The sequence below is a fragment of the Malaclemys terrapin genome, chromosome 13 (genome assembly GCF_027887155.1).
Source record: "Malaclemys terrapin pileata isolate rMalTer1 chromosome 13, rMalTer1.hap1, whole genome shotgun sequence".
NCBI lineage: Eukaryota > Metazoa > Chordata > Testudines > Emydidae > Malaclemys > Malaclemys terrapin.
This window is the reverse complement of record NC_071517.1, coordinates 18,373,114-18,517,002: the sequence shown is the minus strand read 5'-3', so window position 1 is coordinate 18,517,002 and position 143,889 is coordinate 18,373,114. Positions and strand designations below refer to the sequence as shown.

At 45.4% G+C, this 143,889-nt stretch overlaps 4 protein-coding genes across 8 annotated transcripts; all 4 read left to right on the top strand.

The window, feature by feature from the left end:
• Window positions 1-17,605: 17,605 nt before the first annotated feature.
• On the top strand, window positions 17,606-44,260 carry LOC128847774 (uncharacterized). 5 transcript variants are annotated; one of them, XM_054047468.1, is made up of 7 exons: window positions 17,606-20,192; window positions 33,365-33,498; window positions 34,386-34,709; window positions 35,483-35,797; window positions 36,573-36,683; window positions 38,371-38,430; window positions 39,869-44,260. In XM_054047468.1, the coding sequence occupies exons 2-7, from the start codon at window positions 33,432-33,434 to the stop codon at window positions 39,913-39,915; spliced, it is 924 nt and encodes a 307-aa protein (XP_053903443.1). In that variant the 5' UTR covers window positions 17,606-20,192; window positions 33,365-33,431; the 3' UTR covers window positions 39,916-44,260. The 5 variants fall into 5 exon arrangements, with proteins under 5 accessions (XP_053903443.1, XP_053903442.1, XP_053903444.1 ...); XM_054047467.1 differs by lacking the exon at window positions 17,606-20,192 and adding an exon at window positions 20,199-23,253; XM_054047469.1 differs by lacking the exon at window positions 17,606-20,192 and adding an exon at window positions 25,495-25,841.
• A 2,897-nt stretch (window positions 44,261-47,157) lies between these two features.
• Window positions 47,158-66,901, top strand: LOC128847775 (CD276 antigen-like). Its single transcript, XM_054047471.1, has 7 exons — window positions 47,158-47,446; window positions 53,931-54,068; window positions 54,941-55,264; window positions 57,212-57,526; window positions 58,307-58,444; window positions 60,126-60,185; window positions 61,626-66,901. Exons 2-7 carry the CDS (start codon window positions 53,999-54,001, stop codon window positions 61,664-61,666), a joined length of 948 nt encoding a protein of 315 aa, XP_053903446.1. The 5' UTR covers window positions 47,158-47,446; window positions 53,931-53,998; the 3' UTR covers window positions 61,667-66,901.
• A 469-nt stretch (window positions 66,902-67,370) lies between these two features.
• On the top strand, window positions 67,371-100,582 carry LOC128847877 (uncharacterized). Its single transcript, XM_054047610.1, has 6 exons — window positions 67,371-67,470; window positions 68,421-68,648; window positions 92,050-92,373; window positions 93,145-93,629; window positions 94,414-94,524; window positions 96,813-100,582. Exons 1-4 carry the CDS (start codon window positions 67,371-67,373, stop codon window positions 93,507-93,509), a joined length of 1,017 nt encoding a protein of 338 aa, XP_053903585.1. The 3' UTR covers window positions 93,510-93,629; window positions 94,414-94,524; window positions 96,813-100,582.
• Window positions 100,583-109,711: 9,129 nt separating this feature from the next.
• On the top strand, window positions 109,712-119,508 carry CD7 (CD7 molecule). Its single transcript, XM_054047512.1, has 4 exons — window positions 109,712-109,859; window positions 113,746-114,084; window positions 117,057-117,166; window positions 118,294-119,508. Exons 1-4 carry the CDS (start codon window positions 109,787-109,789, stop codon window positions 118,408-118,410), a joined length of 639 nt encoding a protein of 212 aa, XP_053903487.1. The 5' UTR covers window positions 109,712-109,786; the 3' UTR covers window positions 118,411-119,508.
• The last annotated feature ends 24,381 nt before the right edge of the window (window positions 119,509-143,889 follow it).

The following is a 143,889-nucleotide window of genomic DNA, read 5'->3' as shown; positions in this document are numbered from 1 at the left end:
AAGACCCCACCAGCTAGCTCCAACAGGCTGCTCTTTCTGCAAGTAGTGGGCAAAGCAGGTGGCTGCCAAACAACGTTATAAGGGAGCATTGCACAACTTTAAACGAGCATGTTCCCTAATTGATCAGCGATGTAACAACAAAACAACGTTAACTGGGATGACTTTAAGTGAGGAGTTACTGTATTATTAAACTGGTGCCCCAATGCCCAATGGCAGCCTGGGCTCGCACGTGTATTTTAGATAAGGGTGGTCTTTTGAAGGATTTATTTAAAAAACTATATGTCTGAAGATCCAAGCATTTAAGGTTAAAGATGAATACTTAGATTATGCATCTAAAAGTCTATGCAAGGATTTTTTAGAGATGTGATTTTATAATCTTCAGCAACCCACTAATGAAATATTTTTAAAGCAAATTTTAAACTAAGGTCCTCTAGACCAGTGGTTCCCAAACTGGGGTTCGTGAACTCTGGGGGTTCGCAAAATATTACAGGGGGTTCTCAGGAAAAAATTCCCTAATGGCAGACAGAGCTGTCCCTAGGGACCCTGGACAGCACAGGGCCAGCAGCCCGGAGCCCCTTGACTTCCAAGAGCTAAGCAGATCAAAGCACACTGAGGAGATTTCAACTTCAAGACTCCTTATAAGAAATTGACAGGGAGGTGGATATTTTCTGCTGTTTTTAAAATTAAATAGGCAGCTAGTATTGTTTTAAAAATTATTATGAAGAACAAGTTTAAGCTTTGTTGTAATGTGCGTTGTTTTCCTAGATTGCTCAAGACCTGAATGCTTGTGCAGGAGGAACTCTTTGAGTTGTCCTCTTAAATACCTTCATGCTGTTTCACATCTGATACTCCTTGATGAAACATAGGAGCCTTGTCTTATAACAGGCTTATTCAAAGTGATGCAAGTTATGAAAGTGAGATCTTGGCAGAGTGTTGCTGTTTTCATAATGTAATACAAGTACTGTAATGATAAATAATTAATAATAGTGTGTAATAAGCATGTCATAAAAACAAATTTTATATTTCCAAGATCACTGCTTTTATAATTTATACTCAGGTAAAGGAGAAAATCCCTGGAAATATACATTTTTAGGAGGGAGTTTGTGAGACTTGACATTTTAGTGAAAGGGGTTCACAGGCTGTTAAAGTTTGGGAACCACTGCTCTAGACTAACATGTTCTGAGTAAATATTACAGTAATGCACAACTGTTTTTGTCAGTAAATTCAGAAACTGACAGTATAAACCTGGGGGTTGGCAAATGCCTGCTAAATGGTTTCATTACCACTTGAATGGCTCTTTAACAGTTTTAATGTTGTGCTAATAGGTCTGGCAGGCTGGGGGCTTTTTCACTTTTAAGTACTAGATTCCCTCTGGAGGAAGACTCACCAGGCTGCAGCAGCCAGCTATGGTGGGAGCCTGCAGGAAGGATCAGAACAGGGATAGGAAGAGGGTGGACATTAGGGCCTTGGCTACACTCAGGACTTCCCAGCGCTGCCGCGGCAGCGTTGCGAAGCGCAAATGTGGTCGCACCGCCAGAGCTGCGAGAGCTGTCTCGCAACGCTGTAAGTACTCCACCTCTCTGAGGGGAATAGCTTGCAGCGCTGCGAGCGAGCGTGCAGCGCTGCAGGCTCTGATTACACTGGCGCTTCACAGCGCTGTACTCGCTGCGCTCGGGGGGGGGGGCGTTTTCACACCCCTGAGCACAGCAAGTTGCAGCGTTGTACAGCGCCAGTGTAGCCAAGGCCTAAGACCTATGGACGCCCCAAATTTCCGGGTGCCCTACGCAGCCGTGGATGCTGCATATGCCTAAGGAGGATCCTGGAAGTAGAATAAACAAACACAGGACGCCACTGCAGGTAGTAGTGCACATATTGGAGCTTATCAAAAAAGGGAATGGGAGGTTCTTTATGTACCAAAGGAGGGACTAAAATCAGCCAGAGCACTGCAGTTGTCATACGGCGTGTCCCTTCGATGGAGTCACGCAGCCGTTATGCATCCTGCCCCACTGATTCCCCAAGGGAGGCCCCAGTGCATGGCCCTTTATGAGTTCATCCCCAGCAAAGGCTTCACAGTCCCAGCTGGGAGGTACCCCTGAGCAACAAACCAGGAGAGGAAAGGTTTGCTGGCTGGAAGCCAGAACAATGTTCAGTAGGGAGACAGGAGGCAGCCAAATGGGGCAATGTCCGCTTTGTTCTTTGTGGGTCTCTCTTCCAAGTTTTATGGATTTAAGCTGTGGCAGGGGTGGTGAACTATTGTTCTGTTGGTTTGATTTCTGATGGGGTTTTTTTCTGTTGCATAAACATACGGTAAAAATAGACTGTGAACGTAGAGGGTGATTTAACTTAACCTCTCGCCCAGTGGACTTTATCTGCAGCCGCCCAGTCCCTGGACCTGCCATAGCAGATAGAGGCTAAATGGCTGTATTTAGACCGAGGACTTGGAGCAGCTGAATCATAGGGGTGAGAAATACACATTCTTAAACTAAGTGTCTATGTGACAGGCCGCTTTACAGCCCTCCCAGGGCTCTTCACTAATATAGGGCCATTGGGGAATGCCCAGAGCTGTATTTTTTTATACTAATGTAACAACATCATACCATGCTCTTACACATCACTTCCCATCCAGAGAGCTTCGGCAAAGTGCTTTTCATGAATGAATTTCCCAAGAGCCTCTGTGCAGGAGGTAAGTATTGTTATACCCATGCTACAGATGGGCAAACTAAAATACAAAGATATGTGACTGGCCCAAAGAGACACTGCAAGTCAGTGGTAGAGATGAAATAGACCCCAGGAGTCTATGATCCCAGGATCCTGCTGCAACTACTTAACTACCCATGACAACTGACACCTTGGCTAGGGATAGGGATTGAACCAAGGACCTTTAGAGATGAAAGTATGCGTGTCTACGGCTTGAACTAAGGAACCAGGCCCTGCTAGGGCTGTAACAGACTCACATTTGCTGGGGACTGGACACACTGCCTTACAGGTTGCACTTACTCCCAGCACATTTCACAGGCTATTAAAACATTGCTTGGTCTCTAGCACCCATTGGTTCAGTCATCATCCTGGGTGTCAGATAGGGAGCTGGGAACCTGCGCAGCGTTGGTCCACATCCTCCTCACCCATGGAACGCTGACCCCCCCTCTTCCCCCCGATGTGGGGCAGAGATGAGCTTGATGTAGCTCCATGGAGGAACTCTAGTGCCCAAGGTTTACATTTACGCTCTGATTGGTTTATAGTCCCCTAAATGAGTGAGGTGAGGGGGGGAAGGTGTTGTCTGTGCTGATTCCTTTTGTAGGTTGTGGTGATTCCTGTTTACCTTGTCTGTGAAAAGGGTAATTAAGCTACCAAAATAATTAGAAGGGAGTGGTGGTTTTGAAGAGGAGGTGTACTGTGTTTGCTCCCTGGTTTCACTAGGCCAAATTAAGGTTTTGCGGTGATGACCAACAATCTAATGTAACCTTGGGCTTCAGTTTCTGAACATCTAGCTGTTTGAGTGACCTAACTTTTAACCCCACTCGCTATAAGTGTTACAGGTAATAACAGGGTGACTCTTCTGCTTACCTGTCCTGAACAGTGGTCATTTATTTTAGTGGATACAGGATTTTCAGTCCTTTGTGGTGTTTTAACTGAATGATAGAATTAGCAGACAAGGAGAAAGCAGTACATGTGAGCAGATGTACTCACCTTAGGCTCCTACATATGCACAAAACCCACGTCAATTTCAATTCTTGTTTTCTGCGGCTCCTGCAGGCTCTCGGTGCTCCCAAGTAACCCAGATACACCCATATCTTTCAAGCTTTTGGCTTAAGGCATAAAAACATAACATTGGATGAAGTCACTCTCAGAATCTTGCCAGAAAATTGAATTTCAGTGGCTTTGGAGAGGAACACTCCTATGTGGACTAAAAACTGGCTTAGATACAATAAACAAAATTATGTAACTGATAGCAAAAATGTTGGAAGGAATATTCAACCTCTTACTTCAGGGTTGAAGCCAATCTCCAACTACCAGAGGTCAGTATGTGACCTATGAGAGGAGTTTCTAATCCCACATCTGCTCCTGTGGAGATTATATTTCCTCTGGTGCTGGCCACAGTTAGACAGGATACCAGACTAGATGGATCTTGGATCTAATCCACTCTGGCAATTCCTATATTCCGATGCGATGATACATCGGGAATGATTGAGTTGGGGGAGTTGCACAGCGGGGTACCACAGGAATCGGGGTTAAAAGTGTGTTCTTTGCTTAGCCTCTTTATTAGTAGTCTAGAAGGGAGGCATGTGAATAGCATGTTAATGCAATTCATAGACAGTGATCCACTAGGCAGAGTTACAGACACCAAGAGGGATAGAAAAATAATACAAAGGGAGCTAGTGAGATTAGAAAAGGTAAAACACTCGAGCTGGTTTAAAACTAATCTAAAACACAGCTGTTCAGGGAGGAACTCTGGGAGCACTCTGAGCAAACCAGATACACCAGGGCTATCACCTCTGTCCTCTGAGACATACACTGAAAGAGACCTAGAGAGGATAGCGTGTCTCCGACATGAGATTAGAGTGTGATACAGCATTAAAGGCCAATATAACTTATGGCTAGCCTCCAAATTATACATCGAATATTGTTTTATGGTCCCCTGATTACAAGACGGAGATTGTTTTTGCACTCCTTCTTGCCACTCAGACAATCAGCTGGCAGAAGGGATTGGTAAGGATAAAAGAGGGAGATAGTTTGGGGAAGAGATGATTGTGGGCAGCGGGGGAAGGGAACACATGGTTTCCATTTCCTTGAAATCACAGGCTTTAAGTTAAGAAAGGGAAACATTAGGCTGAATGTTAGGAATGTTTCATGATAATACTGTGGACCAAACACCACCACCAAACTCCTTCTCCTGCTGGTCAACTTGTGTTCACCTGCTGCAGCCCAATGGCCATGCATGCATCTCACAGGAGTAGATCATCTTTGTCCATGGGACAGCTGCAATAGCTAGGTCATATGAGCTCGGGCACATGTCTAGGGGAAGAAGAATGGACTCCACAGCTTGGAGGAGAGGTGCACCCGACAAAGGAAAGGGCAGAGGGAAGGGCTCCAACAGTAGAGACAGAGCTCTGGAGGAGGGGTATGTAAATCCTGGGGGGAGGGAGGGTTGGGAGGATTCTGGGAAGTAGGGGAGATGGCTGGGGCAAGGAGAAAGATGCATTAATCATTCAGTTCCGGCCCTGCCCCAAGCTCACTGCGTGATCTTGAGAGAGTTACTTAATCTCTCTGTAGTTCATTTCCCTATCTGTGAAATGGGGGTAATTGATATTCCCTTTCTCCCCACCTTGGTCTCTCTTGTCTATTTTGAGTGTAAGCTCTTGGGAGCAGGTGTTGTCTCCCATGGTCACAAGTTTGATCTACATATTGAATACTGTGGCCTACCATGGATAAGGAATTAGTTGGCAGCATTGCTAACGTGGTGACATGGAAGACCTTGGCAATTATAGATCAGTGTCTCTAAGCTCAATGCCAGGGAAACTACAGAAGACCCCGATTAAAGTTAGACTAACATGGGGCTTGGGTAAGTCAAAGCAGTCTGGGGGCTGCAGTGGGAAGAATATGCCTTGCTAACCTGGGATAGCCTCTTTTATCAGTGTTACCCATAGGCATGACGTGCTTGGATTTTCCAAAGGCTGACAAGGCCTCAGAAAAGTCTAATAAAAGAATTACGTGCCAAGTTTAGTCGTGCGTGCTGATTGTCTTATAGAAAACATGAAGTCATAGTGAATAGTTGTTTCTCAGAGGGGAGAGAAATAAAGCAAGTTAGTGCTGTTTGCTGGTGATGCTAAACGCCTAGATTTTGTATAAATTATGAAGAATTGTAAGAAACTCCCCATAGAGTTCAACACATTGAAATCAATACATGGGAAGAACTGGAGCCGTGAATCTGCATGACTCACTGAGGACAAAGACTTTGAGGTCACTGGGGATAGCTTACTGAAGAAAAATCAGCAATTAGATGGGCAAATAAGATGTTTGGGAGAATTAAAGAGGGAAAGAAAATAGCACATGGTACTCTGGGTCCACTCTGGGTCTCCTTTAAGAGATGGAGCAAATGAGATTGGACGTGTCCAGAGAAAGGCAGCAGTAATGTTAGAGCTTTGACAGAATTTGTATATGAGAGATAACAAATCCCAGATTTGTTTACCCAGGAGAGGAGAAGTGTTGGAGAGACTTGGCAGCATTTCAGATTATGTTTATGGGTTTCTGATTATGAATATGAAATTCCGGGTACAGCGATGATGATCACTCCTCTTTTCCCACTCCCAGCATAATTCGAAACAGAAAGTTACCTTGAAATGAAAGGGCAGGGAATGTGGCACAGGTAAAGGGGACTGTTACATTCATTTACGCAGTTCTGTGCAATAACCAGTCATCAGCTCAAATACTATAGCTGGGACTTAAAAAACAGCTGGATAAATTCATGTCCACAAACATTAGTACCTGTCCTAGAGCCTGCCCTTATACAATGTGGCCATAGAGGCTTCGGGGGGAGAAGAGGGTTGTGCCGATTAGGGTTTCAAAGGCATCTCACTGGCCAATGCTAGGTTGCATCAGCAGGGCTGGCGTGGGAGCATAAGGAAAACGCAGTGGCGCTCCCAAAGGAGCAGCAGGGCCCCCTCAATCCCAGTCTCTCCATGTCACTGTAACATGTGTACTGGGAAGGTTAGTGCCAAAGCAGGCCCCTAGCCAGCAGCCCATCCCCCACTGAGGCTGTGGTACGCCAGTGGGCCTATTACCCAGGCCCCTGCCTCAGTCTGTGTGCTGCTGGGTGGGTGCAGTCAGGGGTGGAGACATGGTGAGCCCAGGCAACCTGGGGCAAAATTTGGCTTTAAGTTAATAGGGTGACCGGTGTCTGGATCAGGAAATAACGGGCAAGAGTTATCCCTGGTGTAAGCCCACGTACTTCAATAGTGTTACGTCAGGATGAGCTCTTCTTTCTCAATTGCCAGTGGTGCACTGGGGATGGGCAGAGGTTCCTTTGCCTCTAGAGGCCCATGCACTGGCCACTGTGCAGAGGCAGAAAACCAGTCTAAGCTCTGATCCATTTTGGCCAGTCTTTCTTCTTCCCCTCAAGACTCAGGAATTCACTTTGTTCCCTTGAAGACTTTCCTGACTTTGTTTCTTATTTGTCAATGCAACCTGGAAATTGTGTTCTGTCAATTTTGTTCAGGCAGTTTGCCCACTAATGGCTGAGTCAGCTGGGCTCTGTGTGGCTGACTGCATAGCTCAGGGGATTACTCATGGGCTATGGAGTGACATATCTAGGTCACCAGGTTCAGCCTTGCTTAGGTCCATAATTCATCAGAAGTTTTTTCTATGTGACAGGCCTTTGCTTGCATCAGTATGAGCTTAGCTTGTGCATGTGAGTTTATTTTCTAGTGGGGAGGTCTCCATATCTCAGCAACCCTCAACTCCACTGACACCTTTGTTGACTGTGTCAGTAGAGATGCTGAAAATAGAATGGGTGTGAGGCGAGAATTCCCATCGCACCCTTAGGGGAGGTCACAACAGGTCAGGGTGGAGGTTTTTTGGCTTGGACAATGTCAGGAAAAGCTTGCACTGTCACTGCACTCTGGCTAAGCAGAAGACCTCACTTTCCAGGCCAGTTAATCCAGCCCCTTTTACCAGCACTAAATTCATTGTTTAAAAAGTCAGTCGCTCTAAAGAAGTGGAGACGCTGGGCCAGATTCTCACCTGGTGGAACTGCATTGTATTCAGTGATGCATATGGTCCAGTGTGGAGTATTTAAATAGCACTTTGATGTAATTCTGAGCAAGTGAGGATTCCTTTCATAGCAAGAACACTGGACCACAATCATAGGAATGCCATAATGGATCAAACAAGTACTCCATCTAGTTCAGTATCTGAGAGAGTGGGATAGCGATGACACAGAAAGCAGGGAATTCATTAATAAGAATAATGTCGTATACATCCACACATAGGCCAGAATCCTTGGCACGACTCAGGCCTAAGCCTTTAAAACATGTCAAACAGCGGATATTGCGTCCCTCAGAGGAGACATAGTTTGAAAGAGACAGAGCTCTTTGGGCACGGAACAGGCTGGAGGGTCAGACTTGGAAATAGTGAGCAAGGAAATGTTCTGCTCATTAATGATGAGTGCGTTATTGGTTTTCCACATGCCATCTTTTGGGTAAATATCATGATAACAATGTGTTAGGTGTAGTGAGTATGTCAGGCCTGACAAGTTGCTGACACAGAATAGCGAACCACCAATGGGCCTGTGTCACAATGTGTCAGGCATATTTTTTGGCGTGATCCTGTTTGTTTGCAAAGGACGTACACAAAGTTCAGTTTCTCTGAACACTGCAGAAACAAACAACAGCAAGCAGTTTGTCTCTTGAAATGAACTTTATTCATTCTCTGCGAGAGGGCTGGACACTGCAGGGCAGACGGTTTGGGGGCATTCAGGACTGGGGGTGTGACGGGGCCACCCTGCAAGTAGTAACCCAGGCTGGTGGAGACCAGGGTGTGGCTGTGGTGTAACAAGCAGGCTACAGGGTCAGGGTGCTGAACCAGATCTGCTCAGCACACCGACACTCACTGCCTGCTTGTCTGCTGCCTGGCAGTGTCTGGGCTGAGCCACAGTAGCAAATCTAAAAGAGATCAATTAAGACTTAAGAAACTATATTGAAAATTAAAGCTATCTAATTGATAATGTGACAGATCCCTGGGCAGCCTGCCCACAGAGTCCAGCAGTTAGTTCGGACCGTGCGTTGTCTATTTTAAATAGAAATGTGATCAGTAGGCAATGTATAACTGACCTTTAGCAAAGATATATTGGACAAGGTATTGGTTTTGTGCTAAAGAATCTCATGCGTTTAAGTGGTATATGGAGAAGCCAATGTGAAGTGAAAATCTTTAAGGTGAACCCACCAAAATTATCAGGCTGTAAGGAAATAGGTTGCTGATTGATCCCAGCAGGTGTTCTGTGTATGTCCCAGGATGTTTTGTACAAACTGGTATGGCCTAATATATCTTGCACAAAATGGTATGGCACAAAATATCGAAGTCCTACCAAAGCAGACCGCTGTGAAATCCAGAAAAAAAAATGAGCATACATCTATCATGACACCTTTAGTGAATCATGAATAAATGGCCTTTGTATCTTTCTTGAGAAATCAGTCATTGCAACCATGAAGCTGAGATGAAGAACCCACTTTCATGCCAGTTCCAACTAAGTAGTTAAGACAGTTCTAAACATGTATGAGATGATTTGGCTAAATGCATCTCCAGAAGTAAATACCTAAGCTAAAACACTGAATGCTTAGAGGGTATGCTGTATATTTGTGCTCAACTAACAAGTTTAATCTTAGCTGTCTCGAAATTATGCTAAATCAGTAAGCAGCTGAGAGTTCTGAGTCTGGGGAAACTCGTTACGCTAAGTCTAGTACTATTTGCAACAGGAAACTGCTTACCTAGTCAGCTCTGAGAAACTCTTTCAAAGAATTGAGCCTAGAAATGGCATAGATTTTGTGTCAAGAGAATTGACAGCACCTCAGACAAAGAGAGGAAGAAGCTTTGAACTGGTTTGTAATCTAAACATCATTATCATTAATTGAATCTTTGATAAGAATTTACAGTCCTATTGAAGTTCCAGAGACCAGACAGTAGTTTCAACATCATTCCCTGCATATTACATTTCAGGATAAGTTTTGTGCATGTACAAGTGGCAAAGCTTGGCTATATGAGTATCAGGTGAGCAAGGTAATTCAGAACTGAATTGACATTCTTTGATAATTAAGTAACGTCAAAACTTCTAAATTCTACTTTAGAATTGTTTGGTTCAGCTATCAGGAGCGGTCCTATGACTCCATTGGTACAGACGTGATGAGAAAGAAATAAGGATCTCTCTTTAAGGATCAGTAGTCCAATGTTGCTACCAAAATCACCTGCCCAGAGTACTAAGAGCTCAGATAAATATTGACCTTTGTAAAAAGACTTGTGATAATGTAGAATCATAGAATCATAGAATATCAGAGTTGGAAGGGACCTCAAGAGGTCATCTAGTCCAACCCCCTGCTCAAAGCAGGACCAATTCCCAGCTAAATCATCCCAGCCAGGGCTTTGTCAAGCCGGGCCTTAAAAACCTCCAAGGAAGGAGACTCCACCACCTCCCTAGGTAACGCATTCCAGTGTTTCACCACCCTCCTAGTGAAATAGTTTTTCCTGATATCCAACCTGGACCTCCCCCACTGCAACTTGAGACCATTGCTCCTTGTTCTGTCATCTGCCACCACTGAGAACAGCCGAACTCCATCCTCTTTGGAACCCCCCTTCAGGTAGTTGAAGGCTGCTATCAAATTCCCCCTCATTCTTCTCTTCTGGAGACTAAACAATCCCAGTTCTCTCAGCCTCTCCTCATAAGTCATGTGCTCCAGACCCCTAATCTGCCCAATCCTCTAATTTGTCTAGGTCCCTCTGTATCCGATCCCTACCCTCTAGTGTATCTACCACGCCTCCTAGTTTAGTGTCATCTGCAAACTTGCTGAGAGTGCAGTCCACACCAAGTAACACGGACAGACCCCAGCGGGCAGGATAAAAGCAGGGAATCTCCGAAGCTTAGTGCACGAGCATCTACTGCATGAGCTAAAAGCCAATTTGCTGTTAGCTACAGCTGTAGAACAGACTCATTTTATCTCTCTCTTTTTAAGTCGTCTTGGTGCCCTAGCTGAGACAGAACACCACACCCAGGAGGTGTGTGGGTTACAATAAGACCTTGAATTAATTAAATACACTTTATCAAAAGGTAATAAGTCAATCATCCCATGTGAGTTTTATTTTGACATTGTAAACTATATCTTCTAACCATCTTTATTTGGCTTTCTGTTATTTCTTAATACCTTTTGAAATGCTATTTTGACTAATAAAACACATAAGTTTAAGATCATTCTTTAGTCTGTACATTCTCTAAGGAATAGAGATCCAAAGACCAGTGAAAAACTAGTTGAGGTAACTGGTTAATTAACTAAAATATGTAACTTTATAACATATCTTTGTTAGAGTGGCCAGTAACAGATGCTTCAAAGGAAGGTGCAAGAAACACCAGACCGGACAGTTATGGAATAACCAATCGCTAGGTGAAGTTCTTTCTTGACCCCCATCAGAAGTGATTGATTTCGCCCAGAAGCATAAGGGCTTCTAGTAGAGCTTCTCCTTTCTGCAAGAATATGTTGATTTTGATTAAATTTAGTTTTAATTTAATTCAATTTCAACATTTTTGGAACCAAATGTTTGGATTTTTCATTTCAAAATGACTTTTCATTTTGAAATATGTTAGAAAAAAATTAAAAAGTCAAAACTGAAATGAAATGGTTCAATTGATCTGAAACAAATATTATTGAAAATCATGGGATGCTTCAAAACTCGACATTTTATTCTGACTCATCATGAAAACAAATTCTGAAATAGCAGATTTTCCCAAAAATGGAAATTCCAGTTCCTGCACAGCTCCAGGTTATAGAGCTTAACAACATTTTCCTAGCTAATGTAACTCTGGATTTTATCGTTATCCATATAAATGTTTATTTTTTTGTGTCCCACTAAGATCTTGGCCTCAATTATATCCTTGAGTCAATGAGTTCCACAGGTTAATCATTCTTTTTGCATAAAAAAAGTTACAACCTCAATGTGTTGCCTTTCAAGTACATTGAATGTTACCTTGTTCTTGCAATATGATAAAGTAAATCGAAGTGCACATGCATGACATAGTAACCCTGATTGTTTCCCATGTGTATGAACAGTCCAAATTTTTCCATCCATTCAAGCCAGTGGACTTACGCTAGGTAGGACTCTTGTCCAATTTAGTTTAATTAAAGCTTTGAAAGAAGATTTAAAATGCTCAGTATGCAAAATGACAACTGAAATTCATGGATACCTGGAGTGCTGACCTATACCATTTCTAGTCTGCCTAGCAATATCTTGGGTTAGTTAGTTGTTTTTTCTAATTGGTTCCTGCTTGCATTACTAAACCCTAGACCGCTACTCTCTGCTGAAACTGGTAAACACAGTCAGAGTGACTTTAGTCTTTGGAAGCTTGTATTCACTACTGCCAATTTATGGGTTTAAAAAAAAATCACATGGGCTGACTTACTGGAAACACTTTATATTCCTTTGTTAATCAGTCACAAACAGCTTGTTATAACGAGCCAGATTAATATGAATTATAGAGTTCAAGATAAATGTGCTTTCACTTTTAGGATGGCAAACAGATTAGATCATATTATTTTGCGGTTTTATGGCTCCTTTCACTCAGAAAGATACCAGAGGGCTTCATGAACTAGGTGTACACACAATATCAATGAAGTACAGCCATCTCGGGGGAGGAAGAGGGTAGCAGGTAGGTAGCTAACTGACATGCAGCTCATTGCACAGTATCAGAAGAAGGGCCAAGGGCACTGAGGGAAACAGTGTGATAGGGCAGTGAATGTCTGTTCAGATGGGATGGGATATTGGTTAGTTGGGTCTCGTTTAAACATCCCCCATCACCACCATCCCATACACAGAGTAGATCACATGAAATTTAATGTATTTATTTTTGAAGGATGAAGGGCTGAAAACCCAGACCATGATCAAGACAAATGGCATTCAAGTGTCTGCAGAAGAAGGGGCTTTCCACTTCCTGTACAGCAGTGATGTCCAACCAAGGCAATTGCCCAACATCTTCCTGGTGGCTCCCACTCAATGCGTGTTTCCAGTCTTGCTCAGAAGCACTTTTGCTTACCCACTTTCTGAGGAGTCCTCCTCAAATGCTCCCCATAAGCTATTGTACTAATTTCTGTGATGCCTCGCAAGCAAAAAGGGGGCATGTGAAATGGACCAATAGCAGATGGCTGAGTGAAGGCCTGATACAAAAAGTTGGGATGAACCTCTTACAAGATGGTATAACAACTACTACAGATATTAAGTAATCTCTCTACTGCCATCATCACTAAAATAAGTCCATTTAATGGATATTCACTATCTAAAAGGATTGTGAGTTCTTCTGTATGATTCTTCTATGTCACCTTCTTTACTGTTCTTAAAATGAATTAAGCAGGGCCATCCTTAGGCATACACGGCTGCGTAGGGCACCAGAAAATTTGGGGCACCACCAGAACCAGGGGTGGCATTTTTGGGGTGGCTGGCCAGGGTGGGTGCCCAGGGTGGCATGCCAAAGAAGGTGCTGCTCATGCAGCTCTCCACTCCCGCCCCGGCCCCGCCTTTATTCAAACGTGGAGGCCGGGGAGCATGGGGTTCCCAGACCATGCTGGGCAGGAGGTGGCACTGTCACCCAGAGGACAGACACTCCTCGTTCCAGGTAAGCCACCTCGGCCTGGGTCCCACGGAGCAACTGGAGACACAGTTCCCCATGCCCCCCATCAGCACCACTGGGGGAGACCCAGTTCCCCCGGCCCCATTCCCCCCACCATCAGGGCGGTTCGGTATCCTTTGCTGCCTCGTCCTTCCCCCACCCCCGGCTGCGAGCCCAGGCTGCCACAGCGTCTGCCCTGTATGAAGCTCAGTGTGTGTCAGCAATGGGACGGAGGGGACATAGTCCATCAGCATTATAGTATGCTTCATTTTTTAAAACTGGTTTTAATAAAGTGCATGTGGCAAGTTTTCCAATACTGTAAGCTTATGTTTGTGTTGCTAAGAGCAAATCTGGCATAGGGGTACCAGCTAGGGCCCCATAAATCCTAAAGACGGCCCTGGCATTAAGTTGTAATAAGCAAGCCAAATATAAACCGTAAACATCATGTTAAGTAGAAATGGACAACGAGGAACACAGCTAGCATCCAGATGCAGAACTGAACTTCTCCAAAGTTGGTAATGTTGGATCTCGCCTTTTTCTTTTGGCTCATCTCTAATATTAAGATGAGTTATCTGAGCTAGTAATCTCTACATTAAGGAAATGTCTTTTGCAACTGCAGAGGGAATTGTGCAAAGGAGTCTTGGCTGCTCGGACCCAGATGGGCAGACCACTTTGCTGGGTAAAGCTGGTTGGAGTCCAGCCACTCCGAGCCTGGGGCCCTGATCAAAGATGAGGGGCTCCTAGAAACTACTGCAATATAAACAAATAATAATAATTAGACCTCCAACCCTGCTGACACCACTGCGGCTGAACCTAAACCAATGCCCTATTTTAGTCAAGGCCACACATAGAACTGTCTTGCAAACTGCTAAATCTGTGGAGGGAAGATTGGATCTGAAACTTGAAGCCTTTGCCCCTGGGTTCCTCAAGAGGTTGAATGACAGAAAGGTGTTTAAGGTGCAACTGATAGTGGGATGTTATAAAAGCTGAACTTGATAGCTCTAAAAATCCCCTTCCATGATGGTTCAAGAAAACATTGCTCGATGCAGAGAACTAGAAATCATTCCAAGAGTAAAAATCTCAGTATTCTTGGAACGGAAAAACCTGAGACAGGGAATAGGACACAGAATTTTAAGGTAGCTCTCGGAAATCAAATTTGAGTCCCTTTGGAATGGCATACACTTCCTGTGTTCCAAGCCCAGCATCCAAAGCCTTTCACAGGGGCAAAGTTCCTCATTACAGACATTTTGATAGCGTCTCGTTTTATAAGTTGCACAGAAGAAAGGGAAAGAGAGACTTTACACACAATTAAAGGACACACTAGAAGTAGTGGCTGAGAATAAGACTTACTTTATTCTATTCTACACCCTGTGCTCTGTTCTTATACCACGCTCATCCCCCTAGTATCTGAGCACCTTTCAGTAGTGCATTAAGCCACATGGCTATACATCTGTGCATGTGTTGTCATCTCTCATCCTCTCCCTGTGGAGGTATGTGCAGTGGAATGTCTTTTTTTGGAAGGAGTTTTTTGTTTGTTTGATTGTTTTTAATGTACACTATTGCATAGGATCATGATACAGAAGGCATGTCTTTGACCTCACCCCTTGCAGAAGGTGGTGAGGTTTGGGATGATCCTTATTTCCTGGGGGAGTTCCTGGGGGAGTTAATTCTACAGTTTTGGACTGGCCCCTGAGAAACGTCTATCTCCAGCACACACAAACTTTCCCCTTATTGTTGAGAATTACATCATGCCTGAGAAGCAAAGCTGTTGACCATGGTCTTCATCCTGGAGCACCAGGCAGTCTTTTAGATATCTTGGGTGTGGGCTGCAGAGTGCTTCATGGATAAGGACTGAGACCTTGAACCTGATAGGATCGTCTATGGGAAGCTGGTGTAGGGAGCAGAGGACAGGTTTCATGTGCTCATGGTAGCTTATGTTGCTGAGGAGACAGGAAACTCCATCTAGTATACAATGCTGCAACCTAAGTGCTGAAGGCTTCATGCCCAGGTATATCCCATTGTTGTAATCCAGCCAAGCAGTGACTTTGTCTGCCAGGGTGGGACAGCGTCTCCTAGCCAACCAGGGACGATAGAAAGTGCAACCCGTGGCTCCAGCTACGTGAGAGCTTAGTGTTAGCAAGGAACCCACATCGTGTATGTACCTTTTGTCAAAGAAGACTGTGGCTGTGAACTCTTCTGAGTGCTTTCCTCTGCCCACTAGCGTTGTGCCCCGGAGAATGGACAGGGTTTAAACCAACACATCTCTATGGTACCAAAGATGACAAGCCATAGTGCTCACTCAAGCGCTCTGTTTATTCCCAGGGTAGGTGCAGCCTAGCCAGCAGCAATGCAGCCTTTCCCCACAGTCAAACCCCAGTGTGGACGGACCACATCTTGGAGTGAGAGTGTAGCTCAGGCAATGTCTCTTGAGTCCTTGGTCACCTCCCACCTGTTTATGCTCTCTGTATGTGTGTATATATATATCTCCTCAATATATGTTCCATTCTATATGCATCCGAAGAAGTGGGCTGTAGTCCACGAAAGCTTATGCTCTAATAAATTTGTTAGTCTCTAAGGTGCCACAAGTACTCCTATTCTTCTTTTTGCGGATACAGACTAGCACGGCTGCTACTCTGAAATCTGCTGAGACTGCCAACAATGGGGCCAGTTCCCGCCAATAGGGGTAGGTTTGCAGCTGTGGACAACTGCCCACCGGGAACTGGTCTGACACCCCCAAACTCATTCCCAACAGGCAACAGAACAACCTTCCAAAGGAAACAGTTTCCACTTAATACTCTTCTGGGCTGGATTTGACCCCGAGATCCAGGATCTCTGTCTGTCAACGGCCTCTGGACCATTTAGACCCCTGTAGATGGCTAATTGTTGTTTTTCTTTCTCTCCTACATACATGAGATAGAAACAGAGTCTGGGGAGAGGATGAGAGCTCAAATACTCAGGGCTAGTTCTCCCAGTGCAGTGTGGCTCCATTGTGCTGGACCAGAAGCAGGATTCTGGCTGCAGAGCTGGTTTATCCAGCCCTAAGAGATTCACCCTGGCATAGAGATTCCTAAAACTCCTCCTTCATGCTGGTGGAACAAGGAACACAGCCAGCAGAAAGGGGGCATGGCAGGGATGTCTTTACACGTCTCTAATCCCTGCAGTTTTGGCCACTTGGGGCTATTTGTGCTGGCATACACTGGAATAGCTGGTGCAGAGGTCTGGCTTAGGAGAAAGATTACCCTTAGGACCTCTTTGTGCAGGAGAAAGAACTTTCTTGGGGGCCGGTCTGAGTCTGTGGAATGAACATTCCCAGGACCTAAGGACCATTACAAACCTCCCCACCTCCCACTCCATGTGCAAATGCAGGCACATTTCTTTGATCTTGCTGTCTCTAACATAAACATATAGCAACCTGTATAATAATAAAAAAAAAACCCTATCAAAAAAAGACACTTCATTGCACACACGTCTCTCACTGAGGAGAACAAACAACACGTGACAGATGAGTAGTCAAATTGCTCAATGCACTATTGGCAGGTTGTCAGATACTATGGTGATGAGTGCAGTACAGAAACTTGAACAGAATAGCATATACCAGAGGTCAGCAACCTATGGTATGCATGCCAAAGGCGGCAGGCGAGATGACTTTGAGTGGTACTCACACTGCCCGGGTCCCAGCCACCGGTCCTGGGGACTCTGCTGCTGGCCTGGGGTCCTACCGCTGGTCCCCTGCCACCCGGGGTCCCATCTGCTGGCCCCGCTCAGCCCACTGCCAGCCCCGGGTTTCGGCCACCAGTCCCGGGGGCTCTGTTGCCTTCCTGGGGTTCTGGCTGCCGGCCCGGGGCTCTGTTCCTGGCCTCGGCCCGGGGCTCTGCAGCCACTCCCAGCTCTGGCCCACTGGCCCCAGTCTGGGGCAGTGAGGGGTGCAGACAGGGGCAAGAAGGGGCGCAGCTCAGCACCCCCACCTTAAAAAATTTTTAAGTTCTGATTTGTTGCTTATATCACTATCACATCATGTGGAACAGCACAGTGCGTTTGACCTTGTGCGTACTGTCTGTCACGATTTTTTTTCCACAATGACTTGCCAAATAAAGATGCGTATCTAGAATAAAAGAACTGCCTGTCTCTGCCAGAACAGTTGAGAGACACGTAAGCGAAATGACAGAAAACATTAACGAAAAGCAGACAACTGCATTAAAAGACACAGCACTGTTTAGCGTTGCAGTTGCTGAGAGCGTGGTGTGACAGGGTCAGGCCAGATGGCTACAGGAGAGTGTTAGAAGGCAGATATATTAGTCCCAGATTAAGTAGATCCCTTTTCTTTGGGTAAAGTAACAGGGGCAGTCCAGAACAAGCAGGAACTTGCTGGAACCAACTAAGGCAGGCAGGCTAATTAGGACACCTGGAGCCAATTAGGAAGAAATTGCTAGAATCAATTAGGACAGGCTGGCTAATCAGGGCATCTGAGTTAAAAAGGACCTCACTTCAGTTTGTAGCATGCATGCAAGGAGCTGGGAGCAAGAGGCACTAGGAGCTGAGAGTGAGAAGGCGTAGTGCTGGAGGACTGAGGAGTACAAGCATTATCAGACACCAGGAGAAAGGTCCTGTGGTGAGGATAAAGAAGGTGTTTGGAGGAGGCCATGGGGAAGTAACCCAGAGAGTTGTAGCTGTCGCGCAGCTGTACCAGGAGGCACTCTAGACAGCTGCAGTCCACAGGGCCCTGGGCTGGAACCTGGAGTAGAGGGCGGGCTCGGGTTCCCCCCAAACCTCCCAACTCCTGATCAGACAAAGGAGGAATTGACCTGGACTGTGGCATCTACCAGAGGGGAAGGTCTCTGGGCTGTTTCCTGACCCACATGGTGAATCTCTGAGGTGAGCAAATCCGTCAATAAGCTCAGGACCCACCAAGGTAGAGGAGGAACTTTGTCACAGTGGATATAAATGACGTTCCACGTTTAGCAGTTGTTGCAAGATATTGTGCTTCTGATGAAATCCAAGAGGAACTTTGTTGCCTAAAACCCCTGCCTGGCACAACGAAGGGGGAAGATATAGCAGAAACTTTGGAAATCATTTTGAAGAACGAGGAGTTGACATCAGAAAAATATTTTGTGTGACAACAGATGGTATTCTTGCCATGGTCAGAAAACAGAAGGGATTTGTAAAGTTACTTGAAGAACAAATTGGCCTCCCGACAGTCAAATTTCACTGTATCATCCATCAAGAAAACCTGTGTGCTAAAATTTCTAATTCACAGCTTAATAATGTGATGAATACAGTGGGGCAAATTGTGAATGCCCTTGTTGCTCAATCTGCTTTGACTCACAGACAGTTTCAAGCACTGCTAGAAGAGATGGAAAGTCCTTATAATGACATTCCACTTCACAGCAACATTTGGTGGCTAAGTCGTGGCAAGGTTTTGGTGCACTTTGTAAACTGTTTTGATGCAATCAAGAACTTTTTTTTTTGAAAAAGGACAAAACTACCCCGAACTGGATGATGACAAATGGCTGTGTAAGCTCATGTTTCTAACTGACATCACTGCTCACCTAAACGAACTCAACCTCCGTCTCCAGGGTGCAAGGCAAACGGTTCTGGATCTTTATGAAACCTGGAAAGCATTTGTTGTAAAACTAGCAGTTTTTTCTTGAGCTATTCAAACTTCGACTTTCCGCTACTTCCAACACATAAAAGAGCTATTGACACATTGTACTGTCAGTGTCAGTGAGATTGGAATGTACATGCAAGAACTGGAATCAGAATTTTCTGATAGATTTCAAGATTTCCAGCGATTTGGCCCAATGCTTTCTTTTCTAATTAAACCTGAAAAGTTTAACAAAAGCGACTTGGATTTGTCTGTATTTCAGTGGATGGGTGTTGAAGATTTTAACTGAATGAGCTGCATTTCAAAAAGCTCAGAATAGTGGGCATCAAAGTTTGGAGATTTGAGGAGTGCATTTAAAGCTACCGGGAGAGATCATGGGGCCTCTATTCTGACCTGCTGGATGTCCCTGCCAGTGAAATTTAACTGTTTGAAGAAAATTGCGTTTGCAATGCTTTCAGCATTTGGATCCACATACCTGTGTGAACAGGTATTTTCACACGTGAAATCTGTCCTCTGTTCCTCTCGGAGCCGGTTAACAACTGATCACTCAGAAACCTGTGTGCAGCTTAAACGTGCCAGACACTGGAAAACTCAGCAAGGAAAAGCAAGGGCAAGGATCACACTAAACTGATAAGATCTGCATTTTAATTTAATTTTAAATGAAGCTTCTTAAACATTTTAAAAACTTAATTTATTTCACATACAACAATAGTTTAGTTATATATTATAGAGAGAGACCTTCTAAAAACATTAAAATGTATTACTGGCATGCGAAACCTTAAATTCGAGTGAATAAATGAAGACTTGACACACCACTTCTGAAAGGTTGCGACCCCTGGCATATACCTTCCCCTCCCAATCTGCTTTCCCATCTATATTACCAAGAAAGGAACTAGAGTCACTTGGAATAGACATTTTTATTAAATGCTGTGACCCTGATGCCTGGAGGGACCATTCTGAGATTGCTCAATCAGGGCAACCTGCAAAGAATGGGGCACACAATCCCCCAAACTGGTGGTTTGTTCTAATAATTAGATTGACCAAGCCAGCAACAAAGCAGCTTCTACAATACCTTCCTGGTTACCCAGAAGCCCCAAAATACAGTTTCCTTTCAGCAATCCAGCCCTGGGCTCCCACCCGGACAGCCAAGTCAAATATGGTGAGGATTACTTGAAAGCTTGTTCACCATATATAAAGTTCTACCAATCCCAAGACATCAGACACATTACCCACCAGGTCAGTGAATATTTCAGACTTTACTCAAATACACACTTACAGCCGATTCTCATTAAAAAGGTCTGAACTACAGTCCTTTTGATTTTCAACTAACAATTTCTTCATCCGCATGGGATCAGATGCACTGGAGTTCACTAAGAGATCACAAGACATATCCAAAGTGTCTAGGGACAAGAGTTTGTCTGCCACCCCCCTTCAGAGATCAACTGCACAGCTGTTCTGTCCGGCAGATTCAGCTACCCAGCCTTCCCTCTGAACCTGAGACACAAACTGTTCACTTACAATGTCAGTATGGAGACGTTCCTGTTTTGACAACATTGTCACCCCAAACTGCTGGCCAAGCACAGCCTTTTGGTTGTGGGACTGTTCAAACTCCCTAACAATTTGCAGTCCATCTGAAACCTCCTTCGAGCTATCCATACTGGATCTTTCTAAAGCAAGTTCAGTATGTCCATATCCATCTGAAAGTCTTTGGCCACTAGGGGTACGTCTTCACTACCCACCGATACGGCGGGTAGCAATCGATTTATCTGGGATCGATACATCGCGTCTCGTTAAGACGCGATATATCAATCCCCGAACGTGCTCACCGTCGACTCCGGAACTCCACCAGAGCGAGCGGCAGTAGCGCAGTCGATGGGGGAGCTGCGGCCGTTGATCCCGCGCCGTGTGGACCCCAGGTCATTCGATCCAAGATACTTCGACTTCAGCTACGCTATTCCTTACTCACACACACAATTCCATTGACGTCACTGGGACGGCTCGTGTGGATGTGTTCCAGGAAATGGCAAGCCGTTTGCTGACCCGATAGTGCTGCTCGAGTGTCTGTTCACTTCAGTATAAAATGTCCACTTGCTTTAAAACATGCCAGCCAGGATTCATCTCCCATGCTGGTGCAGAGCATGGTTTTCATCTCTGTCAAGAAACAGGGTGAAGTCTCCCTCCACCCACAGAGCACTGTGCCACTCAGGCTGTCTCTGTGGCAAGGGACATAGGAGTGGGAGAGGCAGTGGGCCTGGGCCATGGAAAATAGGCTTGGGAAAACCCCTGCAATGGCTACTTGGCTGCTCCATATACCTTGGATACAGGGGTGGGGGGAGGATTCCATCCTCTCAACCCCGTGCATAGGCCCCTGGACAAAGCCTATTTATCTGGGCATTGTGTTGGAGAACAAAAACTTGCTCTTGTGTGGCCAAAGGTTGACAGAGTCAGGAGTTGAACCCAGGACTCCCATATTTCCTGTTCTAGACCAAACTCTCCAGCCTCCCTGTTCCACTCAAGGTGTGTTCATCCCCAAACTTCCCAAGCAGCAACTCCTATATATTGGAGTCTGAGTTTGGGATTTCTTTTTCAATCCTCTGCCTTCTGCTGGTGGATACACAACCATGTTGAGCCAGTTCTGTCACAGGGGCCCACTTGGGATCCCAGTACTACGTGCTAGGAATTAGCAACCATGGGCCAGATCGTCCAAGGTATTTAGGCTCCTAAATCAATGAAATCAGTGCAGGTTATACAACTAAATGCCTTTGAGGATCTGGGCCCATTTGCCTGAGAACATGACCGTACAATAGATCACTTTGAAATGTGACAGAATCTTTCTAACGGAATCCACCATTATTACTTAAATCCACCACTCTTCCATCTCCACGGCACATCGAACCAGATGAGAGTCCAGAAATGGCTTTCCGGGATTTCTTGTTCTATCGTCTCTTGCTGTACATATACGTGGCAGTGCAAACAGCAGGCACGAGAGCAGGGCAACATGTGTTTTGAGTCTACGCTTTGCATGAATCCCTCATCCCATTCCCATTCCCTGCATGCTGCCTCGGAAGGTTTTATTGGTCTGGGACGCAGCTGAGATCGACAGGAAACATTTGGTTCAAACCATATGCTGGCAGCCCAAAGCACTGCCGGAGAGACTGCTGTACCTGAGCCTATACTGGTTTGATGTTTGTCTTTCTAGAAACTGACACCTGCCCCTCTCCCTCACTGAAGTCAGTAGTAGTTAATGCTTAGCTTTTCCTCCAGGGATCTCAAAGCATTTTACAAACACTGGGGATGATTCTGCTTGGGTCCCTGAGTATTTCACTTGAGTAAGGAATGCGGCCTCCCAATGCCTTTGTGAATCATTTTAGAGATGAGTAAACTGAGGCATGCAAGGGCCACATGACAGAGGTGAGGCAATAAAGAATAGAACCCAGGAGTCACTGCTCAAACCCATCGAGCTGCACTCCCTCCCTCAAGAGGACATTGCAGAATAATGCTACATACTGTTTCCATTTAAACAACAATAATACTTGTATAGATAGTGCTGCTCATCAGTAGATCTCAAATCGTCCTGCCATGGCTGGTGAGCATCATTTTACAAATAGAGAACCTGAGACTCAGGGAAGTTCACTAGACTTACCCAGAGTCACACAGCCAATCAGTGGCAGAGCTAGAAAGATGCCTCCGGGAATAGGGGTCCTAGTCTGATATCCAGTGCGGGTTCAGTCCACCCTACTGTTATTCCCCCACTGCTTAAGGTTATGGCACCAGCCAAGCACCCATGTAAGAACCAGTTCTACAAATACAGATAATGTGCTTAATTATGACACTGAGTCATTTCTCCCTTTTTGCCGCAGTTGTGTCCTTCCCACAACTCGACAGCCACTGGCATAGCCTCACCTTTTCTTGACCTGTACAATGATTTCTAATTCCTCTACCTGTATCCAGCATTGAAAGATAGTAACAGTTCATATTTAATTAGGTAAAAGTGCTGGCTATAGGAATGAAAGTGAAAGTCCCTTGGTGTTATGACGGGAAATCCAGTGCTTTCATTTCATACCCGAGCTCAAAGATAAACAACACGAAGCAGGAAAATCCCAGCTTCCACTCACCTGCCACGCTCTGAAAACAACCTCATGGGTGAAGCATCTGCAGAATAAACGGGAGTGGGAAAGCTTATAGCTTACAGCTGAAGTCCTCCTCTTGCAAGATTCCCAGCTGCTGGAAGTGACTTTACGAGGGAACGAAGCAGTCACGGATCGAAAACTTGTTTTGGATGCTTGTCAGCTTTCAGGTACTGTACTAGGTTATTCTTTTCTTAGGTCTGAACAGGTGACAGCCACATTGTTTTTTCCATTCCAAAGCTTGTGGTTTCCAGTTTAAAGAATCAGGAATTTGTATTGAAAATCTAAGTTATCAGCTGAGCAACTCACTCTTCTAGAACATATGCTGTATAAGGAAGCTCCCTGTTGCTTCTGGTCTATGCAGGTTGCTTAGGATGTGCAAACAATTCTCTGCAACCTTGAGTATTTTCCCAAATGTTTTAATCCCACAGAGATTGCTTTTGCCTGCCACAAGATGAGACTAAGGCTACATATTCATTGCAAAATATTTGTACATTGTTTTGGACTTTGTGATAGCTAAGTCGACACACAAGACACTGTAGTTTTACCTCTTGTAATTACTTGAGATTTACTTCTACTAGCTACATGGAGGTAAAATTTTTAGTCTGCAGTATGTGTTTATATTGAGATTGCTAACCATGTAAAAACACACCACCTTGTTTTGCAGTGAAGACACAACCTGTGAAACAGGTGTGCTACAAATGTTCTGCATTTGAGTGCTGCTCAGCAAAACTTTTGCATGATTCTCTCCTGTCTTCACATCATTTATACTTGTGCAAAGTGGGTAAAATATGTTACCCTATAAAACGGTCCCATTTTACAGCCACTTTACACAGGTGTGAATAACCATACAAGGGGCAAAGCATGGACAGTCGGGTCCTGAATCATTATAACACATCCAGAATTTTAATCTTCAGGTGAGTGTCCCCATCACACTCATGCTATTTGTCATATCCTATTAGCGGTGTTTTTGGAAAGGGGATGACTCCTTTTCCCAAAGTGGTTATTTTGTAGGTGTTTTGCACAGGAATGGTTTTAAATAGTTTGCCATAACTTTACAATTAAAATTCTTGCAACTCTTGATTTTGATAAGTAGCAGGCACTGAAAGTTACATTACAACATGGATTTATACTGAGATTTGTTGTGACTGCAGCAGGGCTGAAAACAAACCAGTAACAATCTAGTTTGCAGGGATGTATGGACTTGAAATTAACTTTCCACACAGCCTCATCTCTTTTCATTTAAAATCACTTTAAAAGCTGCAAGCAGTAAACAACTCTTGAGTAATATTCATCCAGTGGTTTGAGCAAATGTGCTTTAAAATATTCGGCTGATTTTGCATTCTTTCCCACGGAGTCTAATACAGCTTCCACGTCACCCCAGTTAATTGCTGATTTCGCTGTTTTGTTTGTCTCAGAGCCAAGTTGTGTGTTGTCTTTGTCGTCATCTTTTGGGGTGGTAGCACTTATTTTGTAGAGTGATTGACAGGGAAAATTGTTTTCCCCAGTTGAGTTAATGGGTCCCAATTCATTTCCGATGTAACTCAGCAGGAATGACCATTAAAGTGAATATAAATCCAGCTAGGGTTGCCAGAACGAAGCTGCAGACTTGGTGTGACAATTCAAGGAAGACTTTTCTGGGGCAGGTTATTTTTTTGTTGGCTCGACTTCCTTGTTGTCTTTAATACCTCACATTTTGTTTAATGTTTTCCACTTGTGGAACGGTGTTTATGGATTGAGTCTCACAGCTAGCAGGTACTTAGGTTGGAGTGTGAGGAGTTCAACAATCCCTGAATTCTTCAGCAAGTCTAATTCAGCCACTACTGAAGGGGGTCTGAAATTTGGAGCAAGTTACCTTTTAAAAGGCTGATAGCAGCCTCCATACTTTACAGGTGATCTGCTGGGGTCTCTGTCAACCCCCAGGAAAGCAGAGATCTCCAGATCCACATCACCTATCCATTTGTTGTAGCAGACACCAAAAAGGTCATGGGATGAACACCTGGTGTGTATGTGCAATGGGGGTTGTGAAATGCAGGTGCATTTACCTAGTGTAGGGGAGATCTGGAGCCTGTTAATTGTCTATCACCCTCCTAAACACCATTTCACCTTTGTCATAAGGACATAAGAAAGGCTATACTGGGTCAGACCAATGGTCCATCTAGCCCAGTATCCTGTCTTCCAACAGTGACCAATGCCAGGTGCTTCAGAAGTTATGAACAGAATAGATAATCATCAAGTGATCCAACCCCTGTCGCCCATTCCCAGCTTCTGGCAAACAGAGGCTAGGGACACCATCCCTGCCTAATAGCTATTGATGGACCTATCCTCCATGAACTTATCTAGTTCTTTTTTGAACCCTGTTAGTGCCTTGGCCTTCACAACATCCTCTGGCAAGGAGTTCCACAGGTTGACTATGTTCTTTCTTTTTTTTGTTTTAAACCTGCTGCCTACTGATTTCATTTGGTAACCCTTAGTTCTTGTGTTATGAAAAGGAGTAAATAACACTTCCTTATTTACTTTCTCCACACCTGTTATGATTTTATAGAACTCTATCATATTCCCCCCCATTAGTCATCTAATTCCAAGCTGAAAAGTCCCAATCTTATTAATCTCTCTTCATATGGAAGCTGTTTCATACCCATAATAATTTTTGTTGCCCTTTTCTGTACCTTTTCCAATTCCAATATATCTTTGAGATGGGGCGACCACATCTGCATGCAGTATTCAAGATGTGGGTGTACCATGGATTTATATAGAGGTAATAAGATATTTTCTGTCATATTATCTATCCCTTTATTAATGATTCCCAACATTCTGTTTGCTTTTTAGCCTGCCGCTGCACATTGAGTGAACGTCTTGTCCTCAATGCCCCTTTGTACAGATGGACACAAATTAGTCACTGATGTAACTCTACTGACATCAGAGGGTTACACCAGGAATGAATTTAGCCCTCTGCTTCTCACGCACAGTACTTAGAACTGGTTCCCCGGCCTTGTTCGTGCAAGCCTCCGTGATTTAAGGTGGGAGGAAGTGTGGTTTAGTCATCAGAGTAGCAGTGTAAGTTTGGGACTCCTGAGCTGAAATCCTGGCTCCATGGATGCCAATGGGAATGTTGCTATTCATTTCAATAGGAACCATTATTTCACCTCTGCTTTGTATTCTTCTCTTTGCCATAGAATCACCTTGTGATCCTGAGCAAGGCCCATGGCCTCTTTGTGCCTCCGTTTATTTGCCTGTAGAACAGGGTATTTCACACCTACTTCACAACTGGGCTGTGAGAATTATCTGTATAATATTTGGGAAGCACTTTCGAATCCTGAGTTTTATTTTTACTGAGCCAAACCCTGCAGTCCTAAGTGTTCACTCAAGAAAAATCCCCGACTTCACTGGGTGCTTTGCCAGAGTAAGGGTTGCAGGATGTGACCTTTTATTAACATTGTATCAACATTGTATCTTCCCAGTATGAAAAGACTGATCTCTGGGCCACTGGGTTAATCTGTTTATTTCTGTCTTAATAAACATAGGGCTTGTGTATAGCAAATGAAATGCAAGAAACAAGGCAAAATCAGGGAAAAACGAGAGACACAAAAAGGTTGCAGCTGATGAACAAAATTCATGTACTCATAAGCCTTTCCTATCTGAGCTCTGAGCTTTCTAGTTAGGGCCAGAGAGTCTGATTCGTTATCTCCCCAACTCCCTTCCTTCTTTGGTTAATTCCCCCCCTTTCCAACTCCTCATTTCTGATGTTTGCTCTTGTGCTTCTGCAAAAGGCAGTTCACAGGGGGCCAAACCCATCACATTAATTTCAGCAGAGCTACCCCAGGGCTGAATTTAGCCCAGGGTATAGGTAGCCTCGCCAGAAGGGAGGCTTATCAGAAAAACCCTCCCAAGTTTTCCAGCCCAAGTCTGGAGACACAAGAAATGTGTGTGTGGTTGAGCGAGGGACATCATACAAAATATGAGATATCTCACTTATCTGTCCTATTACACTGCAAGGCTTTAGTCAATAAAAAAAAAACCAACAGGAGATGCTTTGGCTAAGCACATCATGCTGTGGCAAAGTACAAGGGTTCGTGGGATTTAGGAATTCAGTTCATGCAGGAGGAAATCTTAGGCTACATCTACACTACGGGGGGGGAGGGGTCGATTTAAGATACGCAAATTCAGCTACGCGAATAGCATAGCTGAATTCGACGTATCGCAGCCGACTTACCCCGCTGTAGGGACGGCGGCAAAATTGACCTCTGTGGCTTCCCGTCGACGGCGCTTACTCCCACCTCCGCTGGTGGAGTAAGAGCGTCGATTCGGGGATCGATTGTCGCGTCCCCTTACTCATAGCCTTTAAGGTTAGAAGGGACCATCATGAACTTCTAGTCTGACCTGCACATCGCAGACCACAGAACCTCTCCCTCCCCCCCCCGACCACTCCTGTAATAGATCCTTAACCTCTGGCTGAGTTACTGAAGTCCTCAAATCATGGTTTAAAGACTTTAAGTTACAGAGAATCCACCATTTACATTAGTTTAAACCTGCAAGTGACCCGAGGTTAGTGACACCACCCCACCCCAGGGTTTCAGCCAATCTGACCTGGGGGAAAATTTCTTCACGACCCCAAATATGGAGATCAGTTAGATCCTGAGCATGTCAGGCAGATACCTGGGAAAGAATTCTCTGTAGTAACTCAGAGCTCTCCCCATCCCTCATCATACCATCCCCTCCATTAATTTCTCCAGGTCAGTCTTGAAGCCAGTTAGGTTTTTTGCCACCCACTGCTCCCCTTGGGAGGCTGCTCCAGAACTTCACTCCTCTGATGATTAGAAACCTTCATCTAATTTCAACTCTAAACTTCTTGATGGCCAGTTTATATCCATTTGTTTTTGTGTCCCCATTGACACTTAACTTAAATAACTCCTCTCCCTCTCTGCTATTTATCCCTCTAATGTATTTACAGAGAGCAATTGTATCTCCCCTCAGCCTTCTTTTGGTTAGGCTAAACAAGCCAGGCTCTTTGAGTTTCCTCTCATAAGGTAGGTTCTCCATTTCTCAGATCATCCTAGTAGCCCTTCTTGGCACCTGTTCCCGTCTGAATTCAAGTTTCTTAAACCTGGGAGACCAGAACTGCACACAGTATTCCAGATGAGTTCTCAAAGGTGCCTTATATAACAGTACTAACACTTCCCTGTCTCTATTGAAAATACCTCTCTTCATGTGCCAAGTTCGGTAATAAAAATGTTAAATAAGATTGGTACTAAGACCGATCCCTGAAGAACTCCACTAGTAACCACCCTCCAGCCTGACAGTTCACCTTTCAGTATGACCCACTGTAGTCTCTCCTTTTATCAGTCCCTTATCCACCTTTCAGTTCTCATATTAATCCCCATCTTCTCCAATTTTGCTAATAAGTTCCCATGTGGAACTGTATCAAATGCCTTCCTAAAATCCAGGTAGATTAGATCTACTGCATTTCCTTTGTCTAAAAAAATCAGTTACCTTCTCAGAGAAGGAGATCAGATTGGTCTGGCATGATCTGCCTTTTGTAAAACCATGTTGCATTTTATCCCAATTACGGTTTACCTCTATGTCCTTAACTACTTTCTCTTTCAAAATTTGTTCCAAGACCTGGTATACAATTGAGGTCAAACTAACAGGCCTGTAGTTTCCTGGATCACGTTTTTCCCCTTTCCCTACACTGCAAGCCTGAACCACGTTGCTAACGGTGTCAGGCAGTAACCATAATGGAATCACCAACCAGTGGCTTTTTACAGTGCAGGTGGGGCCTTACATGTGTCTTTATTCAAGTTACAAAACTTTGCATTCAACACTAACCACCCTTAATATCAGTGCTCCTTAATGATATGCACCTACCTCTGTATTAACATCTTTCAGCCATAGACAGGTAGGAGCTGTTCTCCAGCCCCCTGCATGGCAGTTTTGAATTCTCTACCACACATTAAAAGGTCCCATGTTAGTGACTCTGGCTTATCTTTTTTTTTTAGTAAATCCCTTTTTATTGACCAATGGACACGAAAAGTACAGAGCATCTTGTAAATGTTCCGCTGACTTTTGCTGGAATAGCTTCACCTCTGGAGCCTCCTGAGATATGATTAAACATCTAGGATCAGTTCCACATCAGTTGTAAATTGGCATCGTGCCATTGAAGCTACACTGATTTACACATGACACTACTGATTTCAGCATTTGTTTGAAGCCCTAAATTTATCTGGGCCTAAGCAGGTGCAGCGTCCGCTGAAGTCGATTTAAGTTGCACCCACTTACACCAGGGGCAAATTCCGCCCATGGATTTAGTAGCCAAACCTCCTTGTTACCTTGGTGAAGAATTCAAAGGTGACTTATGGCTCCTTCTATCTCTCAGCTCCCCACCCTCAACTGCCATTGGTGTCACTGTCAGCCGGCAGTGCTCAGCCCCGATCTCACAGAATCAGGCCAGTTGAGTAGAGATGTGCAAACTGCTTCTTAGACTGTGAAAAACAGCCTGAAGCTCAGCCTGGTTCCCAAACCTCTGCCAGTGGTCAGACGTGCCTGGAGTCTGCAGTGCAGCTGAGAGCTGTGCGGCCTGGGCTGGCAAATGATGAACTTTTCAGGTTCCCTTAGAGAGCAAAGTGCCATGAAATAAATTATGGGGCCCTAATCTTCCCTTCACCTTCATCAGTTAGACACAGGTGTTACCTCCATTGACATTACAGAGTTCCTCCAAGCTTGCACTGGGGTAAAGGTGGGGAAATCAGGCCCTAGCTATGAAGAGCCTAGTCCTGAGCAGCCGCAACTGTTATTGACATCAATGGGAGTTAAGGACCCTGCAGAAGGTGCTCAGCCCAGGACAGGTTGTGAGAGTGGCTAAGTTCTGCACCTGGGAACAGATCCAACCTGAAGAACACTGGCACAGCTGATAAGGCTAAAGGCAAATTTAAACATCACACTTCACTGATACTGATGGAGCAGAAAGTTCAGTTAGTGGCAATTCTAGCTGACTGCTCTGATTTATATCACAGTCTAATCGTTTTATTTGTAGGTATCTGGTATTGCACAATATGTTATCTTAAGGGCAGGATGGAAAATGAGGTCACTTCAAGGCATAGGTGCAAACACTGGGGGCTGAGAGTGACGTGTCACTCAGCCATTGTGCTGTTCTGGTGATAGACCTTTCAGGGCTGCTGCAGGACTCATTAATTCATATTTCTAGTTCCCTCCTCACCATTTTTATCGAGCTATCATTATTGGCATTAATGAAAAATTTAGTTATTTGCGTGCCTGATTCTACTGGTCTGAATAAAATGCCCCACGTGAAAACCTTGTAGAGATGTCCAAATATTTCATACACATTTTGTGAAATCCACACAAAATATACAGAACAGGCCACAATGTCTGTATAGGGTAGTATACGGCTCACAGATCAACAGCAGAGCTGGGAGAAATTGGTAAATGCTGGTCTGTGAAAATCCATGTACAATTTCTCATCAGTTCATTTTGATCCCCTTTGCCTCTGGTTTCAGCCAGAATGAAGGTACATTGGCACTGCTGTGAGTAGGCAAAAAAGCTGGTGCTGCAGATCAGTGTTGGGAGCTGTGTGTGGGCCTAGGAATGGAACAGCTGTGCTGCAGGTCAGGGCTGAGGAGCACTGGCAAAGCTGTGTGCAGATTTAGTAGCAGAATAAGTAGACATAGCAGGATGGGATTGAGGTGTGTTAATGGAGCCTGTGGGAGAAGTTTGCCCAGCATCAGCTTCATACGCTAAGTCTGGCTCAGTCTTAAGGGAACCCTTTCCTGAGTACTACATTAAAATCCATGATTTTCATCAACGTGATAGGGAGGACATTGAAAGTGTTCCCAGAGATAAGAATCTGTACCAAAGGGTTTGAGCCATTCAGGAAAGAATGGACAATGTACAGACCTATGCAGACTTAAAAATAAGAGCAAGAAGTAGCCAAGGGTAAGAAAGAGGCAGATCCAAGGTACAAAATCTCCAGTACTCTGCTGGAGAGTAGCAGAAAAAACACAGCCTGAAATGAGGGTAGTTGTACAGTGACAGACTGAAAACAAAGATAAAGATTACACAAGAGCCCAAGATAAACAACAAGAAGTACGTAGATAGGTCATGAAGGAGACAACTAATTTCAAGGCCCAGTATCCTGCAAAACACTTAAGCACATAAGGAACCTCACTTATGGAAATAGTCCTGTTGAAGTCAATGGGTGAAGTTACAAGTCCTGGGATTAAGAGTTTGCAGGAACCGGTACTAGGATCACCCCTCTTTGCTCCTCTCTCCTGGCTCTAGGCTGGGTTGTCTAGTTAATTATTAGTTGGTGTTTTTGCTGTAAGCTTCCCTGTACAGGGGTTTTCTATCAGAGCCGTGATAATTTCCTTGCGACAAAACGTGACATAGAGTCTGCGATTTTTTTCATTTTTGTAAAGCTGGCACATGTAAACTGAAATGGACCACAATTCCAGACACCTTTGAGTGCCTCTAAAATGATGGCTTTGTTCAGGCCAAACTAAGAGGTCACTCCAGTCATGGAGGCTAATCATTCCGCAAACCTGTGAGTAACAAAAAGACAGATGGGTAGTCTAGAGTTAAAAAAAATATGGACTGTACCCAGACGGTAAGATTTCAAACACAAAGAATTGTTCATTTCCATTGGATTTAATAGCACTGTTCATTGGGGTTTGACATCAGCCAACTTGATTCTTTAAAATTTGACTCTAATTTGACTAGCTTCTGCTAGCCCACCTTTGAAATAGTATGTCCAGAAATGTTTGCTTAAATTCCTTTAAAGACGTTATAAGGACATTTCTGTTCCCTGGTTGATGCTTGTAAGGATCTTTATGAGTAATTCCTTAACTGAGCTCAGTGAAGTTAAGCATCTGCCTAATTTTTTTACAGGATCATGGCCAATAGACTGTTTAGGGGAAACGGTGAAATTGACTATGTACAAAATAAATACACTGAAAACACAGAGACATTTTTTTTAAACTTTGTTCAGTGATAATAACCTTGTAAGAATAGTGGGTCCAAATTTTTCAGAGAAAAGTAAGATTGTTTTCAAGTTAACAGCAGCCCTCTAAATAATGACATTTATTTACGTACAGCATCCTCCATAAACTTAAGCGCTATGAAAAAGAGAGGAACTTCCTTAGGAGTTGCTAGTAGCCTGAGACGGGAGGATAGAGCATCTTTAGCTTGCAAAGATTAAAAGTGCAAAACAACATACATTTTGTGCGTTGTTACTTGTTTACTGAACACAGTTCGCCCTCTGGTGGTTTAAAAGGAAAAGTACAGGAATTCCATTATTTATCATCAACAAATTCAGATGAAGAATAAACACGACTTATGTTTCTTATTTTCTGAGAGCTCGATGGGTCTCAGGATAGTGATGGAGGATCCAGCAGCTTAACACCTGAGTCGCTGTTTAAATCTCACCCAGGGTAGCAGTGCAGGGAAGTTATTAGAGTCTGAAAACTGCTCAGTGGTTTAGTAATGATTCTCAGGCCAAATTCTTGCAGGACAGATGTCCAAATGGCAGACACCTGCACCATGACTGCACCGCACCCTTGCCACCACCCCAGCACAGACACCAAAGGTTATCTGGGCCATGGAGACAATTACCCCCTCGTCCTTAGAAGTGGTTAATCCACAGCAGATCTGAAGCTACATTCCCCTTGGTTTTAGCATGACAGGGTTGGTAGCAATCCCTACATTTAGGATGCCTAACACTTTCTGGTATAAATTATTCTTATGGCTGGTTTTTTGAGCCGCTCCCATGCCTCCCTTGTTTGCAGTAGGCCTTTGATATGTGGGGAGGGGAAAACCCCTCAGACTGGAGAAGGGCCTTTCCTCCCCGGCATCAGGAAATTCCATTCAGGTTTTCCTGAGACGTTCACTTTTGAAAATCACCATTTCCATGCTCTTGCTTGCATTCCTTTACGCCCAAGACAGGAGGCTAGGGTGGGCTATGGGAGTGGTCACCAGGGTCAGGGACAGTCTAAGCCAGGGTCACATGGCATCAGCGACAGAACCCAAGTGTCCCCACTGCCAACCCCCTTCCTTGCCTAGATTGAGCTGCCTCCCCGTGCTGCCCAGTCATCATCCAAAGGCATTTGCTGAGTTGTACATTGGGTTCTTCTTTCGGCAAAAGGCCGGTGGTGAGGGGTTGTTTTGTTGCTGGTGAAAAGGAGATAAAACAGGATGAGAAGGGGACGGGAATTCTAAAAGCTGTAAATTAAGTTTATACCCAGGAAATTGATGTCACCTCTTCTGCTCTTATAGAATAATACCAAACACTGGATATCTGCAGCATCTTTCACCTCAGGAGCTCAGACATCTGAGACGCCTGATGGGCTCCCTCCAGAAAACAGCTGTCTGCGTCCTGTTCCTGTTTTTCTCAAGTGCCTCCCACAGCAGTAAGTCTCCTCATTTTACTGCGTTTGCCTCTCATCACACAATAATATGTTTTTTATGCTCCAAGGAGAAAGCTGAACTGTTAACAATTAAAACCAGCAACCCAATGAGCTGGGGCGAGGGCAAGGAGGAAACCAAGTTAGGCTACTTAGAAAGAACTAAAGCTAGAGTCTTTCGCAGAGAGGGATCAGCAGCCTGGCAAGAAGAGACATTACAGTACTGATAGTCTAAAGGGAGACTGCAAACCACAGCATCGCCTCTTCCCTCTAGCTCCACTCCCACCACAACCAGTGTGGTTTGGAATCAGCCAGCAGGTCGGTTTTAGAGCACTCGCTATATCCCATTTGTCTCCTGTAAGCTCTGCAGAGTGACACGCAGCTCAGAAAGAACAGGAGTACTTGTGGCACCTTAGAGACTAACAAATTTATTAGAGCATAAGCTTTCGTGGACTACAGCCCACTTCTTCGGATGCAAATAGAATGGAACATATATTGAGGAGATATATGTACACACATACAGAGAGTAACAAGGAGTCTGGTGGCACCTTAAAGACTAACAGATTTATTTGGGCATAAGCTTTCGTGAGTAAAAACCTCACTTCTTCGGCATCTGAAGAAGTGAGGTTTTTACTCACGAAAGCTTATGCCCAAATAAATCTGTTAGTCTTTAAGGTGCCACCAGACTCCTTGTTGTTTTTGTAGATACAGACTAACACGGCTACCCCCTGATACAGAGAGTATGAACAGGTGGGAGTTGTCTTACCAACTCTGAGAGACCAATTAAGTAAGGGGGAAAAAAAACTTCTGAAGTGATAACACTTGTTTTTCACTTAATGATTTCTGCTTGAGTAATAATTTATTTGTGTTCCTTTTCCCCCTGCCTCCCTCAGAACTTGCACCCTTCACTTGCAGTGATGTCAAGACAGAATATAACGAAACGGCAGCAATTTCATGTTTTGGCAAAAATAAGATTACAAACATGGTAGTTAAGCGCTGTGAAAACTGTAATGAACAGAACTCGTGCTCAGAAAGTTTTATTAACACGTGGACAGGAAAGGATTCCAGTGAAAAGGGAAGAATTCAGTTGGTGCTACAACACAGCGTTTCTGAATTGCACATACAGGAAGTAAAAGCAACTGATCAAGGAGGTTATAAATGGCATATTTATTCTGATGCTGGGGAAGACGATGGATGTATAACCCTTGAGATTACAGGTAAACTCACTGCACACAGGGGATCAGATCCTCCCTCTCTTCCCTCTCCCTTGAGCCCTTAGGAAACTGGGGACCAGATTGTGAGTCTCTGAGTTCCAAGTCTGCTCCTGGGTCAGTGCGGCTACTTGCTGCTTTTTGCCCAGGGCAAAGCCACTATTTAGCCCATGGATAGCAGCACAGGAATAGATAAATGCTGCCAGAGAGGGTTGTGATGCGTGGGTATAGCTGTGGTGGAAAGTCTGACCTGGGATCTGTAATGAGACTTTCTGAGAAATCAATCAGGTGTAAACAGACACCCAAACCAACCTGGCAGAAACTATTTTTGTTTATAAACTCCCTGCCATCTCCAGAATCTTTAGTGATTCCTCAATCCACTTTTCTTTTATTGTCACTTTCCCTTTTCCCCAGTATGGTATAAGGTGCAGTTGTAACCCACCCTAGCACCAGATCCTTTAGCTCCGTCCCCACAGAAATCCTGCCAGGGCTGTTGTTACACAGTTCTAGGGCCAATTCATCCTCGACTGAACTTCAGAGGAGTTACCCACACACGCCAAGGCTGAATTTGACCCATAGGTTAGCTGTTAATTAGGACCCCATTGAGGAAATCGCTCGGGAAAGCAACATTCAGATGTCTCTAGTTGCTTGCAAATGGCAGAAATCATTCAGTTGTTGTGGACCCAATCCTGCATCCAATGATTTCAGTGGTGCAGGATCAGGCTCTCAAAAAGCAATGGATATTGCACAAGCCATAATCAACACTGTGTTTCTTTCAGTTCCAGAAATTGAGCCTATCCTAACCAGAAACGGAAGAAAGCTCGCCTGTCTGTCACCTATAGGGCATCGAGAAAGGCAGATCCATTGGTTCGATGGCCACGGGACTAACCTGACGGGCAGAGCAAGCCTGGTATCTGAGGAAGCAGAAGGTGGTTTAACCAGCCTTACCAGCACTCTCCATGAGAAACCCAACTTAACTGCCTCCGAGTATTGCTGCACTGTGCTGTATGATGTGCACACCAAGAGAAACAAAACCAAGTGCATTCGTGCCCACAAAGCAGTCGCCGATTACCTTCATTTTACTTCAACCCCAGGTATAAGATATAGCAGAAATACATCGAGTTTCAGCCACAAATCAATCGTCTCCTGATGATGAAACGTTAGCAGTTGTCATGTGCAGAATTCTTGCTCCCCAGCTGGAAAGGGGTGACTGGCAGTTCTCAGAGTACTAGTTCTAATGCCATTATTATTGAGTACTACCAACATATTGTCCCAGGAATAGCTGTATGCAGGTAAAGAAGAGATTTTTGAGTAATATCTCACATGCTTCTGCTTCACATGCTAGATTATTCTAGATTTTTTTATAGTACAAAGGAGTGCGAGCAGTGCATTTTGTACAAGAAAGGGCTTAGGCATCTGACGCCATGAAAGGATTCACGACTGTGAATCCCACATGGAGATTGGTGGGAAAGTATTTCCCATTGGGGAGCTTAGACAGCTCCTCGCTCAGCGTGCTGGCTTTTGCAGATCCCTTTCTTAGGCTCCTAACTGTCCCCAAGCATACAGAGTTGGTTGCCTAACTCAGGGCTGTGGATTGCACTGGGTAACAAGATGCCTGAGTGTCTTTGTGGATCTAGCCTGTAGCTGCTTTTGTTTTATTGGAAGTCAACTGAGGCTCCTAAATCACATAGGCACTTTTGAAAATTTTACTCCAAGTAAGCTGAAAACAAGATCACAAAAGTTACCATCAACATCTGCCGAACGTGCCATAGGACCCACAAGTAATCCTGCTGGGAATTACTGTTTTAAACAAGCTACAGCTTTGGTTGTCACCATAATGTTTTTGAGTCCATCTGGTTTTTTTTCCAGATCAGGAAATTCCGAAGACCATGAAAGAGCACATTCCCATCATTCTAGTGCTCATCGTTCTGGTTCTCTGCTGTTTTGCAGCTGTTCTATACTACAGGCACCGCCAGCGAGGTACAGTCTGACACACATTAAGGGTGAAGTCTGTTCGATCTTCACCTGCTGAGTTTCAAAAAGTCACTTGCTAGGAGCTAGTACCACAAACTCAGCTAATCCACACTTAATGGTGGTAGCCTGGAACAAACATGTGGGGAGTGTCCATGCCAGCCTTTGTAAATGTGTTAGCTACCCCACGTTAATTGGTAAACAGGTTTGAGATTAAAATGTCTAGTACAGACACATCCCATGAGTTCAGAAGAGGGAGGAATGCTGCTGCTTAAGGATATGTCTACACTGCAAACAAAAAGTTCTTTGTCCAGGTTAAAATAGCAGTGAAAACATGGCAACTTGGATTAGCATGTCAAATTCAACCCCAGGCTCCCCTGGGGTATGTCTACACGGCAGCTGGATGTGAGCCTCCCAGCCTGGGCAGACAGACTCACACTTGCTGGGCTCAAGCTCACACACTGAAACTAGCCATGTGGAGGTTGTAACTCCATCAAGAATCGGGCTGGTCATGCGAGCTCACATCGAGGGGTCAGGTGGGCTCAAGAGCCCACGCCACAATGTCCACACTGCTCTTACGAGCACAAGTCTGCCTACCCAGGTTGGGAGGCTTGTGCCTAGCTGCAGTGTAGACAGATCCCTTTAGGCCTGCACTCTAGCTGCTATCCCAAATTAAAACCAGAGTTGCTGCATCTTCACCGCTATTTTAATCTGAGTTAGGAGTGTAGACAAATCCTTAATCTCCTCTTGAGTTTACTGGCTTGATTTAGCCAGTATTTCTGTGCACTTGAACCCCTCCACGCTACAAAACAAGTAGAGTCCATTCCAGCCCATACGGCCTCATGACTGAAACCCAACACTTAATGCTACACCCAGGAACGTAATAGGAAGTTTGCATGATCCTTGGTGGAGACTGATTCCATACAAATGAACAAATGCAAACCTGTAACACACAACGCACCTTACCTTGCACCCCGTAAAGAGGATGAGAAATTGTAATGGAGACAGCAGGAGAGTAGAGTGTCCCTGCTCATCCTCCAGGAAATAAAGGGTATCTTTTTCCTGCACTAAAGTACCCTGTGCTTTACAGTCATATCCATAGAATGTGTCTTACAATGCGAAATAATGATGTTGGAGAGATGTAACTCCCAGCCCCAACGGTCTAATTCTGCCCCCAGTAAAGTCCAGCCCCTCCATTAACAGAGAAATACGTCCCAAGGAGATGTTTTTTGAGACCCGCTGAAAGTCAGTGGGACCAGGGCTCCTAAGTAACATAGGCATATTTGAAAATGTTTCCCTTTGCCATTAGTCTCAAGCCAGGCAAAAGATTAATCTCTTGCTAAATTTCAGATGGCATTTAAAGTAACGCATTGGGTAGCAGTGCCAAATCCAGCCCAGAGAAAGAATTTCAAAAGCACACAAAACAGCAGTGCCTCTGGTATACAAATAACGAGGGAACCATGCAGAGGGCTGCACCAAAACACGTGACTGGCCCCAGTCAAAATCAAAACGTAGTCCTTTCCTGTGTCTGAGCTCACAATGGGATGTTGCCTCTCATTCATTGTCTTGGTCAACACGGTGAAGGCAGCACTGCTAAAATCTGTTTTCAATGATGCAGTATAGTTCCTGACATTAAATCATCTAATGGTTTCGTACATTTTCTAATGCCAATCCCTTTCTCCCTTTATTTTCCTAGCAATGGCCAGAGGGAGTTTTGCAGACCTATTAAGGACCCTCCTTCCAATTTTGAGACAACGTAAGCCTTTCCATTGTTCATATTTTATCTAATCATGGGTCAAGTTCATCCAGTGTGTAATTCAGCTGAAATTAGTGGCGTTGTGCCAGGGTTGAATTTAGCCCAATATCTATGTGATGTGATTGCTTTGTTACATTTTAGTGCCCTTCACAATGAAAAGCTGATAAGAATCCAATGTCATGCGTTGCATGGACTGGTTATATGTGCTTCTCCCCTGCAGCCCTGCCAAACACACCTCAGTTCTGACCTGCAGCAATCAAAGTGAATATATTCCGGGAGCACACATAGCTGTGTACCTAACTCCTGATCTGAAGCACCCACTGCCAGTCCTGGGACACCATACAGCTCAGCTGATGGACCCCGGACCTCCTTTTTCAATGCTGCCACCCTCCCCCAATCACTCCTTAAAACCACCACACAGCTCTACCCATGCATGTTAAACCTACCGAAACTCAGCTTCTGCCCCTCTATAGTCATCTGCATTGTCCTGTTCGCTTCCAGTCCTGGCAACCCACCCAGCTCTCCCATTGCACCTCGTCACTGGCAGCGTGAACCAACAGGCTACAGACAGAAGCCAGGTCTGCCCTGTAAAGTTTGGCCAGCAAAGCTATGTTGGTTGGGGTGTGAAAAAAAATAATCATACCTATTCCGGCCAAACAGCTATGTAGCTGCAGCTTATTCTGGCAAAGGGGCAGTTTTGCCTGGATGGTTTATGTTGTTCGGAGAGATGGTTTAACTATTCAGACTGGAATAAGATGTACGTTTTTAACAGTGAAGGTAACTAACCATTGGAACAAGGGCCATGGTGGATTCTCCATCACTAACCATTTTCAAAACACTGTTGGATTTTTTATTTTAATTTAAGATATGCTCTAGTTCAAAAGGAATTATTTTGAGCAAGTTTAATGGCCTGTGTCACACAAGAGGTGAGACTAGATGCTCACAATGATCCCTTCTGGCCCTGGAATGTAGGAATCTATGAACTATAACGGCAGAGAATGCCTCTTTGTCGGAACACGCTGGGTCTCCATCAGGGCTTTGCCAGTGCAGTTATATGGTATTGGCAAAGCCTTTGTAGCGTCCACCAGCCCCTGTGGAACCACTGTGACAGAATCCCCCTCGGCCCTAGAGACAGTTCCACTAGGTCAGAGCTGAGGTACCTTGGCAGGGCCATGCAGGGGAAGCTGGCACACCACAGTCTGTGCTTTGCCTGTACTGTATCCAAACATACACATGGCCTGGTTCTGATCTAATTGACGCCCATTTTACACTGGTGTAATGTCACTGACTGTCATGGATTCTTATTTACACTGGTGTGAGAAAGAGCAGGAGCAAGCTTGCGGTCACCCAGCTGCCCCTAACCTGGCTTCCCATTTCTTTTGTAAAGAGGGAATTGAATCGATGATGTTCTCACAAGAGTTTCCCCCGATTTTTACAGATGAAAAAGCAGAAGAAAAATCACTTAACCAAGAATGTGACGTGTGAAAACAAGATGGCTCCTGAATGAAAATAATGATCCAGCCTGCACCAATGCAACTGAATTTAAGCAAAGCAGTAGATACAGAAACTCAGACATTCAGTACATACACGCTAAGCAATCAAACAATGTGAAGCAACTAGCATTTTAAAGACTTTTTTTGACAGACATCCCCTGTTTTGGAGACTGGTGGCTACATTCTCCTCTCATTTCACTGGTGTAACTCATTGGAAAACGTGGCCTGATAATTTGAGCAGAGTTCTTTCCCTCCCTGAAACACTGATGCTTTAAGGCCGTATTTTCCCCAGTTTTGTTGGAATCAAAGCTTTGTTTCCTACCTTAATAGCCAGCCCTTTGGGATGGGCTAATATGGTAGCTACATGGATGGAACATTTCATCCCCTGCATTATGTAGCATTATTAACTTGCAGCCATCAGGACAGAAGTGCTGTGCATGATCACAAAGACGTTCTGATGTGAGTGCCAATCTAATTCACCAACCAAATGCTGTGTTGTGAGGGGACTCTGGAACTGGGAAACCACCCCTGACTCAGCACCAACTTCAATTACTTGAAAGAATTGTCTGATGAATAGACACACTGAAGAGAAAATGAATGTAAATGGGGCCCCAACTTCACAGTTAGATTGCAGAAGTCAATTGCACTGATTTTCTTCCGACACATGATAAAAAATATAAAAAGAACGTGGGGAATCTTGTTTTGTGGGCTGACAGTGACCTGGATTATTTCATCCTAAAGAATGAAAGTGTGCTGTTTGTCAAGGTTTTTAATCAGGTAATTAAAATATGGATTTAGGACACTAACTTTAGGCATCCATTGAAAAAAATCTTGGCCATGGATTTTATCCAAATGTCTTGCTATGCTGAAAGACACAGAGATACCTGCCTTCCTCCCTCTGGCTGAAAAGCTGTGGGAGATTCCCATAGGGCCAGATTTAGGTAATTTTTTCCAAACACTCTCTGGGGAAAGGCCAGGCCTTTTGAAACCCTTGTTTAAATAATCTTAATTGAAAGTTGCACCAGTGGTTGCTGGGTATTGTAGTACCCACCAGGCTTAAACAACTTCTCCCCAAGCAGACATACAGCTGCCTAGGATGCCAGGGAACCTTGTCCTAGATAACTAGTGCATGTTTGGGAGATGCTGGTTTGTCGTCCTCTGAAATGTTCACTATTAGTTGCTATTAGAGGTAAAACACTAGCCTTGATGGGCCACTGGGCTGAGCCTACATTCCTGTTGGTGACACTCCAGTTACCCACCAGCGACACAAGGGCCTGCACATGGGTGTGTTAGAACCTGGAGGTGGGAGGATTTGTGAGACTATTCGTCCTCCTGTCACTGGGTGCCTCCATCGCTGCCCAGACAGTGTACCGTACCTCCAGGCCAGTCTGTGTTGACTCACAGTCACACACATGCCTGGCCGTTACCCTTTCACCGGGGGTGTATTTATTCTTTCCTTACACGCTGTGAGGATTTCAGTGCAGGGTTATAGCAAGAGACTTCCATGCACCTTCACTCCTCAGCCCAGGCGCACCCTCTGAGCTCCCCTTGCTTCCTGTTCCTCCCACTTACAGCCTCCCAATTACATCGTTAGCCCAGGGGCTCATAATCCCCCGACACAAAGTGTCTAATTGGCTTCAATTAATCCTGCACTCTTCCCAGTGCTGCAGCAAACTCAGTGACCAGGGTGCTATTAGTAGTATCCTGTCACACCTCTTCTAGCTGAGTTTTAAACCAGTTATTAGGCCCAGGACCTAACTTCTTCAGGGCAGGAAGCTGCAGACACAAAATTCCATCCAAACCTATGCAAACAGCTGGCAATCCCATGACCCGGTATCCATTGGGTTCATCTCAGGAATCTGTTAATCAACGAGGTGGATCTTCTTATCATTGCTATGCTGATTCATTCTCTGTTAATTAAGGCCAAAGTTGTATCTGCAATTATAGTGTATTTTACGTACATAGAATGTCATGTGTATAGAGCCAAAGGTAATGCAGACCAAAGTCTGACACTGTCCTTTCAGATTCTGGAGCATCAAACCCGTAATGGCAATTCCAGTCGGCTCTTTTTGAATCTTTCAGTTGGTCTATGTTGGTTTCTAGTGCTGGGCCAGACACCAGTAGCCCAATAATGAAACTATTGCTCTGTGCCAATCATATGAGTATTGCTCTGTGCCAAAACTTTTTTGCCAGCAGAATCAGTAGAAACCAGATAAAAATTTTCTAATGGAATTTCCATTAGTGACATTTTTAAAATGTGAACCAAAGTTATTCCTTTGTCATTCAAGTTGCCACAGGAGCTTGTGTTCCAGAATTAGCTCTAGCATTGTCTCTGTCTGTGGATAGCATTTTCTTTCTTGACATTTTTTCTTCCAGAAAGGCTCCAAGCCGGCACCAACTTGCCCCAACTCTCCTCACAGCTCCTTCCCACTTACTTCTCCCATTGCCCCTCCTCCCCCCTCCCCCCCCCCCCCCCCGCTGCGTGCATGGCCCAGGCCAGACAGGGCTGTGGACACTTACTGCCAAGCAGGTAACTGTGGCTGTACGTGAGGAAGGGACAGGCTGCTAGCCCATGATTGTTCATGGAGGAGTCTTGATTTCCCTTCACCTGTATCTCACAGAGCAGGGAGCTGAGGTGATATGTGGCGGGAGGGTCACGTGGGGTCATGTGCCCGCCCCAGATTTCTGCCAGGGTGGGACTGGGGCTGAGCGTGGCTGAATGGGGCATGCCTGAGAAAGGCACCTAGCACTCCCACTGACCCCTGCTAGGAGTTGCCCATAGCAGGGAAGAGAGACGGGGCTGGCAGTTCACCTATATGCAGCTATAGCTATGCAAGATACCTACAGTAGGAGACAATGGAATATTTTTTAGTTCCTCGGAGCTTGCTATTCATACCAGAAACAAGGGCAATAATCAAAGGACATCTGCTAATAGGTCGCCCCTGTATGATGTTCAAGTCCCCGGTGATAATCAGACGCTTGTACGACCAAGGCCATAATATGCAACTTCCAAAGTATAGAAAGTTTTGAACTAAACTACTTGGCTCTGTGCCCCTTTAACCAATCCTGTAAATAACTGTAATCAAAACACAAATGCAAGTTTTATAATCCAATGGATGAATGCATTCTGCTAAAATGAGAATTGCTGGCTGTGGTGTCATTTTAGCACCCAATCTACTCAATGATATGAAAGTTTTTCACATAGAAATTAAAGAGCCATTAAATCCACTTACTGGCAAGTGGAAAATTATTTCTCTAAGTTTTTAGTCTCTGGATTCTTTCTGTCTGCTGACTGAACAGAAGGTTTTAACCAGACAGGATTTTGAAGTCACTGTTTTGATTTCTATCTTAATTATTATAGTTGGAAAGAAGACTAAAAATTGTTTAAAATGGTTTAAAAATTGTATATAAACAAGGTTTCGGGATTCTTTTCTGGCACTTGAGGCCTTTAGTATGAAGGACGGTTGTGCTTTATCCTTCCATCCCTTAGGGTTTAAAATCTGAATTACAATAATTAGCAAAGCTGAATGGGTTTCAACCTAATTCTCCATTTTGGGGTAACTAATGCATGGGGAATATCTAGAGAGAAACATGGAAATAAGGCGAAAGATTTTAAAAGAACCACCAACCACCTCTGAGCACTGTAAATAGTGAAATCCCCCACCTTTGTGATTACCACCTTTAAACACCGCGGGAGAGGGGGAAGAGGAGTCTCACAACATCCACTGAAGATGATCAGATGCAAAGAAAGTGATTAAGCTCCCACCCTATGTGGAAGGCAGGGGTGGGAGAGTAAGGAGTGCACTGCTTAGGCACTCACTCGTCGCCCCAACGGCCGATTGCCACGCCTCTATGGAGCTCTTCTCTGGCCCTCTCCACTAGCTTCTCTGCTGGCCGCTCACCACGCCTCAGGTAGGGGCTGCCCATCCTAGAGGCAGGTGCACACGTCTTTCTCCAACAGGCCGTCTAGACTCCGAATTAGTTACCCGTCACAGTCGTTATCATCTGCCTTCAGACGCCCCACTATCATTGCGAAAACCTGTCTTGGTGTCATCAGGGAAGAACAGACCAACAAGGGATTGCCTCAGTGATCCTCTCTCGAGACTCTATACGAACTAAGAGATAGAGGTCCTGAGCAACCGACAGAAGGGTGATATATGTATCTCATACGTATCTTGTACCCCATCTGGTATTGATTTGGGTCCTGGCTTCACACCACGTATTCACTAGGTTACTGTACATGTAAAAGAATAAGTTTCAGTTAATGTTTACTCACTTCCCTGTCCCCACTTTGTAAACATCTCCCCAAATAAACATTTTCTGTTTGGTTTACATAAGCCTGTCTTCACTTGTATTATTATCCATCATAGGAAGAGGGAGGGAAATTACATGGTAGAGGGTGATATCCAACCAGATGATAGATGCTGGTCTCAGAGTAAAGGACTGAGAGCTCATTTATAGTTAGGGGGCTCCCTGCTTCCTTATCCATTCTAGTTCTTGTACCTAACACTCTCCACCGGCCACCCTGTTAGCCACTTGCCATATCTCTCCACCAGCTGCTCACTCGCCAAGATGTCTTCAGACACCCCCCCCACACACACACACACACTTAACACAGCTCTCAGTGTTCCCAGCTGTTAGTGGGGGAAGCCTCAGTGCTGGTACACACTAGGCCATTTCTTGTAATTGAGACAGTGTCCCAAAGTAGATCTAATACTTAGACATAGATACCAGTGATTTCAGCTCTTCAGCATGTCATAAGACTCTCAATTGAGTCTAAATTAGCTCTTTTATTATACCATGGAGAGAGAAAGGATCAAGTGATGGCTAGGACTCTTAAACAACACCCCACACTACCTGGTACAAGTACTTGTCCCCACCCTCTCTCAACACATTGGGCTTTGGAACCCATGCCCCCTGCCTAGCGAGTGCTGTTCTGTTGAGGGTGAGTCCCTCCATTGGGGTCTGCCAGGTACAGTTCTGCTGCCCTCGGTTCACACAACAAGGATAGCAATGCTTTTTTACTCCTGCCCCAATAACAAGGAGATTGGGGATCCAACACCAGCCACAAGTGATCATTTGGGCAAGCAGTCCCATCACACTGAGCACCTAGGCAGGGTGGGTGTGTCCATGCAAATGAGATCAGCTTCTGAAGTCTTTTTCCACAGCTCACCACTAGATGTCAGGGGAGAGCTCATCCAGACTTTGCTTACACTCACACACACAATTCCATTGACGTCCGTGTGGATGTGTTCCAGGAAAAGGCAACCCGTTTGCTGACTCGAGTGTCTGTTCACTTCAGTATAAAATGTCCACTTGCTTTAAAACGTGCCAACTGGGATTCATCCCCCCCATGCCAGTGCAGAGCATGGTTTTCATCTCTGTCAAGAAACAGGGTGAAGTCTCTCTCGACCCACAGAGCACTGTGCCACTCAGGCTGTCTCTGTGGCAAGGGACATAGGAGTGTGAGAGGCAGTGGGCCTGGGCCCTGGCTTGGGAAAACCCCTGCATAAGAGGTGCATAGTGGGTCACTATGACTAGCACAGCTCACTGGCTATCTGGCTGCTCCATATACCATCCTCTCAACTCCATGCATAGGCCCCTGGAAAAAGCCTATTTATCTGGGCATAGCGTTGGAGGTCAAGAACTTGCTCATGTGTGGCCAAAGATTGACAGAGTCAGGAGTGGAACCCAGAACTCCCACATTTCCTGTTCTAGACCAAACTCTCCAGCCTCCCTGTTCCACTCCAGGTGTGTTCATCCCCAAACTTCCCAAGCAGCAACTCCCAGCTTGGGATTTCTTTTTCAATCCTCTGCCTTCTGCTGGTGGATACACAACCATGTTGAGTCAGTGTCTGTCTCAGGGGCCCACTTGGGATCCCAATACTACATGCTAGGAATTAGCAACCTTGGGCCAGATCCTCCAAGGTTTTTAGGCTCCTAAATCAATGAAATCAGTGCAGGTTATGCAACTAAATGCCTTTGAGGATCTGGGTCCATTTGCCTGAGAACATGACCGTACAATAAGGCACTTTGAAATGTGCCAGAATCTTTCTAATGGAATCCACCATTATTACTTAAATCCACCACTCATTGCCACTCTTCCGTCTCCATGGCACATTGAACCAGATGAGAGTCGAGAAATGGCTTTCCGAGATTTCTTGTTCTATCGTCTCTTGCTGTACATATACGTGGCAGTGCAAACAGCAGGCAGGAGAGCAGAGCAACATGTGTTTTGAGTCTACGCTTTGCATGAATCACTCATCCCATTCCCATTCCCTGCATGCTGCCTCGGAAGGTTTCATTGGTCGGGGACACAGCTGAGATCCACAGGAAACATTTGGTTCAAGCCCAAAGCACTGCCGGAGAGACTGCTGTGCCTGAGCCTGTACTGGTTTGTTGTTTGTCTTTCTAGACACTGACACCTGCCCCTCTCCCTCACTGATGTCAGTAGTAGTTAATGCTTAGCTTTTCCTCCAGGGATCTCAAAGCACTTTACAAACACTGGGGATAATTCTGCTTGGGTCCCTGAGTATTTCACCTGAGTAAGGAATGCAGCCTCCCAATACCTTTGTGAACCATTTTAGAGATGGGTGAACTGAGGCATGCAAAGGCCACATGACAGAGGTGAGGCAATAAGGAATAGAACCCAGGAGTCACTGCTCAAACCCATCGAGCTGCACTCCCTCCCTCAAGAGGACATTGCAGAATAATGCTACATAATGTTTCCATTTAAACAATAACAATACTTGTATAGATAGTGCTGCTCATCAGTAGATCTCAAATCGTCCTGCCATGGCTGGTGAGCATCATTTTACAAATAGAGAACCTGAGACTCAGGGAAGTTCACTAGACTTACCCAGAGTAACACAGCCAATCAGTGGCAGAGCTAGACAGAGGCCCCAGGGAATAGGGGTCCTAGTCTGAGCTCCAGTCCGGGTTCAGTCCACCCTACTGTTATTCCCCCACTGCTTAAGGTTATGGCACCAGCCAAGCACCCGTGTAAGAACCAGTTCTACAAATACAGATAATGTGCTTAATTACGACCGAGTCATTTCTCCCTTTTTGCCGCGGTTGTGTCCTTCCCACAACTCGACAACCACTGGCATAGCCTCACCTTTTCTTGACCTGTACAATGATTTCTAATTCCTCTACCTGTATCCAGCATTGAAAGATAGTAACAGTCCATATTTAATTAGGTAAAAGTGCTGGCTATCGGAATGAAAGTGAAAGTCCCTTGGTGTTATGACGGGAAATCCAGTGCTTTCATTTCATTTCATTTCATACCCTGAGCTCAAAGATAAACAACACGAAGCAGGAAAATCCCAGCTTCCACTCACCTGCCACGCTCTGAAAACAAACCCATGGGTCGAAGCATCTGCAGAATAAACTGGAGTGGGAAAGCTTATAGCTTACAGCTGAAGTCCTCCTCTTGCAAGATTCCCAGCTGCTGGAAGTGACTTCACGAGGGAACGAAGCAGTCAGGGATCGAAAACTTGTTCTGGATGCTTGTCAGCTTTCAGGTACTGTACTAGGTTATTCTTTTCCAGGCTCTGCACAAGTGACAGCCACATTGTTTTTTCCATTACAAAGCTTGTGGTTTCCAGTTTAAACTGTAAATTAGGAATTTGTATTAAAAATATAAGTCCTCAGCTGAGCAACTCACGCTTTTAGAACATATCCTGTATAAGTTCTTTGTTGCTTGAGTTCTATGCAGGTTGCTTAGGATGTGCAAACAATTCTCTGCAATCCTGAGTACTTTCTCAGATGTTTTAATCCCACAAAGATTGCTTTTGTCTGCCACGAGATGAGACTAAGGCTATGTATTTATTGCAAAATAGTTGTACATTGTTTTGTACTTTGTGATAGCTAACTTGACATGCAAGACACTGTAGTTTTACCTGTCTGTAATTAGTTGAGGTCAAACACCCCGACCTGGGATTTACCTCAACTAACTACATGGAGGTCAAAATTATAGTCTGCAGTAGGAGTTTACATTGAGATTGCTAATCATGTAAAAACACACCACCTTGTTTTGCGGCGAAGACACAACCTGTGAAACAGGTGTGCTACAAATGTTCTGCATTTGAGTGCTGCTCAGCAAATTCTTTGCATGATTCTCTCCTGTCATTGCACCATTTATACCTGTGCAAAGGAGGTAAAATAATGTTACCCTATAAAATGGTCCCATCTGACAGCCACTTTACACAGGTGTGAATAACCATACAAGGGGCAAAGCAGTGGACAGTCAGGTCCTGAATCACTATAACACATCCAGAATTTTAATAGTCAGGTGAGTGTCCCCATCACACTGATGCTATTTGTCACATCCTGTTAGCAGTTTTTTGGGGGAAGGGATGACCCCTTTCCCCAAAGTGGTTATTTTGTAGGTGTTTTGCACAGGAATGGTTTTAAATAATTTGCCATAACTTTACAATTAAAATTTTTGCAACTCTTGATTTTGATATGTAGCAGGCACTGAGCATTACATTACAGCATAGATTTACCTACTTCTAAGTTGTGATTGCAGCAGGACTGGAAGAAAACCAGTAACAATCTAGTTTGCAGGGATGTATTGACTTGAAATTAACTTTCCACACAGCCTCATCTCTTTTCTTTTAAAATCGCTTTAAAGGCTGCAAGCAGTAAACAACTCTTGAGTATCTTCCAGTGGTTTGAGCAAATGTGCTTTAAAATATACGGCTGATTTTGCATTCTTTTCCACGGAGTCTAATACAGCTTCCCCACAGAATCCCGTCACCCCAGTTAATTGCTGATTTTGCTGTTTTGTTTGTCTCAGAGCCATGTTGTGTGTTGTCCTTTCTCATCATCTTGCACGTTTCCTTTTAGGGTGGTAGCGCTTATTTTGTAGTGTCATTGACGGGGAAAATTGTTTTCCCCAGTTGAGTTAATGGGTCCCATTGAGTTAATGGGTCCCATTTCAGATGTAACTCAGCAGGAATGACCCTTAAAGTGACTATAAATCCAGCTAGGATTGCCAGAGCGAAGCTGCAGACTTGGTGTGACAATTCAAGGAAGGCTTTTCTGGGGCAGGTTATTTTTTGTTGGCTCGACTTCCTTGTTGTCTTCAATAGCTCACATTTTGTTTAGTATTTTCCATTTGTCGTACGGTGTCTATGGATTAAATCTCACAGCTAGCAGGTACTTAGGCTGGAGTGTGAGGAATATCTCTACAATCCCTGAATTCTTCAGCAAGTCTGATTCTGCCACTACTGAAGGGGGTCAGAAATTTGGAGCAAGTTACCTTTTAAAAGGCTAATAGCAGCCTCCATATTTAACTGGTGATCTGCTGGGGTCTCTGTCAACCCCCAGGAAAGCAGAGATCTCCAGATCCACATCATCTATCCATTTGTTGTAGCAGACACCAAAAAGGTCATGGGATGAACACCTGGTGTGTATGTGCAGAGGGGGTTGTGAAATGCAGGTGCATTTACCTAGTGTAGGGGGGAGATCTGGAGCCTTCGTTATTTACTTTCTCCACACATCTCATGATTTTATAGCCCTCTATCATATCCCCCCTTAGTCATCTCTTTTCCAAGCTGAAAAGTCCCAGTCTTATTAATCTCTCTTCATATGGAAGCTGTTCCATAACCCTAATAATTTTTGTTGCTCTTTTCTGTACCTTTTCCAATTCCAATATATCTTTTTTGAGATGGGGCGACCACATCTGTGCGCTGTATTGTGGGCGTACCAAAGATTTATATACAGGCAATCTCATATTTTCGGTCTTATTATCTATCCCTTTATTAATGATTCCCAACATTCTGTTTGTTTTTAGCCTGTCACTGCACATTGAGTGGACATCTTGTCCTCCATGCCCCTTTGTACAGATGGACACAAATTAGTCACTGATGTAACTCCTGAGATATGATTAAACATCTAGGATCAGTTCCACATCAGTTGTAAATTGGCATCGTGCCATTGAAGCTACACCGATTTACACGTGACACTACTGATTTCAGCGTTTGTTTGAAGCCCTAAATTCATCTGGGCCTAAGCAGGTGCAGCACCCCCTGAAGTCGATGTAAGTTGTGCCCACTTACACCAGGGGCTAATTCCACCCATGGATTTAGTAGCCAAACCTCGTTGTGACCTCGGTGAAGAATTCAAAGGTGACTTATGGCTCCATCTCTCTCTCAGCTTCCCACCCTCAACTGCCATTGATGTCACTGTCAGCCGGCAGTAATCAGTCCCAATCTCACAGAATCAGGCCATTTGAGTAGAGATGTGCAAATTGCTTCTTAGACTGTGAAAAACAGCCTGAAGCTCAGCCTTGTTCCCAAACCTCTGCCAGTGGTCAGAGGTGCCTGGAGTCTGGAGTGCAGCTGAGAGCTGTGGGGCCTGGGTTGGTAAATGATGAACTTTTCAGATTCCCTTGGAGAGCAAAGTGCCATGAAATAAATTATGGGGCCCTAATCTTCCCTTTACCTTCATCAGTTAGACACAGGTGTTACCTCCATTGACTTTACAGAGTTCCTCCAAGCTTGCACTGGGGTATAGGTGGGGAAATCAGGCCCTAGTTATGAAGAGCCTAGACCTGAGCAGCCGCAACTCTCATGGACATCAACGGGCGTTAAGGACCCTGCGGAAGGTGCTCAGCCCAGGATAGGTTGTAAGAGTGGCTAAGTTCTGCACCTGGGAACAGACCCAACCTGAAGAACACTGGCACAGCTGATAAGGCTAAAGGAAAGTTAAATGTCACACTTCACTGATACTGATGGAGCAGAAAGTTCAGTCTAGTGAAATGATTTCCCCTAAGAGCTATTGGCAATTCTATGACTGCTATGATTTATATCACGGTCTAATCATTTTATTTGTAGGTATCTGGTATTGCACAATATGGTACCTTAAAGGCTGGATGGAAAATGAGGTCACTTGAAGGCATAGGTGCAAACACTCGGGGCCGAGTGTGATCTGTCACTCCCCCATTGTGCTGTTCTGGTGGTGGACCCTTCAGTGCTGTTGCAGGACTCATTCATTCATATTCCTGGTTCCCTCCTCACCATTTTTGTTGAGGTATCTATTTAAAGGACAAGTAGATCTTGGCATTAATGAAAAGTTTAGTTAAGTGCGTGCCTGATTCTACTGGTCTGAATAAAACGCCCCACGTGAAAACCTTGTAGAGCTGTCCAAATATTTCATACACATTATGTGAAATCCCCACAAAATATACAGAACAGGCCACAATGTCTGTATAGGGTAGTATACGGCTCACAGATCAACAGCAGAGCTGGGAGAAATTGGTAAATGTTGGTTTGTGAATATCCATGTACAATTTCTCATCAGTTCATTTTTGCAGGCTCCCCTTTGCCTCTGGTTTCAGCCAGAATGAAGGTACATTGGCACTGCTGTGTGTAGGCAAAAAAGCTGGTGCTGCAGATCAGTGTTGGGAGCTGTGTGTGGGCCTAGGAATGGAACAACTGTGCTGCAGGTCAGGGCTGAGGAGAACTGGCAAAGCTAGGTGCAGATTTAGTGGCAGAATAAGTAGATGTTGCAGGATGGGATTGAGGGGCGTTAATGGAGCCTGTGGGAGAAGTTTGCCCAGCATCAGCTTCATACGCTAAGTCTGGCTCCGTCTTAAGGGAACCTTTTCCTGAGCACTACATTCAAATCCATGATTTTCATCAACGGAATAGGGAGGACATTGAAAGTGTTCCCAGAGATAAGAATCTGTACCAAAGGGTTTGAGCCATTCAGGAAAGAATGGACAATGTACAGACCTATGCAGAATTAAAACTAAGAGCAAGAAGTAGCCAAGGGTAAGAAAGAGGCAGATCCAAAGTACAAAATCTCCAGTACTCTGCTGGAGAGTAGCAGAAAAACACAGCCTGAAATGAGAGTAGTTGTACAGTTACAGACTGAAAACAAAGATAAAGATTACCCAAGAGCCCAAGATAAACAACAAGAAGTACGTACATAGGTTATGAAGGAGACAACTAATCTAAAGGCCCAGTATCCTGCCAAACACTTAAGCACATAAGCAACCTCACTTATGGGAGTACTCCTACTGAAGTCAATGGCTTTTTTTCAGGCCAAACTAAGAGGCCACTCCAGTCATGTAGGCTAATCATTCTGGCAAACCCGTGAGTAACAAAAAGACAGATGGGTAGTGTAGAATTGAAAAAAAAATGCGGACTGTACCCAGACGGTAAGATTTCACACACAAAGAATTGTTAATTTCCATTGGATTTAATGGCACGGTTTATTGGGGTTTGACATCAGCCAACTTGATTTTTTTTTAAATTTGACTCTAATTTGACTAGCTTCTGAACTAGAAATAGTATGTCCAGAAATGTTTGCATAAATTTCTTTAAAGACGTTATAGGACATTTCTGTTCTCTGGTTGATGCTTGTAAGGATCTTTATGAGTAATTCCTTAACTTAGCTCAGTGAAGTTAAGCATCTGCCTAATTTTTTAACAGGATCATGGCCAATAGACTGTTTAGGGGAAACAGTGAAATTGACGATGTACAAAATAAATACACTGAAAACATAGAGAAAAATATTTTTTAACTTTGTTCATTGATAATAACCTTGTAACAATAGTAGGTGCAAAATTTTGAGAAAAAAGTAAGATTGTTTTCAAGTTAACAACAGCCCCCTAAATAATGACATTTATTTATGTACAGCATCCTCCGTATACTTAACTGCTGTGAAACAGAGAGGAACTTCCTTAGGAGTTACTAGTAACCTGAGACGGGAGGATAGGGCAATTGAAATGCGCAAAGATACATTTTCTGCATTGTCACTTGTTTACTGTTTAAGAAGAAAAGTACAGGAACATAATTATTTAGCATCACCAAATTCAGATGAAGAATAAATACAACTTATGTTTCTCATTTCTGAGAGCTCGATGGGTCTCAGGATAGTGCTGGAGGATCCAGCAGCTTAGCACCTGAGTCGCTGGTTCAAATCTCACCTAGGGTAGCAGTGCAGGGAAGTTATTAGAGTCTGAAAAATGCTCAGCGGTTTAGTAATGATTCTCAGGACAGATTCCTGCAGGAAAGATGTCCACATGGCAGACCAGGGCCGGCGCAACCCATTAGGCGACCTAGGTGGTCGCCTAGGGCGCTACAATTTGGGGGGCGGAGACCACGGCAGGCGGATCTTCGGCCACCCCAGTCGTCATCGGTATTTCTGGGGCGGGACCTTTTGCCACTTCTGTCGGGGGCGGCATTTTGGGGTGGGACCTTCCACTGCCTAGGGCGGCAGAAAAGCTGGCGGAACTCCTGTAGCAGACACCTACACCATGACTGCACTGCATCTTTCCCACCACTCCAGCACTGACACCAAGCATTGCCTGGGCCAGGGAGACAATTACCCCCTCGTCCTTAGAAGTTTAATCCACAGCAGATCTGAAGCTACATTCCCCTTGGTTTTAGCATGACAGGGTTGGTAGCAATCCCTACATTTAGGATGCCTAACACTTTCTGGTATAAATGATTCTCGTGACTGGTTTTTTTGAGCCACTCCCACACCTCCCTTGTTTGCAGTAGGCCTTTGATATGTGGGGAGGGGGAAACCCCTCAGACTGCACAAGGGCCTTCCCTGTCCCACACCATGAAATTCAATTCAGGTTTTGCTGAGATGTACACTTTTGAAAATCACCATTTCCATGCTCTTGCTTGCATTCCTTTGTGCCCAAGACAGGAGGCTAAGGTGGGCTATGGGAGTGGTCATCAGGGTCAGGGACAGTCTAAGCCAGGGTCACATGGCGTCAGAATCAGCAACAGAACCCAAGTGTCCCCACTGCCAACCCCCTTCCTTGACTAGATTGAGCTGCCTCCCCGTGCTGCCCAGTCATCATCCAAATGCATTTGCTGTGTTGTACATTGGGTTCTTCTTTCGGCAAAAGGCCGGTGGTGAGGGGTTGTTTTGTTGCTGGTGAAAAGGAGATAAAACAGGATGAGAAGGGGACGGGAATTCTAAAGGCTGTAAATTAAGTTTATACCCAGGAAATTGATGTCACCTCTTCTGCTCTGATAGAATAATACCAAAACGCTGGACGTCTACAGCAACTTTCACCTCTGGATCTCAGATATCTGAGACGCCTGATGGGCTCCCTGCAGAAAACAGCCGTCTGCCTCCTGTTCCTGTCCGTTTCCTCAAGTGCCTCCAACAGCAGTAAGTCACCTCATTTTACTGTGTTTGCCTCTCATCACACAATAATATGTTTTTTATGTTCCAAGGAGAAAGCTGAACTGTTAACAATTAAAATCAGCAACCCAATGAGCTGGGGCAAGGGCAAGAAGGAAACCGAGTTAGGCTACTTAGAAAGAACTAAAGCTAGAACCTTCCACAGAGAGGGACCAGCAGCTTGGCAAGAACAGACACTACAGTACTGATAGTCTAAAGGGATACTGCAAACCACAGCATCACCTCTTCCCTCCAGCTCCACTCTGGCCACAACCAGTGTGGTTTGGAATCAGCCAGCACATCGATTTTAGAGCAATTGTTATATCCCATTTGTCTCCTGTGAGCTCTGCAGAGTGACACAGGGCTCAGACAGGCTGGTCACTACTCCCACCGGCTCAGCCAATAAGAAAGCTCCACTTTGGCTCTCCTGGTAGAACACCTGTCTACAGAGCCCCAAGATCCCAGACTAAGGCTGAGACTAAGATGTGCTAATATGGTAACAGTGCTACTCGTTCCACTGGAAATGCTCTTTAGGTAAAGTAGACTTAAATACTGGTCATCAGTTATCTGTCATCTTAGGGCACATTCACCCCAGGTGTAATTCCACAGACATCAGTGGAATTACACTAGAGATTAGTTTAGCCCAAATTAAAATTCTGTGCTCAATTGAACATATTTGCTTATGTAGGGTTGCACAGGTGTATCTTGGGACAGAATACGGCCAAATAGTGTCTAACGGATACAAGTTTTCTTCACTTAAACCTATTCTATAATTTAGCAATCAAACACTTGTTTTTCACTTAATGATTTCTGCTTGAGTAATAATTATTTGTGTTCTTTTTTCCACCTGCCTCCCTCAGAATTTGCAAGCTTCATCTGCAGTGATGTCAAGACTGAATATGACAAAACAGCAGCAATTTCATGCATTGGCAACACAAAGATTACAAACGTGGTAGTTAAGCGCTGTGAAAGTTGTAATGAACAGAACTCATGCTTAGAAACTATTATTAACACGTGGAATGGAAATTATTCCAGTGAAAACGGAAGAATTCGGTTGGTGCTACAGCACAACGTTTCTGAAGTGCAAATACAGGAAGTAAAAGCAACTGATCAAGGAGGTTATAAATGGTATCTTTATTCTGAAAATGGGGAAGGCAATAGATGTACCAACCTTGAGGTTACAGGTAAACTCACGGCACAGAGGGGATCATGGACACTATAATAAAGCTACTTCAGATTTCAGTTACTTTTTTGAGCATTTTAATAAAGAAGTTCAGTTAGACCATGGGTTAGTTTTCAAAGGACGATTACCAGCACTAGAGGTTTTTGATAAAATAAAGAGGTTTTCAAAATAAACAAAACATTTCAAACACTGAGTTAGACCCTGCAGAGCCCCTTTGTCTTAAATGGTTGAAATACCATAAAAGAGTGGTATTGTTCTTGTTCTCAGCACTCCATAATGAGTGAGCTCACCGAGTGTCAAGGTTCTAGCTCAGGGGTCTCAAACTCAAATGACCACGAGGGCCACATGAGGACTAGGGGGCTCAGGACAGGGGGTCGGGGTGCAGGAGGGGTGCGGGGTAGGGCAGGGGGTTGGGGTGCAGGAGGGGTGTGGCAGGTGGCTCAGGGCAGTGGGTTGGGGTGCAGGAAGGGTGCGGGGTGTGACAAGGGGGTCAGGGTGCAGGGTGTGGCAGGGGGCTCAGTGCAGGGGGTTCGGCTGCAGGAGGGCTTCGGGGGGGCGGGCTCTTGGTCGGCACGCACCAGGGGCAGGGCAGGCTCCCTGCCTGCCTGCCCGCCCGGCCAGAACCTGGGGGAGGAGAGGCGCAGGGTTGTTGCTGTTGCTTCAGGCACCGCCCGCAGCAGCTCCCATTGGCCGGGAACGGGGGACCGCGGCCAATGGGAGCTGCTGGGGGCAGTGCCCAAAGCAACAGCAACACACAGACCCTGCGCCCTCCCTTCCCCGCGTTCCGGCCGCTTCCCGGAGCAGCGCGGGGGCAAGACAGGCAGGCAGGGAGCCTGCTCTGCCCCCGGTGCACGTCCATCCGGAGCCGCTCTAGGTAAACGCTGGGTGAGGAGCTTGTGGGCTGCAGAAAATAACCTCGTGGGCCGTGTGTCTGAGACCCCTGTTCTAGCTCAATAGGGACACGGACTTTAACTGTGTTCTTCTCTCTGTTCCAATCATTTGTATTCTTTTAGCTTGTTTACGGCCGGATTGTGGCCTTTACTGTGTATCCACCCAGGGTTAAGGCACGCTGTTCCCTTGTGCCTGTTGCCCATGTCACAGATACTAGTGGAGAGTGGGAGAGCAGCCACGACAGGTAGCCATCACTATTCCCCCTCCCATGAATGTGGCCAGTCAGAGAGTGGGCATTGGTGAGCATGGCAGGGAAGCTTGGTTCTTCCCTTCCGCCCAACATATCACCCAATGCAGCTGCCTCCTGCATGCAAGGGGAAGTAACCTTTGCCAGGTAGAGGCCTGGCATAGATTACGCCACCCTCTCTTCCCTCTCCCTTGAGCCCTTAGGCAACTGGGGACCAGATTGTGAGTCTCTGAGTTCCAAGTCTGCTCGTAGGTCAGTGCAGCTACATGCTGCTTTTTGCCCAGGGCAAAGCCACTATTTAGCCCATATATAGCAGCACAGGAAGAGATAAATGCTGCCAGAGAGGGTTGTCAAGCCCTCCGCATTACACGTTCACCCGCAATACAAAACAATTAGAGAAATCAATCAGATGTAATCGGACACCCATACTTACACGTATGGTCTAAGGTGCAGTTGTGACCCACCCTAGCACCAGATCCTTTAGCTCCATCCCCACAGAAATCCAGCCAGGACTGTTGTTACAGAGTTCTAGGGCCAATTCATCCTCGACTGAACTTCAGTGGAGTTACCCACACATGCCAAGGCTGAATTTGACCGATAGGTTAGCTGTTAATTAGGACCCCTAGTCACCCGTTGAGGAAATCGCTTGGGAAAGCAACATTCAGATGACTCTAGTTGCTTGCAAATGGCAGAAATCATGCAGTTGTTGTGGACCCAATCCTGCATCCAATGATTTCAATGGTGCAGGATCAGGCCCTCAAGAAGCAATGGATATTGCACAAGCCATAATCAGCACTGTGTTTCTTTCAGCTCCTGAAATTGAGCCTGACTTCACTAGGAATGGAAGAAAGCTCGCCTGTCTGTCATCTATAGGGCATCCACAAAGGCAGATCCATTGGTTTGATGGCCACGGGACTAACCTGACAGGCAGTGCAAGCCTGGTATCTGAGGAAGCAGAAGGTGGCTTAACCAGCCTTACCAGCACTCTCCATGAGAAACCCACCTTAACTGCCTCCGAGTATTGCTGCACTGTGCTGTATGATGTGCACACCAAGAGAAGCAAAACCAAGTGCATTCGTGCCCACAAAGCAGTCACTGATTACCTTCATTTTACTTCAACCCCAGGTATAAGATATAGCAGAAATACTTTGAGTTTCAGCCACAAATCAATCGTGTCCTGATGATGAAACGTTAGCAGTTGTCATGTGTAGAATTCTTGCTCCCGAGCTGGAAAGGGGTGACTGGCAGTTCTCAGAGTACTAGTTCTAATGCCATTATTATTGAGCACCACCAACATATTGTTCCAGGAATAGCTGTATGCAGGTAAAGAAGAGATTTTTGAGTAATATCTCACATGCTTCTGCTTCACATGCTAGATTATTCTAGATTTTTTTATAGTACAAAGGAGTGCGAGCAGTGCATTTTGTACAAGAAAGGGCTTAGGCATCTGACGCCATGAAAGGATTCACGACTGTGAATCCCACATGGAGATTGGTGGGAAAGTATTTCCCATTGGGGACCTTAGACAGCTCCTCGCTCAGCGTGCTGGCTTTTGCAGATCCCTTTCTTAGGCTCCTAACTGTCTTCAAGCATTGCATACAGAGTTGGATGCCTAACTCAGGGCTGTGGATTGCACTGGGTAACAAGGTGCCTGAGTGTCTTTGTGGATCTAGCCTGTAGCTGCTTATGTTTTACTGGAAGTCAACTGAGGCTCCTAAATCACATAGGCACTTTTGAAAATTTTACTCCAAGTAAGCTGAAAACAAGATCACAAAAGTTACCATCAACATCTGCCGAACGTACCATAGGACCCACAAGTCCTCCTGCTGTGAATTACTGCTTTAAACAAACTACGGCTTTGGTTGTCACCATAATGTTTATGAGTCCACCTGGTTTTTTTTCCAGATCAGGAAATTCTGAAGACCATGGAAGCTCAGGAAATTCCAAAGACCATGGAAGAGCACATTCCCATCATTCTAGTGCTCATTGTTCTGGTTCTCTGCTGTTTTGCAGCTGTTCTATACTACAGGCACCGCCAGCGAGGTACAGTCTGACACACATTAAGGGTGAAGTCTGTTCAATCTTCACCTGCTGAGTTTCAAAAAGTCACTTGCTAGGAGCTAGTACCACAAACTCAGCTAATCCACACTTAATGGTGGTAGCCTGGAACAAACATGTGGGGAGTGTCCATGCCAGCCTTTGTAAATGTGTTAGCTACCCCACGTTAATTGGTAACAAAAAGGTTTAAGATTAAAATGTCTAGTACAGACCCATCCCATGAGTTCAGAAGAGGGAGGAATGCTGCTGCTTAAGGATATGTCTACACTGCAAACAAAAAGTTCTTTGTCCAGGTTAAAATAGCAGTGAAAACATGGCAACTTGGATTAGCATGTCAAATTCAACCCCAGGCTCCCCTGGGGTATGTCTACACGGCAGCTGGATGTGAGCCTCCCAGCCTGGGCAGACAGACTCACACTAGCTGGGCTCAAGCTATAACACTGAAACTAGCTATGTGGAGGTTGTAGCTCCAGCAAGAATCGGGCCGATCACCCGAGCTCACACCCAGGAGTCAGGTGGGCTCGAGAGCCCGGGCAATGTCCACACTGCTCTTACTAGCACAAGTCTGCCTACCCAGGTTGGGAGGCTTGTGCCTAGCTGCAGTGTAGACAGATCCCTTTAGGCCTGCACTCTAGCTGCTATCCCAAATTAAAACCAGAGTGGCTGCATCTTCACCGCTATTTTAATCTGAGTTAGGAGTGTAGACAAATCCTTAATCTCCTCTTGAGTTTACTGGCTTGATTTAGCCAGTATTTGTGTGCACTTGAACCCCTCCATGCTACAAACCAGGTAGAGTCCATTCCAGCCCATATGTCCTCATGACTGAAACCCAACACTTAATGCTACACCCAAGAACGTAATAGGAAGTTTGCATGATCCTTGGTGGAGACTGATTCCGTACAAATGAACAAATGCAAACCTGTAACACCCAACGGACCTTACCTTGCACCCCCTAAAGAGAATGAGAAATTGTAATGGAGACAGCAGGAGAGTAGAGTGTCCCTGCTCATCCTCCAGGCAATCAAGGGTATCTTTTTCCTGCACTAAAGTACCCTGTGTTTTACAGTCATATCCATAGAATGTGTCTTACAATGCGAAATAATGATGTTGGAGAGATGTAACTCCCAGCCCCAATGGTCTAATTCTGCCCCCAGTAAAGTCCAGCCCCTCCATTAACAGAGAAATACGTCCCAAGGAGATGTTTTTTGAGACCCGCTGAAAGTCAGTGGGACCAGGGCTCCTAAGTAACATAGGCATATTTGAAAATGTTTCCCTTTGCCATTAGTCTCAAGCCAGGCAAAGGATTAATCTCTTGCTAAATTTCAGATGGCATTTAAAGTAAAGCATTGGGTAGCAGTGCCAAATCCAGCCCAGAGAAAGAATTTCAAAAGCACACAAGACAGCACTTGTATACAAATAACCAGGGAAGCATGCAGAGGGCTGCACCAAAACACGTGACTGGCCCCAGTCAAAATCAAAACGTAGTCCTTTCCTGTGTCTGAGCTCACAATGGGATGTTGCCTCTCATTCATTGTCTTGGTCAACACGGTGAAGGCAGCACTGCTAAAATTTGTTTTCAATGATGCAATATAGTTCCTGAAATTAAATCATCTAATGGTTTCGTACATTTTCTAATGCCAATCCCTTTCCCCCTTTAATTTCCTAGCAATGGCCAGAGGGAGTTTTGCAGACCTATTAAGGACCCTCCTTCCAATTTTGAGACAACGTAAGCCTTTCCATTGTTCATATTTTATCTAATCCTGGGTCAAGTTCATCCAGTGTGTAATTCAGCTGAAATTAGTGGCGTTGTGCCAGGGTTGAATTTAGCCCAATATCTATGTGATGTGATTGCTTTGTTACATTTTAGTGCCCTTCACAATGAAAAGCTGATAAAAACCCAATGTCGTGCCTTGCATGGACTGGCTATATGTGCTTCTCCCCTGCAGCCCTGCCAAACACACCTCAGTTCTGACCTGCAGCAATCCAAGTGAATATATTTCGGGAGCACACATAGCTGTGTACCTAACTCCTGATCTGAAGCACCCACTGCCAGTCCTGGGACACCATACAGCTCAGCTGATGGACCCCGGACCTCCTTTTTTCAGAGCTGCCACCCTCCCCCAATCACTCCTTAAAACCACCACACAGCTCTATCCATGCATGTTAAACCTACCGAAACTCAGCTTCTGCCCCTCTATAGTCATCTGCATTGTCCTTTTCGCTTCCAATCCTGGCAACCCACCCAGCTCTCCCATTGCACCTCATCACTGGCAGCGTGAACCAACAGGCTACAGACAGAAGCCAGGTCTGCCCTGTAAAGTTTGGCCAGCATAGCTATATTGGTTGGGGTGTGAAAAAAAATAATCATACCTATTCCGGCCAAACAGCTATGTAACTGCAGCTTATTCTGGCAAAGGGGCAGTTTTGCCTGGATGGTTTATGTTGTTCGGAGAGATGGTTTAACTATTCAGACTGGAATAAGATGTACGTTTTTAACAGTGAAGGTAACTAACCATTGGAACAAAGACCATGGTGGATTCTCCATCACTAACCATTTTCAAAACACTGTGGGATTTTTTTATTTTAATTTAAGATATGCTTTAGTTCAAAAGGAATTATTTTGAGCAAGTTTAATGGCCTGCGTCACACAAGAGGTGAGACTAGATGCTCACAATGGTCCCTTCTGGCCCTGGAATGTAGGAATCTATGAACTATAACGGCAGAGAATGCCTCTTGTCGGAACACGCAGGGTCTCCATCGGGGCTTTGCCAGTGCAGTTATATGGTATTGGTAAAGCCTTTGTAGCGTACACCAGCCACTATGGAACCACTGTGACAGAATCCCCCTCGGCCCTAGAGACAGTTCCACTAGGTCAGAGCTGAGGTACCTTGGCAGGGCCATGCAGGGGAAGCTGGCACACCACAGTCTGTGCTTTGCCTGTACTGTATCCAAACATACACATGGCCTGGTTCTGATCTAATTGACGCCCATTTTACACTGGTGTAATGTCACTGACTGTCATGGATTCTTATTTACACTGGTGTGAGAAAGAGCAGGAGCAAGCTTGCGGTCACCCAGCTGCCCCTAACCTGACTTCACATTTCTTTTGTAAAGAGGGAATTGCATCGATGATGTTCTCACAAGAGTTTCCCCCCGATTTTTACAGATGAAAACGTAGAAGAAAAATCACTTAACCAAGAAGTGTGATGTGTGAAAACAAGATGGCTCCTGAATGAAAACGATGATCCAGCCTGCAGCAATGCAACTGAATTTAAGCAAAGCAGTAGATACAGAAACTCAAAGATTTAGTACATCATGCTAAGCAATTAAACAATGTGAAGCAACTAGCATTTTAAAGACCTTTTTTGTCAGACATCCCCTGTTTTGCAGACAGAAACCAACGGAACTCCACTGGCCATCACCTACAGTCCTCAGCTTAAACCTCTCCAACGCATCATCAGTGATCTACAACCTATCCTGGACAATGATCCCTCACTTTCACAGACCTTGGGAGGCAGGCCAGTCCTCGCCCACAGACAACCTGCCAACCTTAAGCATATTCTCACCAGCAACCACACACCGCACCATAACAACTCTAAATCAGGAACCAACCCATGCAACAAACCTCGATGCCAACTCTGCCCACATATCTACACCAGCAACACCATCACAGGACCTAACCAGATCAGCTACAACATCACCGGCTCATTCACCTGCACGTCCACCAATGTTATATATGCCATCATATGCCAGCAATGCCCCTCTGCTATGTACATTGGCCAAACTGGACAGTCACTACGCAAGAGGATAAATGGACACAAGTCAGATATCAGGAATGGCAATATACAAAAACCTGTAGGAGAACACTTCAACCTCCCTGGCCACACAATAGCAGATGTAAAGGTAGCCATCTTACAGCAAAAAAACTTCAGGACCAGACTCCAAAGAGAAACTGCTGAGCTCCAGTTCATTTGCAAATTTGACACCATCAGATCAGGATTAAACAAAGACTGTGAATGACTATCCAACTACAGAAGCAGTTTCTCCTCCCTTGGTGTTCACACCTCAACTGCTAGCAGAGCACCTCACCCTCCCTGATTGAACTAACCTCGTTATCTCCACACTGATTTATACCTGCCTCTGGAGATTTCCATTACTTGCATCTGAAGAAGTGAGGTTCTTACCCACGAAAGCTTATGCTCCCAATACTTCTGTTAGTCTCAAAGGTGCCACAGGACCCTCTGTTGCTTTTTACAGATTCAGACTAACACGGCTACCCCTCTGATACTTCTCAGGAATCTGTTAATCAAAGAGGTCGATTTTCTTGTCATTGCCATGCTGATTCATTCTCTGTTAATTAATGCCAAAGTTGGTCTATGTTGATTTCTAGTGTCCAATGATGAAACTATTGCTCTGTGCCAATCATACAAGTATTGTTCTGTGCCAAAACTTTTTTTGCCAGCAGAATCAGTAGAAACCAGATAAAAATTTTCAAATGGAATTTCCATTAGCGACATTTTAAAAATGTGAACCAAAGTTATTCTTTTTCCACTTAGGTTGCCACAGGAGCTTGTGTTCCAGAATTACCTCTAGCATTGTCTCTGTCTGTGGATAGCATTTTCTTTCTTGACATTTTTTTACTTCATGGCAACACTAATTACTTCTGGTTTATTTCTGTAAGAAATCCTTTTGAATTAATTTTGCAGTATCAGTGATAAGAATACTATATTTTTTTCCCATAAGGTTTTGAACTTTCATATGGCTGGAAAGGGCACATTGGCCGGTGGGTTAGGTCTCAAATGTTCCCATCCTGACAGTTACGTATTTACTAAAGCCATGACAGTGCTTTCTTTATGTCCAACACAGAGGTTAACACTGCGTGAGATCAGGGCTCAGATTCCTGCCTGAGTGTTGGCGTGTTGTCTCCACTGGGTGCTCGTGCACCCGCACAACTTTATTAGTTTTTCCCGAGGTGCGGGGGAGCTGCACCAAATGAAGCCTCAATCCTGCACTTTGACTCATATAGGCAGACTGCAGCGCCTGTGCAAAGCCCAGCTGATGTCAATGGGCTCCACGTGGACACAATGAGATCACAGTGCAGGATTGGGACCTGAGAGATGAGCATGTTGAATCTGATGCACTCTGAGCCAGAAATGACCCATAACTCTTGATGGTGGGGGGGCAATTTAAAAGTGTGGGGGGGCCACATGATCGCCCCATGTGTTGCCTCTGTCACCTTTCGTGCCCCCCCGTGCCTTCCACACCTGCTCCAAGCCAGCACCAACTTGCCTCTGCTCCCCTCACAGCTACTTCCCACTTACTTCTCCCATTGCCTCCCCGCTGCGGGCACGGCCCAGGCCAGAGAGGGCTGCGGACACCTACTGCCAAGCAGGTAACTGTGGCTGTGGGCGAGGAAGGGACAGGCTGCTAGCCCATGATTGTTCATGGAGGAGACTTGATTTCCCTTCACCTGTATCTCACAGAGCAGGGAGCTGAGGTGATATGTGGGGGGAGGGTCACGTGGGGTCATGTGCAAGCCCCAGATTTCTGCCAGGGTGGGAGTGGGGCTGAGCGGGGCATGCCCGAGAAAGGCACCTAGCACTCCCACTGACCTCTGCTAGGAGGTGCCCATAGCAGGGAAGAGAGACGGGGCTGGCAGTCCACCTATATGCAGCTATAGCTATGCAAGACACCTACAGTAGAAGACAATGGAATATTTTTTAGTTCCTCGGAGCTTGCTATTCATACCAGAAACAAGGGCAATAATCAAAGGACATCTGCTAATAGGTCTCCCCTGTATGATGTTCAACTCCCCTGGTGATGATCAGAAGCTTGTAGGACCAAGGCCATAATGTGCAACTTCCAAAGTATAGAAAGTTTTGAACTAAACTACTTGGCTCTGTGCCCCTTTAACCAATCCTGTAAATAACTGTAATCAAAACACAAATACAAGTTGATTTGTTTTATAATCCATGGATCAATGTCTTCTGCTAAAATGAGAATTGCTGGCTGTGGTGTCATTTTAGCACCCAATCTACTCAATGATAAGAAAGATTTTCACATAGAAATTAAAGAGCCATTAAATCAACTTACTGGCAAGTGGGAAATTATTTCTCGACAATTTTAGTCTCTGGATTCTTTCTGTCTGCTGACTGAAGAGAAGGTTTTAACCAGACAGGATTTTGTAGTCACCGTTTTGATTTCTGTCTTAATTATTATAGTTGGAAAGAAGACTAAAAATGGTTTTAAAATGGTTTAAAGATTGTAGATAAACAAGGTTTCGGGATTCTTTTCTGGCAATTGAGGCCTTTAGTACGAAGGACAGTTGTGCTTTATCCTTCCACCTCTTAGGGTTCAAAATCTGAATTACAATAATTAGCAAAGCTGAATGGGTTTCAACCTAATTCTCCATTTTGGGGGTAACCAATGCATGGGGAATATCTAGAGAGAAACATGGAAATAAGGCGAAAGATTGCATCAGCAGCAGGACATAGGTCATTCCAGAAGCCAAGTTCTTCCATCAGTTCTGCAGTAGGGTGAATGTTTATTTCTTTAAATCTATAGAAATGCTAGCAAAGGCACCTATCTATCTGGTCTAAGCTTTCTTCACATAACTCGGAAACATATCCTACATACAGCAGTATAATTTTAAGAGAACCACCAACCACCTCTGAGCACTGTAAATAGTGAAATCCCCCGCCTTTGTGATTACCACCTTTAAACACCGGGGGAGGAGGGAAAGGGGGAAGAGGAGTCTCGCAACATCCACTGAAGATGATCAGATGCGAAGGAAGTGATTAAGGAAGCAAAGACTAGCACCCAGTCCCGTGTTTCATTTCATGTGCTTGGTAGAAGCTCTTGCCACACAAGAGCCAAAAGGAATGGGCAGAAAGACACAACTCGAGCTGTAGAAGCACAAGGTGTTGGATGAAAATGTTTATACCAGACGGGCTTCTACTCCAGGAGACAAAAATGGCAAACAAACGTGTTTAAATGAAGAGTGGGAGGAAGCCTGGGAGAGCTCCCAGCCCTAAAACTTGAGAGCAGATAGTCAAAGGGAAATGCACCCCTCTGATCGTAGGAGGGCAATCCCCTCTGTCCCGGAACCTGAGTCTGCAAGTTGCATTGCAGCCCTTACTCATGTAAACCTTCTGCCAGGTGAAGCCAGCAGCAACAAGGGCCGGGTTCAGTATCTAGGGGTTCCTTTTCAACAATACAACACAGAACCGTCTCAAGCCCCCACCCAGTGACCTGGGACAATTACAAGTACCCCCTGGGCACCTCTAAGAGGCAATACTTCCCCACTTGCAAGCACAGAGTCTGAGTTTAGCAAAAACTATTAATAAAAGGAGGGAATTAACTCAGCATTAATTTGGGAAAACACCACAACCAGGGTTCATAAACACAAACCATGAGCAAAAGACCCATCCTCAAATAAGTGTCCTTTCCCCTCAGGGTCTTAAATCCAGCAACCCAAAAGTCCCTTTAGTGTGCCTGTCCCTTCTCTGTACCCCCACTCACAGTTGCTGTCCTTGGCCAGTGCAGTCACAGAGTTCAGAGGTTCACCTGCAGAGTACCTCCCACCCTGTGTGGAAGGCAGGGGTGTTGGGAGTAAGGAGGCACCTTACACTCTGCACTGCTCAGGCACTCGCTCATCACCCCAATGGCCTATTGCCACGCCTCTACGGGGCTCTTCACTGACCCTCTCCATCAGCTTTTCTGCTGGCCGCTTGCCATGCCTCTCCGCCAGCTGCCCTGCTAGTCGTGCCTTTTGTTAGGTGCAAATTCCTAAAGTTTGTGTTTGTATTATCATTGTTTATTGTATTTGGGTGGTATCCATGTTATAATCCAAAATGGAGTATTGGTCATGTGACACGAGGGTTAGCTAGAATGCTTCCTGCCCTTTTCAACAGTCAGCAGTGGTACAATGGTAAACAAGTACCAGCTCAAACCAGTTTTGTGCGGGGATTCCACGGGGTTTCCCCCCTTAGAATCTTTATAAGGCCGGCAATTACCTCAGGTAGGGGCTGCCCATCCTAGAGGCAGGTGCACGCGTCTTGCTCCAACAGACTGTGGAAGTAGAGAAAGAACTGACAGTGATTTGAAGGGGATGTCAATGCAAACAGTCTCTGTTAGCAAGAGTCAGGCTAGCTGTAACCCTAATAACACAAGATTTGTAGAAGCAAGGATTGTGTGAGGCGAGAGGGAAAGAACTGTGTGAGAAGTTGTTACAACCTTGTGTTAGATATGATGGAATGTAGACTAGAGACTAAATAAGTGAGAAAAATAAGTTATCAGGATGACCTATGTATAAACCAAATGCAGCTGTTGCTCATTATTGTCTGTGACAAAGGTATAAATGCTTGATGTAATTGTTTACCTGTAGAGAGACCTGTTTAGCTCTCTCCCTCCACACAATTGCTATAGATAATAAAGTATCTGATTTGCTGCACCGAACCTAAGAGTGAGAACTCTGTTTTTCTCCGACAATTTGGGGGCTCATCCGGGATGGCAACGCCTGCGGAGACACTGGCAGCTGCTGCGGATCGTTCCCCTTCGAACTCCATGGCACCACAATAGAGGTAAGAGACCTTTTGAAGTCTCTATAGGGGTGTCGGAGGAGGACTGTCCGTGGGGCCATCTGTCCCTGTTGGGCTTATGCCATCTGAACTTATTGACTGTGCAGCAAGATCAGATGCAGAGCGGTGCTGGGGAACTGTTTTGCCACACCCAATAAGGTTAATGCATAAGGGAAATGCATGAGATATGCACTGGTGCTGAGGGGTTGTTACCGCGTCATAAGGGAAAGTGTATTGAGTCCGGACATAAGGTACAGATGCATCATGGTATTTAGAAACAGAGGCCTTGGTGTGTGTGTGTGTACACCAGTGTGAATGAGAGTCACCGGAAGATGCCCAGAGTATTCTGCGAAGCAGTAGCTCGTGACCAGAAATATTCTAAAGCAAGCCCGGTGACTCCGCCTAGAGGATCGGTAAAAGATCCGACCCACGGTGGGCTGTCTCTGCCTGGCATCGTCCGGCGAGGAAGCTGCCTGGATCTAGGAGTGTGTGAACCCATCTTCCCTCCCCTTCTCCTCTCCGTGTGAGCCACTGACAGTCTGATCATCTCACTGGAAGCAATGAGAGTAAACGGCAGCATCTCTCGGAGACTAGCCAATGCTCTTTGCTGAAGGGAGGTGTAGGAGGGTCGTGGCCATCCTCGTTAGCCTCTCCTGTGTGAGTGTCCTGTAGGGTGAGATCCTTAGTTTATGAGCCGCTAGCAGACAGGGCGTTCTCCCAGTGTATGATTGGAACATGGGTGGGGAACAGTCTAAGCATTCCCCCTCACCCGCTAAGGGCACCCCAGCATATTACATGTACGTACATTATGGTCCTAAAACCTGCAGATATTTAGAAAATTGGAATCTTTACACGTGAAAATCCATCTAAATAATACTATAAGGTACCTTCGATTTAGATAAACTTACATACCTCAGAGGAACCCTTACATCACCAAAAGCCTCTGATACACAGTGGGAGCAATTTGTCTATTGGTGGGAGGAAGCAACAAAGAGACCCCACGAGTCTCGGGTGTGGAGTCTAAAGGACTCCCAGGAAAAATTAAAAACTCAAGTACAGGATTTAAAACTTAAATATAAGGCATCCGGATGTTTTCCTGCTCAAGCAATTCCTTCTGCTCCTCTTTATCCCCAATTAGTTAAGGCTGAGAGTGAGGAGGAAGCTGCTGAGAACATTGTAGATTTTTTCAGCAATGTTCCACGGCCGCAGCCTTTGCCTCCCTCTGTTCCCCCTCCGCAGGCTGTGCCTGCTAGCGAGTTTCACCCAATAGTGACTGTTTCACCGCAGCGTTTATCCAGGGCCAGCTTTAGGCCGATTTGCCCGATTCCCCAGAATGAGGCCCTGTGCCTTAGGCGCCTCTTAAATTTTTTTACTCACCCCAGCAGGCGGCGGCGGTCTGCTCCGGAGCGCCACAAGCCCCGCGGCCCCGCTCTCCCAGCTGGAGCTCTGGCCGGAGCACGACAGCTCCACGGCCCCGCTCTCCCAGCTGGAGCTCTGGCCGGAGCACGACAGCTCCACGGCCCCGCTCTCCCAGCTGGAGCTCCGGCTGGAGTGCGGCGGCCCCACAACCCCAGCTGGAGCGCAGCAAGCCCCACGACCCTCCTCCCCCGGCTGGCAATCCGAAGTGCCGCCGAAGACTGGGAGCGCTGCCCGGTGAGTACAAGCCCCAGGAATCGGGTCCCACACTTGCTAAAGCCGGCCCTGCGTGTATCAACTGCACAAATTGTTCTTTCTTCTCCTGTGAGAGAATCCTCCTCTTCACCACAAAGGAGTGATTTTTAGGAGCCCTCCAGTAGCTCGCCCGACCCTGGTCCTTCTGATGAAGGTGTCCGTTACTTTACTAGACACCAGGCACAAACACTCCAGGCTCCAGGGGAGTTGGTTACAGTGCATGCCCCTTGGACACTAGGGGATCTTAGAAACTTGGTAAAGGAGTTTCCTAATGTCAGGGAGGAGCCAGAAAAATTTAGAGAAGTGCTCCGGACAGTGATTCAGTGTTATAATCCATCTTGGGCGGATATTAATCAACTCTTGCGGGTAGTTATGCCAGCCGAAGTTCGACAACGGCTTTCCAGACAGGCTTTCCCACTGCCGACCCTGGAATTGAGCGTGAGTTGAGCGAGGCTAGGGACCGTCTCTTTAACTCCATTACTGAGGTTTGCCCTAAGAAAATGGATTGGACAAAGATTACCCACTGTAAACAGAACAAAGGAGAGTCCCCTGCTGATTGTCTAGATAGACTGACTAAGGTCTTTGAACAACATTCGGGAATTGCTCAGCCAGCTGAAAATGCCAGAGAGGCAGGAGGGGCTGCTTTCATTCAGGGACTCTTACCGAACGTTCAGCAACAGTTAAGGACTATCTGCATTGGCTGGCAAACTAAACCCCTTTCTGAATGGGTGACAGTTGCCAATCATTGTGCAGCTTGCATAGAGCAGAAGAAAATGAGTACCGAAACAAAACTTTTGGCCTTGCAGTTACAAACTTATCAAAACAAAGGCTGTGGGGGAATGAGGGGAGGACGAGAATGGGGTCGAGAACGAGGAAGAGGCCATCTAGACTCCGGATCAGTTACCCGTCACAGACGTTATCGTCTGCCTTCAGACGCCCCGCTGTCGTCGCGAAAACCTGTCTTGGTGTCATCAGGGAAGAACAGACCAACAAGGGATTGCCTCAGTGTTCCTCTCTCGAGGCTCTATAAGAGCTAAGAGATAGAGGTCCTGAGCAACCGACGGAAGGGTGATATATGTATCTCATACTTACCTTGTACCCCATCTGGTATTGATTTGGGTCCTGGCTTCACACCATGTGTTCACTAGGTTATTGCACCTGTAAAAGAATACGTTTCAGTTAATGTTTATTCACTTCCCTGTCCCCGCTTTGTATACATCTCCCCAAATAAACATTTTTTGTTGGTTTACATAAGCCTGTCTTCACTTGTATCATTATCCATCATAGGAGGGGGGCGGGAATTACATGGTAGAGGGTGATAGCCAACCAGATGATAGATGCTAGTGTGACGGGTTGGATCACAGAAACCCCCTTGGGAGCTGCCACCCGATGTGCAAAGACTACCCCTGCTTCTGTTTTCCCTGCCAGCTCAGGACTCCAGCACCCTGTCTTGCTGAGCCAGACACTCCTGTTTGGCTCCAGACACAGATCCAGGGTCTGAATCACTTGTCCCAAAGCTGCAAGTTTACCTGAAAACAGCTCACAGTAGAGTGCTTGTCTTTAGCACTCAGATGCCCAACTCCCAGTGGGGTCTAAACCCAGATAAATCCGTTTTACCCTGCATAAAGCTTATGCAGGGCAAACTCATAAATTGTTCGCCCTCTATAACACTGATAGAGAGATATGCACAGTTATTTGCTCCCCCAGGTATTAATACATACTCTGAGTAAATTACTAAATAAGAAGTGATTTTATTAAATACAGACAGTAGGATTTAAGTGGTTCAAAGTAGTAACAGACAGAACAAAGTAAGTCACCAAGCAAAATAAAATAAAATGTGCAAATCTATGCCTAATCAAACTAAATACAGATAATCTCACCCTCAGAGATGTTTCAGTAAGTTTTTCTCAGACTGGACACCTTCCAGGCCTGGGCACAATTCTTTCCCCTGGTACAGCTCTTGTTGCAGCTCAGGTGGTAGCTAGGGGATTCTTCATGATGGCTTCTCCCTTTCTCTGTTCTCTTCCCCCCCTTTATATATCTTTTGCATAAGGCGGGAACTCTTTGTCTCTCTGGGTTTCCACCCTCCCTCACTGGAAAAGCACCAGGTTAAAGATGGATTCCAGTTCAGGTGACATGATCACATGTCACTGCAAGACTTCATTACTCACTTGCCAGCACACATATACAGGAAGACTCACAGGTAAATACAGCCATCTGCAGACAATGGGAGTCATCAAGATTCCAAACCATCATTAATGGTCCACACTTTACACAATTACAATAGGCCCTCAGAGTTACATTTTATATTTCTAGTTTTAGATACAAGAGTGGTACATTTATACAAATCAGATGATCACACTCAGTAGATTATAATCTTTGTAATGATACCTTACAAGAGACCTTTTGCATGAGGCATATCCCAGTTACTTACATTCACTTATTACCGTATTTTCTCTAAAACTATCTCAGTTAGATTATATTGACTTATTATCAAGTTTTTATAAAACTATATAGACTGCACAACATCACAGCTTGTCTCACAGTAAAGGACGGAGAGCTCATTTATTGTTAGGGGGCTCCCTGCTTCCATATCCATTCTAGTTCTTGTACCTAACACTCTCCGCCACCCACCCTGTTAGCCACTTGCCCATACCTCTCCACTAGCTGCCCACTCGCCAAGATGTCTTCAGGGCCCCCCCACACACACTTAACACAACTCTCAGTGATTCCAGCTATTAGTGGGCTAAGACTCACGGCTGGTGCATACTGGGCCATTTCTTGTCATTGAGACACTGTCCCAAACTAGGCCTAATATTTAGACTTAGATATCAGTGATTTCAGCTCTTCAGCATGTAACAAAACTCTCAATTGAGTCTAAATTAGCTCTTTTATTATACCATGGAGAAAGGAAGAATCAAGTACTTATCCACACCCTCTCTCTCAACTCATTGGGCTTGGGAACCCATGTACTCTGCCTAGCTAGTACTGTTCAGTTGAGGGTGAGTCCCTCCATTGGGGTATGCCAGGTACAGTTCTGCTGCCCTCGGTTCATACAACAAGGATAGCAACCTTCCATTACTCCTGCCCCAATAACAAGGAGACTGGGGATCCAACACAGTGATCATTTGGGCAAGCAGTCCCATCATGCTGAGCTCTTAGGCAGGGTGGGTGTGTCCATGCAAATGAGATCAGCTTCTGAAGTCTTTTCCCACAGCTCACCACTAGATGTCAGGGGAGAGCTCATCCAGACTTTGCTTACACTCACACACACAATTCCATTGATGTCACTGGGACGGCTTGTGTGGATGTGTTCCAGGAAAAGGCAACCCGTTTGCTGACTCGAGTGTCTGTTCACTTCAGTATAAAATGTCCACTTGCTTTAAAACATGCCAGCCTGGATTCATCCCCCCATGCTGGTGCAGAGCATGGTTTTCATTTCTGTCAAGAAACAGGGTGAAGTCTCCCTCCACCCACAGAGCACTGTGCCACGTGGGCTTTCTCTGTGGCAAGGGACATGGGAGTGGGAGAGGCAGTGGGCCTGGGCCATGGCTTGGGAAAACCCCTGCATAAGAGGTGCATAGTGGGTCACTATCACTAGCACAACTCACTGGCTATCTGACTGCTCTATATACCATCCTCTCAACTCCATGCATAGGCCCCTGGACAAAGCCTGTTTATCTGGGCGTTGTGTTGGAAGACAAGAACTTGCTCTTGTGTGGCCAAAGATTGACAGAGTCAGGAGTTGGAACCCAGGACTCCCACATCTCGTGTTCTAGACCAAACTCTCCAGCCTCCCTGTTCCACTCAAGGTGTGTTCATCCCCAAACTTCCCAAGCAGCGACTCCCAGCTTGGGATTTCTTTTTCAATCCTCTGCCTTCTGCTGGTGGATACACAACCATGTTGAGTCAGTGTCTGTCTCAGGGGCCCACTTGGGATGCTAGTACTACATGCTAGGAATTAGCAACTGTGGGCCAGATCCTCCAAGGTATTTAGGATCCTAAATCAATGAAATCAGTTCAGGTTATGCAACTAAATGCCTTTGAGGATCTGGGCCCATTTGCCTCAGAATATGACCGTACAATAAGGCACTTTGAAACGTGGCAGAATCTTTCTAATGGAATCCACCATTATTACTTAAATCCACCACTCTTTGCCACTCTTCCGTCTCCACAGCACATTGAACCAGATTAGAGTCCAGAAATGGCTTTCCAGGATTTCTTTTTCTATCATCTCTTGCTGTACATAAACGTGGCAGTGCAAACAGCAGGCACGAGAACAGGGCATCATGTGTTTTGAGTCTATGCTTGCATAAGTTTAAAATAATTCTTTAGTCTGTATATTCTCTAAGGAATAGAGATCCAAAGACCAGTGAGAAACTAGTTGAGGTAACTGGTTAATTAACTAAAATATGTAACGATAACATCTTTCTCAGAGTGGCCAGTAACAGATGCTTCAAAGGAAGGTGCAAGAAACACCAGACTGTACAATTATGGAATAACCAACCGTTAGGTGAAGTTCTTTCTTGACCCCCATCAGAAGTGATTGATTTCTGCCCAGAAGCATAAGGGATTCTAGTAGAGCTGCTCTTTTCTGCAAGAATATGTTGATTTTGATGAAATTTAATTTTAATTTAATTCAATTTCAACATTTTTGGAACCAAATGTTTTGATTTTTCATTTCAAAAAATTTTCATTTTGAAATGTGTTAGAAAAAAATTAAAAATCTAAAAAGTAAAAACTGAAATGAAATGGTTCAATTGATCTCAAAACAAATATTTTTGAAAATCATGGGATGCTTCAAAACTCGACATTTTATTCTGACTCGTCATGAAAACAAATTCTGAAATAGGAGAATTTCTCACAAAATGGAAATTCCAGTTCCTGCACAGCTCCACGTTATAGAGCTTAACAATATTTTCCTAGCTAATGTAACTCTGTAACTCGTTATCTATATAAATGTCTGGTTTTTTTTGTGTCCCACTAAGATCTTGGCCTCAATTATATCCTTGAGTCAATGAGTTTCACAGGTTAATCATTCTTTTTGCATAAAAAAGTTATAACCTCAATGTGATGCCTTTCAAGTACATTGAATGTTATGTTGTTCTTGTAATATGAGAAAGTAAATCGAAGTGCACGTATATGACTTAATAGCCCTGATTGTTTCCCATGTGTCTGAGCAGTTCAAATTTTTCCATCGATTGAAGCCAGTGGACTTACACTAGGTAGGACTTTTGTCCCATTTAGTTTAATTAAAGCTCTGAAAGAAGATTTAAAATGCTCAGTATGCAAAATGACAACTGAAATTCATGGATACCTGGAGTGCTGACCTATACCATTTCTAGTCTGCCTAGCAATATCTTGGGTTAGTTAGTTGTTTTTTTTCTAATTGGTTCCTGCTTGCATTACTAAACCCTAGACCGCCACTCTACTGAAACTGGTAAACACAGTCAGAGTAACTTTAGCCTTTGGAAGCTTGTGTTCACTACTGCCACTTTATGGGTTTTAAAAAAAATCACATGGGCTGAGTTACTGGAAACACTTTATATCCCTTTGTTTATCAGTCACAAATAGCTTGTTATAAATGAGCCAGGCTAATATGAATGATCGAGTTCAAGATAAATGTGCTTTCACTTTCAGGATGGCAAACAGATTAGATCATCCTATTTTGCAGTTTTATGGCTCGTTTCACTCAGAAAGATACCAGAGGGCTTCGTGAACTAGGGGTACACACAATACCAATGAAGTGCAGCCATCTTGGGGGAGGAAGAGGGTAGCAGCTAGGTAGCTAACTGACATGCAGCACATTGTACAGTATCAGAAGAAGGGCCAAAGGCACTGGGGGAAACAGTGTGATAGGGCAGTGAATGTCCGTTCAGATGGGATGGGATGCTGGTTAGTTGGGTTTCATCTAAACATCCCCCATCACCACTGCCCTATACACAGAGTAAATCACATGAAATTTAATTTATCTATTTCTGGAGGATGAAGGGCTGAAAACCCAGAACATGACCAAGGCAAATGGCATTCAAGTGTCTGTAGAAGAAAGGGCTCTCCACTTCCTGTACAGCAGTGATGTCCACCCAAGGCAAGTGCCCGGCATTTTCTGTGATGCCTCCTTTGAAGCAAAAAGGGGGCATGTGAAATGGACCAATAGCAGATGGCTGAGTGAAGGCCTGATACAAAAAGTTGGGCTGAAGCTCTTATGAGACAGTATAACAACTATTACAGATAGTAAGAAACCTCTCTACTGCCACCACCACTAAAATACGTCCATTTAATGGATATTCTCTATCTAAAAGGATTGTGAGTTCTCCTGTACGATCCTTCTAAGTCACCTTCTTTACCCTTCTTAAAATGAATTAAGCAGGGCCGTTCTTAGGCATACGCAGCATATGCGGCTGTGTAGGGCACCAGAAAATTTGGGGCACCACCAGGATCAGGGATGGCGTTTTTGTGGTGGGCGGCCAGGGCGGATGCCCAGGGTGCCATGCACTGGCCTGACCCAATGCTCCATGCGCACCGAAGCCAAGCAGCCGTAGCGCTGGTTCCTCTCCGGCCCAACCCCTCCCTCCGGCTGCTCTCAGACAGAGGGCCCTGGGCTGCCCTCTCCCTCCCCCCCGCCCCTGCCCACTTGCTCCTCTCGGCCAGTTGGCTGTCAGCTGAGGACTCCTGCTAGTGACGGGGGTGGAGAGGAGCTCTCAGCCTCCGCGGCTCCACTCTGGCCCCAGGGGCTTGTACCACTTGGTGCTGTGAGGGAGGCTCAGCTCAGCGCCAGGCCCGGGGGTTTCTGGTTGCCACGCTGCGGACAGCTGGGCTCCCCCGTAGCATGGCCCCCACCTCCTCCCTGCACTCTCAGGCCCCTGCCGGGCTTGGGCCAGCGCTGGTGGGAGGGTGCTGCACATGCAGCTCCCCCTCCTGCCCCGGGTGCCCGCTCCGACCCTGCCATTATTCAAATGCGGAGGCCGGGAAGCATGGAGTTCCCGGACCACGCTGGGCAGGAGGCGTCACCATCACCCAGTGGACATACACCCTGATCAGTGGGTGCTCCTTGTTCCAGGTAAGCCACCTCGGCCCAGGCCCCGAGGAGCAACTGGAGACCCACTTCCCCCTGCCCCATGCCCCCCACCATCAGGGCGGTTCGCTATCCTTTGCTGCCTGTCAGCAATGGGGTAGGGGGTGGGGACATAGTCCATCAGCATTATAGGTGCTTAATTTGTTTAAACTGGTTTGAATAAAGTGCATGTGGCAAGTTTTCCAACACTGTAAACTTACATTTGTGTTGGTAAGAGAACGTTGGGCATAGGGGTACAGTGTAGGGCCCCATAAATCCTAAAGACGGCCCTGGCATTAAGTTGTAATAAGCAAACCAAACATAAACCGTAAACATCATATTAAGTAGAAATGGACAATGAAGAACAAATATAGCGTCCAGAGGCAGAACTGAACTTCTCCAGAGTCGGTAGTGTTTGGATCTGACCTTTTGCTTCTGACTCATCTCTAATATTAAGGATGAGTTATCCGAGTTAGTTCTATAGACTCTTGCTGTACATAAATGTGGCAGTGCAAACAGTAGGCAGGAGAGCAGAGCAACATGTGTTCTGAGTCTACGCTTTGCATGAATCCCTCATCCCATTCCCACTCCCTGCATGCTGCCTCGGAAGGTTTCATTGGTCTGGGACGCAGCTGAGATCCACAAGAAACATTTGGTTCAAACCATACGCTGGCAGCCCAAAGCACTGCCGGAGAGACTGCTGTGCCTGAGCCTCTACTGGTTTGTTATTTGTCTTTCTAGAAATCGATACACACCCCTCTCCCTCACTGATGTCAGTAGTAGTTAATGCTTAGCTTTTCCTCCAGGGATCTCAAAGCACTTTACAAACACTGGGGATGATTCTGCTTGGGTCCCTTAGTATTTCACTTGAGTAAGGAATGCAGCCTCCCAATACCTTTGTGAACCATTTTAGAGATGGGTAAACTGAAGCATGCAAAGGCCACATGACAGAGTGTGAGGCAATAAGGAATAGAACCCAGGAGTCACTGCTCAGACCCATCGAGCTGCACTCCCTCCCTCAAGAGGACATTGCAGAATAATGCTACATACTGTTTCCATTTAAACAATAACAATACTTGTATAGATAGTGCTGCTCATCAGTAGATCTCAAATCGTTCTGCCATGGCTGGTGAGCATCATTTTACAAATAGAGAACCTGAGACTCAGGGAAGTTCACTAGACTTACCCAGAGTCACACAGCCAATCAGTGGCAGAGCTAGAAAGAGGCCCCAGGGAATAGGGGTCCTAGTCTGAGCTCCAGTCTGGGTTCAGTCCACCCTACTGTTATTCCCCCACTGCTTAAAGTTATGGCACCAGCCAAGCACTCATGTAAGAACTAGTTCTACAAATACAGATAATGTGCTTAATTACGACCGAGTCATTTCTCCCTTTTTGCCGCGGTTGTGTCCTTCCCACAACTCGACAACCACTGGCATAGCCTCACCTTTTCTTGACCTGTACAATGATTTCTAATTCCTCTACCTGTATCCAGCATTGAAAGATAGTAACAGTCCATATTTAATTAGGTAAAAGTGCTGGCTATCGGAATGAAAGTGAAAGTTCCTTGGAGTTACAATGGGAAATCCAGTGCTTTCATTTCATTTTGTACCCTGAGTTTAAGGGTAAACAGCACAAAGCAGGAAAATCCCAGCTTCCACGCACCTGCCAGGCTCTGAAAACAACCCCATGGGCCGAAGCAGCTGCAGAATAAACTGGAGTGGGAAAGCTTATAGCTTACAGCTGAAGTCCTCCTCTTGCAAGATTCCCAGCTGCTGGAAGTGACTTTACGAGGGAACGAAGCAGTCAGGGATCGAAAACTTGTTTTGGATGCTTGTCAGCTTTCAGGTACTGTACTAGGTTATTCTTTTCCTAGGTCTGAACAGGTGACAGCCACATTGTTTTTTCCCATTACAAAGCTTGTGGTTTCCAGTTTAAACAGTTAGGAATTTGTATTGAAAATCTAAATCATCAGCTGAGCAGCTCACGCTTCTAGAACATATGCTGTATAAGGAAGTTCCTTGTTGCTTGTGTTCTATGCAGGTTGCTTAGGATATGCAAACAATTCTCTGCAACCTTGAGTATTTTCCCAAATGTTTTGATCCCACAGAGATTGCTTTTGTCTGCCACGAGATGAGACTAAGGCTACATATTCATTGCAAAATATTTTTATGTTGTTTTGTACTTTGAGATAGTTAATTCTACACGCAAGACACTGTAGTTTTACCTCTCTTTGTAATTAGTTGAGGTCAAACACCCCTGACCTGGGATTTACGTCAACTAACTATATGAGTTAAAAATTACAGTAGGTGTTTACATTGAGATTGCTAACCATGTAAAAACACACAACCTTGTTTTGCAGTGAAGACACAACCTGTGAAACAGGTGTGCTACAAATGTTCTGCATTTGAGTGCTGCTCAGCAAAACTTTTGCATGATTCTCTCCTGTCATTGCACCATTTATACCTGTGCAAAGTGGGTAAAAAAATGTTACCCTATAAAATGGTCCCATCTGACAGCCACTTTACACAGGTATGAATAACCATACAAGGGGCAAAGCAGGTAGACAGGTCCTGAATCATTATAACACATCCAGAATTTTAATCTTCAGGTGAGTGTCCCCATCATACTGATGCTATTTGTCATATATACTGTGGGGCAGTTAGGCTGGGGGGTGGTCTCAGGAGGAGGCAGTTAGGGGATAAGGAACAGGGAGGCTTAGGTAGGGGCTGGGGTTCTGGAGGGCAGTTAAGAGCAGGGGTCCCAGGAGGGGGCAGTCAGGGGACAAGGAGCGGGGGGAGGGTTGGGGGTTCTGAGGGGGGCGGGAAGTGGGAGGGGCAGGGGCAGGGCTAGGGCAGTACAGGGGCAGGGCTAGGGCGGGGCTCCTCCCGTCCTCTTTTTTGCTTGCTGAAATATGGTAACCCTACCCCAGGCCGACTGGCTGGGGCTGGCCACTTCCTGCGGGAAGTGGACTGGCCAGGCCCCAGCCTGCTCCGCTTCCCTGGCTTCCAGGCTTGGAGGGAAAGGGAAACCTCCCCCCCAGCAATCACCGGCGACGCGGGTCATTCCACTTCCCGTAGGAAGTCGCCAGGCAGTCTTCTCCCCTGCCCCCCCCCCCCCGGAGTCCTGGGGGCCGGGGCCTCACACAGCTTCCCAGCGGAGGGGCTGCTTAGGGCACCAAAACAGCTAGGGATGGCCCTGCAGGGATGTATTGACTTGAAATTAACTTTCCACACAGCCTCATCTCTTTTTCTTTTAAATTCACTTTAAAGGCTGCAAGCAGTAAACAACTCTTGAGTAATATCCAGTGGTTTGAGCAAATGTGCTTTAAAATATTTGGTTGATTTTGCATTCTTTTCCACGGAGTCTAATACAGCTTCCCCACAGAATCCCGTCACCCCAGTTAATTGCCGATTTCGCTGTTTTGTTTGTCTCAGAGCCATGTTGTGTGTTGTCCTTTCCCGTCATCGTGCACGCTTCCTTTTGTAGTGTGATTGACAAGGAAAAGTGTTTTCTGCAGTTGAGTTAATGGGTCCCAATTCATTTCAGATGTAACTCAGCAGGAATGACCCTTAAAGTGAATATAAATCCAGCTAGGATTGCCAGAGCGAAGCTGCAGACTTGGCGTGGCAATTCAAGGAAGGCTTTTCTGGGGCTGGTTATTTTTTGTTGGCTCGACTTCCTTGTTGTCTTCAATAGCTCACATTTTGTTTAGTATTTTCCATTTGTCATATGGTGTTTATGGATTGAGTCTCACAGCTAGCAGGTACTTAGACTAGAGTGTGAGGAATTCAACAATCGCTGAATTCTTCAGCAAGTCTGATTCTGCTACTACTGAAGGGGGTCTGAAATTTGGAGCAAGTTACCTTTTAAAAGGCTAATAGCAGCCTCCATATTTAACTGGTGATCTTCTGGGGTCTCTGTCAACCCCCAGGAAAGCAGAGGCTTTCAGACTCTAATAACTTCCCTGCACTGCTACCCTGGGTGAGATTTGAACCAGTGACTCAGGTGCTAAGCTGCTGGATCCTCCATCACTATCCTGAGATCCATCGAGCTCTCAGAAAATAAGAAACATAAGTCGTATTTATTCTTCATCTGAATTTGTTGATGATAAATAATGGAATTCCTGTACTTTTCCTTTTAAACCACCAGAGGGCGAACTGTGTTCAGTTAACAAGTAACAACGCACAAAATGTATGTTATTTTGCACTTTTAATCTTTGCAAGCTAAAGGTGCTCTATCCTCCCGTCTCAGGCTACTAGCAACTCCTAAGGAAGTTCCTCTCTGTTTCACAGCACTTAAGTTTATGGAGGATGCTGTACATAAATAAATGTCATTATTTAGAGGGCTGCTGGTAACGTGAAAACAATCTTACTTTTCTCTGAAGATTTTGGACCCACTATTCTTACAAAGTTATTATCACTGAACAAAGTTTAAAAAAATTTTCTCTGTGTTTTCAGTGTATTTATTTTGTACATAGTCAATTTCACCGTTTCCCCTAAACAGTCTATTGGCCATGATCCTGTAAAAAAATTAGGCAGATGCTTAACTTCACTGAGCTCAGTTAAGGAATTACTCATAAAGATCCTTACAAGCATCAACCAGGGAACAGAAATGTCGTTATAACGTCTTTAAAGGAATTTAAGCAAACATTTCTGGACATACTATTTCAAAGGTGGGCTAGCAGAAGCTAGTCAAATTAGAGTCAAATTTTAAAGAATCAAGTTGGCTGATGTCAAACCCCAATGAACAGTGCTATTAAATCCAATGGAAATGAACAATTCTTTGTGTTTGAAATCTTACCATCTGGGTACAGTCCATATTTTTTTTCAACTCTAGACTACCCATCTGTCTTTTTGTTACTCACAGGTTTGCGGAATGATTAGCCTCCATGACTGGAGTGACCTCTTAATTTGGCCTGAACAAAGCCATCATTTTAGAGGCACTCAAAGGTGTCTGGAATTGTGGTCCATTTCAGTTTACAGGTGCCAGCTTTACAAAAATAAAAAAAATCGCAGACTCTCTGTGTCAAATTTTGTTGCAAGGAAATTATCACGGCTCTGATAGAAACCCCCTGAACAGGGAAGCATACAGCAAAAACACCAACTAATAATTAACTAGACAACCCAGCCTAGAGCCAGAGAGAGGAGCAAAGAGGAGCAAACCCTTAAACCCAGGACTTGTAATTTCACCCGTTGACTTCAATAGGAGTACACCCATAAGTGAGGTTGCTTATGTGCTTAAGTGTTTTGCAGGATACTGGGCCTTTAGATTAGTTGTCTCCTTCATGACCTATGTACGGACTTCTTGTTGTTTATCTTGGGCTCTTGTGTAATCTTTATCTTTGTTTTCATTCTATCACTGTACAACTACCCTCATTTCAGGCTGTGTTTTTTCTGCTACACTCCAGCAGAGTACTGGAGATTTTGTACCTTGGATCTGCCTTTTTCTTACCCTTGGCTACTTCTTGCTCTTATTTTTAATTCTGCAAAGGTCTGTACATTGTCCATTCTTTCCTGAATGGCTCAAACCCTTCGGTACAGATTCTTATCTCTGGGAACACTTTCAATGTCCTCCCTATCACGTTGATGAAAATCATGGACTTGAATTCAGTGCTCAGAAAAGGGTTCCCTTAAGACTGAGCCAGACTTTGCCCAGCATCAGCTTCCTACGCTAACTTCTCCCACAGGCTCCATTAACGCATCTCAATCCCATCCTGCAACATCTACTTATTCTGCCACTAAATCTGCACACAGCTTTGCCAGTGCTCCTCAGCCCTGACCTGCAGCACAGCTGTTCCATTCCTAGGCCCACACACAGCTCTCACCACTGATCTGCAGCACCAACTTTTTTGCCTACACACAGCAGTGCCAATGTATGGAATGGAACATATATTGAGGAGATGTATATATACACACACATACAGAGAGCATGAACAGCTGGGAGTTGTCTTACCAACTCTGAGAGGCCAATTAAGTAAGAGAAAAAAAAAACACTTTTGAAGTGATAATCAAGATAGCCCAGTACAGACAGTTTGATAAGAAGTGTGAGAATACTTACAAGGGGAGATAGATTCAATGTTTGTAATGGCTCAGCCATTCCCAGTCCTTATTCAATCCTGAGTTGATTGTATCTAGTTTGCATATCAATTCCAGCTCAGCAGTCTCTCGTTGGAGTCTGTTTTTGAAGTTTTTCTGTTGTAAAATAGCCACCCGCAGGTCTGTCATTGAATGACCAGACAGGTTAAAGTGTTCTCCCACTGGTTTTTGAGTATTATGATTCCTGATGTCAGATTTGTGTCCATTAATTCTTTTGCGTAGAGACTGTCCGGTTTAGCCAATGTACATGGCAGAGGGGCATTGCTGGCACATGATGGCATATATCACATTGGTAGATGTGCAGGTGAACGAGCCCCTGATGGTATGGCTGATGTGATTAGGTCCTATGATGATGTCACTTGAATAGATATGTGGACAGAGTTGGCATTGGGCTTTGTTACAAGGATAGGTTCCTGGGTCAGTGTTTTTGTTCAGTGATGTGTGGTTGCCTAGACACATGCCTAGAACCCTGACCAGGGGTATTCTATTTGCTACCCAAGATCCATGAACCTGGAAATCCTGGACGCCCGATCATCTCAGGCATTAGCACCCTAACATCAGGTTTGTCTGGTTATGTGGACTCTCTCCTCAGGCCCTACGCTACCAGCACTCCCAGCTATCTTCGAGACACCACTGACTTCCTGAGGAAACTACAATCCATCGGTGATCTTCCAGAAAACACCATCCTGGCACTATGGACGTAGAAGCCCTCTACACCAATATTCCACACAAAGATGGACTACAAGCTATCAGGAACAGTATCCCCGATAATGTCACAGCTAACCTGGTGGCTGAACTTTGTGACTTTGTCCTCACCCACAACTATTTCATATTTGGGGACAATATATACCTTCAAGTCAGCGGCACTGCTATGGGTACCCACAGTATGCCAACATTATTATGGCTGACTTAGAACACCGCTTCCTTAGCTCTTGTCCCCTAACGCCCCTACTCTACTAGCTCTACATTGATGACATTTTCATCATCTGGACCCATGGAAAAGAAGCCCTTGAGGAATTCCACCATGATTTCAATAATTTCCATCCCACCATCAACCTCAGCCTAGATCAATCCACACAAGCGGTCCATTTCCTGGACACTACTGTGCTAATAAGCGATGGTCACATAAATACCACCCTATACCAGAAACCTACTGACCGCTACACTTACCTACATGCCTCCAGCTTCCATCCAGGACACACCACACGATCCATTGTCTACAGCCAAGCTCTAAGATATAACCGCATTTGCTCCAATCCCTCAGACAGAGACAAGCACCTACAAGATCTCTATCAAGCATTCTTAAAACTACAATACCCACCTGCTGAAGTGAAAAAACAGATTGACAGAGCCAGACGAATACCCAGAAGTCACCTCCTACAAGACAAGCCCAACAAAGAAAGTAACAGAACACCACTAACTGTCATCTTCAGCCCCCAACTAAAATCTCTCCAGTGCATCATCAAAGATTTACAACCTATCCTGAAAGATGATCCCTCACTCTCACAGATCTTGGGAGACAGACCTGTCCTCGCTTACAGACAACCCCCCAACCTAAAACAAATACTCACCAGCAACCACACATCACTGAACAAAAACACTGACCCAGGAACCTATTCTTGTAACAAAGCCCGATGCCAACTCTGTCCACATATCTATTCAAATGACATCATCATAAGACCTAATCACATCAGCCATACCATCAGGGGCTCGTTCACTTGCACATCTACCAATGTGATATATGCCATCATGTGCCAGCAATGCCCCTCTGCCATGTACATTGGCCAAACCGGACAGTCTCTACGCAAAAGAATTAATGGACACAAATCTGACATCAGGAATCATAATACTCAAAAACCAGTGGGAGAACACTTTAACCTGTCTGGTCATTCAATGACAGACCTGCGGGTGGCTATTTTACAACAGAAAAACTTCAAAAACAGACTCCAACGAGAGACTGCTGAGCTGGAATTGATATGCAAACTAGATACAATCAATTTAGGATTGACTAAGGACTGGGAATGGCTGAGCCATTACAAACATTGAATCTATCTCCCCTTGTAAGTATTCTCACACTTTTTATCAAACTGTCTGTACTGGGCTATCTTGATTATCACTTCAAAAGTTGTTTTTTTCCTCTTACTTAATTGGCCTCTCAGAGTTGGTAAGACAACTCCCAGCTGTTCATGCTCTCTGTATGTGTGTACATATATTTCCTCAATATATGTTCCATTCTATATGCATCCGAAGAAGTGGACTGTAGCCCACGAAAGCTTATGCTCTAATAAATTTGTTAGTCTCTAAGGTGCCACAAGTACTCCTGTTCTTTCTGAGCTGCGTGTCACTCTGCAGAGCTCACAGGAGACAAATGGGATATAGCGAGTGCTCTAAAACCGACCTGCTGGCTGATTCCAAACCACACTGGTTGTGGTGGGAGTGGAGCTAGAGGGAAGAGGCGATGCTGTGGTTTGCAGTCTCCCTTTAGACTATCAGTACTGTAATGTCTCTTCTTGCCAGGCTGCTGATCCCTCTCTGCGAAAGACTCTAGCTTTAGTTCTTTCTAAGTAGCCTAACTTGGTTTCCTCCTTGCCCTCGCCCAAGCTCATTGGGTTGCTGGTTTTAATTGTGAACAGTTCAGCTTTCTCCTTGGAGCATAAAAAACATATTATTGTGTGATGAGAGGTAAATGCAGTAAAATGAGGTGACTTACTGCTGTGGGACGCACTTGAAAAAACAAACAGGAACAGGAGGCAGACAGCTGTTTTCTGGAGGGAGCCCATCAGGCGTCTCAGATGTCTGAGCTCCTGAGGTGAAAGTTGCTGTAGATGTCCAGCGTTTTGGTATTATTCTATCAGAGCAGAAGAGGTGACATAAATTTCCTGGGTATAAACTTAATTTGCAGCTTTTAGAATTCCCGTCCCCTTCTCATCCTGTTTTATCTCCTTTTCACCAGCAACAAAACAACCCCTCACCACCGGCCTTTTGCCGAAAGAAGAACCCAATGTACTACACAGCAAATGCATTTGGATGATGACTGGGCAGCACGGGGAGGCAGCTCAATCTAGTCAAGGAAGGGGGTTGGCAGTGGGGACACTTGGGTTCTGTCGCTGATTCTGATGCCATGTGACCCTGGCTTAGACTGTCCCTGACCCTGGTGACCACTAAACCACTGAACATTTTTCAGACTCTAATAACTTCCCTGCACTGCTACCCTGGGTGAGATTTGAACCAGTGACTCAGGTGCTAAGCTGCTGGATCCTCCATCACTATCCTGAGATCCATCGAGCTCTCAGAAAATAAGAAACATAAGTCGTATTTATTCTTCATCTGAATTTGTTGATGATAAATAATGGAATTCCTGTACTTTTCCTTTTAAACCACCAGAGGGCGAACTGTGTTCAGTTAACAAGTAACAACGCACAAAATGTATGTTATTTTGCACTTTTAATCTTTGCAAGCTAAAGGTGCTCTATCCTCCCGTCTCAGGCTACTAGCAACTCCTAAGGAAGTTCCTCTCTGTTTCACAGCACTTAAGTTTATGGAGGATGCTGTACATAAATAAATGTCATTATTTAGAGGGCTGCTGGTAACGTGAAAACAATCTTACTTTTCTCTGAAGATTTTGGACCCACTATTCTTACAAAGTTATTATCACTGAACAAAGTTTAAAAAAATTTTCTCTGTGTTTTCAGTGTATTTATTTTGTACATAGTCAATTTCACCGTTTCCCCTAAACAGTCTATTGGCCATGATCCTGTAAAAAAATTAGGCAGATGCTTAACTTCACTGAGCTCAGTTAAGGAATTACTCATAAAGATCCTTACAAGCATCATCAACCAGGGAACAGAAATGTCCTTATAACGTCTTTAAAGGAATTTAAGCAAACATTTCTGGACATACTATTTCAAAGGTGGGCTAGCAGAAGCTAGTCAAATTAGAGTCAAATTTTAAAGAATCAAGTTGGCTGATGTCAAACCCCAATGAACAGTGCTATTAAATCCAATGGAAATGAACAATTCTTTGTGTTTGAAATCTTACCATCTGGGTACAGTCCATATTTTTTTTCAACTCTAGACTACCCATCTGTCTTTTTGTTACTCACAGGTTTGCGGAATGATTAGCCTCCATGACTGGAGTGACCTCTTAATTTGGCCTGAACAAAGCCATCATTTTAGAGGCACTCAAAGGTGTCTGGAATTGTGGTCCATTTCAGTTTACAGGTGCCAGCTTTACAAAAATAAAAAAAATCGCAGACTCTCTGTGTCAAATTTTGTTGCAAGGAAATTATCACGGCTCTGATAGAAACCCCCTGAACAGGGAAGCATACAGCAAAAACACCAACTAATAATTAACTAGACAACCCAGCCTAGAGCCAGAGAGAGGAGCAAAGAGGAGCAAACCCTTAAACCCAGGACTTGTAATTTCACCCGTTGACTTCAATAGGAGTACACCCATAAGTGAGGTTGCTTATGTGCTTAAGTGTTTTGCAGGATACTGGGCCTTTAGATTAGTTGTCTCCTTCATGACCTATGTACGGACTTCTTGTTGTTTATCTTGGGCTCTTGTGTAATCTTTATCTTTGTTTTCATTCTATCACTGTACAACTACCCTCATTTCAGGCTGTGTTTTTTCTGCTACACTCCAGCAGAGTACTGGAGATTTTGTACCTTGGATCTGCCTTTTTCTTACCCTTGGCTACTTCTTGCTCTTATTTTTAATTCTGCAAAGGTCTGTACATTGTCCATTCTTTCCTGAATGGCTCAAACCCTTCGGTACAGATTCTTATCTCTGGGAACACTTTCAATGTCCTCCCTATCACGTTGATGAAAATCATGGACTTGAATTCAGTGCTCAGGAAAGGGTTCCCTTAAGACTGAGCCAGACTTTGCCCAGCATCAGCTTCCTACGCTAACTTCTCCCACAGGCTCCATTAACGCATCTCAATCCCATCCTGCAACATCTACTTATTCTGCCACTAAATCTGCACACAGCTTTGCCAGTGCTCCTCAGCCCTGACCTGCAGCACAGCTGTTCCATTCCTAGGCCCACACACAGCTCTCACCACTGATCTGCAGCACCAACTTTTTTGCCTACACACAGCAGTGCCAATGTACCTTCATTCTGGCTGAAACCAGAGGCAAAGGGGATCCTGCAAAAATGAACTGATGAGAAATTGTACATGGATTTTCACAGACCAACATTTACCAATTTCTCCCAGCTCTGACGTTGATCTGTGAGCCGTATACTACCCTATACAGACATTGTGGCCTGTTCTGTATCTTTTGTGTGGATTTCACAAAATGTGTATGAAATATTTGGACAGCTCTACAAGGTTTTCATGTGGGGCGTTTTATTCAGACCAGTAGAATCAGGCACACACTTAACTAAACTTTTTATTAATGCCAAGATCTACTTGTCCTTGAAATAGATACCTCAATAAAAATGGTGAGGAGGGAACCAGGAATATGAATTAATGAGTCCTGCAGCAGCACTGAAGGGTCCCATCACCAGAACAGCACAATGGGGGAGTGACACGTCACACTCGGCCCCGAGTGTTTGCACCTATGCCTTCAAGTGACCTCATTTTCCATCCAGCCCTTAAGGTAACATATTGTGCACTACCAGATACCTACAAATAAAACAATTGGACCATGATATAGATCATAGCAGTCAGCTAGAATTGCCAATAGCTGTTAGGGGAAATCATTTCACTAGACTGAACTTTCTGCTTCCCGCTCCAGACTATCAGTTATTGTATGTGGAGCTGGGCTAGAGTTTTCTTTCGGGATGCTAATGTAACCTAAAACACTCCTAGGTAGAGAGATCCAGATTAGCTACATATCTCAGGAGGCTCCGGAGGTGAAGCTACTCCAGCAAAGTTCAGCAGGAAATGTACTTTTCGTGTCCATTTGTCAATAAAAAGGGATATAAAAAAAAAAAAGATAAACCAGAGTCACTAACATGGGACCTTTTAATGTGTGGTAGAGAATTAAAAACTGCCATGCAGGGGGCTTGGGAACAGCTCCTACCTGTCTATGGCTGAAAGATGTTAATAGAGAGGTAGGTGCATATCATTAAGGAGCACTGATATTAAGTGTGGTTAGTGTTGAATGCAAAGTTTTGTAACTTGAATAAAGACACATGTAAGGCCCCACCTACACTGTAAAAAGCTCCTGGTTGGTCGTTCCACTATGGTTACTGCCTGACACCGTTAGCAACATGATTCAGGCTTGCAGTGTAGGGAAAGGGGAAAAACGTGATCCAGGAAACTACAGGCCTGTTAGGCCTTCTCTGAAAAGGTAACTGATTTTTTAGACAAAGGAAATGCAGTAGTTCTAATCTACCTGGATTTTAGGAAGGCATTTGATACAGTTCCACGTGGGAAATTATTAGCAAAATTGGAGAAGATGAGGATTGATATGAGAACTGAAAGGTGGATAAGGGACTGATAAAAGGAGAGACTACAGTGGGTCATACTGAAAGGTGAACTGTCAGGCTGGAGGGTGGTTACTAGTGGAGTTCTTCAGGGATCAGTCTTAGTACCAATCTTATTTAACATTTTCATTACTGACCTTGACACATCAAGAGAGGTACTTCTAACAGAGACAGGGAAGTGTTAGTACTGTTATATAAGGCACCTTTGAGACCTCATCTGGAATACTATGTGCAATTCTGGTCTCCCACGTTTAAGAAAGATGAATTCAAACTGGAACAGGTGCCGAGAAGGGCTACTAGGATGATCCGAGAAATGGAGAACTTATCTTATGAGAGGAGACTCAAAGAGCCTGGCTTGTTTAGCCTAACCAAAAGAAGGCTGAGGGGAGAGAAGACTGCACTCTGTAAATGCATCAGAGGGATAAATACCAGGGAGGGAGAGGAGTTATTTAAGTTAAGCACCAATTGGGACACAAAAACAAATGGATATAAACTGGCCATCAACAAGTTTAGAGTTGAAATTAGATGAAGGTTTCTAATCATCAGAGAAGTGAAGTTCTGGAGCAGCCTCAGTCTTGAACCTAACTGGCTTCAAGACTGAGCTTGAGAAGTTAATGGAGGGGATGGTTTGATGACACTGTCTACAATGGCATGTATCCAATGTGCAACTTCTAACATATATTGAGGAAATATATGTACACACATACAGAGAGCATGAACAGCTGGGAGTTGTCTTACCAACTCTGAGAGGCCAATTAAGTAAGAGGAAAAAAACAACTTTTGAAGTGATAATCAAGATAGCCCAGTACAGACAGTTTGATAAAAAGTGTGAGAATACTTACAAGGGGAGATAGATTCAATGTTTGTAATGGCTCAGCCATTCCCAGTCCTTAGTCAATCCTAAATTGATTGTATCTAGTTTGCATATCAATTCCAGCTCAGCAGTCTCTCGTTGGAGTCTGTTTTTGAAGTTTTTCTGTTGTAAAATAGCCACCCGCAGGTCTGTCATTGAATGACCAGACAGGTTAAAGTGTTCTCCCACTGGTTTTTGAGTATTATGATTCCTGATGTCAGATTTGTGTCCATTAATTCTTTTGCGTAGAGACTGTCCGGTTTGGCCAATGTACATGGCAGAGGGGCATTGCTGGCACATGATGGCATATATCACATTGGTAGATGTGCAAGTGAACGAGCCCCTGATGGTATGGCTGATGTGATTAGGTCTTATGATGATGTCATTTGAATAGATATGTGGACAGAGTTGGCATCGGGCTTTGTTACAAGAATAGGTTCCTGGGTCAGTGTTTTTGTTCAGTGATGTGTGGTTGCTGGTGAGTATTTGTTTTAGGTTGGGGGGTTGTCTGTAAGCGAGGACAGGTCTGTCTCCCAAGATCTGTGAGAGTGAGGGATCATCTTTCAGGATAGGTTGTAAATCTTTGATGATGCACTGGAGAGATTTTAGTTGGGGGCTGAAGATGACAGTTAGTGGTGTTCTGTTACTTTCTTTGTTGGGCTTGTCTTGTAGGAGGTGACTTCTGGGTATTCGTCTGGCTCTGTCAATCTGTTTTTTCACTTCAGCAGGTGGGTATTGTAGTTTTAAGAATGCTTGATAGAGATCTTGTAGGTGCTTGTCTCTGTCTGAGGGATTGGAGCAAATGCGGTTATATCTTAGAGCTTGGCTGTAGACAATGGATCGTGTGGTGTGTCCTGGATGGAAGCTGGAGGCATGTAGGTAAGTGTAGCGGTCAGTAGGTTTCTGGTATAGGGTGGTATTTATGTGACCATCGCTTATTAGCACAGTAGTGTCCAGGAAATGGACCGCTTGTGTGGATTGATCTAGGCTGAGGTTGATGGTGGGATGGAAATTATTGAAATCATGGTGGAATTCCTCAAGGGCTTCTTTTCCATGGGTCCAGATGATGAAAATGTCATCAATGTAGAGCTAGTAGAGTAGGGGCGTTAGGGGACAAGAGCTAAGGAAGCGGTGTTCTAAGTCAGCCATAATAATGTTGGCATACTGTGGGTACCCATAGCAGTGCCGCTGACTTGAAGGTATATATTGTCCCCAAATATGAAATAGTTGTGGGTGAGGACAAAGTCACAAAGTTCAGCCACCAGGTTAGCTGTGACATTATCGGGGATACTGTTCCTGATAGCTTGTAGTCCATCTTTGTGTGGAATATTGGTGTAGAGGGCTTCTACGTCCATAGTGCCAGGATGGTGTTTTCTGGAAGATCACCGATGGATTGTAGTTTCCTCAGGAAGTCAGTGGTGTCTCGAAGATAGCTGGGAGTGCTGGTAGCGTAGGGCCTGAGGAGAGAGTCCACATAACCAGACAAACCTGATGTTAGGGTGCTAATGCCTGAGATGATCGGGCGTCCAGGATTTCCAGGTTCATGGATCTTGGGTAGCAAATAGAATACCCCTGGTCAGGGTTCTAGGCATGTGTCTAGGCAACCACACATCACTGAACAAAAACACTGACCCAGGAACCTATCCTTGTAACAAAGCCCAATGCCAACTCTGTCCACATATCTATTCAAGTGACATCATCATAGGACCTAATCACATCAGCCATACCATCAGGGGCTCGTTCACCTGCACATCTACCAATGTGATATATGCCATCATGTGCCAGCAATGCCCCTCTGCCATGTACATTGGCTAAACCGGACAGTCTCTACGCAAAAGAATTAATGGACACAAATCTGACATCAGGAATCATAATACTCAAAAACCAGTGGGAGAACACTTTAACCTGTCTGGTCATTCAATGACAGACCTGCGGGTGGCTATTTTACAACAGAAAAACTTCAAAAACAGACTCCAACGAGAGACTGCTGAGCTGGAATTGATATGCAAACTAGATACAATCAACTCAGGATTGAATAAGGACTGGGAATGGCTGAGCCATTACAAACATTGAATCTATCTCCCCTTGTAAGTATTCTCACACTTCTTATCAAACTGTCTGTACTGGGCTATCTTGATTATCACTTCAAAAGTGTTTTTTTTTTCTCTTACTTAATTGGCCTCTCAGAGTTGGTAAGACAACTCCCAGCTGTTCATGCTCTCTGTATGTGTGTGTATATATACATCTCCTCAATATATGTTCCATTCTATTTGCATCTGAAGAAGTGGGCTGTAGTCCACGAAAGCTTATGCTCTAATAAATTTGTTAGTCTCTAAGGTGCCACAAATACTCCTGTTCTTTTTGCAGATACAGACTAACACAAAACACTGCTACTCTGAAACGCAGCTCAGACAGGCTGGTCACTACTCCCACCGGCTCAGCCAATAAGGAAGCTCCACTTTGGCTCTCCTGGTAGAATCCCTTTCTACAGGGCCCCAAGATCCCAGACTAAGGCTGAGACTAAGATGTGCTAATATAGTAACAGTGCTACTCCCTCCACTGGAAATGCTCTTTGGATAAAGTAGACTTAAATGCTGGCCATCAGTTGTCTGTCATCTTAGGGCACATTCACCCCAGGTGTAATGCCACAGACATCAGTGGAATTACATTAGAGATTAGTTTAGCCCAAATTAAAATTCCATGCTCAGTTACACATATTTGCTTATGTAGGGTTGCACAGGTATAACTTGGGACAGAATATGGCCAAATGGTCTCTAATAGATACAAGTTTTCTCCACTTAAGCGTTTGATCGCTAAAATATCGAATAGGTTTGTTTTTCACTTAATGATTTCTGCTTGAGTAATAATTTATTTGTGTTCCTTTTCCCCCTGCCTCCCCTCAGAACTTGCAACCTTCACTTGCAGTGATGTCAAGACAGAATATAACAAAACGGCAGCAATTTCATGCATTGGCAGCAAGAAGATTACAAACGTGGTAGTTAAGCGCTGTGAAAACTGTAATAAACAGAACTCGTGCTTAGAAACTTTTATTAACACATGGACAGGAAAGGATTCCAGTGAAAAGGGAAGAATTCAGTTGGTGCTACAACACAACGTTTCTGAATTACACATACAGGAAGTAAAAGCAACTGATCAAGGAGGTTATAAATGGTATATTTATTCTGATGCTGGGGAAGACGATGGATGTATAACCCTTGAGATTACAGGTAAACTCACGGCACACAGGGGATCAGATCCCCCCTCTCTTCTCTCTTCCTTGAGCCCTTAGGAAACTGGGGACCAGATTGTGAGCCTCTGAGTTCCAAGTGTGCTCCTCGATCAGTGCAGCTACATGCTGCTTTTGCCCAGGGCAAAGCCACTATTTAGCCCATGGATAGCAGCACAGTAATAGATAAATGCTGCCAGAGAGGGTTGTGATGCATTGGTAGAGCTGTGGTGGAAAGTCTGACCTGGGATCGTAATGAGACTTTCTGAGAAATCAATCAGGTGTAAACAGACACCCAAACCAACCTGGCAGAAACTGTTTTTGTTTATAAACTCCCTGCCATCTCCAGAATCTTTAGTGATTCCTCAATCCACTTTTCTTTTATTGTCACTTTCCCTTTTCCCCAGTATGGTATAAGGTGCAGTTGTAACCCACCCTAGCACCAGATCCTTTAGCTCTGTCCCCACAGAAATCCAGCCAGGGCTGTTGTTACACAGTTCTAGGGCCAATTCTTCCTCGACTGAACTTCAGAGGAGTTACCCACACACGCCAAGGCTGAATTTGACCCATAGGTTAGCTGTTAATTAGGACCCCATTGAGGAAATCGCTAGGGAAAGCAACATGCAGATGACTCTAGTTGCTTGCAAATGGTAGAAATCATTCAGTTGTTGTGGACCCAATCCTGCATCCAATGATTTGAGTGGTGCAGGATCAGGCTCTCAAAAAGCAATGAATATTGCACAAGCCATAATCAACACTGTGTTTCTTTCAGCTCCAGAAATTGAGCCTATCCTAACTAGAAACGGAAGAAAGCTCGCCTGTCTGTCATCTATAGGGCATCGAGAAAGGCAGATCCATTGGTTCGATGGTCACGGGACTAACCTGACGGGCAGTGCAAGCCTGGTATCTGAGGAAGCAGAAGGTGGTTTAACCAGCCTTACCAGCACTCTCCATGAGAAACCCACCTTAACTGCCTCCGAGTATTGCTGCACTGTGCTGTATGATGTGCACACCAAGAGAAACAAAACCAAGTGCATTCGTGCCCACAAAGCAGTCACTGATTACCTTCGTTTTACTTCAACCCCAGGTATAAGATATAGCAGAAATACTTTGGCTAGGTCTACACTACCCGCCTGAATCGGCGGGTAGAAATCGACCTCTCGGGGATCGACGCTCTTACTCCACCAGCGGAGGTGGGAGTAAGCGCCGTCAACAGGAAGCCGCAGAAGTCGATTTTGCCGCCGTCCTCACAGCGGGGTAAGTCGGCTGCAATACGTCGAATTCAGCTACGCTATTCACGTAGCTGAATTTGCGTATCTTAAATTGACTCCCCCCTGTAGTGTAGATGTACCCTTTGAGTTTCAGCCACAAATCAATCGTCTCCTGATGATGAAACGTTAGCAGTTGTCATGTGCAGAATTCTTGCTCCCCAGCTGGAAAGGGGTGACTGGCAGTTCTCAGAGTACTAGTTCTAATGCCATTATTATTGAGCACCACCAGCATATTGTTCCAGGATTAGTTGTTGGCAGGTAAAGCAGAGATTTTTGAATAATATCTCACATGCGTCTGCTTCACATGCTAGGTTTTTTTATAGCACAAAGCAGTGTGGGCAGAGCATTTTGTACAAGAAATCTGATGCCAGGAGAGGGTTCACGGCTGTGAATCCCACATGGAGATAGGATGACCAGATAGCAAGTGTAAAAAATCGGGACAGTGGGTTCGGAGTAATAGGAGTCCATACTAAAAAAAAGCCCCAAATATCGGGACTGTCCCTATGAAATCGGGATCTCTTTGTGGATCTAGCCTGTAGCTTCTTATGTTTTACTGGAAGTCAACCAAGGCTCTTAAATCACTTAGGCACATTTGAAAAATTTCCTCCAAGTAAGCTGAAAACAAGATCATAAAAGTTGCCATCAAAATCTGCCGTACCATATGACCCACAAGTCATCCTGCTGGGAATTACTGCTTTAAACAAGCTACTGCTTTGGTTGTCACCGTAATGTTTTTGAGTCCTTATTAACACACCTGGTTTATTTTCCAGATCCAGAAATTCCGAAGACCAAGAAAGATCACTTTCCCATCATTCTAGTGCTCGTTGTTCTGGTTCTCTGCTGGTTTGCAGCTGTTTTATACTAGAAGCACCGCCAGCGAGGTACAGTCTGACACACATTAAGGTCGAAGCCTGTTCAATCTGCACCTGCTGAGTTTCAAAAAGTCACTTGCTAAGAGCTAACTCAGCTAATCCACACTTAATGTTGGTAGCCTGGAACAAACATGTGGGGAGTGTCCATGCCAGCCTTTGTAAATGTGTTAGCTACCACCCGTTAATTGGTAACAAAAAGGTTTGAGATTAAAATGTCTAGTACAGACCCATCCCATGAGTTTAGAAGAGGGAGAAATGCTGCTGCTTAAGGTTATGTCTACACTGCAAAAGAAAAGCTCTTTGTTCAGGTTAAAATAGCAGTGAAAACATGTCAACTTGGATTAGTAGCTCAAATTCAACCCCAGGGTCTCCTGGGGTATGTCTACACAGCAGCTGGATGTGAGCCTCCCAGCCTGGGCAGACAGACTCACAGTAGCTGGGCTCAAACTAGCACGCTAAAAATAGCCATGTGGAGGTTGTAGCTCCAGCAAGAATCAGGCTGGTCACACGAGCTCACACCTAGGGGTCAGGTGGGCTCGAGAGCCCGAGCCACAATGTCCACGCTGCTCTTACTAGCACAAGTCTGCCTACCCAGGTTGGGAGGCTTGCGCCCAGCTGCAGTGTAGACAGATCCCTTTAGGCCTGCACTCTAGCTGCTGTCCCAAATTAAAAGAAGAGTTGCTGCATCCTCACCACTATTTTAATCTGAGTTAGGAGTATAGACAAATCCTTAATCTCCTCTTGAGCTTACTGGTTTGATTTAGCCAGTATTTGTGTGCACTTGAACCCCTCCATGCTACAAACCAAGTAGAGTCCATTCCAGCCCATACGTCCTCATGACTGAAACCCAACACTTAATGCTACACCCAAGAACGTAGTAGGAAGTTTGCATGATCCTTGGTGGAGACTGATTCCATACAAATGAACAAATGCAAACTTGTAACACACAATGCACCTTACCTTGCACCCCCTAAAGAGGATGAGAAATTGTAATGGAGACAGCAGGAGAGTGGAGTGTCCCTGCTCGTCCTCCAGGCAATAAAGGGTATCTTTTTCCTGCACTAAAGTACCCTGTGCTTTTCAGTCATATCCATAGAATGTGTCCTACCATGCAAAATAATGATGTTGGAGAGGTGTAACTCCCAGCCCCAACGGTCCAATTCTGCCCCCAGTAAAGTCCAGCCCCTCCCACACACACAGCTCTGAAAAGTACGTAATTCCTGATCTGAAGTACTCCCTGCTAGTCCTGGGACACCATACAGCTCAGCTGATGGACCCCAAAACTCCTATTTCAGTGCTGCCACCCTCCCCCAACCACTCCTTAAAACACCACACAGCTCTACCCACGCAAGTTAAACCTACCGAAACTCAGCCTCTGCCCCTCTATACTCATCTGCAATGTCCTGTTCGCTTCCAGTCCTGGCAACCCACCCACCCAGCTCTCGCACTGCACCTCATCACAGGCAGTGTGAGCAGACAGGCTACAGACAGAGGCCAGGTCTGCCCTGTAAAGTTTGGCCAGCATAGCTATGTCGTTTAGGGTGTGAAAAAAAATAATCATACCTATTCCGGCAAAATGTCTATGTAGCTGCAGCTTATTCTGGCAAAGGGGCACATTTGCCTGGATGGTTTATGTTGTTCGGAGAGTTAGAAGGTAACTAACCATTGGAACAATTTAGCAAGGGCCATGGTGGATTCTCCATCACTAGCCATTTTCAAATCACTGTCGGATTTTTTTTTTAAGTTATGCTCTAGTTCAAAAGGAATTATTTTAGGCAAGTTTAATGGCCTGTGTCACACAGGAGGTGAGACTAGAAGCTCACAATGTAGGAATCTATGAACTATAACAGCAGAGAATGCCTCTTATCAGAACACGCTGAATCTCCACCGGGGACTTTGCCAGTGCAGTTATATGGTATTGGTAAAGCCTTTGTAGTGTCCACCAGCCCCTATGGAACCACTGTGACAGAATCCCCCTCGGCCCTAGAGACAGTTCCACTAGGTCAGAGCTGAGGTACCTTGGCAGGGCCATGCAGGGGAAGCTGGCACACCACAGTCTGTGCTTTGCCTGTACTGTATCCAAACATACACATGGCCTGGTTCTGATCTAATTGACGCCCATTTTACACTGGTGTAATGTCACTGACTGCCATGGATTCTTATTTACACTGGTGTGAGAAAGAGCAGGAGCAAGCTTGCGGTCACCCAGCTGCCCCTAACCTGGCTTCCCATTTCTTTTGTAAAGAGGGAATTGCATCGATGGTGTCCTCACAAGAGTTTCCCCCCGATTTTTACAGATGAAAAAGCACCTAACCAAGAAGTCTGACATATGAAAACAAGATGGCTCCTGAATGAAAATGATGATCCAACCTGCACCAATGCAACTGAATTTAAGCAAAGCAGTAGATACAGAAACTCAGACATTCAGTACATACACGCTAAGCAATCAAACAATGTGAAGCAACTAGTATTTTAAAGACTTTTTTTGACAGACATCCCCTGTTTTGCTGACTGGGGGCTACATTCTCCTCTCATTTCACTGTTGTAACTCATTGGAAAATGTGGCCTGATAATTTGAGCAGCGTTCTTTCCCTCCCTGAAACACTGATGCTTTAAGGCCGTATTTTCCCCACTTTTGATGGAATCAAAGCTTTGCATAGCTAGCCCTTTAGGATGGGCTAATATGGCAGCTAGATGTATGTAGCATTGTATCCCCCGATGAACCTGCAGCCATCAGGACAGAAGTGCAGTGCACCATCACAAAGACTTTATGACCTTGTAGCGGGGTGGTCACCTGCTCCTGCCCTGAGGGGTTTAAAGACAGCCCTGGGAGAGGGCAGGTGCAGGGGAAAGCAGCCGCAGCTGGGCCACGCCCCAATCAGGCCTCAGATGGCCCTTATAAGAGGGCAGTGGGCAAGGAGCAGTCAGTCTCTCTCTGGCTGTAGAGGGAGATGGGCCTGGCTGCTTGGAAGTTGAACAGGGTACCGGAGTGGAGCAGGGCTGGGGAAAGGCAGAGGAGCTGGGGAGCTCCAGCCTGGAAAGTCCCAGGCTGTGGCCTAGCCTTAGGCTAACAGGTACTGGGGGTTGCAGAGGGCAGCCCAGGGGTAGGCCAAGGCAGCAGGTCCAAACCCAACCTTGCCGGTGATGAGTAGGCTGATACTGCAGTCTGCCCCAGAGCACGGGGGCTAGATGATGACTGGCAGTAACCTTCTACTGAGGCGAGGTGGGGATAATGGGTGGGGGTTTGCTGGGGAGGGGAGACCCTGAGAGAAAGGGGTTCCTGCCAAGTGGCAGCACCCCAAATAACGGGGCACCGGCTCTGGGAGGGACATGGGGGGCCAAGCGGCAGCGGGACACTGGCCTGCAGAGGGTGCTCCAGGCTGGAAATTGAACTAATTCCCAGAGATGGCCAGTAGGAGGCATCGCAGCAGTGAGTAATGCACCACTACAGACCTCCAGGCCAGTTTGTATTGTCTCACAGTCACACACACATGCCTGGCCGTTACCCTTTCACCGGGGATGTATTTATTCTTTCCTTATATGCTGTGAGGATTTCAGTGCAGGGTTATAGTACGAGGGGGCTTCCATGCACCTTCACTCCTCAGCCCAGGCTCACCCTCTGAGCTCCCCTTGCTTCCTGTTCCTCCCACTTACAGCCTCCCAATTACCTCGTTAGCCCAGTGAATAGCACCCAAGGGCTCATAATCCCCCAACACAAAGTGTCTAATTGGCTTCAATTAATCCTGCGCTCTTCCCAGTGCTGCAGCAAACTCAGTGACCAGGGTGCTATTAGTAGTATCCTGTCACACCTCCTCTGGATGAGTTTTAAACCAGTTATTAGGCCCAAGACCTAACTTCTTCAGGGCAGGAAGCTGCAGATACAAAATTCCATCCAAATCTATGCAAACAGCTGGCAATCCCATGACCCGGTATCCATTGGGTTCATCTCAGGAATCTGTTAACCAAAGCAGTGGAACCTCTTGTCATTGCTATGCTGATTCATTCTCTGTTAATTAAGGCCAAAGTTGTATCTGCAATTATAGTGTATTTTACGTACATAGAATGTCATGTGTATAGAGCCAAAGGTAATGCAGACCAAAGTCTGACACTGTCCTTTCAGATTCTGGAGCATCAAACCCGTAATGGCAATTCCAGTCGGCTCTTTTTGAATCTTTCAGTTGGTCTATGTTGGTTTCTAGTGCTGGGCCAGACACCAGTAGCCCAATAATGAAACTATTGCTCTGTGCCAATCATATGAGTATTGCTCTGTGCCAAAACTTTTTTGCCAGCAGAATCAGTAGAAACCAGATAAAAATTTTCTAATGGAATTTCCATTAGTGACATTTTAAAAATGTGAACCAAAGTTATTCCTTTTTCACTCAAGTTGCCACAGGAGCTTGTGTTCCAGAATTAGCTCTAGCACTGACATTTTTTTACTTCATGGCCTCACTAATTACTTGTGGCACATGCATCCGAAGAAGTGGGTATTCACGAACGAAAGCTCATGCTCCTATAGGTCTGTTAGTCTATAAGGTGCCACAGAACTCTTTGCTGCTTTTACAGATCCAGACTAACACGGCTACCCCTTTCATACTAATTACTTGTGGTTTATTTCTGTAAGAAATCATTTTGAATTAATTTTGCAGTAACAGTGATAAGAATATTATATATTTTTTCCATAAGGTTTTGAACTTTCATATGGTTGGAAAGGGCACATTGGCTGGTGGGTTAGGTCTCAAATGTTGCCATCCTGACAGTTACGTATTTACTAAAGCCATGACAGTGTTTTCTTTATGTCCAACACAGAGGTTAACACTGCGTGAGATCAGGGCTCAGATTCCTGCTCAGATTCCTGCCTGTTGGCGTGTTGTCTCCGCTGGGTGCTCATGCACCCGCACAACTTTATTAGTTTTTCCCGAGGTGTGGGGGAGCTGCACCAAATGAAGCCTCAATCCTGTATTTTGACCCATATAGGCAGACTGCAGTGCCTGTGGAAAGCCCAGCTGATATTAATGGGCTCTACATGGACACAATGAGATCACAGTGCAGGATTGGGACCTGAGAGATGAGCATGTTGAATCTGATACACTCTGAGCCAGAAATGACCCATTACTCTTGATGGTGGGGGGCAATTTAGAGGTTAGGGGGCATGTGACCACCCCATGTGTTGCCTCTGGCCCCTTTTCTACTCCCTCTGCACCATCCACACCTGCTCCAAGCCAGCACCAACTTGCCCCCACTCTCCTCACAGCTCCTTCCCACTTACTTTTCCCATTGCTTCCCTGCTGCGGGCACGGCCCAGGCCAGAGAGGGCTGTGGACACCTACTTCCAAGCAGGTAACTGCTGCTGTCGGCGAGGAAGGGACAGGCTGCTAGCCCATGATTGTTTATGGAGGAGTCTTGATTTCCCTTCACCTGTATCTCACATAGCAGGGAGCTGAGGTGATATGTGTGGGCGAGGGGAGTGTCATGTGGGGTCATGTGCTCTTCCCCCTCCCCCCCAGATTTCTGCCAGTGTGGGAGTGGGGCTGAGCGGGGCTGAGGGGGGCATGCCTGAGCAAGGTACCTAGCACTCATGCTGAGCCTTGCTAGGAGGTGCCCATATCAAGGAAGAGAGATGGAGCTGACAGTCCACCTATATGCAGCTATAGCTATGCAAGACACCTACAGTAGGAGACAGACAATGGAATATTTTTTAGTTCCTCAGAGCTTGCTATTCATACCAGAAACAAGGGCCATAATCAAAGGACATCTGCTAATAGGTCTCCCCTGTATGATGTTCAACACCCTCAACTCCCCTGGTGATGAGCAGAAGCCTGTAGCACCAAGGCCATAATGTGCAACTTCCAAAGTATAGAAAGTTTTGAACTAAACTACTTGGCTCTGTGCCCCTTTAACCAATCCTGTAAATAACTGTAATCAAAACACAAATGCAAGTTGCTTTGTTTTATAATGCAATGGATCAATGTCTTCTGCTAAAATGAGAATTGCTGGCTGTGGTGTCATTTTAGCACCCAATCTACTCAATGATAAGAAAGATTTTCATATAAACGTTAAATTAACTCACTGGCAAGTGGGAAATTATTTCTCAATGTTTTTAGTCTCTGGATTCTTTCTGTCTGCTGACTGAAGAGAAGGTTTTAACCAGACAGGATTTTGAAGTCACCGTTTTGATTTCTGTCTTAATTATTATTGTTGCAAAGAAGACTAAAAATTGTTTTTAAATGGTTTAAAAATTGTTTTTAATAGGTTTCAGGAGTCTTTTGGGGGCAGGTACATGGAAAACTGCCAAACCACCTTCTCAAATATAGCCTAGCTCACCGTACACCTATCGCTGAGAATCACAAAGCTGCAGGGGCTTCAAAGGCAGCTGTGGTGTGAAAAGCATCTGTGAAAATGACAGCTCAGTCTTTATAGAACTGCAGAGATCACAAGGACCATCCTGTCTAAAGTGCTGCTCCTCTAGGCAGTTCTGGGTTGCTCTCCAGCCTCTGTCCAGTCTAGCTTTAAATTACTCAGGACATTGATTTCTCCAACTCAGGAGACTATTAGACCTTATTGTAAGGAATGTTTTCCCTTTGCTCAGCTTCATCCCAGTATTCCTTGCTGTACCAGCTTGGATCACCCTAAACAATTCACCCCCCTTCTTCATACAGTCACACTTCTACCTTTACATAGCTAGACTGAAAGAAAGGTTATGCTCTCTATCTACCTACCTATCTGTTTTCACTTGTTTGAATCTTGTATCATAAATTCCATATTTCCGACCTAGACTAGCTCCAAGTAAACCAAGATTTTCCTTTCTGTCACCTCTGCTAGTTCAGCCTGCAGTCTAGAGTAATCCTGCTTCATACATAACGAGACGGGAATTGGCTCTGAGCCAGGAATTGCACCAAGTGGAACAGAGCACAGTTTGATCTCCTGCAGCAGTACTGGCTCTGCAGAGCAGACAATAGTAAGGTCTAGTACACCTAGCAGACATAGGAAACAACAACCCGTGAATGTAGTTTCACTTTCTGACCACAGTACCTTTGAAATATGGATTTAATGCCCTGAAGCATAAGCTAAGATGGGATGTTTAGGGCAGGATTAGGGTGACCAGATGTCTGCATTTTATAGGGACAGTCCTGATTTTTGGGCCTGTTTTTTATATAGGCTCCTATTACTCCCCACCCCCGTCCCGATTTTTCACACTTGCTGTCTGGTCACCCTAGGCAGGATAAAAAAGACAAAGGCTAAATTCAGAGTGCTAGGTTGAACGTATCTGGCAAAATGGTGGCTGTCATGGAGCACACCCGTGTGCTCTATCACTTGAGTCCAGAGAGAAGAACTGCATGACGCTCTGTCAGTGTTCCACAGCTCTGTCTAGGCAGAGATGATAGGAGGCTTAGTCATGGAGAAAAGGGATGAGCTAAGGCCATGGCCACGTTCCACATGTGCAGAAGAACTCTGCCCAATGCAAGAATCATTTCTGTAGGCTAGGAGCCGTAATAAGCCTATAGTCACGGATGGAGATGGGAGAGTGAGTCAGGTCAGCAATGAGCACAGAGTGTGCGGATACCTCAGTGTCTCAGACTCTTGCTGCGTAACCAAAGCGGCTGGAGCTGGCTCTACCTGTGGGTCCAGCAAACCATCTGACAGAATACAGAGACCACATGTGGAATTTTCAGCCCCACATGCAGCAACGTGTTCACATCCTCGCCTACATGTGACAAGAGCCCAGAGTCCTGGCAAAATTGTCTGCTAGGATTTAGGAGGATGGTGTGATAGGTTCCCCTCAGTGTGCTAATTGGAACTGGGGTAGCACTGAGCCCGCCTGACCCACCAGCCTGGTATCCCTTTACAGTGTACTGCTGTGACAGGCTCTCAAGCCCCCCTCCAACACACATACAGGTAGGGACACACCCAGCTACATCTTCACACAGCTGCTGAGATCAGCTCTGCGTGGGAAGACTCAGCTAAAAAACTGCCCAGTTACTCAAGAGCACACCCCCCTTTGAAGGGTAAATCCAAAATTATACCATCTTGCACTGCACAGGGAACTGTACAGTGTAAACTCATGAAATTCGCCCCCTCCCTCAATGTGGAGGAAGATACGCAACAGCTTTCTGCCCCCAGTTAGGATTTCCACACACTGGTTTTAGACTAAACAAAAACAAGTTTATTAACTACAAAAGGTAGATTTTAAATGATTATAAGGGACAGCAAACAGATCAAAGCAGATTATCTAGCAAATAAACAAAAAATGCAAACTGAGCTTAACCTATTAGATAGGTAAAATATGAATTAGCAAAGTTTCACCCTGAGTGATAAATAGGCTGGCAGATTCTTAAGGCACAAGCTGCCTTGGCTTTGCACATTGGCTTTCCCAGGTTTTCATACACAGACTAGCAATCTCTTAGTCTGGGACCATCACCTCCCACAGTTCAATTCTTGTTCCTCAGATGTTTCCAGGTGTGTTGTTGTAGGGAGAGTGAGGTAACATCATGCTGTCATTTCCCCCTTTTATATCTTCTTCCCACTTGCTGGAAAGCTCTTTTGTTGTGACATGGGTCAAACAGTTCCCATTGTGTAGTGCTATCTCTGAGAGGTTTCTATTGTACACTGTTCCTGGGGTAATCCTTGTGCTTGTGTGCATTTTCTCAATAAGCCATTAACATTGTTTGGCCTTTTTACTGTTGTGCCTGAAAGGCTGCTTGTGGGTGTTTTCAATCTCACATCATGTTTCAGTCACACATACATAGCCAAACTTTATAACTTCACATACGATGATAGCACATACAATCCAATGAGATAGTAATGTCTAGCAGATCAGGACTTTTAGAATGATGCCTTACAAGGCATACTTTGTACAAAACATATCCTAATTATATGACAGTGGTGAATATGGGGGTACCAGGGTGTCATAGAGGGATACACTTCTGTCACCCATACCCACTTTGGGGGTGAAATTCCCCATGTGGAGGACAAGTATGAGGTCTATGCACCCTTAAGTCTTCAAAAGAGGTCTTCAATGGGATTTAAGTGGGGCAGAGGCCTAGGCTGGCTATCAGCACTGGGGGATTTCACACCTTCTGAACATAAGCTAGTATTTTCATAAAGGCCAAGGTACCCAGCTCCTCTTGAATTTCAGAGGAAGCACCAGCCCCACCCCCTCCCGAAAATGCAAGCCACAGAGCATGTGAGCATTTGGCCCACAGGTTAATTTAAAAAATGAGAAGCTGCCAAAAGGACCCTTCCTCTTCCACATAGCCAGGAATAAAGGCGAGATGAGATGAGTGCCACAGTCACTTTTGAAAATGGGACTTAGCTTTTGTCCCACTCAGCACTGCAAGTTGTAAGCGATTTAGAAGGCTAAATACCTTTAAAAATCTGGGCTGACATGCACAAGAGATAGGATTAGGATTCATCCCAACCTTGATCATCTTTTTTGTCCATTTCTGAACCTTTTCCAGTGGGGTGACCAGAACTGGACACAGTACTGAAGGCATGAGCATCATGAATATATATGGTGGCATTATGGAATTTTCTCTCTCTTTCCTAATAGTTCCTAACATACTGTTAACCTTTTTGACTGCTGTTGTGCATTGAAAAGAAGTTTTCAGCAAACTATCCATGGTGACTCCAAGATCTCTTTCTTGGGTGATAACAGCTAACTCCGACCCAACATTGCGTTCATATAGTTGGGATTATTTTTCCCTGTGCATCACTTTTCACTTATCAATGTTGAATTATGTGTATTATTTCAGGCACACTTAAATCTACTCCTCTACTCTGATTACTGATTTTCTGAAATATTGCTCTGCCCAGTGTTCAAAGAGAGGAAAGCGTAGCTTGTGATGAAATTGCGTCATATGCCACATTTACCATTAATTAAAGGCTTGTTTAATCCACCACATGGTCTTCTGCCCTCACGGTGTCCATTGTGGATAAATTAACTGGGTGAGGGATTTACAGTAGAGTACACATGGTGAACTTCATGGTCCGCAGAGAAAGTGACAAATAATTATCTTGTCTTAGACCCCACTCAACGTCAACCTGGGTCTGATTGACTGCGAAAAAATGGAGGCTTCTGAACTGGTTTCGTACCAGACATGGAATCGGTGCTGCAGCAGAATTTCATTAGCATTTTAGAGACAGTCCACTATGAGAGTGTGAGCAGCCACAAACCATGACACATATTGTTGAGGATGAAAAATGACTCAACTTCCTGGAGGTCTTTGTGCTTTGAACGTCTTTGATAAGACCACTGCGGCTTAGCATGACCAAATTGCATATGCCAAATATATAAACACTGAATTTCAACTGCCATTTTGTTGCCCAGACATTCAATTTTTGTGAAATCCCTTTGTAACTCCTCACAGTCCTCTTTGGACTTACAAAATTATTCAAGCTAGTTATCATCTGAAAATTTTGCCACTTCACTGTTCACCCCATTTTCCAGATCTTTAATGAATATGCTAAACAGCATGGGGTCCCAGTACAGATTCTTGGGGGACCCCACTGTTCACCTCTCTCCATTGTGAAAAAAATGACCATTTATTCCTACCCTTTGTTTCCTGCCTGGCAACCAATTATTGATTCATGAGAGGACCTTCCCTCTTTGGCCATGGCTACTTAGTTTCCTTAAGACCCTTGATGCGGGACCATGTCAAAGGCTTTCTGAAAATCCAAGTACACTATATTGCCTGGCTTGCCCTTATCACTTGTTTGTTGACTACATCAGAGGATTTGGCGAAGCATGACTTCCCTTTACAAAAACTATGTTGATTCTTCCCCAACAAATTGTGTTCATCTATGTGTCTGATCATTCTGTCCCTGGTATTACTATAATTTCTACCAATTTGCCAGTACTAAAATTAGACTTACCAGCCTGTAATTGCCAGAATATTCCCCAGAGCCCTTTTCAAAAAATCAGCATTAAATTAGCTACCTTCCAGTCACCTGGTTCAGACGCTGATTTCAGTGATAGGTCGCATACCAGTTAGTTGTTCTGCAATTTCATATTTGATTTCCTTCAGAACTCTCAGATGAACACGATCTGGTCCTGGTGACTTACTACTGTTTAACTTATTGATTTGCTCTAAATCCTCTTCTACTGACACATCCATTTGTGTACATCAGTATTTCAGATTTGTTACCCACATCAGAGCTATTCCTGTGGTTATCTCCCCCTCATCCTCTGCAGTAAAGGCCCATACAAATTATGAATTTAGCTTTTCTGTGATGGCTTTTGAGTGCCCTTTGAATACCTTTGTCATCTAATGGCCCTCCTACCTGTTTGGCAGGCTTCCCGCTTCTGATATACATACAATTTTTACTGTTAGTTTTTGCATCTATAACGAGTTGCTTCTCAAATGCTTTCTTGGCCTGCCTGCCTTATTGCACTTTTCCAGTTTACTTGCCAGAGTCTTGCCCTAACCCTTCCTATTTTCCTCATTAGGATTTGACTTCCACATTTAGAGGATGTCTTTTTGCCTCTAATGGCCTCCATTACAGCTATGGTGGCTTTCTTTTGGTCCTCCAACTGTCTTTTTTTATTTGAAGTATACATTTAGTCTGAGCCTCTATTATGGTGTTTTAAGTAATCTGCATGCGCTTGCATGCATTTTACCCTTGTGAATGCTCTTTTTAATTTCCCTCTAACTAGTGTCCTCATTCTTATCTAGGTCCCATTTTTAATATTAAATGTTACTGTGATTTTTTTTATTGTTTTTTTTTTTAATATTTCCCCCCCCTACAGTATGTTGCATTTAATTAGATTATGGTCCCTATTACCAAGTTTTTCATAGATTATAGGACTGGAAGGGACCTCGAGAGGTCATCGAGTCCAGTCCCCTGCCCGCATGGCAGGACCAAATACTGCCTAGACCATCCCTAATAGACATTTATCTAACCTACTCTTAAATATCTCCAGAGACGGAGTTGCTCAGCTAAAGTTACCTCCTGGATCAGATCCTGTGCCTCACTTAGAACTAAATCAAGAATTGCCTAGCTGCTCCAAGAAGCAGTCATTTGTAGCGTCTAGAAATTTTATCTCTGCATCACATCCAGAGGTGACATGTTCCCAATCACTATGGGGATAGTTGAAATCACCCATTATTATTACACTGTCTGCTTTTGTAGCCTCTCTACCCTTCCTTAGCATTTCACTATAACCATCCTAATCCTGAGCTGGATAGTATATTTCTGTTGTATTTTATTATTCAAGTATGGCATTTCTAGCCATAGTGATTCAGTGGTATAGTTGTATTCATTTAAGATTTTCACTTTATTTGACGCTCTGCTTTTTTTCCCAAACATATAGTGCCACTTACTCAACCAACGTGACCTACTCTAAGTATCAGTCCTATATATTTTTTACCCTGGTATTACCAGGCCCCATTGATTATCTTCATTCCACCAAGTTTCCATGATACAATTATATCAATGTCCTCATTTAATGCCAGGCACTCTAGTTCACCCATCTTAGTATTTAGACTTCTAGTTTTTGGAAGTAAGCCCTTGTACGTTTTGTCAATATTTAGTTGTTTGCCTTCATGTGGTATATTTAAATGGGACTTTTTTATGTTGACTGTTCCTCAGTAGCTAGCTCCTACCTGTACTTTATCAACTTCTTTCCTTTCCTCTACACAAGGATATAGAGTCTCACCTTTAATAAATTCTTCCCTACGGGATATCTCCACCCAAACTATGTACTCTTCTGCACTTGTTGGCTTTCCTCCAACCGTTTAGTTAAAAGAATTATCCTCTACAGCCTTTTAAATTTTACATGCCAGCAATCTGGTTCCATTTTGGTTTGGGGGGAGCACATCCTTCCTGTATAGGCTACTCCTTCTCCAAAAGGTTCCCCAGTTCCTAATAAACCTAAATCCTTCCTCCCTAAACCATCATTTCATCCACAGATTGAGACCCCCTCAGTTCTGCCTGTCTGTCTGGCCCTGCACATGGAACTGGAAGCATTTCAGAGAATGCTACCATGGAAGTCCTGGACTTCAATCTCTCCTCTAGCAGCCTAAATTTGGCATCCAGGATCTCAGTCCTACTTTTCTCTGTGTCACTGGTACCTACATGTACCATGACCACTGGTTCCTCCTCAGCACTACCTATAAGCCTATCCAGATGTCTCTGGAAGTCCACTCCTTCGCCCCCAGCAGGCAATTTACTACGTGGTTCTCCCAGTAGTTACAAACCCAACTATCTATATTTCTAATAATCAGATCCACCGCTGCTATTGCCTGTCTCTTGCTAATTACTGGGGTCCCTGCCTGCTCCCCAGAGGGGTATCCTCAGTGCGAGAGGATATCATGAGATCATCTGGAAGGCGAGTCCCAACTATGGGATTGTTTCCCTCTGCTCCGGCTGGATGCTTTCCTGCCCCGAGACTTTCAAACTCCTTAACAGTGCAGGGGCTGTCAGACAGGAGGTGGCTTTGGTCTTTACTTAGCGCCAGATCTGCCTCTTGTCCATATCGATGAGTGCAGATTTATCTAGTGAAATGCTGATTTAATAAAAACACTTCCCTGTTTTATGACCTTGCCAGAACTCAGAGTTCCTGCATGTACAGTGTGCAAGGCACCCCTTCCGCCACGCCAGGCTTAGCGCACCCTCTTCTGGCAGGGACAGGGCCTTGGGTAAATGAGCTCCCTCTCCAGAGCATGTCTGCCTTCCCTCTTCAGGGTTTGTTTCTCAGAGCCTTCCCAGTAGGCCTCTGGGCAGGCCGGAGGACTGCTCCTCTGCCAAACAAGGAGAACAAGTCTATAAAGCACCAAAACAAAAAGGGAATACCTTTCCCTGGCCCCCTCACTGGGGCAGGCCTTGTCCTGTCACTGGCCCCAGGGTGTCAGTCCTTCCCCTAAACAGGCACTGGGTTTTGGGTGTCTCCCCTATGGGGAGGAGCGCAGTCTCTCACGCTGGAGAAGCCTATCTCCCTGTTACCTCTAGCTTGCAGCAGTTTGTCTCTCCCCTCACTCTCACCAGGAGAGAGATTTTAACAGGTTTCAGGCAGCTCTTAATTGGACTCGGGTATCCCTAATTGACCTGAAGTTACCCCTTCCCAGTGTTGTGGAAAAACCACCACGCATTGTGTTTGGATTAGAATTGCCTGAGGCCTTTTTATTTACATGCATGCACGGGGGGTACAAGTGAACTGGCAATCCCCCCGACTACAGATTTTTAAATAGCTTATATAGCATAAAACCACAACTAGATAACGCATACTTTCTTATTAACATTATTGCCATATTTAGAATATATTCCCCACAAAAGGGAATGTAGCTTAGCAAGCTTTTCTGTTTTTTACAGTCTGCCCTTTTGTGGTTCTCAAGCTTCCCCCAAAACTGTTAATGAGCCATTATGAATCATAAGCCTTGTGATTATAGATAGTTCTGCTTTTGTACTTTTCCTTCATTTTGCCTCTAAGAACCCCTCTTCTCCAATAAACTTAACTAATGTTTAGGTCTGAACCAAAGTCTAGGCCTGAGCCAACTAAAGTTTAGGCCCTAGCAAAATTTTCCCCCACACCAGCTTGTCGGAAAAAGGGCCTTTAGCATTCTAGAACTAACATACCTGTTTCCCCAGACCCTCCTGCAGCTGTCCGGCCTGACTTTGTCACAACAGCAATAGACATTGAAAAGGATGCAGAAGTGGAAATGAAAGTGCAGTGAACTATCTGACCTTGTACATTAGATGATGTGGGAATAAACTGAACTGGATTCAACCCTGGTGTAAGTGAGTGCAAACCCACTGAAGTTAGTGGAACCTCACCTATTCCAGCGAGGTGGAGCGTGGCCCTCCAATGGCACAAACCTGCAAGGCTCTGAGCACTCCTGTGCAGTGTGGGGGACCTAGGGTGACCAAATGTCCTGATTTTATAGGGACAGTCCCAATTTTTGGGTCTTTTTCTTATATAGGCTCCTATTACCCCCACCCCCCACCCCCGTCCCGATTTTTCACACTTGCTGTCTGGTCACCCTAGGGGGACCTGTGCTCTGGCTAATTTCAGTGGGAGTCAAGAGAGCTCAGTGCATGGCCAAACTGAGCCCTACAAACACCGATGGCTTGGGGTTTCTTCCCCCCAGCCAGCACTTTTTCAAAACTATCTCAGGCAGTGGTGTTGATGCTACTCTGTTTGTTAGTGATGTGGTTAACAGCCAGTTAACTAGCTTAGCGTCACAGGAGAAACAGCTCATCAAACTCTGCCTTTCTTCACTTGACGTTGGGTGGGATTTTACACAGTAGCACAGAAATCTAGCTCCAAAGGTTTGTGAAAATGCCCTGGACACCTGCTCTTCCAGCTGCGTTTTTGCTCTTCCTGCTTTTCCAGGGTACCCCAGCCCAGAAAGGTATGTAGTGAAGATTCAAGCTTTAACTTTGTTTTGGAATATCGTAGCTCCAGTGGCTCAGTCTGTTAAATCCAAATTTGGCTTGGGGTCCTTCTAATCTGGGCAAGTGACCTGCTGTTCACAATGGCTGGGGAGTAACAACGGGTCCCCTAGAATTCCTTTCAATTAGTATTGAAGATGATTTGGCTACAAGTGTAGATAGAGCCACACCTTTTTCATCACTCTTACAGAAAACTTATTATCCACGAAATTCCACCAGGTTTCCACAGTTATATATAGGTGCTAAGAAACCCTAGCCTAGCTTGTTATTTATTTGCACACACACCTAGTTGGTGCCTGCAATTGTGGTATTTGCGCATACATTTTTGCAAGGCCTTTATGTTATGGAAAGCAAGGTCATGATGTTCTTTACCAAACTTGCTTGGAGAAGGACTTTATAACGTTGTTATTACCTGCAAATGTACTCTCTGGGTGTTAATAGATGTTATTATCAACCGCTGACTGGGGAGAGGTGGGTTGGTTTAAAAGGAAACAAAAGTTTCAGAAGTTTTCTGAAATTTTCTGAGACTGAATTTGGTATTTCCCGGCCCATTTCAACTATCGTAGGATTGTTTTGTGTGTCATAGTATTTTTTAGACAAAAGAAAATACACTTCAGGTGATATATTTCAGCAAGCAACCGCAAGGATAAAACCCCAACAATGTCTAACAGAGATTTCTTGGAATCTTTTTAACTCTTCAGACCATTTGTTACAGTAGGACTCATACAACTAAAAATAATTTTTGTACAAATGATTTATTATTTTAAGTTCAGTTGCTTTTCTTCCCCTGCGGTATCTCTGTCTGTGCATAAAGAGGGAATATGTGATAGTGTGGGGGTGCTGCGAGATGAAGTATTTCTTACTGAGAGTTTGGGATAACTCAGTCACCCACATACATTGGAGCCAAAGAATGAATTCTGCAAATCAGTCCAATCAAGTGGCTATAGTATAAGAACTTTGTAGCACACACATTTTGTCAGTGCCACTTATTTTGCTTGTATCTTTGTAGTTCCCCCTCAACTTTCGCCCTTTGAAACATATTTGTATTATGGAAATAATGAAACCATTGGTATGGGTTGAGGAGTGTCATCCACAAGTGCAGAATATAGATTTCCACTGGTGGTGTTCTGATTAGAATTTGGGCCACTTTGCTTAATGATGAAATGCATCCTAGAATACGCGAGGAGCTGACTGAAGAGATATCTGAGCCATTAGCAATTATCTTTGAAAAGTCATGGAAGATGGGAGACATTCCAGAAGACTGGAAAAGGGCAAATATAGTGCCCATCTATAAAAAGGGAAATAAGGACAACCCAGTGTGATGGGGCAAGGACAGATGTCTACAGTAAAGTAGTGAGAAACAGGTATGTTAGCCCCAGGCTAAACAAATCCCTGGTACCATGGTAACCAAGTGGCAGTTACTCCAGGTTAATCAAGACACCTGGGTCCAATTAAGATCCTTCTAGAAGGCAGTGGAGATAGCTAGATTGATTGGGACACCTGGAGCCAATCAATGACTGGCTGGAACTAGTTAAAAGCCTCCCAGTTAGTCAGTGAGGTGCTGTGCTGTGAATGAAGTAGTATGAATGCATATCAGGTGCAAGGAAGGAGGCCCTGAGGTAATTGTGAAGAAGATATTGAGTGGGGGGGCTGCTGTGAGGAAGTGGCCCAGGGAATTGTACATGTCCTATTTCCAAAAAGTCAGCTTCCATAGCTGCTAATTTTAGGGTCCCTGGGCTGGAGCCTGGAGTAGAGGGTGGGCCTGGGCTCCCCCTTCCCTCCCCTGATCAATCACTGATACTGGGAGACAACAGAGACTGTGCGAGGGAGGGTTGTTTCTCCTCACCTCCTTTGCTGGTTTATGATGAAAATGGCTCAGTAGACTATGACCCTTGTCTCTAGAGAGAGAAGGGCAACGTGGAGGGTCACAGTGAGCCTCTGAGGCTAGCAAAATCCATCAGGAAATGCAAGACCCATGAGGTCAAGGACAGAACTTTGTCACACTGGGGAATTACAGACCAGTCAGCTTAACTTCTGTACCCGGAAAGATAATGGAGCAAATAAGTTAGCAATCAATTTGCAAACACCTAGAAGATAATAAGGTGATAAATAACAGTCAGCATGAATTTGTCAAGAACAAATTGTGTCAAACCAGCCTGATAGCTTTCTTTGACAGGGTAATAAGCCTTGTGGATCGGGGGTGTGTGGGGGGGAAGTGGTTGATGTGGTATATCTTGACTTTAGTAAGGCTTTTGATACTGTCTTGCATAACCTTCTCATAAACAAACTAGGGAAATACTGATTTTTTTATTTTTTATTGTTTTCTGAATGCCATCAGGATACTTAGTACTGTTCAAATGTAGTGGAGCACACACTCCGTGTTCCCAAGTGTTTGTTTATAATCTACGTTACTGATCTGAATCTTGCAGTACACAGTTCCTGTGGATTACTTTTGGATGTTTTATTATTATGGTGTGAAAGTCACTGGCAGCACATAAAACCCAAGCATTTAGCTGGAGTACCTGGAGGTGAAATCTACACCCCAATACAGGACCAAGGCCCTGGGCAGCTATCACAGCTCCTCCATTGCAGCTGCTACTTCAGTCCATTGCATGAAATAATAGGTCCTCTGGACTTGTGTAAAGTCAGATCCATGGTCCCTCACCTGCCCAGTGGCAGCTCCCAACAAAACAGGAGGGGAAGCAGACCAGTGAGCAACCCCTGAAGATACTGGATGGGAGACAGAAAGCCACTGGATCTCCCCTTGGAAGATAACTAAGATAAAGATGGAAGCCTGGGCCTGCTGATGGACAGGGGGGAATTCTTGTGAGGAGAATGAGCAGATTTGTAGGGAAATGCAGGATATGTCTGGATACACATTCTGATTCCAAATGACCAGGTTCACCCCAGAGTGAGAGGTCTGAGCTGGTTTCAGGAACCCAGCAAAGGCAATGGAGATAAGCTTCCAAGATGGTCAGTGGAAGGGAAATGGCTTTTAAAAGAGACTTATTTGTTCACCTCTCACTTTTAGATAGGGTGTAAGGGTGCACCTTACCCGGCTATCCTCCAGGTGCAGCCCTGCCTCAGTTTCCTCTCTGTGGGGTGGGATCTGTTGTAATCACTCACAAAATGACTCCAGTTCTAACTCAAAGCTTCCCCTCTTGGGCCTTGGTTTATCACTGTATACAATATATCCCAACAGGAGACCCCATCCACCCACACCTCCTCAGGATACCACAGCTTTCCTCTGGGCTTGTAGATAGTCCTTCGCCCTTCCTAGACTACAGCATCTTCCCTGGGAAGCTCCAGAGTTCAATCAATAGGGTGTGCAGATAACCCTCTTCTTCTTGTGTGGGGGTTCATAAGTCCCACCCCTAGCTGTCAGGTTCCAGACAGCTATTGCCCCTCCTCAGGCTCTTGCTTGGAGAGGCCTAAAAATCAAGGCTGTTCCCCTTCAGGTCTCCCAGTGGACAGACTCCCAAACGCTCCCTGTCCCCGCCAGGTCTCTTTTTAAACTACGACAATGGTTTGGCCTTTTATATCCTGCTTCGTCTCCCATCAAGCCTTGCCCTCAGGCCTGCAAATCTAATAGTGCCTGAACTACACGTCCCAGAATTCCCTTGATATAGCTCTGGAACTGTGAACAGTGGTGGATGGTGCCCGCCCTTGGAGGGCCAGCACGCTCTGTTACAAAGAGTATGGCAAAGACACTTGGCTCTGGAGCGGAGGGGTGTTTTGTAATTGGAAGAGCTTGCTAGGGCAAGGCCACCCTCCCTCTAGTCTCAAACAGTTCCCAGTCAGCCACATGGTGATAACATGTTTTCCTTTCCTCCTCTCTGCACGCAGATGTTACACAGGAGCCAGCTATTCTCATGGTTAATGAAGGAGAGTCGGTCAACATAACCTGCTCCGTTACTACCAAGGGGATGCTAGTAGGGATGTATTTGAAAAAAGAAGTTGTAAATGCCATGGAAGTGTTATACATCACAAATAATGGTCATAACCGTACCATAGACTTTCGCTACAAAGACCGCATCGAGATCTCCGTTCTCCAGACAGATGTGAGGATAACGCTGCACCAGTTGCAGAAAAATGACACTGGTTTATATGTCTGTAGAGGGAGTGTTCTAGAAAATTACGAGCCCAATTGTGTGTCGAGCCAAGGCACCATATTGATGGTGAAAGGTATTGTATGTTTTTCTATTTTTTTTAAGTGTAAATCAAATGGGTGTTTATTTTCAGTTGAAAGGGCTGAGGAAGTGTAGAACATTAACTGAATGGTTATGTGTTTCAGTATATTAGCACAGCCAAGGATGAGTTTATGGAGGGAAGGAATCTTCTTAAAGTTGTGTTTTTTCCTATATACAAACCATAACTTTTTGATCTGAAGACAACAAGAAAGAACAAAAGTAAAGTCCACATGTGAGAGTCCAGTGTGTGTCTCATCTGTAACAGGCTGCAGCAAGTCTGAAGGTGAAATGGTTGCTCTTTCTGCATTGAACAGATTTCTTTGACATGTAAACAGGCAATACACAGGAAACAAAGGCATCATAGTTTTATAGCTCCAGACACCACAGTTATTCCCTCCCAAATTTGCTCTTCAGCCTTAAAATTTAAATGTAACCCCCATTGCCTTCCCAGGTTACTTGGGACTAAGCAACTCTCTCCTGTGGTCTGGGTGCCTATGGTCATTAAGGATAATGGAAATCCTGGGGGGATTAGGTGGGAATCTTCTAGTCCCACATCTGTAGTAGTCCTCTTAGGTCTATGAATACTTATAGTTTGCAGTGCCTCCATCTGGACAGGCACTGTATACACCTGTGGATCTCAAACTTTTATACTGGTGACCCCTTTCACGTAGCAAGCCTCTGAGTGTGACCCCCCCTTATAAATTAAAAACACTTTTAAATATATTTAACACCATTATAAATGCTGGAGAAAAAGCAGGGTTTGGGGTGGAGACTGACACCTCGCAATCCCCCATGTAGTAACCTTGTAACCCCCCTGAGGGGTCCCAACCCCCAGTTTGAGAGCCCCTGATATACACCTGTGGGTGTAGCTAGGTCCCCTCCAGGAACAAAAACGTAAATAATGGCAATAAACACAATTCTACTTAAAACTTATCCTGACAACACACACTAGAACATGCAACAGACTGTGATAGGTTAAGTTGTTATATCTATGTCACGTTAGTAGGGGCTGCTGCCGTCGCTGAGCTAATGGCTGCAACTTTCAACAGCAAGTTGCAACATAAACTTAACCAACACTCATGTGGCATTATACCCAGATCCACCTCAGCTCTGAGCGCACACTCTGCCTTAAGCTTATATAGTCCTGGGCCCTCTCTTGTGTAGGTGCTGAATGAGCAGGAGTTCAGGCCAGCACTTTGTAAGGACCGCAAAGCAGTCCAGGTGAACCAAGGAGTGAGGCAGTTTTGTATTGTGACCAGCTTAGGTTGCACAGTATTAGCCGGCAGTACTGGTTGTTATATTAGAGAGCAATAGCCCAGGCGTAACTTGCTCTTTCCTCAATTGTCTGTAAGCCAAATTCAGACCTGCTGCATCACTGAGGCTAGGTCTACACTACGGGGGAGGAGGTGGTCGACCTAAGATACGCAACTTCAGCGACGTGAATAGCGTAGCTGAAGTTGCGTATTTTAGGTCGACTTACCTGGCTGTGAGGACGGCGGCGAGTCAACCGCTGCCGCTCCGCCGTCGACTCCGCTTCCGCCTCTTGCCGCGGTGGATTTCTGGAGTCGACGGCAGAGCGATCTGGGATCGATTTTATCGCGTCTTCACTAGACGCGATAAGTCGATCCCCGATAGATCGATTGCTACCCGCCGATCCGGCAGGTAGTGAAGACGTGCCCTGAGTTTCCAGCTTCTGCTCCCAATGCCTAGCTCTGGAGACGGAGCCCATGAGCGAGGACTCAGTCAGCGCTAACAAGTTGTCAGCTGCAGTTTAGTCTTAACCCTGCTTGTGTGTCTTCAACCCCGGCAAGAACAACAGGTCTCAGTTACGGTGTCTCCTGGGCCCAGACCCAGCCACTGCCCTCTGCAGCAGTCCAGTCCCAGAGGTGGCCCACTACTGCATCATGGACCTTGCAGTCCTTCAAAGCCAACACGTACTCAGTACGCAGAGCTCTGTCTAATCAGGGGAGCTCTGAAAGGATCCAGAGGCATCTCAGATAGGTGTGCCTACATAAAATATTAAGTCTAAAGCATTTGTGAGGAATCTGTCCCTTTTGGGAGTTGTATCAAGGACTCTCAGATTCCAGTGCTGCAACTTTGCCTCTTGCACAAAGCTAAAATATCGCCTGTTTGTCAGTAATAATGCTAAAATAAAAAAAAAATATGGAGATATACCTATTTCATAGAACTAAAAGGGACCCTGAAATGTCATCAAGTCCGGCCCTCTGCCTTCACTAGCAGGACCAAGTACTGATTTTGCCCCAGATCCCTAAGTGGCCCCCTCAAGGATTGAGCTCACAATGCTGGGTTTAGCAGGCTAATGCTCCAACCACTGAACTATCCCTCCCCACAGTTAATTTCTTGCCACCACTAGGACAAGACAAATACAGCAGCAGATACTCATACTATGGGTAAATATTGGGTCTCAAGTCCCACATCCTCCCTTGGGACTTATAAGAAACAAGGAGTTTGAAACCTATGACCTTCAACTGTAGTTTTAAGGGAAAGTGATGTAACAGTTCTTCCCGGTGGCAGAGTCACCCTTACATTCCTTTATACTATATCCTGGTGACACCACATTTTCTTAAAAAGCAAGATGGATAACGTCGTTCCCACTGGTAACATTCACCCAGGATGCTGCTCCCGACGCCAAGATTGCCCAACAGAACAGGGAAGTCTGGTTACCTCTTTTCAAAGACCTACATGACATAGAGGACACCTCCCCTCGATCAACTTATTCCCACAGTCTCGCGCTGGTTTTCTATTGATATACTGCTTCTGTTCTGCCCTTTCAGCTTCCACTTAAACACATGGAACCACCTGCTCTGTTCCACAAAGGATGATAATTCCCACAACCATTTTTGCAGTACCAGACAGTACAAAGCACTACTCTCCCCTGCAGAGCGACATAACATGTTCCTCACATGAAATCATAATTCTGCTTCTCCTCTGATAAATCACCCACAGAAATGGAGCAGGCAGAGTGCCACGTGGCTTCCTGGATGCCCTATGTTCTGTCCTTCATGGCTTTGATCTTGGTTTCTGCGCTGGGATACCTCATTCTGTCTCACATAGATGTAAGTATGTCACTCGGCCACAGCCGCAAAGTTTTCCGCACTTCTGACCCTGCAGCTAGGAGTCATCCCCAAGCACAACCATGCCTGTTAAAGTACTGTGCACATAAAACATTGTGGAGCCATAAGACATGCATATGATAAACGTCTCTGACCATGTGCATCTTCTATTGTCCCTTTGTTCTTCCATCCCCACTGCTCCCATCCCGTTGTGTGCTGACATCCCCTGGTGTCAGGACTACATGTAGGCTGTAAATCGCTGAAGCTGCCGCTTCTATCATGTCTGTACAGCCCCAAGCTCATTTTCAGGCTCTATTATAATATAATAATAATTTATTAGAGAGGAGGAGGAAAGCATGAGCCAGCCGCACCGCGGCCCCCCCCTCCCCCCCGCAGCTTTGCCTATGGACCTTGATGTGGTAACTGCATTGAAGTCCCACCATTCTGCAGTTGCCCTTCTCACTGAAGAATGGCATCTCAACAAGCCCCCTGTTGGGATGGACGAGAGGGATGTCCCCTTCTTGCGGTGTTCTGGGGGAGATCAGGGACACCGCAAGTCATGAAGAAGCCCAGTGTCAGAGGGTAGCACAAGCATGTGTCCCTGTCATATCCTGACAATAAAGCTGCCTGAGATGGCTTGTGCAGAAAAGCCTCTTTGGAAATGGGCTGTGACTGACACACACACTCACCTCCCATGCCCTGCATGTTTATTTAGGAGAGTCATTTCAAACTGTAGAACAGGATTGGATGAAAGCCTTGCTCTGGGCCTCTTCCTAACGAGTTTACCAGGTACTGCAGTACAATGATGGCAGCGAGCCTCTCCTAAGGAAGCCGTGTCTCCTCTTGCAATAATTACAAGACAATTGGCCAAAGTGGTTGCAGTCATTGATACTTTCAGCCCTCTAAAGAGCTGCTGGTGGAAGAGCCTGTATGAATTTTGGGGATTAACCCAGCCCTTTCTGCCTGTTACTCTATGTAGTCCCTTTGGGCTACGAGAAGGACTGTTTTGTTATCTCTGCTCGCAACTCCCTGCACACTGAGATGAGACCAGCTCCTTGGCAGGGGTTCTGCTCCAGCCCTAGACCTGAATGGCTGCCTGAGTGTTTGGTTTTTTGTTTGGTTTTTTGCAGATCAAGAAACACTGCCAAGAAGGAAAGGAAAAGCAAGCAAATATAGTGTACGAAGACATGTCCTACACCCTTAGGCTCAACAACTTGGCCACAAGCAACCCTTATAACAATTATTAGCAAGCTCTTGCTAGCTGAGGCGGTGTGGACATCAGCAGCTCCTTCTCCACGTGCTTGAGCTAGAAAGGCTGACATCTGACAATCATTCCCTTTAGAGAAAAGAAAAAAATATCTGCCTTGTGTCCTGTGCAATATTTCTGCTTATTTCACTCAATTGTGAAGACCACAATGTATATGTATATGACTGGTCTTGCTTTAGGGTAATAGCCAGATGGCTGGGATTCTTGCATTAAATTCAGGAAATGGTGAGGTTATCAGGCCCATGCCATCATGTCTTTGTGCGGAGACAGAAGCTGCTGTCCCTCTTTCTGGCTCTTTGTTTGTTTAATGTAGGTTATTACACAACACAGCTCAGTAAACCCACCTCAGTGATGCTGCACTGTACAATGACTTTCAAAATACCCTGGAGGGTCAGCTAACCTGGGCCACAATCAGTAGCTAGACATCTGACCAGGGAGTGGATGAGCCTGGGCCAAAATCACTCTGAAATATTTACCTTTCCCTTGGTAACGTGAGTTTGAAAACTCAGTGTGGTGAGTAAAAAACTACATTAGCTCTGTAATGGCTTATATATATATCTGTTCATTGGTTAGCAGGGAAGGATTTAATCCTCTTTCTCTCTGGCTAGAGGGTAGACCACAGCTGTCTGCCCTGAGTGCAGGGAGATCCAGAGTTAGCCCAGCTGTGGTGAGTTAATTAATTACCTCCAGCCCCAGCACAGTATAAAACAGGGGAAGTGGGCCTGATATTTGTTATTGGATTCAGGGTGTTTAGGAAGGAAGTTAGTGAAGGAAAAGGTTCTTTAAAGTTAAAATTTTGCATTTTATTTGACTGAGGGACACTGTCTTGTATTTGGTTTGCAAAGGGGACAAGATATTCTTTATCTTGGGGGTATACTTTGCCTTTGCCTACTTTGCATTATAAAGTTGTTCAAAGTGCACCAGTCCCCTTTCTCAGTTGGTACTGTGGGTGCTTAGCGCTTCTGAGAACTGGACGTGAGGTGTCCCAACTTGAGCAGCCCCAATCAGGCTGCTTCTGAAAACCTTGGCTTGAGTATCTCTATGTTGTAACCACAGAACGATGCACAATAGAGTGTGTGTGTGTAAATCTCCTAGCTATTGAAGACAGAAGGTCCTTTTTCCCCCCCTTGTTGACAGGAAATATTGTGGTGAGTAATCTAGAAGGTGCTAAGCAAAGAGATTGTGAGATGTTAAGGAGGGGAGAGGGTACTGAGAGGGCTTTTGGTTCTGTAACTACAACAGAGTGGCTGATTGAATTAGTGTCTCATCAAAGATATTCCTGTTTTGTCACTTTTGCATGAGTAGCTTATTGAATATCCAGTATATTATTGCATGGCTGTAGTCAGCATGCTGTACTCACATATCTGCAATATTCATTTGTATGTGGGCTATGTTTCTGTCAGCTCAGATCCTGTAATCCTTGCCCAGGCAGAGCTCCTGTTGCATTCACTGGAAGTTTTCCCTGAGTAAGGACTACAGAACTGGGTCCATAATGTTTTACTGTGTAATTGTTGGAAAAATCCAAATCCATAGGTCAAACTTTACATGTGTATGAAATGCTAAATGCACATTTATGAAGAGGGCTTTGCACATTTCTTTTTGTATCCACATTTTTTTTTCATTTTTTGTCTTTTCATGTTGTTTACAAATTAACATTATAGATACTGAAGGGACGCTGTCTTGTAATGTTTGGTTTTATTTTCGGGCTACTTTGGAGGTTTTCTGCAAAGCACAACAAAATCTGTAGCAGACACTGCCTCTAACACTCAGTTCCTACTCTTAAGATAGCATGGGAAAATAGTGTCCAGTACATGTTGTTTTTCAATTTAGAGTAAATTGGTGAAGAAACTTGGGGGGAGGATCTGCTCACCTTCGGAGTGCAGCTTTTACCTGCTTAAGCAAAAATTATCAAATATCAAGTTGATGGAGAGGGGAAGAAATACAATAGTCAGCTACAATTTTGCATGACCTTTGAATAACCAGACTAAGAGGTTGCTTAGGACACTTTTCATTGTATTTTGCTGGATTCTGACTACCATTGATACAGTAACTCCTCACTTAAATTTGTCCCAGTTAACGTTATGTTGCTGATCCATCAGAGAACATGCTCATTTAAAGTTGCGCAATGCTCCCTTATAACATTGCTTGTTTGGCACTAGCCTGCTTTGTCTACTGCTTGCAGAAAGAGCAGCACGTTGGAGCTAGCTGATGGGGGGGGCTTGGAACCAGGGTGGACCAGAAGCCCCACTAGTAGCTTCCCGGTCCTGTAAGTTCCCTGTGCTACAGCCCCCAGCAGGCTATCAATTGCTGGGCAGTTCAGCTGTCCCTTCCCTCACTGCCATGTGCTGCTCCTTCCCTCTGCCTTGGAGCTGCTCCTGGGAGCATCCTGCTTGCTGTGCGGGGGTGGAAAAGAGGGGTGCTAATGTCTGGCTCTCCCCCTGCTCCTGCCCCCCATCTCCATAGAGCAGGACAGGGGCTCAGGAGGACGGAGGGAGTTTGCTGGCAGCAGCTGCTGCCTCAAACTTGCTGATCTGCTTAAAAAGGCAGTGTACTTAGAGTGGGGTCAGCATACTTAAAGGGGCAATGCGCATCTCTCTCTGCCTCTGTCTCTCTCTTTCTCTGCCATGCTGTCTTCCCTCCCTCCATTCATGCTGCCTTGTAGAATGTGAGGCTACATTAACAACCATGTTTTAATCCTTGAGGGCTCAGTTGAGTGCTAGTTCATCGTTTAGCAGTAAGGCATTCCCTGGGAAATATCTCCCCCTCTGCCTTCACTATCTCAACCAAGCTTCACAATCATCATTGCTGTGTACCGTATTAAATTGTTTAAAACTTATACTGAGTGTGTGTATGTGTATGTATGTATATACCCACAATGTCTTTTGTCTGGCAAAAAAAAATTCCCTGGCACCTAACCCCCCATTTACATTAATTCTTATAGGGAAATGGGATTCACTTAACATCATTTGCTTAAAGTAGCATTTTTCAGGACCATAACTACACTGTTAAGCGAGGTGTTACTGTACTCTGTAATCAGTACTGGCTTTAGTTGCACTTCTGCTGGGCCAGACTATTACTGGGGGGTTGGTTCTCACATATCCACATTGCTGTGCACATCTTGACAATATTGGGTTTGTTCTTGTTGCTTGTAAATGGCCAATAAAATATTCATAAAAGCAAAGCTGTTACACATGCTCTATGCCGTCCCACATACAGCTGAGGACCCCAGTTCATGTAATAAAAGTTCAGAAAGTTTGATCCATTTGTTATTAGCCTTGGTGTAAATAGGCAATACAAGATGTTTTATAGAACCTGAGCCCAAGATGTGATCATGAAAACACTTTTGGTGTTGAGACCAATTGAACGTTTCTAGTGCAAATAACTTACAGTCATGACTGTCACTGAGCTAGCAGCAGGGCTGTGGACAGAGGTCACTCGAGCTCTATTACCAGTGTCCAAACATTAGAAAGATGTGTGGTTTTATAGATTCATTGGTCCCTGACTGTCCTTGAAAAGCTGAGCTAGTACCAATGTAGCTGATCAGCAATGGGGAATGGCAGTGTCACCTCCCTCTGTCCAGCACTGACTGATATGTTTTGCATGATACATATTTTTCAGAGAATCATAGTCCCTAGCTTTGTAAATGACTGCTACAACTTTGTCTCCTAGGTAGTACTAAGCAGGGTGATGGTTATGGGGTGCTCTGTTAACATATAGGGCCAAACTCTGTTGCAGCTGTGTGAATCCAGATGTACCCCAGATGGCAGGGGCAGTTTGCTGTATAGCACACACTTTACAGCTGCCACCAAAAGGAGCAGCATGGTTTCCTCTAGCACCTACTGCTTAGTACATGGGAGTCTGGAGCCCTAGCTGTACCTGTAAACAAATAGACAGTGTCCCCTTGCAGGGTCAGAGTGTGTTAGCCAAGCACGCGTCCCCCAGCACTGTCTAGTGCACGAAGGTGAACTCCTGTGTTGCAGCCCTATAAATACACTGGACGGGCAGAAGGAGAAGCTCCCTGCATGTTGTTCTTTACCCAATGATTACGCCTGAAAGAGAACATGATTTTATCCTATGTGATAATCTCGTCATCCATCACTGAAATGCAGCCACCTCTGGGGTGGAACAAGGTAACTTTATAGCAGTGTAAAGGAGAAGCACCATATGGCAGTTTAGGATAGAATGTAAAGAGAAGTCAGAAAGGTGAGGAACCCATTGTCCGTTACCAAAGAGGTAAAGTTGGACAAATAGCTGCTGGGATTTGCTCTGAGATTGATTTTGCAGCTCGTAGAAATACAGACCGAGCCTTACGAACATTCATGTGCACTGTCCTTACACAATGCACTAGCCGGGGCTTTGTGCAGAAAGCCTCTTACAAGAACCATCCCTCTAATGTCGGACACGCCTCAGATCGGCCCTTGGGCTCTGCGCAGGGGGACTGACACAGCAGCCCTTCTGATTTACAGAAGTGAGAAGTAAAACCAAGACCGTAGGGGAACCATGACCTCAGTGAGCCTGATCTTCAAAACACGCCTGGGTGAGGTAAAGGAGGGAGCTAATGAACCCCACACCAAGGCTGATGGGAGAGGAGAATATGCCATAACCAGTGGGGACCAGCTGTTTTTTTACACCAGTCTCAAAGCCTCTCCTCCCCCCGGCCTGTCTGATGTGATTCCCAGAAGTGATGCTTCTGTTAGTGTGTACAATGCAGTGACGGCCTCGGCCTACCCGGATAGATAGGGGGCACCTGATGTCTGAGGAGGATCCATGAAGAGTCCCGGGGGACTTGGCTTCATGACCTCTCAAGCGGAAACTGCTTTTCATAAAGGAAGCATGTTCCTATGGAGGTTGGTGGGGCTCTTGAGCCATGGACCCCCATGTAAACGTGACATGTGGGAACAAGTTCATCTGACCCTGAGGCCAGTCAGGCCTTCATCTGAGATGAACGGTGATGTGCCGCCAATCACGTGACAATGAGAATTCCACAAAAACGTTCCCCTTCCTGCCTTAGCGCAGGGCAAACCCAGTGTCTCAGGAGTGCTTGGGCCGGAGAGAGGAGGAGTGCAGGGCTGGGGAATCTATCGCTGGGTATTCCCATTGGAACAAGACTGCTCTCTCACCACCAGAATCAAATAGAGAGGCAGCAGCAGAGAGCAAACAGGCTTGTCGTATGGGCCACACGCTGGCAGCGTTTATAGTTTGTTCCTGAGGAACATGAGATATAGCACAATGGAGTGTTGGGTAGTGAGGAAGCATGGGCCAACGGGCAGGGCAATCGCTTAGGACTTGAGAGACCTTGGTTCAAGTCCCTGTGCTTGGCCACAGGCTTCCTTACTGTCCCACAGCAAATGGCTCTTACAAAACTACTCAAAATAGTTAAGTCCCAGGCACACTGTGAAGAGCTACAAAAGGATCTCTCAAAACTGGGTGACTGGGCAACAAAATGGCAGATGAAATTCAATGTTGATAAATGCAAAGTAATGCACATTGGGAAAACATAATCACAACTATACATATAAAATGATGGGATCTAAATTAGCTGTTACTACTCAAGAAAGAGGTCTTGGAGTCATTGTGGATAGTTCTCTGAAAACATCCACTCAATGTGCAGTGGCAGTCAGAAAAGTGAACAGAATATTGGGAATCATTAAGAAAGGGATAAATAAGTCAGAAAATATCATATTGCTGCTATATAAATCCATAGTATGCCCACATCTTGAATACTGCATGCAGATGTGGTCAACCATTCTCAAAAAAGATATATTGAATTGGAAAAGATTCTGAAAAAGGCAACAAAAACTATTGGGGTATGGAACGGCTGCCATATGAGGAGAGATTAATTAAACTGGGACTTGTCAGCTTGGAAAAAAGATGACTAAGGGGAGATATGATAGAGATCCATAAAATCATGACTGATGTGGCGAAGGTAAATAAGTGTTATTTACTCCTTCTCATAACACAAGACCTAGGGGTCACCCAATGAAATTAATAGGCAGCAGGTTTAAAACAAACAAAAGGAAGTATTTTTTTCACACAACACACAGTCAACCTGTGGAATTCCTTGCCAGAGGATGTTGTGCATCATTGGCCTCTCCTGTCTTTATCTATTGATCTAACCCGACTAGAGCATCCTTCCTGTGACATGGGTGGAAGCAGGAAACTCACACACTGCGGTGATTCATTACAAGATTTCAAAGTTTTTCCATTTAAGGAATGGACAAACTAACCCAAGTTGTTACCAGCTGAATTTAAACACTTCCCCCTAAATGTAACATGGAAACCCTGCCCCTGTGGTCTCTGTGCTGTGTGGAGCTGGGTGCCCCGGCACCTGCCTGGGCAGGTGTCAGTTGAGTGCCCACACAGCCTCCAGCTGGGTTAAGCAATAGACATACTCTCTGCACTGAGCTCTAGTGAGCCTTGCTCTCTCCTGCTCCTACTGCACAGCAAAGCTCCCTCAACTGCAGAGGGCAACTCCTTTGTAGTTCCTTCCTTCCTTCCTTCCTTCCTCTGCAGTGCTGTTATTATCTAGTACCAAATCATGTAACTGTACAGCTCAAAGGGATACATTGGCACGTGAGACTCTATACAAAAGGAAAGTGTATGAATACTGGGGGTGAATGAACTCTCTTGGTGCTGCTAACCCATCCCCGAAGCACATGGAAATACTTCAGCAGAGCAACTGCATTGCCATTGGAAGGGACCAGATTGCAGCAACTGACGAGGTGACCCCCTGTCTCCCTGCAAGGCTCCAATGAATTTCAAATGACTCAAGTGGAACCCTCTGCTGTCCTGACTACACTCAATGTATTGTGGTCAGGAAAAAAGTCTCAGGAAGTAACCAGGGGGCTAGCCATTTCAGACTTGATTCTGACAACACAGAAGAATTAGTTGTGAATCTGAAGGTGGAAGGCAGTTTGGGTGAAAGTGACTGCAGGGGCGCTGGAACAATTTTTAAAGGGGGGGGGGTGCTGAGAGCCTGGAACCAAACCGTAAACCCTGGATATAATGGAAACCTCTTCAAGCCAGAGGGTGCAACAGCACCCCCAGCACCCCTAGTTCCAGCACCTCTGAGTGATCATGAAATGACAGATTTCATGATTCTAAGAAAATGAAGAAGTGGAAGCAGCGTAATAAGGACAATGGACTCCAAAGAGCAGACTTTAACAAACTCAGAGGAATGGTAGGTACTTTAGGAAGAAAATCTAAGGGATAAAGGAGTTCAGGAGACTTGGCAGTTTCTCAAGAGACTATATTAAAGGCAACACTGCAAACTATCCTCATGTGAAGGAAGAGTAGTAAGAAGCCAATATGGCTCCCACAGGAATATTTTTTTAATGTCTTGAAAATCAAAAAAGAACCCTACAAAAAGTGGAAATGTAGACAAATTGCTAAGGAGGAGTACCAAAGAGTAGCACAAGCATGTAGGAGGAAAAATCAGGAAGGCTAAGGCACAAAATGAGTTACATCTAGCAAGGGATGTAAAAAGCAATAAGAAGAGATTCTTTAAATACATTAGGAGCATGAGAAAGAGGAAGGAAAGTGTATGTCCTATACTTAGTGAGGAAGAAAAGCTAATAACTGATGACATCAAGAGGGCTAAACTGAAAGAGGTTGCAAGCACTTTCGAGGTAGGGTGACCAGACAGCAAAAATCGGGACAGGAGGTGGGGGGTAATAGGAGCCTGTGGTGGGCTGCAGCAGGCCCGGGCGCCTGTGTATTCTGGCAGCCAATGAGAGAAGGGCTTGTTGTGAGCCAATCAGAGAACAGATTGGGGCCAGCCAATCAGGACCCAGCTCAGCCATATAAAAGACTACTCAGGGAGCGAGCACTCAGTCTGTCCCAAGCCTTCAGAGGGGAAGGTCTGTCTCCAGAGCTGGGAGGCCAGTACCACGGACAGCGCAGTGCAGGCCAGCCTTGGAGAGCGGGAGAAGATCCTACTCCATAGCCTGCCAGGCGGCCGGCCTTGTGGGAAAGGACCTAGTGGGAAGGAGGGCCGTTGGGGAAGTGGTCCAGAGGAACAGACAGAGGAGAAAGGAGAAGGAAGACAGTGAGGCTGTTGCTAGAGGGCCTCTGGACCGGGACTCAGAGTAGTGGGCGGGCCTGGGTCCCCCTTTGTTCCCCTTGGCAGTACACCCAGCCATTGGCCGCAGGGAGTGGCCAGCTGAAACTGCACCAGATCCTTGACCGTGGGGATCGGACTTGAAGGTGTAGGACTGTGGGTCATCCAGCCCCCGGAAGGGGGTGTGACTGGACAAAGGGACACTGTCAGAGGACAGTGTTCCAGAAGAGGACGCTGTGCGTTGGGAGCAACGCGAGTCTGCACACCAACCAAAGGCGAGACAACAGGCAGGACGCCACCAGAAGGGGGTGCTCTACTGGATCGAACCAATTCCCCGAGATGACCAGTAGGAGGCGCCGCAGTGGTGAGCCCCAACCCTGTCACAGAGCCTATATAAGAAAAAGACCCAAAAATCAGGACTGTCCCTATAAAATCGGGACATCTGGTCACTCTATTTGGAGGACAGGATTAGATTTCAAAATGACCTTGACAAATTAGAGAATTTGTCTGAAATCAATAAGATGAAATTCAATAAAGATAAATGCAAAGTACTACACTTAGGAAAGAAAAATCAAATCCACAATCCCAAAATTGGGAATGATTGGCTAGGTAGTAGTAATGCTGAGAAGGAGCTGGGAGTTAGTGTATCACAAATTGAATATGACTCAACAATGTGATGCAGTTGTAAAAAAGGCTAATATCATTCGGGGGTGTATTAATAGGAGTATTGTAATTGTTTTGCTCTACTGGGCATTGGTGAGGCCTCAGTTGGAGTATTGTGTCCAGTTCTGGGCATCACATTTTAGGAAAGATGTGGATAATTTGGAAAGAGTGCAGAGGAGAACAGCAGAAATGATAACAGGTTTAGAAACCTGACCTACAAGGAAAGATTTAAAAAAATGGGCATGTTTAGTCTTGAGAAAAGAAGACCGAGGGGGACCTACTAAGTCTTCAAATATGTTAAGTGCTGTTACAGAAAGGATGGTGATCAATTTTTCTGCATGCCCACTGAAGGTGGAACAAGAAGTAAGAGCCGGCCCTGAGGCCATAACTTTTTTTTGCTGCCCCAAGCAGCAAAAAAAAGTGCCGCCCCCCCCCCCCGCCGAGCGCCGCCCTGCCGGAAACACACACCCCCCCACCGAGCGCCGCCGGAACCCCCGCTCCGCCCCGCCGAGCGCCGCGCCGCCGGAGCCCGCCCCAGCCCCCCAGCGAGTGCCGCCGGACCCCCCCCCACCCAGCGCTGCACCCACCCCCCTCCCCCCGCCGGAGCCCGCCCCGCCGAGCGCCGCGCCGCCGGAGCCCGCCCCGCCGAGCGCCGCGCCGCCGGAGCCCGCCGCGCCGAGCGCCGCGCCGCCGGAGCCCGCCGCGCCGAGCGCCGCGCCGCCGGAGCCCGCCGCGCCGAGCACCGCGCCGCCGGAGCCCGCCGCGCCGCCGGAGCCCGCCCCGCCGAGCGCCGCGCCGCCGGAGCGCCCCCTCCCCCGCAGAATGCTGCGCCGCGCTCCCCCCACCGCCCCTTACCAGGTGCCACCCCAAGCATGTGCTTGGGTGCCTGGTGCCTGGAGCCGGCCCTGAATGGCCTCAACTGGAAGCAAATTCGATACTGGAGGAAAACTTTCTAACTATAACAGTAGCTATATTATTGAACAGGCCTCCAAGGGAGGCTGTGGAATCACCATCACTGGAGATTTTTAACACCTGATCTAGGTTTACTTGAACATAAGGACGGCCATACTGGGTCAAACCAAAGGTCCATGTAGCCCAGTATCCTGTCTTCCGACAGTGGCCAATGCCAGGTGCCCCAGAGGGAATGAACAGAACAGGTAATCATCAAGTGATCCATCCCCTGTTGCCCATTCTCAGCTTCTGGCAAACAGAGGTTAGGGACACCATCCCTGCCCATCCTGGCTAATAGTCATTGATGGACCTATCCTCCATGAATTTAGTTCTTTTTTTGAACCCTGTTATAGTCTTGGCCTTCACAACATCCTCTGGCAAGGAGTTCCACAGGTGGACTGTGCATTGTGTGAAGAAATACTTCCTTTTGTTTGTATTAAACCTAATGCCTATTAATTTAATTGGGTGACCTCTAGTTCTTGGGTTACGAGAAAGAGAGTAAATAACACTTCCTTATTTACTTTCTCCACACCTGTCCTGATTTTATACACCTCTGTCATATCCTCCCTTAGTCGTCTCTTTTCCAAGCTGAAAAGTCCCAATCTTATTACACTCTCTCCATACGGAAGCTGTTCCATACCCCTATTCATTTTTTGTTGCCCTTTTCTGTACTTTTTCAAATGCCAATGTCTCTTTTTTGGGATGGGGCGACCACATCTGCACACAGTAGTCCCATACCCAGACATCCTTGCGAAGCCTAGCCCAGTATGTCCAGAACCCCCCTAGCCCTCCATACTCAAACTGCACCCCACTGAACCTCAACCCCTGCATCTGGAGCTCCTCTTCACCCAGACTCCCTTCCTCTGGACCCCTACCCCTTGACCCAGACCACCCCGCACTGAGCTCCCTGCACTCAACCCCCCCCCCGAACCTCCCTCGCATCACTGAGCCCCCACATCCAGACCTCCACACCACTGACCGCAAAGTAGCTGCACCCAGACCCACACCCCACCAAGCCCCACTCCCCCAGCACCCAGACACCCCTGCTGAGACCACCACAACCAGACCCCTCTGCTGAGCCCCAACAACCTTCACCTGGAAGCCCCTGAAGAGTCCCATTGCCCTGAACCTGGAACCCCCCCCCCCCCCCCCCACTGAGCTGCCTTCACCCAGATTGTCCCATACAGAATCCTCTCACCCTACACTTGGATCACCCTACACTTGGATCCCCCCACACTGAGCCGCTCCACACTTGGATCCTGCCTGGTTGAGCCTGCCTGCCCCACACCTGGTGCACCTGGCCCCAGAGTGTTTCTGGGGTAGGTCCAGGCCTTGTGCTGTGTCAGGGTTGGGTACAACCTCACTGCTGAGTCCGTATCCTGGCGGTTGGGGGGGGCTGCAGGGTGATTTTCCATCTTCATGCAGCCAGTGGCCTGTGATCCCCACTGCTATGCTGGAGCCTCTGCATTTATTTATTGACCAATAAAACTCGCAGAATTTTAAAATATTTGTGTGCAGAATTTTTAATTTTTTTGGCACAGAATGCTTCAGTAGTATTATTGTGTAAGTGCAACTTTAAAATGTAGTTTTTTTTGTGGGGGGGGTGTTGTTGTTACATAACTGCACCCAAAAACAACACACTGTAAAACTTTAGAGCCTACAAGTCCACTCGGTCCTACTTCTTGTTCAGCCAGTCGCTAAGACAAACAAGTTTGTTTACATTTACGGGAGATAATGCTGCCCGCTTCTTATTTACAATGTCACCCGAAAGTGAGAACTGGATCCCCCTTGTCCACATGCTTGTTGACCCCTCAAAGAATTCCAGTAGAGTGGGGAGGCATGATTTCCTTTTACAAAAACCACGTTGACTCTTCCCCAACAAAATACATTAATCTATGTGACAATTCTGTTCTTAGTTTCAACCAGTTTGCCCGGTACCAGCCTGTAATTGTCGGGATCACCCCTGGAGCCCTTTTTTAAAAATTGGCGTCACATTACCTATCCTCCAGTCATTTGGTACCGAAGCTGATTTAACTGATAGGTTACAAACCACAGTTAGTAGTTCTGCAATTTCACATTTGAGTTCCTTCAGAACTCTTGGGTGAATACCATCTGGTCCTGGTGACTTATTACTGTTTAATTTATCAATTTGTTCCAAAACCTCCTCTAATGACACCTCAGTCTGGGACAGTTCCTCAGATTTGTCATCTAAAAAGAATGGCTCAGGTTTGGGAATCTCCCTCACATTCTCAGCCATAAAGATCAATGCAAAAAATTAATTTAGTTTCTTCGCAATGGCCTTATCGTCCTCGAGTGCTCCTTTAGCATCTCGGTCATCCAGTGGTTCCACTGGTTTTTAAGCAGGCTTCCTGCTTCTGATGTACTTAAAAAAATGTTTGCTATTACTTTTGGAGTCTTGGGCTAGCTGTTCTTCAAAATCTTTTTTGGCCTTCCTAATTATATTTTTATACTACACTTGCCACAGTTTATGCTCCTTTCTATTTTCCTCACTAGGATTAAACTTCCACTTCTTAAAGGATGCCTTTTTGCCTCTCACTGCTTCTTTTACTTTGTTGTTTAGCCATGGTGGCACTTTTTTGGTTTTCTTAATATCTTTTTTTAATTTGGGGTATACATTTAAGTTGAGTCTCTATTATGGTGTCTTTAAAAAGTTTCCGTGCAGATTGCAGGGATTTCACTTTTGGCATTGTACCTTTTAATTTCTCTTTAACTAACTTCCTCATTTTTGTATAGTTCCCCTTTCTGAAATTAAATGCTACCATGTTGGGCTGCTGTGGTGGTTTCCCTGCCACAGGGATGTTAAATGTAATTATATTATGTTCACTATTACCAAGTTGTCCAGCTATATTCACCTCTTGGACCAGATCCTGTGCTCCATTTAGGACTAAATCAAGAATTGCTTCTCCTTTTGTGTGTTCCAGGACTAGCTGCTCCAAGAAGCAGTCATTAAGGTGTCAAGAAACTTTATCTCTGCATCACCTCCTAAGGTGACATGTTCCCAGTCAATATGGGGATAGTTGAAATCCCCCATTATTACTGAGGTTTTTTTTATTTTAATAGCCTCTGTAATCTCCCTGAGCATTTTGCAGTCACTATAACCATCCTGGTCAGGTGATCATTACTAAATCCTTACTGCTATATTCTTTTTATCAAAGCATGGAATTACTATCCATAGATATTCTAAGGTACAGTTTGGTTCACTTAAAATTTTTACTTCATTCGATTCTATACTTTCTTTCAAATATAGTGCCACTCCCCTACCAGCATGACCTGTTCTGTCCTTCCGATATATTTTGTACCCTGGTACTACTGTATCCAATTGACTATCCTCATTCCACCAAGTTTCTGTGATGTCTATTATATCAAAATCCTCATTTAATTCAAGGCACTCTAGTTCACCCATCTTATTATTTAGACTTCTAGCATTTGTATATAAGCACTTTAAAATTGTCACTTTTCAGCTGTCTGCCATTACATGATGTAATTGAATGGGACTCTTTTTCATTTGACTGTTTCTAATCAGATCCTACCCATATTTTATCATTTTCCATCCTCTCCTCCTTACTAGGACATAGAGAATCTCCATTAATAGATCCTCCCCTAAGGGATATCTTTGTCCGACCACGTTCTCTTCTGCACCTGTCAGCTTTCTCCCACCCCTTTGTTTAAAAACTGCTCTATGACCTTTTTAATTTCAAGTGCCAGCAATCTGGTTCCATTTTGGTTTAGGTCCTGCCTCAGCGCGACACTTCCAGCCCAATCTTGCTATGATTCTAGGCCTTTCAGCAAAGGGCACCCAGTAAAAGTTTGTCTTCCAGGTGGTATTCTCTTGTTCTTTGAACCTGGCTTTCAGAGGCACTTCTGTTCCAATGGAAATGCCAATGAACCCATTTCTCAGACCCTATGGAGCATGGGGTATATCTCAGCTTAAATGTTTGTGGGGAAGGGGCCCTTATTAAAATACACTGGCCAGGTCCAATATTTTCATTCTCCTAATCACTTTCTTTGTTATTTTCCTGCTCCTTCTTTTCATTGACTGTTGGCCGAGGATCAGAGATCAGGAGCCAGAGGGTTGAATTCAAGAACGTGGCGTGACACAGAAGGCAGGAGTCTGCAGCCCGTTCTCATGCTGGGGAGCCCCTGGTCTGGGACTATTCCCCAACTCAAAGGAGTGGAAGTGTCGCACACATGCCCTCCGAGAGAGCAGCGCCCACAGATGAGCTTGAGCTTTGCTTCTCTGAGCTGTCTTCCTCTACCCATCTTGCCTTGCAGCTCTCTGGCAACCACCCGAGTCAAACCACAGAGACGAATTTATTGTTTAGGGTCCCAGATTATAATATGTGGTTTTTCAACAGTGAGAAGTGAGACGTGAGGCACCGGCCAGGTCAGCTGCATTGCCGGCGGGTGACATTTAAAGGTGTAGGTGGTTGGTTTCTTATGTGGCTTCTCGCCGTACCAAGTGATATGGGTATACGCTTGAAGGTCCTCCGTTCTCAGAAAGGGACCGGCCTGACTAATTATCTCTGTAACATCTCTGAAGGATTCGCTGCTCTTCTGATTGCTCTCGGTTACTTATAAGCTCAGCGCAGTGGCTCCCCCTGTTTTTCTGGAATGGGGAAGGTCAGGGACTAAATTAAAATACCTCATGGACCAGAACTACTACATTCCGGAAAGTTCAGTTAACAGGGGCTCTGCGTGTGTATTGTGGGAGGTGAGTCTGCACCTCCTAATTCCCGTCCGGGTTTGAGGTGGAAGCAATGAAAGGTCAGACGAAAGGCTGTCCTCAGGCAGCCATATTGTCCCCTCCAGCGGCATGCATCTAGGAAGCTGACAGCAGCTGCGTGCAGGAACACCCTGGCTATCCGTGTTCCTAGGCTACCTAAAACCAGCACGTCCAGGGAATCTTACTGGAGTGCTGTTTCCTATGGGATCTGCAGCCTTAGTTTCAGTTCCCAAAGGTTCATGTAAACATCCCAAACAGAACCTCTGACACTTCCAGCAATGGACAAAGCACAGGCGTCTCGGTCTTGACAGTCTGATGCCCAGCAGAAGAGAAGGAACGTGCTGTCCAAACCCTTCGCTCTCTTGTTATCGCTCTTTTTCTAGCGAATTGAGGGTAACACATGACGGGCAGTCTGTGGTGGTTTTGTAGTGGTGTCTCTCCAAATGGTGGCAAGTGACCAGAAGCCTGAGGGTCACACTTAATTGGAACTGCTGGAAGGGATAAACCACCATCCCACTTTGTAACAGGGCCAGAGAGGCAAAGGAATAGAGAGACAAAGCCAGCCCTGGGAACTGAGGGCACCACCTTGCCTTGGAAGGAGCAAAGAGGACAGCAATATTTATAACCCAAACCAGGCTGCTGCTCGTGATCTTCTTAGCATAGGCGCAATGTGCCTCAGATGGCACATGAGCCGGATTCCTCACCGAATTAGGTCAGCACGCTTTGCTGGGCTAGCACATCTTTCTCTGCTGTTGCACTGAAGAAACAGTGGTGGGGTCGGTGCAGGGGTGGTTGCTGCCATAGCCTTTGTAGTGTTATGTTTCTATTTGACACTTTTCACAGCTACAGCTTATCTGCAAAGTGGGTTATTCTTCTGAGGTCTGGTTTGCCAGCCTACCACCTTGTGACATGGCTCCGTGCTAACACCCAGACGAGCTGTGGTCACTTTGATTCAGAAGAGGCTGCTGCAGAGGTGATGCAGTGCAGCACACCCAAGGCGCATCAGCTCAGTAAACAATCACCTTCATTCGCATGTCTCTGGCCCCGAATGCAGACGGAAGAGGTGCTGAACTGCGGCTCCCTGACAGATGTCTCTGCAACGTGCTTTAACCGAGTGCTTGCATCTGCTTGATTGGAAATGCAATGGCAGATGGACTGTCCTGCCTAGGGTCTCACAGGACTAACGGCTGGCTGCAGACCTTTCCCACTTGGGAGCAAAATAATTCTAGAGCAGCTGAAGTCCAGGACTCTTTTCCCAGGTTAGAAACAGAAATGGCGAGAACACAGGACTCAGGTGGTAAAGACAGAAAGCTGCCATTTATATACTGCCTTTCGTCCTGAAAGGATGAAGGATCCCGCTCTTTGTACGTAACCAAGCATGCGGGGGCCCTGATCCTGACTGGGTGCTATTGCTATACAAGCAGTAATTGCAATACTGGGCCTTTATATAGCTGTCTCCTCAGAGCACTTCATAATCCAGTCTCACAATAGGCCTGGGAGGCGGGTAGTATCTTTATCCCTATTCCACAGAGGCACAGGTTGGGGAAATGACAGCAAGTCAGGGGTAGAGCCAGGATTAGAGCTCATGCTCTTTGAGTCTCAGCTTTGTTTTCATTGCTGCCTCACCACAGGCAAAAATGAATGCTTACTGGGCCTGTTGTGGTGCTATCATCAAGTACGGGGAAGTGGGATGCGGAAAAGGGGGGGGAGGAGAGCTGACCTCATTGGGCTTGAGAGGACTGCAGCTTAATGGCTTCTGCTCATTTAGTGGTATTTTTACAGCAAGTGCTGTACAGAAAGGATACTCCAGTAGTTAGGAAGCTAACTGGGGACTTGGGGACCCTGGGTTCAATTCCCTGCTCTGTCACAGACTTCCTGGGTGACCTTGGGCATGTCACTTGGCTCCACTGCACCTCAGTTCCCATCTGTAAAATGGGGCCAATAGCAGTGTCCCACCTGGCAGGAGGAAGAAATACCTTAAAAGAAGATGAAGTGTTTTGAGTTCTACTTACGTAAAGTGCTGCCTAAGAGATAGGTATTATTATAAGTCCTAAGCAAACCTACACCAGACATCAGGGTGAACAGCAAAGCACCCCACCCTCCTACTCCACGCACAAGTTGGGTGCTACCGTACTTTGCATACACATATTCTGCTATTGCCTCTCAGGCTGATGAGCTCTGTGTAGAGGTTGCCATGTTAAACAAGTGTCTGCTGAAATAGCACTCTTTGAGTGCAGCACCTCTTTGCCAAGAAACGCTGACACAGATTGTTATTTTGTAAGGGTTGGACTTACCCTGCCAACTCATAACCATCCTGTGGAGTGTTGGTGTGGTCTCCGACCAAGACTTCAGAGACTTCTGACATTTACAGAAGAGCTTTGGTCTATGATGCTTTTGCCAACTTCTACAAAGCGTGCTAGCATCAAGTTCCTTGCAGCTCAGACATCGTAACTGTCTCCTCTGGGCAGCACTTGTATGTCTTGTGTATGAAACCTTCAGCTCCCACCCCAACACTGACAAGGCTGCAGAGAAGGAACCCCAGAGACTGCAATGTTAAAATGAAAGCTGCCCACTAAATGGACTGGACACAAGGGATTTTTGTGTGAGGTACACTTGAGTGATCATGAAGGTGAGGGATGATAAAAATGGCCAATTATTAGCATTCAGACAATGAATATTTCTGCTCCTTTATGACCTAAGGGCCCATAAACCTGTTATACAAAATCTCCATGTTTTTCTCTGATGTGAGGAGAGATCCCTGCTCCCAGGCAGTGACACTGACTATCTGCCGGGATGAGACAAAGGAAGAACAGTTATGTACAATATGGCATAATTGTCTAGGAGCATCGCAGGAGAGTGGGCATTCCCAACAGGGACCTGTCGCTTCTGGGTGAATGCCCAAGATGAGATGGGCTGATGATATGGTCTGAGATGGCAATTGTTCCCGGGTACGTAGCGTAGTCAGGAGCTGAACAAGTATTTTCTCCATGGCCCTGCCCAGCCACACCTGCGCTGGCTGTCTCCCACACCTGGACTTCGCTTGGCCAGGGATGGTGCCAGTCCTACTGAATTGAGTGTCAATTCTCTGGTGGCATCAAATGTCTGTCGATTCATTTGTGCTCATCAAACCTGCTTCATGTGCTGCACAGGCATGGTGTGAATGGTAACTGCGCCTCCAATTCCTCAGGCGGAGTGTCTTATGGAAATGCCCTGAAAGGCTGGTCAGCCTGAAATAGATGTAGGTATGGACCAGACCCTGGATAACGGGGACCTATAGGAGCTATAAATTATCAGCTTTGAAGGAACCCTTGGGGGGGGGGGTTCAGGTCAGCTCTTCTCTGTAAGTTACTTGTGCGCACACAGTACGAATCTCTCATGAATCTCTCATCGCTTCTATGCTCTCTATGAGCTGAGGGGTGAAAACATTATTTACATTGTGTCCAGGTACAGAGGCCCTACCAGAGCACTGGCAGGCAAGGACTTAACTCCCCACTCAGCTTTGATGCAGGTATAAAGGTCCAAGTAACGAAGTGCAGCTAAAGGCCTCATTAGGAGCTCAGAGATAAATCAGGGGAGAGGCAGAACTTGGGAGCACAGTGAGAAGGGCCGATTCATCTGTATCACAAGCAGGCCATTTGGTTTTCTATTTGAGAACTACGTTTTGCCTGTTAGCCCCAGAGCCGCACCCTAAATACTGTAGAGAAAAGCTCCTTTGATCCCAACTGGGCCCAATTCAACCCCTGGGGAAATTCCACTGGAGTCACCAGAATTGCATAAGGGAATGAATCTAGGCCAGGTTTCTTCTGCTTCTGGGCCATGTTGGAGGACTGCCAGCATGTACACATCTAATTCTGAACAGTGAAGCAATGTCAAACTGGAGTGAATGCCTCCTGGGGAGATGAAAGCCAGAATGCCATGAATTCTTCGTCAGGCCCCTGTGCACAGTTAGAATACAGGGCACTGATCCATACTCCAGCAGACAAGACACATCTGGTCACAGACACAATAGGGCATTTCCTCTGGGAAGAAAAAGCCCAGGTGTGCATCTTTTGCCATTTGCCTTCATTTGCTTAGCCCAGCCAGATATGGTCTGTGTCTTTGCCTGGTCCTCTCTCTAGCCCAGCAGTTCTCAATGTGGCCACCATGGCTGCACATGGCCACTAGTGTATTTTTTTGCAGCCACGACAGCCTCCAAAGCATGGGTTGAGGCTGGGGTGTGTGTGTGCAAAGCAGCAGCCCTTCCCCGTAGCACCCAGCTATTGCTCCTGGATGCACTGCCTTGGTATTTGCACTGCTGGCAGGGATTGGCGCCCTGCACTGCACAGCCTCCTCAAGGACTCTGGGAAGCACGTCTGGAGACACATGGGGACGGTGTGTGTGGCACCAGAGGCGGCTCTGGGCTGCGGTGTTCAGTCGCTGGGGCACTTCCTTGGGCAACTCCCCCACTCCCGCCCGGCCAGGGCGTGGTGAGCCTGAGACTCCGCAGGCGGCCGGTGAGTTCCTAGCAGCAGGGCTTGGGCTTCATCTTCAGCCAGGGGGTGGTGGGGGCTCACTCTTTAGCATCAGAGCGACCACCAGCAAAAGTTGGTGGCTGCACTCTGAGGCCACCGAAATCATTTGTTGTGAGAACCCCTGCTCTAGCTTGTTCTCAGCAAAGTGCCAGGAGCCTCTTGGCGGTGTCTACGTCTCTGCCGCACTGTTCCACCAGCACCCAGCAGAGCCCTCTGCTGCAGATGCAAGTGGAGAAGGCCCACCTAGCCGATGTTTTAAAAATAGATGCCAGAGCATGAAGCAGACCACAGGCCACTCCCCAGTTAACCACACTTATCACATTCAGTTGTTTGTTTAAATTTCTCTTGACTGGGTTGGGGAGTAGGGGGAAAACAACAACATCTGCACAATGTGGCTTACATAGGAAAATCTCTCTCTGCCTCTGGGGGAACGTGAGCCTGCCGAGACCTTTGTCTAACAAGGCTGGAGCGCTGGGTGCCAGCACCGGGCATGCCTGAAGGTGTACGCGAGGATGTCGAGGTTCCTGGGTGAGCATGCAAATTGCTGCAGAGGCAGCGTCATTGCTGGCTTGCCTGATTAACAGGAAGGATGACTGGCCCAGCAGCACCGGGAGTTATTTCTTGAATGATCACAATGAGTAGGATGGGAGTAACGCCCAGCAGAACCGACTGAGATTGGAGTCCCCTTGTGCTAGGCACTGTACAGACACATGGTGAGAGGCAGCCCCGTCCCAAAGAGCTTACAAGCTAAATAGACAAAACTGTCAAATGGTGGGAGGGGAAACAGAGGCACAGAGAAGGTGGAGTGACATACCCCAGGGAACAATGCAAGTTCCAGGGAACAATGCAAGTCAGTGAGGGAGCCAGAAATAGAACCCAGGGCTGCATCCCACTGCAGTGCCCTCGCCAATGCTGGGCCTGTGTTTCACTTGCAGCCTTGCGGCTGAAGAAACTCAGCACCAGAGACACAAGCTGCATTTTCTCTTCTTCACTGTTCTTTCCTCTCCCCTTACATGTGTGTTTGCCTTCCAGGATCAGACTTCACCAACCACCACCACAACAAAACACCAGCGTGGGCTCATCACAACTCACTTTGTCTTTTTAACTCCCAAATGCGCAGTTCAAACCATGCCGAACACCCTCTGAAATGACAGGCAAGCAGCGTTTTTTCCCAGTGGAAGACACTCGACACAGCTGAAGGAAATAAGGAAGATGGTTAAAATGAAAGCCTTGCCTAATGCTTTGACTTTCAAATGCTTTAAATATTTTCTCTTCTTTTTCCTGCATCTTTAGTAAGAAGTTTGTCCTGGGGTCCACTCACTGCTAGTGGCGCCTCCTCCTGGTCACTCTGGGGATTAGCTCTGGCCAGACATTGCACCATCCTCTGTTAGTGTCTTTCCTGTCACCCTCTTGCCCTGTGGTCCCTTCTCGCTCTAGGAACTGCAGCCTCCTCTTCGTGACTCAGCCATCCAGCTGGGTCACCATATGTGTTCCCTCCTTCTGGGGTAGCAAAGTCGCCCTTGGAAAATGGGTTCAGGCAGTCTGCCTCACTGGTGCCAGTTCGTCAGCAGCTGGTAGGGGGACCCGGGCCCACCTGCTCCTATGGGTCCAGGCTCTAGGACCCTCTCATCAGCAGCCAAGATTTGACCTACTCCATACCTCACTGATCCTTCCCTTGAGCCTTGCCTACCTCTCTGGCTCTCCCCTTTCACAGGGTTTGCCAAACCACACTCCCTCCTCCCAGGGTGTAACTATAGGTTATTCGCCTCCAGCCCCCAATACACCTCCCTTCTCCCAGGGAGTGACTGGAGACTCCTTCCTTCCAGCTCCTGGGCATTATATGGGCCCCGCCTGTTCCTGTCCAGCTGAGTGTGTGTCCAGTTAATTACCTGCTCCCTGGCTCCTTCTCTGGGTACAGCCTGTGGAGTTAACAGGCCTGCCTGGCCATCTTAACCCCTTTCAGTCCTAAGTGGGGTGGACACCCCATTACCAGGTTAAAAAGATTTTAATGGCAGTTGTGACAATGGAAGATGCCAGTGATAACTTGACAGGAAAACCCCAGACTACACCGAATTGTTTAATGCTGTAACTGGAGCGAAGGGTTTTTATTAATCTTATTCCTTGTTCAGCCTGAAACAACTTCTTACCACCATCACAGGGCACCCCAGTAATCTGAGCGCTACATTGCTGACTCTCACAATGGTACATCCCCTTAAGAGATTGCACTGCTGGTAAGTCAGTAAGCCAAGGGAAAAGGCATCTGGAGGACTGTGAGCAAGTGAAAGTGGTAATGGACTAGCGTGGACACTATAAGATGGATGAGGCTGATGAAAGAATGATGCTCAAAGGATAGCTTCAATAAGGAATGGAGAGAAGAAGACTGAAGACAGATGGGAGCCACTCAATTGTTTCTGAGGATACTGGGCTTTGTAAGACATAAATGGTGAGGTACGGGGCAGAGGAGGGGTCTCTGGAAGCATCAAGGGGAGATCTTCATCCCTACATGCAGAGAAGGAGGCTGTGTTGACTTGCAGCTATATCAGGAAGCTCACTGAAGCACCAGGGCTAGTCTGATTCCAATAGATAAACTTACTTACATCGACTGACAAGCATCACTCCTTCCAGTGTCCATGCCAGCCCAGATGGGTGTGTCTTGCTTGGTGGTCAGACATCCTGGTGAAACCACTGATTAAGTTTACCTAGCAAGCACTGGGGAGAGCAATGTGCTCCCTGGGTACGTGCGGACCCTGGAGGCTGGCCGTTGTACTCCTTCAGTGTCTAAGCCACAGGGGCTTTCTGCTCATGCGCACACACATCCCAGCTTCAGTCTCTATCTCATTCCCATCAAATATTCATCAGAGGAAGGTTTTCATCTGAATGTTTTGCATTATTCAGGCATGGCAGCCTCTCAGTGAATCTAGGAGACATTCGCATTGCTGACATGATTTGGATACGGGGGCGGGGGAGGAGGGGACAGATCCCTCTGTAATTTCCTTCATTTAGAAATTGTACTTGATTAGGATTCTTTTGAAGATTAGTCTTCATAAAAGACCTTTAATTCAGAGTCTTCCTCCCATTAAAGGAGGCCCACAGCCGAAAACAGTTGAGCCCACTCCAAAGAAATCCCTGCAATTTGATCATCATCCATTGACTGATAATGGAGCCAGCTGTATTCAATTCACCCAACTTTTGCCTTACCCCAGTAGGCCTGCATGGTTAACAGGCCATTCCTGTTCCTTTAAAGCCCTACTGTATAATATCAAAGGAGGATCCTCCCTAGAGCAAGGCTCTCTGATGCACTGCAGCAACAAAACAATTAGAAATAATGCTGAGCCAAGTTGGATCCAAGTTTCAAACCATCAAAGTCCAGGGCTATTTGGCTCCAAGGTTTTGGTTTGACCCATCATAGATCTAAAACCTGATCTTCAGAGGGTGCTGAGCACCCTCAACTCCCCTTTTCTTCAACAGGAGTTGTGGGTGCTCAGCACCTCTGGAAATCTGGCACACTCTAGACCAGCCACAAAATTCAGATCTGGCTCTAGGTTCAGATTCCACCAACACTGCAAAGATCTTGCCAATGTTCTTTCTATGGCGCTGTATTAGGGGACACAGCAGTGGAAGTAAAGTCAGCTATAGTGCTTGGCCACTAAGTCACAAACATAACAGGGTACTGAAAGTTTGGCATTATGGGTAGCAGGATCCTAGCACTCCTATATATTAGAGGTTCAGATGGTACCGTATGGAGAGAAAAGACTCCACAATAAAGGAAATCTAATTTAAAAAAAAAAAAGGACAAGAGAAATGTTTGCAATTAAAATCAGACCTGGTGTGTATGGGTGCAGCTCTGTTGAAGTCGATGGAGTAGCACTTGCTTACATCAGGGCTGAATGAGAAGGATGTTTAAAACCCAGATTCTAAATTCTTTGCTCATGAACTGCCCTACAGGAATTCTTTGATGGGAAACAGATGCCTAATTAAGTTGCTGTCTTTTCAAGAATCAGTCATAATGGGGGAAGCTGGTAATGGCAAGCAGATTCGCAGTGTGTGTTACTCTGAGACAATCTCAGTTATTTCATTCACTCCTGGAAGAACTTGTTTAACTTTACCTGCTTATGTTGGAATCTTCTGAGATTCTCCTCCATTGTTCTGTTTGGCGCATTAACAAATTTTAGTGCGCTCGGACGAAGCAGGGATGAGGCATTTAACAGATACAAGGTGAAGCCAGCCACATGTTTTATAGCATGGGCTGGTTGCAGCAGGGTGAATGTTTTGGCTCAAAGATACAGAAACTGCAAGTACGATGTTTGCCTTTAGCCACAAGCAAAGAACAAAGCAATGTGTTAAGCTAAGCTACGAGGTGTGCAGGCAGGTCCACCTGCAGCAGACAGTCATAGGGATGAAGCAGTCCCAAGCTGAGACTCAGCAATCATGAATGAGACTTTGCAAAGACGTGCTCCAAAATGTGCGCACATGCATGCATATGTGTCCTGTACCTGCCCATTGGGGTGCATGGATGAGTGTGTGTGCATAAACCTAGGTTCTCTAGCTCCTTTTCTCTCCATTTCTTGTGTTTTTGTAGGTGTTTGTGGGTTGTAACTTTGAGCAACTTTTAGTGTCTCCAGGAAGTGAGGAGCTGATCCCTGGGGTTAGCCTGTGTCAAAGTTAGACTCAGGACTCATAGTTTGTCAGACCACTCTGTTTTATTAGCACAGCGCTCTGCTAATACATTCAGATAATGTGAGCCTCCATGCAAGATTCAAACAGTCTTATTTATACAGATAAAAGGGTGTGAACTAAACAAAGGGACAGAGAGAGCAAAATTGTAAAATATGCATGGAGCACAATATGCATATCCTGCTTCCTTGTTAACTCTTATCGATCTAAGACTAGTGCTTCACCAATTGCCCTTAAGTGGCAAGTTAAGCAGTTAATGTCTGCTTTCCTGCCCCCCTGGCTTGCAGCATTTCTCATTTCTACTTAAAGGTACATACATCATTCTTTAATTCATTCTATTTCTTTAATATAATTCATTTCACTTTCACAATCCCTCCTTTTGGTCAAGCTTATGCAAAGACCAACAATTACTGGGTTCCACATATTAATAGTTCTTTATCTCTTCGTTCATCAATGATATTTAACATCATCATATTAGCACTCTGTTTTGGGGCAGTCACCTGGGTGGCATACCTTACACAATTCTGGATACAACAGGAGATTAACTGAAAGCATACAAAAATCATTAGGATTCCGCACAGGATAGTCAGGGCTCCCTGAAACAACCAGTTTCCTATGCCAGAGAAATTGAATAGGTTACTTAGCCACTTCCATAAAGAACTCGGCTCTTCATAGGTAAGATATGCAATTTGTTCTAAGTGACTAGCGCGATCTATTACCTCATTGGTGTCGTCAGGTATGAACACACAACATTATTTTCCAATGAGAGCCCAGGTCCCTCCTTTGGCCGCCAGCACTATGTCCAATGCCTGGCGGTTTTGGGGGGACATCTGTCAGATCGCCCCTGTTTCTTTGGCCAGGGTCTTTAAACTCTCTCCGGTTTCATTTGCCATTATTTCAACTACTGCTTGTAACCTTAGGAGCCTTTTTGCATGGTGTATTACTCCCCCAAGTGGGATAAGGGAACTGTCAATGGCCTCTTCCCAGGTCAAGGAGCTTATGTTATTTACATACCATTGGGCATCTGATAAGTCCCTTCTTCTTTGCCTGAAATTACGAAGGCGTTCTCGTGGGAAGGTCCCTAATACTCGGAATTGTGGGAAGAGTCGGGCGGGATAACAGATACCTGACCAGTTAGCTGGTAACACAGTATAAGCTTTGGTCCCACAAACCCAATGATGGCCTATTAAGGCTGGGAATGGTCGGTTGCACCCATTTGTCACATAGGTGCCTACAAAAGAGGAGTAATATCCTCCAAAGGGCACAGGGTAATTCTCCTTACGAGGAGTGGTGTTATTTGCATGGCATTGAAAGATTGTATTGTTTTCACTAAGATTACTGTAGGGGGAACATGAGATTGATTTTTCTGTTTGATCCCAGGTCGAGAAAAAATTCATATCCCCATACCCGGCCCGCCACTCTTTAGTTTTGTTCGAATAATCCCATACACCATTGGCCACAATATGCTGAAGGCAATGACTTTTTCCCAGATCCAGCCCTGTCCCCTTACACACCCAACACCAATGACCTTTTCCCTCCACCACACTTATCCATTTAGATACATTTATTCCCACTGCTTCCCAAGTGTCATTATTGTTCCATGTTTTGTTAAACGGACGAGGTCCTCCAGTGAGCTCTGGGGAATTGAGTGGGATTGCCAGGACAGGAACACCAGCTTGAGAGTGAGCTGGGATGTGGCTGCAGGCCCAGCAATTAGAAATATTAAGAGTCTGAGCTATCCACACTTGCTGCTGGATAAAAGAATTGCCATTGTGGACTCCTCAGACCTTAAGACACCAGCAGCCGAGGAACAGGTGCCACCAGAGGCTCATGTTGGAGGCAAGACCCTTCCGGTTC

What these genes read in the sequence shown, in the direction of transcription:
- CD7 (XM_054047512.1), top strand. Translation starts at nt 109,787, where the DNA reads ATGCCCTGGACACCTGCTCTTCCAGCTGCGTTTTTGCTCTTCCTGCTT. An exon ending in GGGTACCCCAGCCCAGAAAG is followed by an intron (nt 109,860 to 113,745) that starts GTATGTAGTGAA and finishes CTCTGCACGCAG; the next exon opens with ATGTTACACAGGAGCCAGCT. An exon ending in CACCATATTGATGGTGAAAG is followed by an intron (nt 114,085 to 117,056) that starts GTATTGTATGTT and finishes AATCACCCACAG; the next exon opens with AAATGGAGCAGGCAGAGTGC.
- LOC128847774 (XM_054047465.1), top strand. Translation starts at nt 31,657, where the DNA reads ATGGGTAGTCTAGAGTTAAAAAAAATATGGACTGTACCCAGACG. An exon ending in ATATGGACTGTACCCAGACG is followed by an intron (nt 31,701 to 33,364) that starts GTAAGATTTCAA and finishes CTGCTCTTATAG; the next exon opens with AATAATACCAAACACTGGAT. An exon ending in CTACAGGCACCGCCAGCGAG is followed by an intron (nt 36,684 to 38,370) that starts GTACAGTCTGAC and finishes TTATTTTCCTAG; the next exon opens with CAATGGCCAGAGGGAGTTTT.
- LOC128847775 (XM_054047471.1), top strand. Translation starts at nt 53,999, where the DNA reads ATGGGCTCCCTGCAGAAAACAGCCGTCTGCCTCCTGTTCCTGTCCGTT. An exon ending in TACCAACCTTGAGGTTACAG is followed by an intron (nt 55,265 to 57,211) that starts GTAAACTCACGG and finishes TGTTTCTTTCAG; the next exon opens with CTCCTGAAATTGAGCCTGAC. An exon ending in CTACAGGCACCGCCAGCGAG is followed by an intron (nt 58,445 to 60,125) that starts GTACAGTCTGAC and finishes TTAATTTCCTAG; the next exon opens with CAATGGCCAGAGGGAGTTTT.
- LOC128847877 (XM_054047610.1), top strand. Translation starts at nt 67,371, where the DNA reads ATGCCCAGAGTATTCTGCGAAGCAGTAGCTCGTGACCAGAAATATTCT. An exon ending in GGTAAAAGATCCGACCCACG is followed by an intron (nt 67,471 to 68,420) that starts GTGGGCTGTCTC and finishes TACTCACCCCAG; the next exon opens with CAGGCGGCGGCGGTCTGCTC. An exon ending in CCCACGACCCTCCTCCCCCG is followed by an intron (nt 68,649 to 92,049) that starts GCTGGCAATCCG and finishes GCCTCCCCTCAG; the next exon opens with AACTTGCAACCTTCACTTGC.